At 43.4% G+C, this 135,981-nt stretch overlaps 12 non-coding genes and 11 pseudogenes across 12 annotated transcripts; all 23 read right to left on the bottom strand.

Moving 5' to 3' along the window:
- Positions 1-1,836: 1,836 nt before the first annotated feature.
- On the bottom strand, positions 1,837-2,051 carry LOC138668046 (U2 spliceosomal RNA; annotated as a pseudogene).
- Positions 2,052-8,595: 6,544 nt separating this feature from the next.
- LOC138668127 (U2 spliceosomal RNA) lies at positions 8,596-8,788 on the bottom strand. Its single transcript, XR_011319097.1, has one exon. It is a non-coding gene; the product is annotated as a U2 spliceosomal RNA (small nuclear RNA).
- A 6,349-nt stretch (positions 8,789-15,137) lies between these two features.
- Positions 15,138-15,314, bottom strand: LOC138668089 (U2 spliceosomal RNA; annotated as a pseudogene).
- A 6,164-nt stretch (positions 15,315-21,478) lies between these two features.
- LOC138668065 (U2 spliceosomal RNA) lies at positions 21,479-21,666 on the bottom strand. The gene has a single exon (XR_011319063.1). It is a non-coding gene; the product is annotated as a U2 spliceosomal RNA (small nuclear RNA).
- A 2,802-nt stretch (positions 21,667-24,468) lies between these two features.
- LOC138668117 (U2 spliceosomal RNA) lies at positions 24,469-24,656 on the bottom strand. The gene has a single exon (XR_011319090.1). It is a non-coding gene; the product is annotated as a U2 spliceosomal RNA (small nuclear RNA).
- Positions 24,657-31,002: 6,346 nt separating this feature from the next.
- LOC138668121 (U2 spliceosomal RNA) lies at positions 31,003-31,193 on the bottom strand. Its single transcript, XR_011319094.1, has one exon. It is a non-coding gene; the product is annotated as a U2 spliceosomal RNA (small nuclear RNA).
- A 6,341-nt stretch (positions 31,194-37,534) lies between these two features.
- LOC138668112 (U2 spliceosomal RNA) lies at positions 37,535-37,721 on the bottom strand. Its single transcript, XR_011319088.1, has one exon. It is a non-coding gene; the product is annotated as a U2 spliceosomal RNA (small nuclear RNA).
- A 6,314-nt stretch (positions 37,722-44,035) lies between these two features.
- Positions 44,036-44,214, bottom strand: LOC138668076 (U2 spliceosomal RNA; annotated as a pseudogene).
- Positions 44,215-50,493: 6,279 nt separating this feature from the next.
- Positions 50,494-50,712, bottom strand: LOC138668133 (U2 spliceosomal RNA; annotated as a pseudogene).
- Positions 50,713-57,052: 6,340 nt separating this feature from the next.
- On the bottom strand, positions 57,053-57,238 carry LOC138668045 (U2 spliceosomal RNA). The gene has a single exon (XR_011319050.1). It is a non-coding gene; the product is annotated as a U2 spliceosomal RNA (small nuclear RNA).
- Positions 57,239-59,716: 2,478 nt separating this feature from the next.
- LOC138668106 (U2 spliceosomal RNA) lies at positions 59,717-59,901 on the bottom strand. The gene has a single exon (XR_011319085.1). It is a non-coding gene; the product is annotated as a U2 spliceosomal RNA (small nuclear RNA).
- Positions 59,902-66,218: 6,317 nt separating this feature from the next.
- Positions 66,219-66,441, bottom strand: LOC138668141 (U2 spliceosomal RNA; annotated as a pseudogene).
- Positions 66,442-72,762: 6,321 nt separating this feature from the next.
- LOC138668124 (U2 spliceosomal RNA) lies at positions 72,763-72,954 on the bottom strand. Its single transcript, XR_011319096.1, has one exon. It is a non-coding gene; the product is annotated as a U2 spliceosomal RNA (small nuclear RNA).
- A 6,311-nt stretch (positions 72,955-79,265) lies between these two features.
- Positions 79,266-79,488, bottom strand: LOC138668140 (U2 spliceosomal RNA; annotated as a pseudogene).
- A 6,322-nt stretch (positions 79,489-85,810) lies between these two features.
- LOC138668036 (U2 spliceosomal RNA) lies at positions 85,811-86,011 on the bottom strand (annotated as a pseudogene).
- Positions 86,012-92,380: 6,369 nt separating this feature from the next.
- LOC138668064 (U2 spliceosomal RNA) lies at positions 92,381-92,568 on the bottom strand. The gene has a single exon (XR_011319062.1). It is a non-coding gene; the product is annotated as a U2 spliceosomal RNA (small nuclear RNA).
- A 2,818-nt stretch (positions 92,569-95,386) lies between these two features.
- Positions 95,387-95,587, bottom strand: LOC138668035 (U2 spliceosomal RNA; annotated as a pseudogene).
- A 6,379-nt stretch (positions 95,588-101,966) lies between these two features.
- Positions 101,967-102,167, bottom strand: LOC138668034 (U2 spliceosomal RNA; annotated as a pseudogene).
- Positions 102,168-108,542: 6,375 nt separating this feature from the next.
- Positions 108,543-108,740, bottom strand: LOC138668138 (U2 spliceosomal RNA). The gene has a single exon (XR_011319099.1). It is a non-coding gene; the product is annotated as a U2 spliceosomal RNA (small nuclear RNA).
- Positions 108,741-115,090: 6,350 nt separating this feature from the next.
- On the bottom strand, positions 115,091-115,277 carry LOC138668084 (U2 spliceosomal RNA). The gene has a single exon (XR_011319074.1). It is a non-coding gene; the product is annotated as a U2 spliceosomal RNA (small nuclear RNA).
- Positions 115,278-117,977: 2,700 nt separating this feature from the next.
- On the bottom strand, positions 117,978-118,169 carry LOC138668123 (U2 spliceosomal RNA). Its single transcript, XR_011319095.1, has one exon. It is a non-coding gene; the product is annotated as a U2 spliceosomal RNA (small nuclear RNA).
- Positions 118,170-124,504: 6,335 nt separating this feature from the next.
- LOC138668033 (U2 spliceosomal RNA) lies at positions 124,505-124,705 on the bottom strand (annotated as a pseudogene).
- A 6,378-nt stretch (positions 124,706-131,083) lies between these two features.
- LOC138668032 (U2 spliceosomal RNA) lies at positions 131,084-131,284 on the bottom strand (annotated as a pseudogene).
- Between the last annotated feature and the right edge of the window lie 4,697 nt (positions 131,285-135,981).

Below are 135,981 nucleotides of genomic sequence, written 5' to 3'. Positions count from 1 at the left end.
AAGCAGGAATTGACTTTACTCCTTCCGCCATATTGCTTCCAATCTTAAAACGCACCAAAAATTTTCTCTTCCCATTTAGATATCCATACTTGTTAACCATTCTGTACAAAAATCTTACTTCTTCACAGTATCTGTCCAGAAAAGTACGCACCGTACTATCCGACACTTTGGGGTTATACATGTGTACAATAACCACTTTAAAATTTCTCATAAACAGTGGGTCCACCTCAATCTTCTCCAAAATCGGCTTACTCTTCTCTCTTTTCCATTCTTCCAAAGTCATATAAAACTCCTGGCACAGACCCTCAGAAGAAAAGGTAACATCATAAATTCCCTTCCTTGGAAACTCTTGTAGCGCTAATACATTTTTTACCTGTGCACAAGGTAGAGGCTTCAGTAACTCCATCACGATGTCATCCAATCCAATCTTCTCCAGAAACTCCTTCTTCACGACCAACCGAACCGTGTCCTCGACACCACGAGACACTGATGAATCCATGGTAGCAGGTTCTCCAATAACGGCCAACCCACGATCGCAACCCAAATCACGACCCGGGGCCCCCTTACAGGGACCCCGATCACAACCCCCTCAACCAGACCAGCAAAGGTTTCCCAAAGCTGATCTTAGCCAAAAGGCCGAGAAGCGATAGCCTGAAATGGTTTGCCACTCCGGACGCCCCATGGCCTACAACCAGGACCCACTGTGGAGAGAGCCCAAAAGATGATTGCCCAGGGGAAGACATTTTTTTTCTAAACTCTGGATACCTTCTCAAATGGCAGTTCTGGTGTGTGTGGGGGTGTGTGGGGGGGGTGTGGGGGTGTGTGGGGGTGTGTTCAAGTTGGGCCCAACGCGTTTTTAAAAAATCTGCCTAACTCCGCCTAATCTGCATAACTCCGCCTGATCTGCATAACTCCGCCCATCTGAACACACCCTCCATCCCTTTGGCGCTCCAGAGTGCAACTATTAGTGCAAGTCTGCAAATTGCCCCTTTAAAAAAAAGACAATCCCCCTACCATGTGGTCTGCTGCTGTTCCAGCAGCAGACTGAAGACGGCGCCATTTTTCTCTGCCTTAGATAGGTCCAGAGCCCATTGTGACACGTGAGAGTTCCGGAGTCAATGGCTGAAGGCCCCATTGTGACAGCAGCAGCAGGTGAAGGTTCCGTGCACAGATTCTATCTACTGCAGGCAGGCAGGCAGGCAGGCAGGCAGCAGCAGCGCACCTAGTTGGTCAAAAGCATTAGAATACTACTCACACAGTACAAGACAAAATAGACAAGACTAGCACATTCAAGATCATCCATCACAGACACCATTTTTCCTTCTTTATTGAAATACATATCATACACCACATAATTAAAAGTCAGTAGTGGTCCACAAGAGGGAGCCAATGTTTTACAAAGGAATTTGTGCATGCGGTCACAAATGTAGTATGTATGGCCGAACTACTCGTAGGATACTTCAATTTAAACACTTCATGCTGACAGACAGCAGGCAGGGGCCTAATTTTGTAGATGGCACAATATATTAGCAACACTGTTACAAAGGCCTCATTCGGGCCTACATCTTAACACACCTGTTGCAACCAGCAAAGATTGCTTGATTGATTGCTTGATTGCTTGATTGATTGCATATTGGATGCAATCCAATGCTGAACATGCACAGGTGAAAGCAAGGCACAGGAAATGTTGCAAACGGTCCAGTGAAATTGAGCAAATTGCTACATTTGCCACCTGAAACGTGCTTCTTTGACCCTGAAAAGAATTCTCAGAAAGTGTTAAATGACAACTTGCTGGGCTGATTTCAATTCAATCTGTTTTTGGAAACCGGATCAGAGAAGGGGTGCACTGTTCCCGGAGATACTGCAATAACGGGTCAATGCGTGGAGTGGACAGAGCAAGCTCCATTTCCAGCTCCCTGTTCTAAAAATCCATTTAATATATGGTCCCCAAATAGGGGACGTATCAGATATTAAACTGATAAGAACAGATTTTTTTAACTTGGAAGTACCCACATTTAGGTACACCCGTTTATTAAAGTTTTAAAAGCAATTACAGATAAAAGACGTATGTATACAGTGTATTACATATTTAAAGCATTTATAACATATCAATCAGATTTTTTTTTTTTTTTTTTTTTTTTTTTTCCTTCCAAAGTTACATGCAGTAAAAAAACAAGTAATATACAAGCATCGGCCAATAATTTACATTTATGGTAGCGTTCAAATTATAGTATTCCACTCTTCTACCATCCATTGCTTTGACAATAAAAGATTCTTTTTCTTGTCCAATAAATAATAAATATACATTTCACTAAAAGCCAATGATAAAACGTCTTTCACAGATAAAACATCATGTTTAAAAAAGAAGGATGTTCCTGGCCTTCCATAGAGCTTCTTTGATGGTGCTGATTGTCTTCCATGCGATGATCCTCTTAGTTGCGTTGGGGCATTCCATGCATCCAAACAAAACAGTCTCAAAACTTAAGTCTTTCAAATCAGTTATTTTCTGGAGTAAAGGGAAAAATTTTGTCCATATTTGTCTTGTGAATTGACAAGTCCAAAGAATGTGCAGCACTGTTTCTTCCCTTTGGCAGTCCTCTCTCGGGCATTTGGCGGATCTCACGAGTCCTCTTCGGTGCTGGAATGCCCGGCATGGAAGACAATCATGCACACAGCTCCAGGCCAGGTCCTTCTGGGAATTAAAAAGATACGAGGCATTAACATTTTTCCAAATCTCTAAACACTTAGGATCATTAAAGTTTCCAATCTGCGTCACTTGTTCTTTTCCTTTGAGGCCCTTTAGGATCTTTTTGCTATCCCCTAGGGCCTCTGTGTTTATACCCTTTAGGTCATATGTGTTAACAATGGTACCTAAGATTTTATAGTTTTCGGGTGTGTTAAAAGCATATGGGGAATTTAAAACTGTTTCAAACCACCCAAGGCGTCTCATAAAAAAACCAATGTTAAAACGTATAAAATATGACCAGTAACTATTTTTAAAAAGGGAATTAAAACACAGGACAAAGAAACGGATTAAAACAAAAGCTCTAAAATCTGGGAAGTCTTTGCCACCATTACCTTTGGATTTTACCACCAGCTCTCTTTTTAGTTTTTCCATCTTGGAACTCCAATAAAAGGTAAAACAAGCTTTAATTATTTTGTTAAAAATGCCGTTTGGAGGGGGGAAGACCAGGCTTAAATATAATAAAAGCGGCAATATGACCATTTTAATAATTAAAATTTTCCCCTCCATAGTCATTTTTCTCAAATTCCACATACACAGCTTTTGGTTTACCTTCTGAGCCACCATATTCCAGCTTTCTGTGCCTTTATTTTCTTCATTAAAAATTACACCTAAAACTTGAACAGAGTCCCTCTCAGGAACTTGGATATCTGTTAAAACCACATTGCCAACCTTAAAAATAGAACTTTTATTAAAATTTAATTTAAAACCAGACCCACAGCAGAAAAACTCCACCTGCCTTAAGGCTTTTTGTATAGAAGGAGAATCCCTGCATATTATGGCTACATCATCCATATACCCTGTGACTTTAGCCTCCAGACCTCCTCCACCAGGCAGTGGGATTCCCCGGATTTGTTTATCCCTCCTCAGGGCACATAGCAGGGGTTCAAGAGCACAAATAAATAAAAGTGGGGACAGGGGACAACCCTGCTTAACCCCAGATTTTAAAACAACGTCTTTAGTTTTAAAACCATTTATCACAATCTTGCTTGTGCAATCTTTATAAAATGCCTTAAGTGACTCTAAAAACCCTTCTGGTATACCCATTTTATTTAAAACATTAAAAAGGAACTCGTGAGATACTCTATCAAAAGCTTTCTCAAAATCAAGGGATAAGACCGCCATTCCACCTCCCCTTGATTTGGTGTCATCAATTATGTCTTTAATTAAATTTAGGTTTTCCCATATGCTTCTCTCTGGTATACCACAGACCTGGTTAGGATGTATTATGTTTCCCACCACTTTTTTGAGTCTGTTTGCACAAATTTTGGCCATTATTTTATAGTCACAGTTTAAAAGGGTTATTGGTCTCCAATTTTTTATGTCCGTTTTGTCCCCTTTTTTGTATATAAGGGAAACCTCACCCTTTTTCCAAGAGGTGGGGAGAGTTTTTGTATTAAAAACCTCACTTAAAATATTTAAAAGATCTTCTTGTAAAAGCTCATAAAAACTGGAATAAAATTCTATGGGGATACCGTCTGGCCCGGGGACTTTTCCTGGTTTAAAACTTTTCACTGTTTCAGCCACCTCTTCCTTGCTCAGGTCCTGCAATAAAAAGTTTTGTGACACTGGGTCTAAAATGGTTGTGATTTCCTCCATAGAGCTTTCCATAAAACTATTGTCTATAACTTTTTTATTAAAAAGGTCAGCATAAAATTGGTGGACTTTATTTAAAATTCCCTCTATTTCATTTTCTCCCTCCAAAGAATTAATAAATACCCTTTTTCCGACCATATTTTTAAAGAAATAACGGGAACAGGTTTCATTCTCTTCTATATGCTTGACTTTTGAGTGAAAGATTAATTGCTTCCCCCTTTGTTCCAAGCATCTTGATATTTCAGTTTTAAGATTACAAATATCTTTATCCACATCAATGTCGTGCTCACGTAGTTTATAGAGGGTTTGCAGTCGGGTATTTAGGAGGTTGTAAATCTCTCTCTTTTCTTTAGCTTTTTGTACTCCAGCTTTAATAAAGAAATTTTTAATATTTTTCTTCATTTTTTCCCACCACCTACTAATAGGGGTACGGGGATCTCTAGTTTGTTTGCAATTTGTATAAAATTCCGTAAAACTGGTTAAAATTTCTGGATCATCTAAGAGAGAGACATTTAGTTTCCAGGCACCTTTACCTTTTTTCTTAAAATCATCATAATTAACATTAAAAAGTAAAAGTTTATGGTCTGAAAAGACATTGGTTAAAAGCTCACATTTAAAAGGCAGTATGGAATTAGAACAAAAAATAAAATCAATTCTGGAGCTACAGTTCACATTGCTCCAGGTTACCCACTCTTCAGCAGGGAGATTCATATTGCATTCCTTAAAACAATCGATAAGTTTAAAATCCTGCACAATGTTTCTGAGCATAAAAGAGGTTTTATCGTAGTTTCTGCTTACCGCATTGGAGAATCTTTTCTCCCCACCCATAATACAATTAAAATCACCTGCTAAAATAAGAGGATCAGAATCATTAATAAAAAGGGGTAACATTTCTAACATTTTTGCTCTTTCATTTTTCTCAGTAGATCCATAAAAATTTAAAAACTGCCATTTAAAACCATCAATAAAAGCTTTAACCAATAAAATCCTGCCTGGTAAAACCTCCTGAACTGAGTCAATAAAAACATTACCTTTAAAAAGAATGGCGACCCCTGCTGACCTGGATTCATTTGATCCTGACCACACTGAGGGTCCATGTGTCCAATCTGTTTTATACTTATTATAATTTAAAGAGTGTGGAATATTGCATTCCTGTAAGAAGATAACTGATGCCGACAAAGTGTACAAAAACTCAAAGAGCGCCAACCTCCTGGGTTTTGTTTTAATCCCTCTAACGTTGAGGGATATTCCAGAGATCCCCGCCATAAGAGAAAATAAAAGGTACGAAATTCAAAAACTCTTACCTCAGCTGGCTTATATGTCCTCATCGGAGGGTTCGGTCTTGTCGGCGACGGTCATGAGGGAAGAGATCTCGGAGGACTCTCCATCAGACAGGGCTTCGGATGGCATTACACTTTCCGGGACGAGCTCACTCTCCATAAATAAGACCTTACTTGTCAGGTAGGCCGACTCCCATCCCTGCTCCTGATCTCCCACCGGCCCCCCCTCCAGGGGACCAATCGGAGGGGTCAGATCGAGCTCGGGTGCCGGCTGTCCTCTGACCGGAGTTACAGGAATGGCTGAGGCAGCCACCCCAGACCCCCTCTCCATCTCTGAAGAGGGTGGGGTTGCCCGCTCCTCCATGGGCATCTCCTCGGGTTTCCCACCTCCATCAGGGGGTTCCTGTGGGGGTACTTCCCTTGATGCACCACCTGTTTTCTCCTGGACTTTCCGCCTTTTTGAATCCGATTTTCCGCGCCCTTGAGCCGTCCCGGAAGATCGCAGAGACAAGGGCTGGCTTTTTGCAGAAGCAGCTGTACCCTCTGCGGGGTCCTCTTTCTGCTGCCTGCTCTCCTTCTGCCGTTCCCTCCTGCGTCTCGCTTTCTCGTTCCTCACTTCAGTGTAGCCATCCTTACCTGTACCAGGTACCTCATTCGACTCGTCCATCGACTCCTCCTCATCCTCCTTTGTTTCGGGGACAGCAGAACCAGCCGAGGGTTGGCAGGGGGCCGGAGGCTGTTCCTTCTCGGGTTGTGCTCCTTTTGTGTTTTTCCTGTTAGGACAAAAGGAAAAAGAATGATCTTTTGCAAGACAATTTGTACACATATTCTCTGTCTGGCATTGCTCGGTTTTATGTTCCTGGCTCCCACATTTTGCACAGGTCGGGTCACAATTTGAATGCCCATATAGTTTACATTTTCTACAGAAGGACGGCATGCCATTAAAATAGAGGTCGCCATTCGTTTTGCCAATTTTAAAACGAGCTGGTGGTAAATCTACTCCTCCAGGTTTTGAGGCATTTTTGACACAGGTTACAACATATCTCCATTTGGAGGTCCAAATGCCGCATTCATTCAAAATCTTCCCCAAACAATTGACTTTTTTGAAGAAACCCAACAGGTATCTTCCGATTTCGCTTTCTTGCATATGGGGTGAATAAATTTTAACAATCAAGAGCCTGGTCTCTTCTAAATCATGGATAGCAAATTTAACCCCTTTAAGTTCAGGGTTTTTCTGGATAATCACATCAGGGGAGATGACCTGGTTACAAACATGCTGATGGATACCTTCTCCGGTAAAAGTAACATCATAGACACCGCGTCTTGGATAGTCCTGGATGGCCAGGATTTCGTGTTTCCGGACTGAAAGAGCCTTCTCCAGGACATTGCCAACCACGAATTTTAGTCCACGGCCATCTCCTCCACCTTTCTCAAAATAAATCCGAACCGTATGCTTTAGCAGAGCATAGGTTGGAACATCACCAGGATCTGGGTCCATGGTTATAAGGAAAAAAAAAAAACGGGGGTGTTCCGCAACAAACGGGGGTGTTCCGCAACAAGGAAGGGCACCAAGTAATCCAAAGACTACCTGGCTAGGGCGATCGCAACTCGTTGCCTAGGGACTAAGCCCACCTCCCTATAGCAACAAGGGATTGGATCCCACTACAAGAGTGGGACCCGCACCCAAGGCCGAGAGGCGGGGTACCCCAGGCACCTAAAGGACTTCGACCAAATGCAAGAAAATCCTACACTTGATCTTAGCCAAAAGGCCGAGAAGCGATAGCCTGAAATGGTTTGCCACTCCGGACGCCCCATGGCCTACAACCAGGACCCACTGTGGAGAGAGCCCAAAAGATGATTGCCCAGGGGAAGACATTTTTTTCTAAACTCTGGATACCTTCTCAAATGGCAGTTCTGGTGTGTGTGGGGGTGTGTGGGGGGTGTGTGGGGGTGTGTGGGGGTGTGTTCAAGTTGGGCCCAACGCGTTTTTAAAAAATCTGCCTAACTCCGCCTAATCTGCATAACTCCGCCTGATCTGCATAACTCCGCCCATCTGAACACACCCTCCATCCCTTTGGCGCTCCAGAGTGCAACTATTAGTGCAAGTCTGCAAATTGCCCCTTTAAAAAAAAGACAATCCCCCTACCATGTGGTCTGCTGCTGTTCCAGCAGCAGACTGAAGACGGCGCCATTTTTCTCTGCCTTAGATAGGTCCAGAGCCCATTGTGACACGTGAGAGTTCCGGAGTCAATGGCTGAAGGCCCCATTGTGACAGCAGCAGCAGGTGAAGGTTCCGTGCACAGATTCTATCTACTGCAGGCAGGCAGGCAGGCAGGCAGGCAGGCAGGCAGCAGCAGCGCACCTAGTTGGTCAAAAGCATTAGAATACTACTCACACAGTACAAGACAAAATAGACAAGACTAGCACATTCAAGATCATCCATCACAGACACCATTTTTCCTTCTTTATTGAAATACATATCATACACCACATAATTAAAAGTCAGTAGTGGTCCACAAGAGGGAGCCAATGTTTTACAAAGGAATTTGTGCATGCGGTCACAAATGTAGTATGTATGGCCGAACTACTCGTAGGATACTTCAATTTAAACACTTCATGCTGACAGACAGCAGGCAGGGGCCTAATTTTGTAGATGGCACAATATATTAGCAACACTGTTACAAAGGCCTCATTCGGGCCTACATCTTAACACACCTGTTGCAACCAGCAAAGATTGCTTGATTGATTGCTTGATTGCTTGATTGATTGCATATTGGATGCAATCCAATGCTGAACATGCACAGGTGAAAGCAAGGCACAGGAAATGTTGCAAACGGTCCAGTGAAATTGAGCAAATTGCTACATTTGCCACCTGAAACGTGCTTCTTTGACCCTGAAAAGAATTCTCAGAAAGTGTTAAATGACAACTTGCTGGGCTGATTTCAATTCAATCTGTTTTTGGAAACCGGATCAGAGAAGGGGTGCACTGTTCCCGGAGATACTGCAATAACGGGTCAATGCGTGGAGTGGACAGAGCAAGCTCCATTTCCAGCTCCCTGTTCTAAAAATCCATTTAATATATGGTCCCCAAATAGGGGACGTATCAGATATTAAACTGATAAGAACAGATTTTTTTTTTTTTTTTTTTTTCTTTTCCCTCAGATGGGAAGTTCCACAGTCAAGACTCCACAACTTTATGGAACTCATCTCCCAAAACAGCAAGCCACATACACAATGTAACCGCCATTCCCATCATCACTGGAAAACACAACAAAATATATTTGTTAACAACACAAAAAAACTCAAGATACATTAAACAAAATGTTTCCACTTTTTGGTTTTCCAAACTCCCTCTGCATCCACCTCCCCTCTCCTCCTCTGATCACACACAAAACAAAAATACAATTTTCCCAAAATAATTTTTATGCAATTTTTAACTTCAATATCCTTCCTTTTAAACACATATATATTCCTCACATCCCACAAAACCTCTTTTATACATGCCATCATTAACCACAATACTCTCTCCTTTTCCCCACACATACCCAATCCAAACATAAAAAGCTCAAAAGACAACAGATTCACCTCACACAGCTCCTTACACAAACGACCCAACCCTGCAATCACACTTCTAGCGTACTGACAATTCCAAAACAAATGCACCACGCTCTCACTTCCACCACATCCACTCCTCGGACACTTCTCACTCCTCACTAAACCCCGATTTTTCTGAAACTCCCTCACCGGTAACACCCCATGCAATGACTGCCATACAATCTCACTCTGCCTGTTTGTCATACCATTCATCCGTACCTTCTTCCATACTTTCTGCACATCATCCCCTCTTACCACTTTAAGATCTGGTAAGGACAGCCTGTAAACTTGTCCAATGTCACATTCCATCTCTCTACACTCAATCATCTTATATACAGCTTTCTTCTTTTCTAACAATCTCACATCCACATCACAGAGTTCATACTTCACTAAAAATTTGTAAACCCACACATACCACACAGGAACCTCAAAAGCCACTGGGCTCCTAAGATCTCTTTCACGCCATTTCAAACGAAACAAGAAATTTCCAAACAAAAACCTGCACATACATGCATACTTCCCATCCATCCTAATCACACCTAATACAAACACCATAATATTCACGCCAAAAAATACATTCAAATTTGGGAAACCCAGTCCCCCCTTATCCAAACTCTTCATAACAATTTCTCTCCTAGCACGCTCCATACATGAACCCCAAAAAAAGACAAACAAAACCCTATTTAATCTTCTAACACACATGTAGCTTGGTGGAAAAACCAACGCAACATACAAAAAAATAGGTAACACAACACTCTTAATAACTAAAATTTTACCAAAAAACGTAAGATCCCTCAAATTCCAAAAATTTAACTTACGCTCCACTCTCTCTCTCACATCCACCCAGCTTTCCTCTCCATCCAATTTCTCCGAAAATTTCACGCCCAAAACCTTTATCGGTCCACTCACCACATTCACTCCAACATCATCGCTCAGACTCCTCCCCCCAAACTTCTTACACTCACTCTTCTCCCAATTCACTTTAAAAGCAGAAGCTCCACAAAAAAAAGAAACCAACAACTTCACACGCCGTGCCGAACACTCTGAATCACACAACACACACACATCATCCATATAAGCACTCATCTTCCACTCTCTCCCCCCACCCCCCGGTACTTGCACACCCTGAATCACCTTATCTTTCCTCAACAGACATAACAATGGCTCAATTGCACAAATAAATACGATAGGGGACAAAGGGCACCCCTGCCGAACACCCGAAAACACATTTACTCTCCTCCCCACATTTCCATTCAACAACACACAACTATAAATATTCTTATACAAACTTCTCACTCTCTCAACAAACTCAGAAGGAAATCCCATCCTCACCAACACACTAAACAAAAAACCATGCGCCAACCTATCATACGCCTTCTCAAAATCCAAACTCAACACATAAACCCCCTTCTTACGACTCATGCAGTCCCATAAACAATCTCTCAACATACACAAACTTCCATGTATTCGTCTTCCAGGCACCGCACAACATTGCTCCTCACCCACCACACTCCCAACCACGCCACGCATCCTGTTGGCCAAAAGCTTCGCATAAATCTTATAATCACAATTCAACAATGTGATCGGCCTCCAGTTTTTAAGATTTTTCAAATCACCCTTTTTTGGCAATAACACAACCACCCCTGCACGCATACCATTTGCTATCTCTGCATTCGCCCACATATACTTACATACATCCACAAAATCCTTCCCAATCACATCCCACATCACACGATAAAATTCCACCGGTAAACCATCCTCCCCCGGTGTTTTATTCAACGCCATACTACACACCACCTTCCATACTTCTTCATCTGTCACATCACCCATCAAACTTTCTCTTTCTATCTTATTCAAACTATTTTCCAAACCACTCAGCACCTCACTCTCCAAACCTTCATCCCTCCATTTCACAGCATACAAATCATCATAAAACTTTGCCACTTCCTCACACAAGTCCACACCACTCACTTCATTTCCATCCATCCCATTCAAAACACTCATACTCTGTCTTTTCCCAAAAACTTTTTTAAAGAAAAAACGCGAACACTTCTCATTCTTCTCCAAATTCTCTATCTTGGCCCTATACACAATACTCCTCCCTCTTTCTAACAAAAAATCATCCACTTCTTTTTTCACTTTCACCAAATCTTCACTCACATCCATCCCTCCGGCCCTCAACTTATACAACACGCTCAATCTTGCATTTAAAAAAACAAACCTTTTCCTCTTTGCAGCCGCACACTTGTACCCGAGTTTTTTAAAAAAACTCTTGGTTTTCCATTTAACCCAATCCCACCATTCACACACGCTTCTGAAATCACTCCTGCATCCACACCAATCTGCATAAATTCTTTTATACTCCTCTCTCACACCCCCTCCTTCCAGCAAACTCACATTCAGCTTCCACACACCTTTCCCAGCCACCTCATTAACATGCAAATCCAATTCACACTTCATACACACATGATCCGAAAAAACCACACTCTCCTGTGCATAACTAACAGGAATCATATTTTTAGACACAAAACAATGATCTAACCTAGACGCCACCCTCCCACTATCAGAAAAAAAAGTATTTAACAACGGCGCTATCTTGCATGCACACTGCATATCCCTTAAACCAAAATCACTCACCATATCCATTAACACTTTCCCTGCCACATCCACATTCACACTTCCCACATCACAGTTCATATCACCCACTAACACTACAGGCACTCTCCCAGGAATAAAAAACTTAATTTTTTCAAATAAAACTTTACGCTCCTGTTTTTCCACAGGCGCATATACATTAATAACACAAAAACGAACATTTCTAAACTCAAAATTAGCCAACACACACCTTCCAACCTCAATCACCATATAGTCACACAAACTCACATCACTTCCCTTCACTAAAAAACCCACACCATCATTTTTATTACAAGCACTCCCTGACCACACAGACGCACCATGAGGCCATTCACTCCCCTTCACATCATCCACAATCCCACACTCCTGCAAACAAAAAATTCCTGCATTTTGTGTTGCAAAAAAATCCAAAATAGCCGCCCGCCGCAACCTATTTTTAAAGACCCTCACATTTTGTGATATAATTATAAACCCCATAATATACACAGAACCAAAAACACTAAAGCAAACAACCTACAAAAAGGACATTAAACAACTTATATGAGGAAAAAAAAAAAAAAAAAAAAAACATTTTAAAGCAACTGCAATATACAAAACACATTTTTAACGGCAAAAACTATGTACAAAAACGCTTAGCTACTGAAAAAAAAAGCACATAACTAAGCAGTGTCGCCACTGTCCTCCTCCACCATCTGCGCCGCGCAGCTTTCAGAGCCGCTGACCTCCATACACTCCTCCACACGTGACTTCTTCCGCCCAACTTTTCTCTGGGGCATTCCTGCTTCTGGAACCTCAAAGTCAAAATTTTCCCCACCACCCTCCCTGGGACACTTTCGACCTCCAGGCTCCTCTTGTGAGGAAAAAGCACCTATATTTCTCGGGTCCGATTCAGGAATCACAGGATCAACCAACTCCTCCGCCCCAGAAGTATCAAAATCCATCAGCGCACCCAACTCCTCTGTATTAATAACTGGAACCTCCTTTTTTTTCTTACTTTTATTAGTCATAGCACGCTCTTCCTGCTTTGCGGCTCTCCAAAATAATTTGTCCTCCAGCTCCTCCTTCCTCCTTTCAGCCACCTTGTCCTCCTGCCTTCTATCCCGCCGTCTCTCAACCATAGAGGGCGGAATTATTTCAGCGCTCCGCTGCGCAGAAGACTTGCTTTCCTCCCGCCTCCTCTCCTCTTCCCGTTTCTTTACCTCCTCCTCTCTCTTTTTCTCCTCCTCCTGCCTCCGCTCCTCACGCTTTTTTCCTTCCTCCTCCCGCCTCTCCTCCTCTCTGGTTGGCCTCCTCGGCCCAGCATACGGACAGTCCCTATACAGGTGCCCTATGTCTCCACACTGGTCACACTCACGTGGCATTGGACACTGAGCCGCCATATGGCCCTCCTGTTTACAATTGCGGCAAACCATACTTTTCTCACAGGTACTCTGTAGGTGCCCAAACTGAAAACACTTCCTACAGTATAGAGGCTGCCCTGCATATGTCAGGAAGCCCCTTTGCCCTGCTACCGAAAAGTTCGCCGGGGGATGGGCGAAACCTCCCAAACAACTTGGGTCTCTCCTCAGTTTCACACGAAACACGTATTTACAATTAAAGATCCCCAAGCAATTTTTTTGCTTTTCTCCACCCTTCACATACTCGCAATAACGAGCCAGGAACTGCTCCAGCAAACTTACTTCAGTGTAAGGGTTATACACCGTCACAGTTACAACTTTCTCCATTAGCCCAAACAAAGGCTCCACCCGCACTCCCTCCAGGCATGGATCACCATCATGACTTCTGAGCCACTCAAAGATAGTTAAGCAAACTGCCTCACTCACAAAGGTAACATCATATGTACCTTGATTCCGGAACTCGTTAACGCTGAAAATGTCCGTCCGGTGGGCTCCAGCCTTTTCCTCCAGCAGGTCACGAACCACGAAAACCACATTATTTCGGGCACTTCCTTCCACGACCACACGAATGGTATTCTTGATGAACATCTTCACCTCTTCAGTCTTCTCTGCCGGTACAAAGACCGCAGTAGCAAATCAGCAGCACGCTGCCAGGAATCACTCGCACCCCCTGACCGCGACACAAGATCGCAGCCAAAAGGCCGAGAAGCGATAGCCTGAAATGGTTTGCCACTCCGGACGCCCCATGGCCTACAACCAGGACCCACTGTGGAGAGAGCCCAAAAGATGATTGCCCAGGGGAAGACATTTTTTTTCTAAACTCTGGATACCTTCTCAAATGGCAGTTCTGGTGTGTGTGGGGGTGTGTGGGGGGTGTGTGGGGGTGTGTGGGGGTGTGTTCAAGTTGGGCCCAACGCGTTTTTAAAAAATCTGCCTAACTCCGCCTAATCTGCATAACTCCGCCTGATCTGCATAACTCCGCCCATCTGAACACACCCTCCATCCCTTTGGCGCTCCAGAGTGCAACTATTAGTGCAAGTCTGCAAATTGCCCCTTTAAAAAAAAGACAATCCCCCTACCATGTGGTCTGCTGCTGTTCCAGCAGCAGACTGAAGACGGCGCCATTTTTCTCTGCCTTAGATAGGTCCAGAGCCCATTGTGACACGTGAGAGTTCCGGAGTCAATGGCTGAAGGCCCCATTGTGACAGCAGCAGCAGGTGAAGGTTCTGTGCACAGATTCTATCTACTGCAGGCAGGCAGGCAGGCAGGCAGGCAGCAGCAGCGCACCTAGTTGGTCAAAAGCATTAGAATACTACTCACACAGTACAAGACAAAATAGACAAGACTAGCACATTCAAGATCATCCATCACAGACACCATTTTTCCTTCTTTATTGAAATACATATCATACACCACATAATTAAAAGTCAGTAGTGGTCCACAAGAGGGAGCCAATGTTTTACAAAGGAATTTGTGCATGCGGTCACAAATGTAGTATGTATGGCCGAACTACTCGTAGGATACTTCAATTTAAACACTTCATGCTGACAGACAGCAGGCAGGGGCCTAATTTTGTAGATGGCACAATATATTAGCAACACTGTTACAAAGGCCTCATTCGGGCCTACATCTTAACACACCTGTTGCAACCAGCAAAGATTGCTTGATTGATTGCTTGATTGATTGCATATTGGATGCAATCCAATGCTGAACATGCACAGGTGAAAGCAAGGCACAGGAAATGTTGCAAACGGTCCAGTGAAATTGAGCAAATTGCTACATTTGCCACCTGAAACGTGCTTCTTTGACCCTGAAAAGAATTCTCAGAAAGTGTTAAATGACAACTTGCTGGGCTGATTTCAATTCAATCTGTTTTTGGAAACCGGATCAGAGAAGGGGTGCACTGTTCCCGGAGATACTGCAATAACGGGTCAATGCGTGGAGTGGACAGAGCAAGCTCCATTTCCAGCTCCCTGTTCTAAAAATCCATTTAATATATGGTCCCCAAATAGGGGACGTATCAGATATTAAACTGATAAGAACAGATTTTTGCGTTTATATTTAAAAGTTCGTAGTCTTTATCTTATTTTCGTATCTTTAGAATAGCATTTTCCACAAATGAAAGTTCCATATACTTAATGCTCTTTTCCTTCCAAGCTTCTTCATGTCTAGAAGGTAATACATGTACAGCTCACTTAGTGCCAGCCTTATACAGTCTCTTACTATTATGTAGTCCCTTTTAAACAGCAGGATGTTCCTTGTTTTCCACAAAGCACTCTTTATACAGCTTAAAGTGCACAATAAAACTCTTTCTTTTTCTTTGTTCAAATTTGGCAAAATTGCGTGCAAAACTATTTCATGGTTTAAAAAAGTGAGACCTGAACAAAATTTTATAAGTTCACCACATTCTTTCCAGACTTGCTGTGCAAAGTCGCAGTTCCATATAAGGTGCATAGTTGTTTCGTCGCTATTGCACTGGTTCCTAGGACAAGTCTGTGTGTTGCTAAGTCTTCGCCTGTATTGGAAGTCTCTAGTCGGCAAACACTCGTGTACTATCATCCAATTCAAGTCTTTATGTCGATTTGTCAGATAAGGTGCGTTTACTAGTTTCCATACTGAGGCAGTTTTGTTGTAAGAGTAGTAACTTATTGGCGTCATAGTTTCTTTCCTCTTTATTTGTTGCAGCAGCTTCCTTGGGTTCTTTAAAGTGTCAATGTCAAAAGTCTCCAAGTCATATGTTCTTATTGCTTTCTCCAAAATGAGATACTGCTTTGGAGGAGACAGCAGGACTGGGCCTGTTTGAGAAATAGACACCCATTTCCGCTTCCTAAAAATATGTCCGGCAGCATATCGCAGAAAGTGTGCCCAAGGGCTAAAAGCTGTCAAATTCTTAAAACAGAGGCTAAAAAACTTTGAGTATAAAAACAATTTGATATTAGGGACATCTTTGCCTCCAAGATGATGTGGCTTGTGCATTATTTGCCTTTTGACTTTCTCAAACTTTGAACTCCAGATAAATTCGAACAATGTCCTTTGCAATCTTTTTGTAGTGAGTTCACATGGAGGAAAAACAAGGCTAAGGTACAGCATGATGGGAAGCAGGAGGGCTTTGATGATGAGAGTTTTCCCCTCTATTGTCAGTTTTCTTAATTTCCAAAATTCAATTTTTTTCTGCACTTTTTCACTTACTCCATTCCAACTTTGTTTTCCGTCATTCTGTTGGTCAAAAATAATGCCCAGTATTTTAATTTTCTCTGATTGTATCGGAAGATTGGGTATAGATACATCGGACCAGTTCCCACGGGCAAAACAATCGCATTTGTCTATGTTAAGCTTAAAGGCTGAGGCCTCACAAAAAAATTCTGTGACTCTGACAGCTCTCCTAAGAGCAGCGGGAGATGAACAGCAGATGGTAATATCGTCCATATAACCCATAACTTTGACATCTTTTCCATGTCCACCGGGAATGGGAACTCCTTTAACAACTTTATCCGCTCTCAACATGGACAGAAGAGGTTCTATTGCACAGATGAATAAAATCGGAGACAGGGGGCAGCCTTGTTTCACTCCAGAATGTAGAAAAACTTCTTTTGTTAAAAAACCGTTGATTAAAATTTTGCTGAAAGAGTCCTTATATAAAAGTGCAATTTGCTTGATAAAAACTTCGGGAAAGCCCATTTTCCTTAAAACAGACCATAAAAACTGATGTGACACACGGTCAAACGCTTTTTGAAAGTCTAATGATAAAATGGCGAGATCTTGTTTCCTCGTCTGCTGGTACCAGATGACGTCTTTGATGGTATTAAGGTGCTCAGCGACTCCTCTTCCTGGCACTCCACATACTTGGTCTTCATGAATAACTTTGGCTAAAACCCCTTTAAATCGATTCACAAGAATTTTAGACATTAGCTTATAGTCCACATTAAGCAAAGTGATCGGTCTCCAGTTAGCCAGCTGGGACTTAGCTCCCTTCTTGAAGATTAAGGAGACCAGTCCACTTCTCCAGGATAGTGGCAGGATATCACATTTGAGTGCTTCTTTAAAGACTAAAAACACTTCTGAACTTAAAAGACTCCAAAATTCTCTATAAAATTCAACTGGTAGCCCATCAGAGCCAGGGGTCTTCCCATAAGAAAAGCTTTTCATAGCAGCATCAATTTCTGGTAAAGTGACTTCTGTGCATAGCAGCTTTTGGTCTTCTCGGTTTAGTTTTTGCTTTAGAGAATTTAAGGCATCCACAGTAAAAGATTGATCTATAGGCTTCTCATTAAAAAGGTCTTGATAAAAAAGCTGGGCTTGGTTGAGCATACCATTAGAGGTTGTTTCACCTTCAAGTTCAGTGATCATTTCTTTGGCAGTGACTACTTTCTTAAAAAAGAATCTCGAACATTTCTCATTTTTCTCCATAACTTCGATTCTTGAATTATAAATAATCTCTTTTCCTTTAGACTCTATATTTTTCTTAATTTCTTTCTTTGTGCTCTCAATAAGATCTTCCATTTCTACGCCTATTTCTCTCAGTTGGTAGCATGTTTGCAACTTGGTGATAAGTCTCTTGTGCCAGGCCGACCTTTCTCTGGCTTTAGATATACTGATTTTTATAAAAAATTCTTTTATCTTTGTCTTACTATACTCCCACCACTCAAGCAAAGTGGAAAATTTCTGTTGCTTAGTTTTTAAGCAATTAAAAAACGCTTTAAAATCTGCTCTTACCGTTGGATCTTGCAGCAACGTCGTGTTTAATCTCCAGACTCCTCTTGCCTTGACAAGTCCAGGTAACTCTAACTCTGATAGAAGCAACTTGTGGTCAGAGAAGATGTTAGGGATTAAAACAGCAGCTTGAGGTTTCATATGTTGGGATACAAAGATAAAGTCAATGCGAGACTTAGATGAGGAATTCTCCCAAGTATAGCCGGGGTCATTTCTGTTCACCTCTTTCCAAACATCCTTTAAGCTAAAGTCAGTTATTAAATCTTTAAGTTGTTTCTCTGTCTTGTCTTTTTTAGGTGCGCTGGAATTTGTACTTCTCCCTTCTCCAGGTAATATACAGTTGAAATCACCGCAGAATATCAGTGGCGTTGATCCAGGCAAGTAATACTGTACATCCTCTAGGAGCTGATATCTCTCTTCTTTCTCAGGAGATGCATAAAGACTTACTAGTCTAAACTCCACACCTTTGAAACTGACCTTCAGGAATAGAGCACGACCAGAACTGACGTCTACAAAGGAATTGACTTTGAAATCGTGCGACTTGAAGAGTACTCCGACTCCAGATGAACGATTGTTATTATCACCGGACCAGATGGAGGGTCCGCAAGTCCAGTCTTTTCTTAAGTCAGCATAATTCACGTCAAAGTCTATATTACACTCTTGTAGGCAAAAAACATCACAGTCTAGTGTAGACAAATAAGACAATAAAGCAGCCCTTCTGGTAGGGCCCTTTATGCTCCTCACATTGAGTGAGGCAATTTTGATTGTAGAACTCATAAGACAGTTTTAGGTTACGCTACTGTCAGAGTCAGACATAAAGCCCACAGGTGTCAATGGGCTTTGGACATCAGAGTCCGAGAACTCAATGTTTATTGGATCCGAAGGCCGTGGCTCTTCAGGGGGAGCCACAGGGGGTAGTGGCTTCGGCTTATACTGCAGGAGGCTCGGCTTCAGAGGATTCTTTTTAGAAGATTTTACAACACTTGTGTCTTCTGTCTTCCTCTTCCTGTTCATCTCCAGCTCCATTGCTTCATCCTCCAGCTCAGGTTCTTGATCAGCCGAAGCATCTGCCTTGTCAGGGGGACCTGATTTCTCTAATAGAGGCCTCTGCGCAGCCAGTGCAGGCGCTGGAGCACCGGCAGGTTTCATCTGCACAGTAGTTGCAGGTGCTGGCACAGAACTGCTGCCAGACACCACAACAGAGGCACCGGCCTTGACAACCCCTTGTACAGACACAGTCTTGTTAGCAGGCTCACTTGCAGCTTGATTCTGTGTCACAGGCTGTGCTGGAATACAGGAAGCAGGTGCAGGCGCAGGAGTACTGGTGGGCGCCCCCACTGGAGCACATGTAGGCGCCCTTGCTGGAGTACTGGTAGGTTGCCTCTGCACTGAAGAGGATGCACCAGTGGGTTGTTTCTTCAGCGTTTCGGCATAAGTCTCTGCTTTTCTCTTTAGCGGACACTCCCGGAAGGAATGACCAGGCAGCCGGCAGATGTTACACACCATGCTGTTGGTACAATTGGCTGTGGCATGGCCTCGCTCATAGCACTTTTTGCAGATTGCCACTTCTTCTGTGCAGCTTTCGTAGGTGTGTCCAAACTGCATACATTTTCGGCAGAATCGGGGCATGTCAGGGTAGAAGAGGCGCCCTCGCTCTCTGCCAATCAGAAAGCTTGATGGGGGGTGGCGAAGCCCTCCGATGCCATTAGAGTCCTCCATAAATTTAACAAAAAACTTATGCTTCCCCGTCCACAGGTTTTCTTCGTTCATCACCTTGTGGGAATAACGCAAATCCGGGAAGTATTGCTGAAGGAAGCAAATGATATTCACCAAAGGGACGTGAGGGTTGCTCATCTGGACGACAAGTGGCTTTTCCCCACCAGAATATAGAACAACAAACTTGAGTCCCTTGAGGTCTTCTTCTGACAGATGCAGATGAATCTGGTGAAAGAGATTCTGGCATGCACTCTCTGATTCCAGAGTCAGGGTAAATGAACCAGGACGATCTTGCAGGGCCAGGATGTCTCCTCTTTTCACTCCCAAGATTTCCAGCAGGACTCTTCGTACAAGGAACCTCAGAGTAAACTTCTCCTTGCATGCCTCGTCCACCTCGATCTTAAAGGAATTCTTGATACGAAGATCGCCAGCACTGGCATAGCGCACTGAGGCCGCTACTGCTGATGCCATCTTCGATGAAAGCGCGGGTCGATCGCCTTCTAGGTCTCCTTGCGTATCCACCCCTTATAGCAGCATGAGGCTTAAGACGGTATACCGCCGATGCCCCAAGGCCAAGGGTACGATGTGCCTGGAGTCCTTCTGGCCAGACGTGATATCTGAGCCAAAAGGCCGAGAAGCGATAGCCTGAAATGGTTTGCCACTCCGGACGCCCCATGGCCTACAACCAGGACCCACTGTGGAGAGAGCCCAAAAGATGATTGCCCAGGGGAAGACATTTTTTTTCTAAACTCTGGATGCCTTCTCAAATGGCAGTTCTGGTGTGTGTGGGGGTGTGTGGGGGGTGTGTGGGGGTGTGTGGGGGTGTGTTCAAGTTGGGCCCAACGCGTTTTTAAAAAATCTGCCTAACTCCGCCTAATCTGCATAACTCCGCCTGATCTGCATAACTCCGCCCATCTGAACACACCCTCCATCCCTTTGGCGCTCCAGAGTGCAACTATTAGTGCAAGTCTGCAAATTGCCCCTTTAAAAAAAAGACAATCCCCCTACCATGTGGACTGAAGACGGCGCCATTTTTCTCTGCCTTAGATAGGTCCAGAGCCCATTGTGACACGTGAGAGTTCCGGAGTCAATGGCTGAAGGCCCCATTGTGACAGCAGCAGCAGGTGAAGGTTCCGTGCACAGATTCTATCTACTGCAGGCAGGCAGGCAGGCAGGCAGGCAGGCAGGCAGCAGCAGCGCACCTAGTTGGTCAAAAGCATTAGAATACTACTCACACAGTACAAGACAAAATAGACAAGACTAGCACATTCAAGATCATCCATCACAGACACCATTTTTCCTTCTTTATTGAAATACATATCATACACCACATAATTAAAAGTCAGTAGTGGTCCACAAGAGGGAGCCAATGTTTTACAAAGGAATTTGTGCATGCGGTCACAAATGTAGTATGTATGGCCGAACTACTCGTAGGATACTTCAATTTAAACACTTCATGCTGACAGACAGCAGGCAGGGGCCTAATTTTGTAGATGGCACAATATATTAGCAACACTGTTACAAAGGCCTCATTCGGGCCTACATCTTAACACACCTGTTGCAACCAGCAAAGATTGCTTGATTGATTGCTTGATTGATTGCATATTGGATGCAATCCAATGCTGAACATGCACAGGTGAAAGCAAGGCACAGGAAATGTTGCAAACGGTCCAGTGAAATTGAGCAAATTGCTACATTTGCCACCTGAAACGTGCTTCTTTGACCCTGAAAAGAATTCTCAGAAAGTGTTAAATGACAACTTGCTGGGCTGATTTCAATTCAATCTGTTTTTGGAAACCGGATCAGAGAAGGGGTGCACTGTTCCCGGAGATACTGCAATAACGGGTCAATGCGTGGAGTGGACAGAGCAAGCTCCATTTCCAGCTCCCTGTTCTAAAAATCCATTTAATATATGGTCCCCAAATAGGGGACGTATCAGATATTAAACTGATAAGAACAGATAAGGTTTCATCAGTGTCAAATACTCAAAAATAAAATTTCTCGTATTAAAACGACATTAAACTTGAGTTCGACTTCATCATCTTGAAACCCTTTCTAAAAAAAAACATTAACACATATATAAGTTTACAATAAACAAATTAAGCATTCTCAACCTCAAATAACAATAACTTTCATGTATAATACTTAAAACCATTATCATAAGCCATAACTGCAATACTATTCAAAATCCCATCACCCAGATCAGGTCTATCTAATTGTTCATATAACGATTTTGGTATACCATATTCCCTAAAAAACTCGTTTTTATCTCTGTCTAATTCTTTCCTAACACTAACTATTAAATAATCAAGACGTTTTTCATCATACAACTTCCTTAATAGTATATTATAATACTCTATCCCTTTCCAAACCCTGGTCTGTCTAACTTCTTTCTTCTTCTTCTTCTTCACCACTTGTACTTCCTCTCCCTCAATAGTATCCTTCACTTGACTTACTCCTTCCACAGCACTCTCAACTTCCGGCTTTACACTATCTTCATTATTCTTCTGAACAGAAACTACACTGACATTTCCCTTCACCACTGGTGAGGATTCTGATCCTACCTCCATTTCTACTGATTTACTCTCGCATTTTCCGTTCTCCTTTTTCTTTTCCTCCCCTATCTCCACTTGTTTCTGTCGTTTTTCCTCTTTCTCATCTGACTTCTTGCTCCCCTTCCTCTTAGGACACATTTTAAAAACATGCCCTAAACCACCACACAGATTACATACTTTCTCCTTGCTGCAGTCTTTGTACTCATGTCCTTCTTGATAACACTTAGTACAAAATATCTTCGTGCAATCCTCTTTACTGTGACCATACTCTTTACAATTAAAGCAAAAAACACCCATTCCAGCAAAAAACAAATCACCCGTGGCCGCGCCAATTTTAAACCGGGCCGGGGGTAATATAAATTTACCATTTCCATCCTTGTTCAATTCACAACTCATCTTCCATTTACTTGTCCAAAATCCACACTGGTTGAAAACTTTTCCTTTACTACTCACACTCTTGCAATATTTTTCTAGAAAACAGACAACATCTTCTTCAGTTACATACGGAGAGTAAGACTTCACCGTAAAAAGTTTCCATCCAGAGTCATAGTGAGGTATCACCGTGACTCCAGCCACTCTGGGATCTTCCTTCATCCCATTCCACAAATCCAAAAATTTTAACAAAGATGCTTCTTCTCCAAATGTGATGTCATAAAAACCCCGACGGGGATAATCCATCACGGACAAAATATCTTCTCTGCTCACCTTAAAGAGGCCCAACAACAAATCGTTCAACAGGAATTCCAGTTCTTTTTCCTTCCTCGCCATTCCTCCAAAGCAAAAACGAACAGCATTCCGAATCCGCATGTATTCTTGGATTCCTTCCATTTCGCCAGCAAACGGTAACCCCAATCGCAGGAAACCTTCAGTACCGAAGTACCAGGCAAGGTGATCGCCTCTCGTTGTCTGGGGACTAATCCGGACGCCTATAGCAGCAAGGGGGTGAAGCCCCCACCGTTAAGTGAGGACGATCCCCCAAGGCCGACGAACCGGGTACCCCAGACACCTTAGACCAGACCAAGTACAGCAACAATTAAGCCACTGCACTTGATCTTAGCCAAAAGGCCGAGAAGCGATAGCCTGAAATGGTTTGCCACTCCGGACGCCCCATGGCCTACAACCAGGACCCACTGTGGAGAGAGCCCAAAAGATGATTGCCCAGGGGAAGACATTTTTTTTCTAAACTCTGGATACCTTCTCAAATGGCAGTTCTGGTGTGTGTGGGGGTGTGTGGGGGGTGTGTGGGGGTGTGTGGGGGTGTGTTCAAGTTGGGCCCAACGCGTTTTTAAAAAATCTGCCTAACTCCGCCTAATCTGCATAACTCCGCCTGATCTGCATAACTCCGCCCATCTGAACACACCCTCCATCCCTTTGGCGCTCCAGAGTGCAACTATTAGTGCAAGTCTGCAAATTGCCCCTTTAAAAAAAAGACAATCCCCCTACCATGTGGACTGAAGACGGCGCCATTTTTCTCTGCCTTAGATAGGTCCAGAGCCCATTGTGACACGTGAGAGTTCCGGAGTCAATGGCTGAAGGCCCCATTGTGACAGCAGCAGCAGGTGAAGGTTCCGTGCACAGATTCTATCTACTGCAGGCAGGCAGGCAGGCAGGCAGGCAGGCAGGCAGCAGCAGCGCACCTAGTTGGTCAAAAGCATTAGAATACTACTCACACAGTACAAGACAAAATAGACAAGACTAGCACATTCAAGATCATCCATCACAGACACCATTTTTCCTTCTTTATTGAAATACATATCATACACCACATAATTAAAAGTCAGTAGTGGTCCACAAGAGGGAGCCAATGTTTTACAAAGGAATTTGTGCATGCGGTCACAAATGTAGTATGTATGGCCGAACTACTCGTAGGATACTTCAATTTAAACACTTCATGCTGACAGACAGCAGGCAGGGGCCTAATTTTGTAGATGGCACAATATATTAGCAACACTGTTACAAAGGCCTCATTCGGGCCTACATCTTAACACACCTGTTGCAACCAGCAAAGATTGCTTGATTGATTGCTTGATTGATTGCATATTGGATGCAATCCAATGCTGAACATGCACAGGTGAAAGCAAGGCACAGGAAATGTTGCAAACGGTCCAGTGAAATTGAGCAAATTGCTACATTTGCCACCTGAAACGTGCTTCTTTGACCCTGAAAAGAATTCTCAGAAAGTGTTAAATGACAACTTGCTGGGCTGATTTCAATTCAATCTGTTTTTGGAAACCGGATCAGAGAAGGGGTGCACTGTTCCCGGAGATACTGCAATAACGGGTCAATGCGTGGAGTGGACAGAGCAAGCTCCATTTCCAGCTCCCTGTTCTAAAAATCCATTTAATATATGGTCCCCAAATAGGGGACGTATCAGATATTAAACTGATAAGAACAGATTTATTTTTTTTTTTTTTTTTCCCTCAGATGGGAAGTTCCACAGTCAAGACTCCACAACTTTATGGAACTCATCTCCCAAAACAGCAAGCCACATACACAATGTAACCGCCATTCCCATCATCACTGGAAAACATAACAAAATATATTTGTTAACAACACAAAAAAACTCAAGATACATTAAACAAAATGTTTCCACTTTTTGGTTTTCCAAACTCCCTCTGCATCCACCTCCCCTCTCCTCCTCTGATCACACACAAAACAAAAATACAATTTTCCCAAAATAATTTTTATGCAATTTTTAACTTCAATATCCTTCCTTTTAAACACATATATATTCCTCACATCCCACAAAACCTCTTTTATACATGCCATCATTAACCACAATACTCTCTCCTTTTCCCCACACATACCCAATCCAAACATAAAAAGCTCAAAAGACAACAGATTCACCTCACACAGCTCCTTACACAAACGACCCAACCCTGCAATCACACTTCTAGCGTACTGACAATTCCAAAACAAATGCACCACGCTCTCACTTCCACCACATCCACTCCTCGGACACTTCTCACTCCTCACTAAACCCCGATTTTTCTGAAACTCCCTCACCGGTAACACCCCATGCAATGACTGCCATACAATCTCACTCTGCCTGTTTGTCATACCATTCATCCGTACCTTCTTCCATACTTTCTGCACATCATCCCCTCTTACCACTTTAAGATCTGGTAAGGACAGCCTGTAAACTTGTCCAATGTCACATTCCATCTCTCTACACTCAATCATCTTATATACAGCTTTCTTCTTTTCTAACAATCTCACATCCACATCACAGAGTTCATACTTCACTAAAAATTTGTAAACCCACACATACCACACAGGAACCTCAAAAGCCACTGGGCTCCTAAGATCTCTTTCACGCCATTTCAAACGAAACAAGTAATTTCCAAACAAAAACCTGCACATACATGCATACTTCCCATCCATCCTAATCACACCTAATACAAACACCATAGTATTCACGCCAAAAAATACATTCAAATTTGGGAAACCCAGTCCCCCCTTATCCAAACTCTTCATAACAATTTCTCTCCTAGCACGCTCCATACATGAACCCCAAAAAAAGACAAACAAAACCCTATTTAATCTTCTAACACACATGTAGCTTGGTGGAAAAACCATCGCAACATACAAAAAAATAGGTAACACAACACTCTTAATAACTAAAATTTTACCAAAAAACGTAAGATCCCTCAAATTCCAAAAATTTAACTTACGCTCCACTCTCTCTCTCACATCCACCCAGCTTTCCTCTCCATCCAGTTTCTCCGAAAATTTCACGCCCAAAACCTTTATCGGTCCACTCACCACATTCACTCCAACATCATCGCTCAGACTCCTCCCCCCAAAATTCTTACACTCACTCTTCTCCCAATTCACTTTAAAAGCAGAAGCTCCACAAAAAATAGAAACCAACAACTTCACACGCCGTACCGAACACTCTGAATCACACAACACACACACATCATCCATATAACCACTCATCTTCCACTCTCTCCCCCCACCCCCCGGTACTTGCACACCCTGAATCACCTTATCTTTTCTCAACAGACATAACAATGGCTCAATTGCACAAATAAATACGATAGGGGACAAAGGGCACCCCTGCCGAACACCCGAAAACACATTTACTCTCCTCCCCACATTTCCATTCAACAACACACAACTATAAATATTCTTATACAAACTTCTCACTCTCTCAACAAACTCAGAAGGAAATCCCATCCTCACCAACACACTAAACAAAAAACCATGCGCCAACCTATCATACGCCTTCTCAAAATCCAAACTCAACACATACACCCCCTTCTTACGACTCATGCAGTCCCATAAACAATCTCTCAACATACACAAACTTCCATGTATTCGTCTTCCAGGCACCGCACAACATTGCTCCTCACCCACCACACTCCCAACCACACCACGCATCCTGTTGGCCAAAAGCTTCGCATAAATCTTATAATCACAATTCAACAATGTGATCGGCCTCCAGTTTTTAAGATTTTTCAAATCACCCTTTTTTGGCAATAACACAACCACCCCTGCACGCATACCATTTGCCACCTCTGCATTCGCCCACATATACTTACATACATCCACAAAATCCTTCCCAATCACATCCCACATCACACGATAAAATTCCACCGGTAAACCATCCTCCCCCGGTGTTTTATTCAACGCCATACTACACACCACCTTCCATACTTCTTCATCTGTCACATCGCCCATCAAACTTTCCCTTTCTATCTTATTCAAACTATTTTCCAAACCACTCAGCACCTCACTCTCCAAACCTTCATCCCTCCATTTCACAGCATACAAATCATCATAAAACTTTGCCACTTCCTCACACAAGTCCACACCACTCACTTCATTTCCATCCATCCCATTCAAAACACTCATACTCTGTCTTTTCCCAAAAACTTTTTTAAAGAAAAAACGCGAACACTTCTCATTCTTCTCCAAATTCTCTATCTTGGCCCTATACACAATACTCCTCCCTCTTTCTAACAAAAAATCATCCACTTCTTTTTTCACTTTCACCAAATCTTCACTCACATCCATCCCTCCGGCCCTCAACTTATACAACACGCTCAATCTTGCATTTAAAAAAACAAACCTTTTCCTCTTTGCAGCCGCACACTTGTACCCGAGTTTTTTAAAAAAACTCTTGGTTTTCCATTTAACCCAATCCCACCATTCACACACGCTTCTGAAATCACTCCTGCATCCACACCAATCTGCATAAATTCTTTTATACTCCTCTCTCACACCCCCTCCTTCCAGCAAACTCACATTCAGCTTCCACACACCTTTCCCAGCCACCTCATTAACATGCAAATCCAATTCACACTTCATACACACATGATCCGAAAAAACCACACTCTCCTGTGCATAACTAACAGGAATCAGATTTTTAGACACAAAACAAAAATCCAGTCTAGACGCCACCCTCCCACTATCAGAAAAAAACGTATTTAACAACGGCGCTATCTTGCATGCACACTGCATATCTTTTAAACCAAAATCACTCACCATATCCATTAACACTTTCCCTGCCACATCCACATTCACACTTCCCACATCACAGTTCATATCACCCACTAACACTACAGGCACTCTCCCAGGAATAAAAAACTTAATTTTTTCAAATAAAACTTTACGCTCCTGTTTTTCCACAGGCGCATATACATTAATAACACAAAAACGAACATTTCTAAACTCAAAATTAGCCAACACACACCTTCCAACCTCAATCACCATATAGTCACACAAACTCACATCATTTCCCTTCACTAAAAAACCCACACCATCATTTTTATTACAAGCACTCCCTGACCACACAGACGCACCATGAGGCCATTCACTCCCCTTCACATCATCCACAATCCCACACTCCTGCAAACAAAAAATTCCTGCATTTTGTGTTGCAAAAAAATCCAAAATAGCCGCCCGCCGCAACCTATTTTTAAAGACCCTCACATTTTGAGATATAATTACAAAACCCATAATACACAGAAACAAAAACACTAAAGCAAACAACCTACAAAAAGGACATTAAACAACTTATATGAGAAAAAAAAAAAAAAAAAAACATTTTAAAGCAACTGCAATATACAAAACACATTTTAACGGCAAAAGCTATGTACAAAAACGCTTAGCTACTGAAAAAAAAAGCACATAGCTAAGCAGTGTCGCCACTGTCCTCCTCCACCATCTGCGCCGCGCAGCTTTCAGAGCCGCTGACCTCCATACACTCCTCCACACGTGACTTCTTCCGCCCAACCTTCCTCTGGGGCACTCCTGCTTCTGGAACCTCAAAGTCAAAATTTTCCCCACCACCCTCCCTGGGACACTTTCGACCTCCAGGCTCCTCTTGTGAGGAAAAAGCACCTATATTTCTTGGGTCAGATTCCGGAATCACAGGATCAACCATCTCCTCCGCCCCAGAAGTATCAAAATCCATCAGCGCACCCAACTCCTCTGTATTAATAACTGGAACCTCCTTTTTTTTCTTACTTTTATTAGTCATAGCACGCTCTTCCTGCTTTGCGGCTCTCCAAAATAATTTGTCCTCCAGCTCCTCCTTCCTCCTTTCAGCCTCCTTGTCCTCCTGCCTTCTATCCCGCCGTCTCTCAACCATAGAGGGCGGAATTATTTCAGCGCTCTGCTGCGCAGAAGACTTGCTTTCCTCCCGCCTCCTCTCCTCTTCCCGTTTCTTTACCTCCTCCTCTCTCTTTTTCTCCTCCTCCTGCCTCCGCTCCTCACGCTTTTTTTCTTCCTCCTCCCGCCTCTTCTCCTCTCTGGTTGGCCTCCTCGGCCCAGCATATGGACAGTCCCTATACAGGTGCCCTATGTCTCCACACTGGTCACACTCACGTGGCATTGGACACTGAGCCGCCATATGGCCCTCCTGTTTACAATTGCGGCAAACCATACTTTTCTCACAGGTACTCTGTAGGTGCCCAAACTGAAAACACTTCCTACAGTATAGAGGCTGCCCTGCATATGTCAGGAAGCCCCTTTGCCCTGCTACCGAAAAGTTCGCCGGGGGATGGGCGAAACCTCCCAAACAACTTGGGTCTCTCCTCAGTTTCACACGAAACACGTATTTACAGTTAAAGATCCCCAAGCAATTTTTTTGCTTCTCTCCACCCTTCACATACTCGCAATAACGAGCCAGGAACTGCTCCAGCAAACTTACTTCAGTGTAAGGGTTATACACCGTCACAGTTACAACTTTCTCCATTAGCCCAAACAAAGGCTCCACCCGCACTCCCTCCAGGCATGGATCACCATCATGACTTCTGAGCCACTCAAAGATAGTTAAGCAAACTGACTCACTCACAAAGGTAACATCATATGTACCTTGATTCCGGAACTCGTTAACGCTGAAAATGTCCGTCCGGTGAGCTCCAGCCTTTTCCTCCAGCAGGTCACGAACCACGAAAACCACATTATTTCTGGCACTTCCTTCCACGACCACACGAATGGTATTCTTGATGAACATCTTCACCTCTTCAGTCTTCTCTGCCGGTACAAAGACCGCAGTAGCAAATCAGCAGCACGCTGCCAGGAATCACTCGCACCCCCTGACCGCGACACAAGATCGCAGCCAAAAGGCCGAGAAGCGATAGCCTGAAATGGTTTGCCACTCCGGACGCCCCATGGCCTACAACCAGGACCCACTGTGGAGAGAGCCCAAAAGATGATTGCCCAGGGGAAGACATTTTTTTTCTAAACTCTGGATGCCTTCTCAAATGGCAGTTCTGGTGTGTGTGGGGGTGTGTGGGGGGTGTGTGGGGGTGTGTGGGGGTGTGTTCAAGTTGGGCCCAACGCGTTTTTAAAAAATCTGCCTAACTCCGCCTAATCTGCATAACTCCGCCTGATCTGCATAACTCCGCCCATCTGAACACACCCTCCATCCCTTTGGCGCTCCAGAGTGCAACTATTAGTGCAAGTCTGCAAATTGCCCCTTTAAAAAAAAGACAATCCCCCTACCATGTGGTCTGCTGCTGTTCCAGCAGCAGACTGAAGACGGCGCCATTTTTCTCTGCCTTAGATAAGTCCAGAGCCCATTGTGACACGTGAGAGTTCCGGAGTCAATGGCTGAAGGCCCCATTGTGACAGCAGCAGGTGAAGGTTCCGTGCACAGATTCTATCTACTGCAGGCAGGCAGGCAGGCAGGCAGGCAGGCAGCAGCAGCAGCGCACCTAGTTGGTCAAAAGCATTAGAATACTACTCACACAGTACAAGACAAAATAGACAAGACTAGCACATTCAAGATCATCCATCACAGACACCATTTTTCCTTCTTTATTGAAATACATATCATACACCACATAATTAAAAGTCAGTAGTGGTCCACAAGAGGGAGCCAATGTTTTACAAAGGAATTTGTGCATGCGGTCACAAATGTAGTATGTATGGCCGAACTACTCGTAGGATACTTCAATTTAAACACTTCATGCTGACAGACAGCAGGCAGGGGCCTAATTTTGTAGATGGCACAATATATTAGCAACACTGTTACAAAGGCCTCATTCGGGCCTACATCTTAACACACCTGTTGCAACCAGCAAAGATTGCTTGATTGATTGCTTGATTGATTGCATATTGGATGCAATCCAATGCTGAACATGCACAGGTGAAAGCAAGGCACAGGAAATGTTGCAAACGGTCCAGTGAAATTGAGCAAATTGCTACATTTGCCACCTGAAACGTGCTTCTTTGACCCTGAAAAGAATTCTCAGAAAGTGTTAAATGACAACTTGCTGGGCTGATTTCAATTCAATCTGTTTTTGGAAACCGGATCAGAGAAGGGGTGCACTGTTCCCGGAGATACTGCAATAACGGGTCAATGCGTGGAGTGGACAGAGCAAGCTCCATTTCCAGCTCCCTGTTCTAAAAATCCATTTAATATATGGTCCCCAAATAGGGGACGTATCAGATATTAAACTGATAAGAACAGATTTTTTTTTTTTTTTTTTTTTTTTTCCTCAGATGGGAAGTTCCACAGTCAAGACTCCACAACTTTATGGAACTCATCTCCCAAAACAGCAAGCCACATACACAATGTAACCGCCATTCCCATCATCACTGGAAAACACAACAAAATATATTTGTTAACAACACAAAAAAACTCAAGATACATTTAAACAAAATGTTTCCACTTTTTGGTTTTACAAACTCCCTCTGCATCCACCTCCCCTCTCCTCCTCTGATCACACACAAAACAAAAATACAATTTTCCCAAAATAATTTTTATGCAATTTTTAACTTCAATATCCTTCCTTTTAAACACATATATATTCCTCACATCCCACAAAACCTCTTTTATACATGCCATCATTAACCACAATACTCTCTCCTTTTCCCCGCACATACCCAATCCAAACATAAAAAGCTCAAAAGACAACAGATTCACCTCACACAGCTCCTTACACAAACGACCCAACCCTGCAATCACACTTCTAGCGTACTGACAATTCCAAAACAAATGCACCACGCTCTCACTTCCACCACATCCACTCCTCGGACACTTCTCACTCCTCACTAAACCCCGATTTTTCTGAAACTCCCTCACCGGTAACACCCCATGCAATGACTGCCATACAATCTCACTCTGCCTGTTTGTCATACCATTCATCCGTACCTTCTTCCATACTTTCTGCACATCATCCCCTCTTACCACTTTAAGATCTGGTAAGGACAGCCTGTAAACTTGTCCAATGTCACATTCCATCTCTCTACACTCAATCATCTTATATACAGCTTTCTTCTTTTCTAACAATCTCACATCCACATCACAGAGTTCATACTTCACTAAAAATTTGTAAACTCACACATACCACACAGGAACCTCAAAAGCCACTGGGCTCCTAAGATCTCTTTCACGCCATTTCAAACGAAACAAGAAATTTCCAAACAAAAACCTGCACATACATGCATACTTCCCATCCATCCTAATCACACCTAATACAAACACCATAATATTCACGCCAAAAAATACATTCAAATTTGGGAAACCCAGTCCCCCCTTATCCAAACTCTTCATAACAATTTCTCTCCTAGCACGCTCCATACATGAACCCCAAAAAAAGACAAACAAAACCCTATTTAATCTTCTGACACACATGTAACTTGGTGGAAAAACCAACGCAACATACAAAAAAATAGGTAACACAACACTCTTAATAACTAAAATTTTACCAAAAAACGTAAGATCCCTCAAATTCCAAAAATTTAACTTACGCTCCACTCTCTCTCTCACATCCACCCAGCTTTCCTCTCCATCCAGTTTCTCCGAAAATTTCACGCCCAAAACCTTTATCGGTCCACTCACCACATTCACTCCAACATCATCGCTCAGACTCCTCCCCCCAAAATTCTTACACTCACTCTTCTCCCAATTCACTTTAAAAGCAGAAGCTCCACAAAAAAAAGAAACCAACAACTTCACACGCCGTACCGAACACTCTGAATCACACAACACACACACATCATCCATATAAGCACTCATCTTCCACTCTCTCCCCCCACCCCCCGGTACTTGCACACCCCGAATCACCTTATCTCTTCTCAACAGACATAACAATGGCTCAATTGCACAAATAAATACGATAGGGGACAAAGGGCACCCCTGCCGAACACCCGAAAACACATTTACTCTCCTCCCCACATTTCCATTCAACAACACACAACTATAAATATTCTTATACAAACTTCTCACTCTCTCAACAAATTCAGAAGGAAATCCCATCCTCACCAACACACTAAACAAAAAACCATGCGCCAACCTATCATACGCCTTCTCAAAGTCCAAACTCAACACATAAACCCCCTTCTTACGACTCATGCAGTCCCATAAACAATCTCTCAACATACACAAACTTCCATGTATTCGTCTTCCAGGCACCGCACAACATTGCTCCTCACCCACCACACTCCCAACCACGCCACGCATCCTGTTGGCCAAAAGCTTCGCATAAATCTTATAATCACAATTTAACAATGTGATCGGCCTCCAGTTTTTAAGATTTTTCAAATCACCCTTTTTTGGCAATAACACAACCACCCCTGCACGCATACCATTTGCTATCTCTGCATTCGCCCACATATACTTACATACATCCACAAAATCCTTCCCAATCACATCCCACATCACACGATAAAATTCCACCGGTAAACCATCCTCCCCCGGTGTTTTATTCAACGCCATACTACACACCACCTTCCATACTTCTTCATCTGTCACATCACCCATCAAACTTTCCCTTTCTATCTTATTCAAACTATTTTCCAAACCACTCAGCACCTCACTCTCCAAACCTTCATCCCTCCATTTCACAGCATACAAATCATCATAAAACTTTGCCACTTCCTCACACAAGTCCACACCACTCACTTCATTTCCATCCATCCCATTCAAAACACTCATACTCTGTCTTTTCCCAAAAACTTTTTTAAAGAAAAAACGCGAACACTTCTCATTCTTCTCCAAATTCTCTATCTTGGCCCTATACACAATACTCCTCCCTCTTTCTAACAAAAAATCATCCACTTCTTTTTTCACTTTCACCAAATCTTCACTCACATCCATCCCTCCGGCCCTCAACTTATACAACACGCTCAATCTTGCATTTAAAAAAACAAACCTTTTCCTCTTTGCAGCCGCACACTTGTACCCGAGTTTTTTAAAAAAACTCTTGGTTTTCCATTTAACCCAATCCCACCATTCACACACGCTTCTGAAATCACTCCTGCATCCACACCAATCTGCATAAATTCTTTTATACTCCTCTCTCACACCCCCTCCTTCCAGCAAACTCACATTCAGCTTCCACACACCTTTCCCAGCCACCTCATTAACATGCAAATCCAATTCACACTTCATACACACATGATCCGAAAAAACCACACTCTCCTGTGCATAACTCACAGGAATCATATTTTTAGACACAAAACAATGATCTAACCTAGACGCCACCCTCCCACTATCAGAAAAAAAAGTATTTAACAACGGCGCTATCTTGCATGCACACTGCATATCCCTTAAACCAAAATCACTCACCATATCCATTAACACTTTCCCTGCCACATCCACATTCACACTTCCCACATCACAGTTCATATCACCCACTAACACTACAGGCACTCTCCCAGGAATAAAAAACTTAATTTTTTCAAATAAAACTTTACGCTCCTGTTTTTCCACAGGCGCATATACATTAATAACACAAAAACGAACATTTCTAAACTCAAAATTAGCCAACACACACCTTCCAACCTCAATCACCATATAGTCACACAAACTCACATCACTTCCCTTCACTAAAAAACCCACACCATCATTTTTATTACAAGCACTCCCTGACCACACAGACGCACCATGAGGCCATTCACTCCCCTTCACATCATCCACAATCCCACACTCCTGCAAACAAAAAATTCCTGCATTTTGTGTTGCAAAAAAATCCAAAATAGCCGCCCGCCGCAACCTATTTTTAAAGACCCTCACATTTTGTGATATAATTATAAACCCCATAATATACACAGAAACAAAAACACTAAAACGAACAACCTACAAAAAGGACATTAAACAACTTATATGAAAAAAAAAAAAAAAAAAAAAAAACATTTTAAAGCAACTGCAATATACAAAACACATTTTAACGGCAAAAGCTATGTACAAAAACGCTTAGAAAAAAAAAGCACATAACTAAGCAGTGTCGCCACTGTCCTCCTCCACCATCTGCGCCGCGCAGCTTTCAGAGCCGCTGACCTCCATACACTCCTCCACACGTGACTTCTTCCGCCCAACTTTTCTCTGGGGCATTCCTGCTTCTGGAACCTCAAAGTCAAAATTTTCCCCACCACCCTCCCTGGGACACTTTCGACCTCCAGGCTCCTCTTGTGAGGAAAAAGCACCTATATTTCTCGGGTCCGATTCAGGAATCACAGGATCAACCAACTCCTCCGCCCCAAAAGTATCAAAATCCATCAGCGCACCCAACTCCTCTGTATTAATAACTGGAACCTCCTTTTTTTTCTTACTTTTATTAGTCATAGCACGCTCTTCCTGCTTTGCGGCTCTCCAAAATAATTTGTCCTCCAGCTCCTCCTTCCTCCTTTCAGCCTCCTTGTCCTCCTGCCTTCTATCCCGCCGTCTCTCAACCATAGAGGGCGGAATTATTTCAGCGCTCCGCTGCGCAGAAGACTTGCTTTCCTCCCGCCTCCTCTCCTCTTCCCGTTTCTTTACCTCCTCCTCTCTCTTTTTCTCCTCCTCCTGCCTCCGCTCCTCACGCTTTTTTCCTTCCTCCTCCCGCCTCTCCTCCTCTCTGGTTGGCCTCCTCGGCCCAGCATACGGACAGTCCCTATACAGGTGCCCTATGTCTCCACACTGGTCACACTCACGTGGCATTGGACACTGAGCCGCCATATGGCCCTCCTGTTTACAATTGCGGCAAACCATACTTTTCTCACAGGTACTCTGTAGGTGCCCAAACTGAAAACACTTCCTACAGTATAGAGGCTGCCCTGCATATGTCAGGAAGCCCCTTTGCCCTGCTACCGAAAAGTTCGCCGGGGGATGGGCGAAACCTCCCAAACAACTTGGGTCTCTCCTCAGTTTCACACGAAACACGTATTTACAATTAAAGATCCCCAAGCAATTTTTTTGCTTTTCTCCACCCTTCACATACTCGCAATAACGAGCCAGGAACTGCTCCAGCAAACTTACTTCAGTGTAAGGGTTATACACCGTCACAGTTACAACTTTCTCCATTAGCCCAAACAAAGGCTCCACCCGCACTCCCTCCAGGCATGGATCACCATCATGACTTCTGAGCCACTCAAAGATAGTTAAGCAAACTGCCTCACTCACAAAGGTAACATCATATGTACCTTGATTCCGGAACTCGTTAACGCTGAAAATGTCCGTCCGGTGGGCTCCAGCCTTTTCCTCCAGCAGGTCACGAACCACGAAAACCACATTATTTCGGGCACTTCCTTCCACGACCACACGAATGGTATTCTTGATGAACATCTTCACCTCTTCAGTCTTCTCTGCCGGTACAAAGACCGCAGTAGCAAATCAGCAGCACGCTGCCAGGAATCACTCGCACCCCCTGACCGCAACACAAGATCGCAGCCAAAAGGCCGAGAAGCGATAGCCTGAAATGGTTTGCCACTCCGGACGCCCCATGGCCTACAACCAGGACCCACTGTGGAGAGAGCCCAAAAGATGATTGCCCAGGGGAAGACATTTTTTTTCTAAACTCTGGATGCCTTCTCAAATGGCAGTTCTGGTGTGTGTGGGGGTGTGTGGGGGGTGTGTGGGGGTGTGTGGGGGTGTGTTCAAGTTGGACCCAACGCGTTTTTAAAAAATCTGCCTAACTCCGCCTAATCTGCATAACTCCGCCTGATCTGCATAACTCCGCCCATCTGAACACACCCTCCATCCCTTTGGCGCTCCAGAGTGCAACTATTAGTGCAAGTCTGCAAATTGCCCCTTTAAAAAAAAAAAGACAATCCCCCTACCATGTGGTCTGCTGCTGTTCCAGCAGCAGACTGAAGACGGCGCCATTTTTCTCTGCCTTAGATAAGTCCAGAGCCCATTGTGACACGTGAGAGTTCCGGAGTCAATGGCTGAAGGCCCCATTGTGACAGCAGCAGCAGGTGAAGGTTCCGTGCACAGATTCTATCTACTGCAGGCAGGCAGCAGCAGCAGCGCACCCAGTTGGTCAAAAGCATTAGAATACTACTCACACAGTACAAGACAAAATAGACAAGACTAGCACATTCAAGATCATCACAGACACCATTTTTCCTTCTTTATTGAAATACATATCATACACCACATAATTAAAAGTCAGTGGTCCACAAGAGGGAGCCAATGTTTTACAAAGGAATTTGTGCATGCGGTCACAAATGTAGTATGTATGGCCGAACTACTCGTAGGATACTTCAATTTAAACACTTCATGCTGACAGACAGCAGGCAGGGGCCTAATTTTGTAGTTGGCACAATATATTAGCAACACTGTTACAAAGGCCTCATTCGGGCCTACATCTTAACACACCTGTTGCAACCAGCAAAGATTGCTTGATTGCTTGATTGCTTGATTGATTGATTGATTGATTGCATATTGGATGCAATCCAATGCTGAACATGCACAGGTGAAAGCAAGGCACAGGAAATGTTGCAAACGGTCCAGTGAAATTGAGCAAATTGCTACATTTGCCACCTGAAACGTGCTTCTTTGACCCTGAAAAGAATTCTCAGAAAGTGTTCAATGACAACTTGCTGGGCTGATTTCAATTCAATCTGTTTTTGGAAACCGGATCAGAGAAGGGGTGCACTGTTCCCGGAGATACTGCAATAACGGGTCAATGCGTGGAGTGGACAGAGCAAGCTCCATTTCCAGCTCCCTGTTCTAAAAATCCATTTAATATATGGTCCCCAAATAGGGGACGTATCAGATATTAAACTGATAAGAACAGATTTTTTTTTTTTTTTTTTTTCCCTCAGATGGGAAGTTCCACAGTCAAGACTCCACAACTTTATGGAACTCATCTCCCAAAACAGCAAGCCACATACACAATGTAACCGCCATTCCCATCATCACTGGAAAACACAACAAAATATATTTGTTAACAACACAAAAAAACTCAAGATACATTAAACAAAATGTTTCCACTTTTTGGTTTTCCAAACTCCCTCTGCATCCACCTCCCCTCTCCTCCTCTGATCACACACAAAACAAAAATACAATTTTCCCAAAATAATTTTTATGCAATTTTTAACTTCAATATCCTTCCTTTTAAACACATATATATTCCTCACATCCCACAAAACCTCTTTTATACATGCCATCATTAACCACAATACTCTCTCCTTTTCCCCACACATACCCAATCCAAACATAAAAAGCTCAAAAGACAACAGATTCACCTCACACAGTTCCTTACACAAACGACCCAACCCTGCAATCACACTTCTAGCGTACTGACAATTCCAAAACAAATGCACCACGCTCTCACTTCCACCACATCCACTCCTCGGACACTTCTCACTCCTCACTAAACCCCGATTTTTCTGAAACTCCCTCACCGGTAACACCCCATGCAATGACTGCCATACAATCTCACTCTGCCTGTTTGTCATACCATTCATCCGTACCTTCTTCCATACTTTCTGCACATCATCCCCTCTTACCACTTTAAGATCTGGTAAGGACAGCCTGTAAACTTGTCCAATGTCACATTCCATCTCTCTACACTCAATCATCTTATATACAGCTTTCTTCTTTTCTAACAATCTCACATCCACATCACAGAGTTCATACTTCACTAAAAATTTGTAAACCCACACATACCACACAGGAACCTCAAAAGCCACTGGGCTCCTAAGATCTCTTTCACGCCATTTCAAACGAAACAAGAAATTTCCAAACAAAAACCTGCACATACATGCATACTTCCCATCCATCCTAATCACACCTAATACAAACACCATAATATTCACGCCAAAAAATACATTCAAATTTGGGAAACCCAGTCCCCCCTTATCCAAACTCTTCATAACAATTTCTCTCCTAGCACGCTCCATACATGAACCCCAAAAAAAGACAAACAAAACCCTATTTAATCTTCTAACACACATGTAGCTTGGTGGAAAAACCATCGCAACATACAAAAAAATAGGTAACACAACACTCTTAATAACTAAAATTTTACCAAAAAACGTAAGATCCCTCAAATTCCAAAAATTTAACTTACGCTCCACTCTCTCTCTCACATCCACCCAGCTTTCCTCTCCATCCAATTTCTCCGAAAATTTCACGCCCAAAACCTTTATCGGTCCACTCACCACATTCACTCCAACATCATCGCTCAGACTCCTCCCCCCAAAATTCTTACACTCACTCTTCTCCCAATTCACTTTAAAAGCAGAAGCTCCACAAAAAATAGAAACCAACAACTTCACACGCCGTACCGAACACTCTGAATCACACAACACACACACATCATCCATATAAGCACTCATCTTCCACTCTCTCCCCCCACCCCCCGGTACTTGCACACCCCGAATCACCTTATCTCTTCTCAACAGACATAACAATGGCTCAATTGCACAAATAAATACGATAGGGGACAAAGGGCACCCCTGCCGAACACCCGAAAACACATTTACTCTCCTCCCCACATTTCCATTCAACAACACACAACTATAAATATTCTTATACAAACTTCTCACTCTCTCAACAAACTCAGAAGGAAATCCCATCCTCACCAACACACTAAACAAAAAACCATGCGCCAACCTATCATACGCCTTCTCAAAATCCAAACTCAACACATAAACCCCCTTCTTACGACTCATGCAGTCCCATAAACAATCTCTCAACATACACAAACTTCCATGTATTCGTCTTCCAGGCACCGCACAACATTGCTCCTCACCCACCACACTCCCAACCACGCCACGCATCCTGTTGGCCAAAAGCTTCGCATAAATCTTATAATCACAATTCAACAATGTGATCGGCCTCCAGTTTTTAAGATTTTTCAAATCACCCTTTTTTGGCAATAACACAACCACCCCTGCACGCATACCATTTGCCACCTCTGCATTCGCCCACATATACTTACATACATCCACAAAATCCTTCCCAATCACATCCCACATCACACGATAAAATTCCACCGGTAAACCATCCTCCCCCGGTGTTTTATTCAACGCCATACTACACACCACCTTCCATACTTCTTCATCTGTCACATCACCCATCAAACTTTCTCTTTCTATCTTATTCAAACTATTTTCCAAACCACTCAGCACCTCACTCTCCAAACCTTCATCCCTCCATTTCACAGCATACAAATCATCATAAAACTTTGCCACTTCCTCACACAAGTCCACACCACTCACTTCATTTCCATCCATCCCATTCAAAACACTCATACTCTGTCTTTTCCCAAAAACTTTTTTAAAGAAAAAACGCGAACACTTCTCATTCTTCTCCAAATTCTCTATCTTGGCCCTATACACAATACTCCTCCCTCTTTCTAACAAAAAATCATCCACTTCTTTTTTCACTTTCACCAAATCTTCACTCACATCCATCCCTCCCGCCCTCAACTTATACAACACGCTCAATCTTACATTTAAAAAAACAAACCTTTTCCTCTTTGCAGCCGCACACTTGTACCCGAGTTTTTTAAAAAAACTCTTGGTTTTCCATTTAACCCAATCCCACCATTCACACACGCTTCTGAAATCACTCCTGCATCCACACCAATCTGCATAAATTCTTTTATACTCCTCTCTCACACCCCCTCCTTCCAGCAAACTCACATTCAGCTTCCACACACCTTTCCCAGCCACCTCATTAACATGCAAATCCAATTCACACTTCATACACACATGATCCGAAAAAACCACACTCTCCTGTGCATAACTAACAGGAATCATATTTTTAGACACAAAACAATGATCTAACCTAGACGCCACCCTCCCACTATCAGAAAAAAAAGTATTTAACAACGGCGCTATCTTGCATGCACACTGCATATCCCTTAAACCAAAATCACTCACCATATCCATTAACACTTTCCCTGCCACATCCACATTCACACTTCCCACATCACAGTTCATATCACCCACTAACACTACAGGCACTCTCCCAGGAATAAAAAACTTAATTTTTTCAAATAACACTTTACGTTCCTGTTTTTCCACAGGCGCATATACATTAATAACACAAAAACGAACATTTCTAAACTCAAAATTAGCCAACACACACCTTCCAACCTCAATCACCATATAGTCACACAAACTCACATCACTTCCCTTCACTAAAAAACCCACACCATCATTTTTATTACAAGCACTCCCTGACCACACAGACGCACCATGAGGCCATTCACTCCCCTTCACATCATCCACAATCCCACACTCCTGCAAACAAAAAATTCCTGCATTTTGTGTTGCAAAAAAATCCAAAATAGCCGCCCGCCGCAACCTATTTTTAAAGACCCTCACATTTTGTGATATAATTATAAACCCCATCATATACACAGAACCAAAAACACTAAAGCAAACAACCTACAAAAAGGACATTAAACAACTTATATGAAAAAAAAAAAAAAAAAAAAACATTTTAAAGCAACTGCAATATACAAAACACATTTTAACGGCAAAAGCTATGTACAAAAACGCTTAGAAAAAAAAAGCACATAGCTAAGCAGTGTCGCCACTGTCCTCCTCCACCATCTGCGCCGCGCAGCTTTCAGAGCCGCTGACCTCCATACACTCCTCCACACGTGACTTCTTCCGCCCAACCTTCCTCTGGGGCACTCCTGCTTCTGGAACCTCAAAGTCAAAATTTTCCCCACCACCCTCCCTGGGACACTTTCGACCTCCAGGCTCCTCTTGTGAGGAAAAAGCACCTATATTTCTCGGATCCGATTCAGGAATCACAGGATCAACCAACTCCTCCGCCCCAGAAGTATCAAAATCCATCAGCGCACCCAACTCCTCTGTATTAATAACTGGAACCTCCTTTTTTTTCTTACTTTTATTAGTCATAGCACGCTCTTCCTGCTTTGCGGCTCTCCAAAATAATTTGTCCTCCAGCTCCTCCTTCCTCCTTTCAGCCTCCTTGTCCTCCTGCCTTCTATCCCGCCGTCTCTCAACCATAGAGGGCGGAATTATTTCAGCGCTCCGCTGCGCAGAAGACTTGCTTTCCTCTTCCCGTTTCTTTACCTCCTCCTCTCTCTTTTTCTCCTCCTCCTGCCTCCGCTCCTCACGCTTTTTTCCTTCCTCCTCCCGCCTCTCCTCCTCTCTGGTTGGCCTCCTCGGCCCAGCATATGGACAGTCCCTATACAGGTGCCCTATGTCTCCACACTGGTCACACTCACGTGGCATTGGACACTGAGCCGCCATATGGCCCTCTTGTTTACAATTGCGGCAAACCATACTTTTCTCACAGGTACTCTGTAGGTGCCCAAACTGAAAACACTTTCTACAGTATAGAGGCTGCCCTGCATATGTCAGGAAGCCCCTTTGCCCTGCTACCGAAAAGTTCGCCGGGGGATGGGCGAAACCTCCCAAACAACTTGGGTCTCTCCTCAGTTTCACACGAAACACGTATTTACAATTAAAGATCCCCAAGCAATTTTTTTGCTTTTCTCCACCCTTCACATACTCGCAATAACGAGCCAGGAACTGCTCCAGCAAACTTACTTCAGTGTAAGGGTTATACACCGTCACAGTTACAACTTTCTCCATTAGCCCAAACAAAGGCTCCACCCGCACTCCCTCCAGGCATGGATCACCATCATGACTTCTGAGCCACTCAAAGATAGTTAAGCAAACTGCCTCACTCACAAAGGTAACATCATATGTACCTTGATTCCGGAACTCGTTAACGCTGAAAATGTCCGTCCGGTGGGCTCCAGCCTTTTCCTCCAGCAGGTCACGAACCACGAAAACCACATTATTTCGGGCACTTCCTTCCACGATCACACGAATGGTATTCTTGATGAACATCTTCACCTCTTCAGTCTTCTCTGCCGGTACAAAGACCGCAGTAGCAAATCAGCAGCACGCTGCCAGGAATCACTCGCACCCCCTGACCGCGACACAAGATCGCAGCCAAAAGGCCGAGAAGCGATAGCCTGAAATGGTTTGCCACTCCGGACGCCCCATGGCCTACAACCAGGACCCACTGTGGAGAGAGCCCAAAAGATGATTGCCCAGGGGAAGACATTTTTTTTCTAAACTCTGGATGCCTTCTCAAATGGCAGTTCTGGTGTGTGTGGGGGTGTGTGGGGGGTGTGTGGGGGTGTGTGGGGGTGTGTTCAAGTTGGACCCAACGCGTTTTTAAAAAATCTGCCTAACTCCGCCTAATCTGCATAACTCCGCCTGATCTGCATAACTCCGCCCATCTGAACACACCCTCCATCCCTTTGGCGCTCCAGAGTGCAACTATTAGTGCAAGTCTGCAAATTGCCCCTTTAAAAAAAAAAAGACAATCCCCCTACCATGTGGTCTGCTGCTGTTCCAGCAGCAGACTGAAGACGGCGCCATTTTTCTCTGCCTTAGATAAGTCCAGAGCCCATTGTGACACGTGAGAGTTCCGGAGTCAATGGCTGAAGGCCCCATTGTGACAGCAGCAGCAGGTGAAGGTTCCGTGCACAGATTCTATCTACTGCAGGCAGGCAGCAGCAGCAGCGCACCCAGTTGGTCAAAAGCATTAGAATACTACTCACACAGTACAAGACAAAATAGACAAGACTAGCACATTCAAGATCATCACAGACACCATTTTTCCTTCTTTATTGAAATACATATCATACACCACATAATTAAAAGTCAGTGGTCCACAAGAGGGAGCCAATGTTTTACAAAGGAATTTGTGCATGCGGTCACAAATGTAGTATGTATGGCCGAACTACTCGTAGGATACTTCAATTTAAACACTTCATGCTGACAGACAGCAGGCAGGGGCCTAATTTTGTAGTTGGCACAATATATTAGCAACACTGTTACAAAGGCCTCATTCGGGCCTACATCTTAACACACCTGTTGCAACCAGCAAAGATTGCTTGATTGCTTGATTGATTGATTGATTGATTGCATATTGGATGCAATCCAATGCTGAACATGCACAGGTGAAAGCAAGGCACAGGAAATGTTGCAAACGGTCCAGTGAAATTGAGCAAATTGCTACATTTGCCACCTGAAACGTGCTTCTTTGACCCTGAAAAGAATTCTCAGAAAGTGTTCAATGACAACTTGCTGGGCTGATTTCAATTCAATCTGTTTTTGGAAACCGGATCAGAGAAGGGGTGCACTGTTCCCGGAGATACTGCAATAACGGGTCAATGCGTGGAGTGGACAGAGCAAGCTCCATTTCCAGCTCCCTGTTCTAAAAATCCATTTAATATATGGTCCCCAAATAGGGGACGTATCAGATATTAAACTGATAAGAACAGATTTTTTTTTTTTTTTTTTAAAACCATTCAGGTTGTTTTATAAACAACAGTATGTAAGTCTTCCGAAAAACTCATTGTTGTTGCTTAAATATAACTCATCATCATGGTTATTCTTTATTTTTTAAACTCAAGAATATTTCCAAAAACAGGGATAGAAATAACATGTATGATAAACAATGAACACACTAGGGTTCTGGAGTTACTGGTACTTCACCAGATAATGCCATTTCATGACCTTCCAGATGCCTTCAGCGTCCAATCCTTCACCACCTCTACTCTTGTCCCATTTGTACATCACATATAGTCTAGATAGTATTAACCTTATACAATCATTTACAGGGATCATTTTTCTCTTGAATAATCCCAAATTTCTCACATCCCATAAGCTTTCCATTACACATACCATTATCAGCCATAAAATTCTTTCATTCATCTTACCACATGCCCCCATTCCAAACATTGCTACCCTCCAATTAATGTAATTTACACCTGCTAGTTCTTTACAAAGACCACCCACACCTTTCCACACACTATACGCATAATCACAGTCCCACATCACATGTCTCACAGTTTCACTCGCACCGCACCCATCTCTCGGACATACATTCGTTCTAATCAGATCCCTTCTTTTTTGCACCTCTCTTACAGGCAGTATATCATGCATGGCCATCCATACTACATCCTTCTGTTTATTTGACATTCCACTTGTACCCAACTTTTCCCATGTATCCGTTACCTCATTGAACCTCAAATCGTTGATGTTACATTCAATCTCATTTGCTCTCATTTTCTTCCTTACTTCTTTTGGTTTCTTAAACTCATTCATAGTCACAGCCAACAGATCATTCTTCCTAATAAACCTCTCAATCACATCATACCACACAGGACACTTAAATGCGACAGGCACGCTTCCATCTCTTTTCACCCAACATAACCCATACAACATCCATCCAGCCATATATCGTACCATATACGCCCCTTTGTTTCTTTTCCCCATTAAGACTACCACTGTTTTAATATAATTGAGGCTCAAAAAAATTTCAATGTCTGGGAAATCCATACCACCATTCTCACATGTTTTATATAGGTGTTCTCTTTTTAATTTTTCCATTTTACTTCCCCAAAAGAATGTAAATATTAATTTTTGTACTCTTTTTATTTTTTTGTATGGAGATGGAAAAACTCCAGCCACATACAGCAAAATGGGCAGTATCACTGCCTTAATTATGAGTACCTTCCCATTCAATGTCAGGTCACGCATACGCCAAAAATTCAACTTTTTCTCTATTCGTGAACCACACTCATCCCAGCTTTCTGTACCCCTTAGATCCTCATTAAACCATACACCCAGCACTTTTATTGGTCCTTCCATACATGTCACACCATCCATCCTAATTCTGCTATCGCCAAAACATTTAAAACAACATTTATCCCAATTTACCCTAAAAGCAGACGCACCACAGAAAAAATCCAATAATAATTTCACTCTACTCATTGACGCAATACTTTCACTCACAATCACCACATCATCCATATATCCCAGTACTTTAGCATTCATTCCTTTACTTCCAGGTATTAACATTCCTCTTATGAGTTTCTCTCTTCTAATCAAACATAGCAGTGGTTCAATGACACTAATAAACAGTACAGGGGACATAGGGCACCCTTGTCTGACTCCTGATCTGATCAGGAATTTATCACTCAACCATCCATTCACTAAAATTTCACTCGACACCTTCTCATACAGACATCTCACACCATCTAAGAATTTTTTGGGGAAACCCATTTTTTTCAGCACTTCGAACATAAACACATGCGACACTCTATCGAAAGCTTTCTCAAAATCCAAAGCCAACACCATACACTTCTGCTTCCTATCTTTGCAGTCACCCAGTATATCTCTCAACAACATCAGGTTATCATTTATACATCTCCCAGGCACAGCACATACTTGGTCATCTTCCACAACTTTACCAATTACTTCACGCATACGATTCGCTAGTATTTTACTATACACTTTATAGTCCGAATTTAGCAGTGTAATTGGCCTCCAATTCCCCAATTTTTTCTTTTCCCCTTTTTTATAGATGAGCACAACCACACCTTCCTTCATTGATTCACACAATTCTCCATTCTCCCACATATACTTGCATACTTCAGTCAGATCCGCACCCATGCACTCCCACGCTTTCACATACAATTCTATTGGTAATCCATCTTTTCCTGGTGTTTTATTTTTCTGAGCACTAAACACCACCTTTTTTACCTCATCCAGAATCACATCATCACACAGATCCTCACATTCATCCTTATCTAATTTTCTCTCCATACTGCCTAACACCTCAATCATCAATCCAGAGTCAATCCATTTTTTGTCATATAGTCTGCCATAGAAACCCTTTACCTCCTTCATCACACCCTCTCCAGTTACACTCTTATCATTCTCGTCCAATAACTCATCCATGTCCGTTTTTTTACCATTCATTTTTTTGAAGAAATATCTGGTACATTTTTCATTTTTTTCCAGATGTTCTATTTTTGTCCTGTACATAATTTCTTTTCCCTTTCTCTCAATCAGACATTTTAGCTCATTTTTTGCTTCCACTAATAGGTCATTCACATCAATCCCAGACATACTGCATTTTCTCAGCCATTCAATCCGCATATTTAAATCTTTGAATTTATTTCTATACATGGCAGCTTTTTTATAGCCCCATTTTCTGAAGAATTTTTTTATTTCCTGCTTTACCCAATCCCACCATTCCAACACACATGCAAACATGCAAACAAAATTTTTACAGTACCCCCATCTTTCATACTTCTTCTTAAAATCACTCATCACTCTTTCATCCTCCAGCAGCCTCACATTCAGCTTCCATACACCCCTGCCATGCACAAACCTCCCCTTCTCTTGGAACAGACCCCTCAAGTACTCGTGGTCTGAAAAGGGGACCGAACCTTGTTCAAACTTAAAACATTCAAAATTTTTGGAAAAAAACATCCTGTCAATTCTTGACTCAATCCCCCCTCTATCTGCCCTGTACGTAGGTGGAGGATTGTCTGAACTTACCATTGCGGCATCTAAAAAGGAAAAATCAGAAATTAAATGAGATAATTTTTTACCGGTTACATCACCGGTATCATCTGTGACACAATTAAAGTCACCAACAAAAATTGTAGGAATCTTTCCTGGCAAAAACAAAGATAATTTCTCTAACAGAGCAAGACGCTCTTCCTTTGCAGTAGGACTATATACATTGACCACTCTAACCCGCCACCCCCTATACCTAATTACAGCTATAATACACCGCCCCACCTCCACCACTGTATAACTGTCCATACAGTACTGCTTGTTCCCCAGCAGGATCCCCACACCATCATTTTTATTTACATGTGACCCAGACCATATGTGCTGTCCATGAGGCCAGTCCTGATCATTCGGAACTTCCGATAATCCGCACTCCTGCAGGCAGTAAATGTCGGCTCCCAGATTTTTCATATATTTCAGCACAGTAGACCTGCGTCCTTTAGATTTTATCTGCCTCACATTCAGGGATACGACATTAAGTGCAGCTTTGGCAGCCATATCAGCACTTTTTTATGTAAGTTTTTACATACCCACCACTTCTGTGTCAGCCTTGTCCTTCTGGAGGCAGGCAGGCGGACTGGTAACAGCTGGGAGAAGGAACCCCCTCTAAAAAAGCCATGTCAGGGGAGAAGCTGATGTCAGGGTACTCCCTGTCACTGATGGGACTTGCACTATTCTCATCTGCATAATGGTATGCCAGGCGGGGCTTCTTCACAGCTTGGCCACTGGCTTCATGTGCTGGCCTCACTGCTGCTGTGAAGTCCCCCTGCTCCTTCACTTCACACTCACTGTCACTGCCATCCTCCTCCTCCTCCTCTGTCTGCATTGTGTCCCAGTGAGGTGTTTTATTCAGTGACACCTCCATGTCTCCCTCCCCGCAGGCAGAGAGATGTCCTGGGAGCTGGGAGCTGAGCTCCGTTTCTAGCTCCGCCCCCTTTGACACCTCCTGTGCAGTCACAGATTCCTCAGCCTCTGTAGCCACGCCCCCCGCTCTCCCCTCAGTGTCTGGAGCTCTGGGGGAGTCACACACAGCTGGCTGCTGATTACCTGAGGTAAGCTGATTACCTGCAGCTGCAGGGGAGATTTTTCTCTCAGTAATAATGCCATGAGGTCGGCGTTCCTGCAGAGCATTGCCACCAGAGAATGTAGGGCTGGCAGACGCTACCTGGGCATACAGCCTGGCTCCAGCAGCACTGTTTGCTCTACATTCCCTGTACATATGTCCTGCCTCCCCACAGCCATTACACACTATGGGGTTAGGGCAGTCTTTTGCATAATGTCCAGGCAAATTACATTTTCTGCAGAGCATTGCAGTGGGGCAGTTATCCACAATGTGTCCATATTCATTGCATCTCCTGCAGTAGAAGGGGGCTTCAGGGAAAAACAAATACCCACTATCCCTCCCAATAGAGAAGTTCAGAGGGGGATAATGGATCCCCCCAGGGCCCTGAGGGTCCACACCAAAACGGACAAAAAATTTATGCTTCCCTGTCCAGAGCCCAGACTCCATGCTGATGACTCTGTGGGCGTACTGGACATAGGAGCAGTGTCTTTTCAGAAATTTCACAATTTCCTCCAGGGGCACAAAAGGATTGTGCATGAAAACTACTAGGGGTATGTCCCCTCTAGAATAAAGGACAGTAAATGTCAGTCCTGTGAGTAGGGCATTATCAGCATGGTCTCTCAGTGCTCTGTATAAGTTCTGGCAGGCTCCAGCAGATGAGAAAATCAGTACATACCGTCCATCTTTCCTGAATTCTTGCAGGCAGACAATGTCCTCCTTCTTCACCTTCAGCGTGTCATAAAGGATCATATTTACCAAATATCCCAGCGAGAAATGCATCCTCTTCTCCTGCGCGACATCAATACGAAATCCATTACGGACCCGGGCGTCACCGGTCCCTGCGAAGCGGACTACCACTCCCATCTTCCTTAAGATCGCCTTCTCTTTCCTCCACTCCTTACAGCACAGCCTTATGGCCAGACCAAGACATACTGCACTTGATCTTAGCCAAAAGGCCGAGAAGCGATAGCCTGAAATGGTTTGCCACTCCGGACGCCCCATGGCCTACAACCAGGACCCACTGTGGAGAGAGCCCAAAAGATGATTGCCCAGGGGAAAACATTTTTTTTCTAAACTCTGGATGCCTTCTCAAATGGCAGTTCTGGTGTGTGTGGGGGTGTGTGGGGGGTGTGTGGGGGTGTGTGGGGGTGTGTTCAAGTTGGACCCAACGCGTTTTTAAAAAATCTGCCTAACTCCGCCTAATCTGCATAACTCCGCCTGATCTGCATAACTCCGCCCATCTGAACACACCCTCCATCCCTTTGGCGCTCCAGAGTGCAACTATTAGTGCAAGTCTGCAAATTGCCCCTTTAAAAAAAAAAAGACAATCCCCCTACCATGTGGTCTGCTGCTGTTCCAGCAGCAGACTGAAGACGGCGCCATTTTTCTCTGCCTTAGATAAGTCCAGAGCCCATTGTGACACGTGAGAGTTCCGGAGTCAATGGCTGAAGGCCCCATTGTGACAGCAGCAGCAGGTGAAGGTTCCGTGCACAGATTCTATCTACTGCAGGCAGGCAGCAGCAGCAGCGCACCCAGTTGGTCAAAAGCATTAGAATACTACTCACACAGTACAAGACAAAATAGACAAGACTAGCACATTCAAGATCATCACAGACACCATTTTTCCTTCTTTATTGAAATACATATCATACACCACATAATTAAAAGTCAGTGGTCCACAAGAGGGAGCCAATGTTTTACAAAGGAATTTGTGCATGCGGTCACAAATGTAGTATGTATGGCCGAACTACTCGTAGGATACTTCAATTTAAACACTTCATGCTGACAGACAGCAGGCAGGCAGGGGCCTAATTTTGTAGTTGGCACAATATATTAGCAACACTGTTACAAAGGCCTCATTCGGGCCTACATCTTAACACACCTGTTGCAACCAGCAAAGATTGCTTGATTGCTTGATTGCTTGATTGATTGATTGATTGATTGATTGCATATTGGATGCAATCCAATGCTGAACATGCACAGGTGAAAGCAAGGCACAGGAAATGTTGCAAACGGTCCAGTGAAATTGAGCATATTGCTACATTTGCCACCTGAAACGTGCTTCTTTGACCCTGAAAAGAATTCTCAGAAAGTGTTCAATGACAACTTGCTGGGCTGATTTCAATTCAATCTGTTTTTGGAAACCGGATCAGAGAAGGGGTGCACTGTTCCCGGAGATACTGCAATAACGGGTCAATGCGTGGAGTGGACAGAGCAAGCTCCATTTCCAGCTCCCTGTTCTAAAAATCCATTTAATATATGGTCCCCAAATAGGGGACGTATCAGATATTAAACTGATAAGAACAGATTTTTTTTTTTTTTTTTTTTTCTCCCTCAGATGGGGAATTTCACGGTCTAGAAATCCAAAACCGAAGAAACATACCCAAACAGCTGTGTCAAAATTGAAACACAAAAAGCCGTTCCCATCATCATCGGAAAAATCTTTCTTTTTTCAAAATACATATTTACATAACAAAAGAACAAATCAAGAAGTATTAACAAAATATCTCCACTTTTTAACCTTCCAAATTCCTTCCGCATCCACCTCCCCCTTCCTTTTCTTATCCCACAAAAAACAAACATATATCTTCCCCAAAATCACCTTCACGGTATTTCTAACCTCAATATTCTTCCTCTTGAACACATGCACATTTCTCACATCCCATAACACTTCCTTTATACATGCAAGCATTAACCACAACACTCTCTCCTTCACTCCATCACACAACCCTAAACCAAACATGAACAACTCAAAGGATAAAAAATTCACACCACACAGTTCTTTGCACAAAGGACCCATTCTTCCAATCACATCTCTAGCGTACTGACAATTCCAAAACACATGTATTACACTTTCACACCCACCACAACCTTCTCTCGGACACCTCTCACTCCTCACTAAACCCCTATTTCTCTGAAACTCTCTTACTGGTAACACTCCATGCAATGACTGCCACACAATCTCACTCTGTCTGTTTGTCATACCATCCATCCGTACTTTCTTCCACACCTTTTGTACATCAGCTCCTCTAACCATATTGATATCACACTCTATCTCTCTACACTCAATCATTCTATACACAGCCTTCTTCTTTTCCACTAGTCTTACATCCACATCACACAACTCATACTTCACCAAAAACTTATAAACCCACACATACCATACAGGAACCTCAAAAGCAACCGGACACCTCAAATCCCTTTCTCTCCATTTCAACTTAAACAGATACGCTCCAAATAAATACCTACACATAGATGAAAATTTCCCATCCGCCCTTATCACTTTCAGCACATACACAACAATATTCACACCAAAAAAAACTTCCAAATTTGGAAAACCCAACCCACCTTTCTCCAATCTCTTCACCAAAATTTCTCTCCTAGCCCTCTCCATCTTTGAATTCCATAAAAACACAAACAGAATCCTATTCAAACTCCTCACACACATATACCCTGGTGGAAACACTACTGCTACATACAAAAAAATCGGCAACACCACACTCTTTATAACTAAGATCTTTCCAAAAAACGTAAGGTTTCTCAACCTCCAAAAACACAGCTTCCGCTCAACCTTCTCTTTCGCATCATTCCAACTTTCCTTCCCATCCAACTTCTCTGAAAACTTCACACCCAATATTTTAATAGGCCCATTAACCACATTCACTCCAACATCCCTACTTAAAACACCATTTCCAAATACCTTACACTCACTCTTTTCCCAATTAACCTTAAATGCAGACGCACCACAAAAAAAGGACACTAATAACTTCACCCGCCTCACCGAACATTCTGAATCGCACAATACACACACATCATCCATATAACCACTAACTTTCCACTCTCTACCCCCTCCTCCTGGCACTTGCACGCCCCTAACCACCTTATCTTTCCTCAGCATACACAACAAAGGCTCAATTGCACAAATAAAGGCCACAGGTGACAAAGGACACCCTTGACGAACCCCTGAAAAGACATTCACTCTCCTTCCCACATAACCATTCATCAAAACACAACTGTAAATATCCTTATATAAACTCCTCACTCTCCCAACAAAATCAGCTGGAAAACCCATTCTTAGCAACACACTAAACAAAAACCCATGCGATAATCTATCATACGCCTTCTCAAAATCTAAACTCAACAAAAACGCACTCTTCTTTCGCCCCATACAGTCCCATAGACAATCTCTTAGCATACACACACAATCATGTATACGCCTCCCAGGTACCGCACAACACTGTTCATCCCCAATCACACTCTCTATCACATCACGCATCCTATTCGCCATTAATTTTGCATAGATTTTATAATCACAGTTTAATAACGTTATCGGCCTCCAATTCCTCAAACTCTTCAAATCCCCCTTTTTAGGTATCAACACAACCATTCCCGCACGCATACTCTCAGCCACCTCCATATTTAACCACATATACTTACACACCTCCACAAAGTCATTACCAATCACATCCCACATCACTCGATAAAACTCTACTGGGAGACCATCCTCCCCTGGCGTCTTATTTAGCGCCATACTATTCATCACCTTCCACACCTCATCACTAGTCACCTCACACATCACACTCTCCCTTTCCGTCTCAGACAACTTACTTTCTAACATATTTAACACATCACTCTCCAAACCCTCATCCCTCCACTTCACTGCATACAACTCCTCATAGAACTTAGCCACCTCTTCACACATATCCTCACCACTCACTTCTCTTCCATCCTCCCCATTCAGCACACTCATACTCTGTTTCTTCCCAAACACCTTTTTAAAGAAAAAACGTGAACATTTCTCATCATGTTCCATTTTGTCAATTTTTGCTCTAAAAACTATACTCCTCCCTTTCTCTAACAAAAAGTCATTAATATCCTTTTTCACCTGTAATATCTCTTCTTCCACTTCCATTCCTCCTTCCCTCAACTTATACAATACACTCAAACGTGCATTCAATTTAACAAAATTCTCTCTTTTAATAGCTGCACACTTATACCCTAAACTTTTAAAGAATATTTTTGTTTGTCTCTTCACCCAATCCCACCAAACACAAACATTCCCAAAACCATTTTTACGCTTACACCACCCTTCATACCGTCTTGCATACTCCTTTCTCACATCTTCACTCTCTAACAACTTCACATTTAACTTCCACAACCCTTTCCCAAACACTCCACCAACCTTTATATCCACCTCACACTTCATACACACATGATCAGAAAACAAAACATTTTCTTGCTTATAATCAACAGCAGTTATATTTTTTGAAATAAAGCAATAATCCAACCTAGATTGCACCCTTCCACTCTCAGAAAAAAAAGTATTCAACACAGGACTCACACTACACACACGCTGCATATCACCCAGATCAAAATCACTCACTAACTCCAACAAAGCCTTCCCTGACACATCCACATTCACTTTCCCCACATCACAATTCATATCCCCCACAACCACTACAGGCATCCTCCCTGGAACAAAAAGCTTAACTTTTTCAAATAAAGCTTTACGCTCATTCTTATCAACCGGCGCATAAATATTAATAACACAAAACTTTACATTCCTATACTCAAAATTAGCCAAAATACACCTCCCTACCTCAATCACCAGATAATCATTCAAAACCACCTCTCTCCCTTTAACCAATATTCCCACCCCATCATTCTTATTACATGCACTCCCTGACCACACAGACGCACCATAAGACCATTCATCCCCTTTCACACCATCCACTACCCCACACTCTTGTAAACAAAAAATAGATGCATTTTGCATAGCTAAAAACTCAAAAATTGCAGCTCTCCTAACTTTACTTTTAAAGACTCTAACATTTTGTGAAATTATGGTAAACCCCATATTTACAAAATCCACACTTCAACTAACTACACAGAAAATAAAAGCCTTTGGCCTAAGCCAAAGCTCACAAGAGAAAAAAACAACACATTTAGTGCAGTATATGGTAACACTATCCAGCATCACCACTATCCTCCTCCACCATCTGAATTGAACAACAAGTGTCTGACCCACTGATCTCACCACCCTCAGTCCTCCTTCTTGCAGAGCCAATCTTTCTCTGAGGAGTACTACTCTCCACCTCCTCATCATCTCCATCATCCTCCCGCCGACTCTTTTTTGCAGCTCTATCGTCATCTGACTCAAACTCCTCAATATGTTCGGGATTAGACAAATGCTCAGGGCTATCCACCTCCGAAATTTGCGCATCGCTCTCCGCGGCGTCCATTGCCTCACTAAAAGTCATTATTTCAGGCAATTGCCCCTGCACTTCCATTTCAGGAAGATGCGCCTCCACCTCTGCAGCTGCCCTCCAAAACTCCTTCTCTTCCCTCCTCCACTCTTTTTCCTTCTTTTTCTTCTTCTTTTCCTCCTTTTTCTCCTCTTTCTCTGCCCTAGAACATGGCCTCAGACTCACACTCTCTGAATCTGGAGGGGGCATGGCTCTACTCGCACTCCGCCTCCTTCTCTCTTCCTCCTCCCTCTCAATCCTTGCAACTTCTTTTACAATTCTTGCCCTTTCCCTCCTGGCCAACTCTTCCTCCATTTGCTCTTTGTCGGACCGCCTAGGTGCACTATTGGGACAGTCTTTATACATATGTGTACTACTCCCACAGACATCACAGGTTTTAGGCGAAGGACATTGGTTAGCAGCATGCCCCTCTTTCCTGCAATTTCGGCAACACTGTCCTTTAGTACACTCTGTCTGTACATGTCCGAAACAAAAACATTTTCTACAGAAACGAGGCTGTCCTGGGTACGTCAAAAAGCCTCTGTGACCTGCCACAGAGAAATTTGCAGGAGGGTGCCTGAAACCACCCACACTATCAGGGTCCCTCTTCAATTTAACACGAAACGTATATTTACAGTTGAAGATGCCCAAGATATTCACCTGCCGTTCTCCTAACTTTACATACTCACAATATTGCGAGAGAAAGCTCTGCAACAAAGCCGGGTCCGTGAAGGGGTTATACACAGTCACAGTTACCTCTTTTTCTTGTAACCCAAACAGTGGTATCCAGCCAACTCCTTCCAGAAGAGGATCCTCAGCATTAGCCCGTAGCCACTCAAACACATTCAGGCAAACGTTTTGGTCCACAAAAGTCACGTCGTAATTACCTTGACGAGGAAATTCGTTGCAACTGAAGATCTCCGTACGCTTTGCTCCAGCCTTTTCCTCGATGAGATCCCGGATGATGAATACCACGTTGTTCTTGGCTCCATTGCTCGGGTCCACGGTCAACCGGATGGTGTTCTTGACAAAATTCATAGCGATGGACTGTCGGTATATTCTACCACAGCAGAAAGAAGAAAACTTCCCACGAGGGACGTCACTCGGACACGGCCTATAGCCGGGGGATCACAACCGGATGCAAGGGGACTAAGCCGACTCCCCAATAGCAGCAGAGGGGTGAAGTCCCACCAGAGGTGAGACGATCCCCCCAGGCCAAGGAGCCGGGTACCCCAAGCACCTCTCAGCCAAGACCAGGGCAATAAACCCTGATCTTAGCCAAAAGGCCGAGAAGCGATAGCCTGAAATGGTTTGCCACTCCGGACGCCCCATGGCCTACAACCAGGACCCACTGTGGAGAGAGCCCAAAAGATGATTGCCCAGGGGAAGACATTTTTTTTCTAAACTCTGGATGCCTTCTCAAATGGCAGTTCTGGTGTGTGTGGGGGTGTGTGGGGGGTGTGTGGGGGTGTGTGGGGGTGTGTTCAAGTTGGACCCAACGCGTTTTTAAAAAATCTGCCTAACTCCGCCTAATCTGCATAACTCCGCCTGATCTGCATAACTCCGCCCATCTGAACACACCCTCCATCCCTTTGGCGCTCCAGAGTGCAACTATTAGTGCAAGTCTGCAAATTGCCCCTTTAAAAAAAAAAAGACAATCCCCCTACCATGTGGTCTGCTGCTGTTCCAGCAGCAGACTGAAGACGGCGCCATTTTTCTCTGCCTTAGATAAGTCCAGAGCCCATTGTGACACGTGAGAGTTCCGGAGTCAATGGCTGAAGGCCCCATTGTGACAGCAGCAGCAGGTGAAGGTTCCGTGCACAGATTCTATCTACTGCAGGCAGGCAGCAGCAGCAGCGCACCCAGTTGGTCAAAAGCATTAGAATACTACTCACACAGTACAAGACAAAATAGACAAGACTAGCACATTCAAGATCATCACAGACACCATTTTTCCTTCTTTATTGAAATACATATCATACACCACATAATTAAAAGTCAGTGGTCCACAAGAGGGAGCCAATGTTTTACAAAGGAATTTGTGCATGCGGTCACAAATGTAGTATGTATGGCCGAACTACTCGTAGGATACTTCAATTTAAACACTTCATGCTGACAGACAGCAGGCAGGGGCCTAATTTTGTAGTTGGCACAATATATTAGCAACACTGTTACAAAGGCCTCATTCGGGCCTACATCTTAACACACCTGTTGCAACCAGCAAAGATTGCTTGATTGCTTGATTGATTGATTGATTGATTGCATATTGGATGCAATCCAATGCTGAACATGCACAGGTGAAAGCAAGGCACAGGAAATGTTGCAAACGGTCCAGTGAAATTGAGCAAATTGCTACATTTGCCACCTGAAACGTGCTTCTTTGACCCTGAAAAGAATTCTCAGAAAGTGTTCAATGACAACTTGCTGGGCTGATTTCAATTCAATCTGTTTTTGGAAACCGGATCAGAGAAGGGGTGCACTGTTCCCGGAGATACTGCAATAACGGGTCAATGCGTGGAGTGGACAGAGCAAGCTCCATTTCCAGCTCCCTGTTCTAAAAATCCATTTAATATATGGTCCCCAAATAGGGGACGTATCAGATATTAAACTGATAAGAACAGATACGGTTTCATCAGTATCAAAGCTCAAAAATAAAATTAATCGTATTAAACGACTTAAACATGAGTTCGACATCATCATTTTGAAACCACTTCTGTTAAAAATAAAATACAAATCACATCATATACATAATACAAAACCCAATATTCCTATAGAGTATCTTTATAAACAAAAACAAACTATCCTATTTGTACTCCTTATGTAACAAAATCTCTCTATAGTCCAATATTATATCTTCCTGAATCACCATTTTTTCCCTTTTTCCTTCCCCTTCTCTTTACTCCCAGTCTCTTTTTTTTCTTTTTGAACTCCCTCCTCCCAATACTCAAAAAAATCTTCCTCTCCCTGAAACTCTATTTTTCCCAATGTCTTTTCCTTCTCTTTACACACAGTCTCCCTTTTCTCCTTTTGAATTATCTTCCGTTTCCATTTTTTATTAACTCTTTTCTCCGCACTTTCAACCTTTCTAACTTTGTCTTCATCTTTATCCATTATAAATCTCTCCTTAAGCTCCTCCATACATTCCCTTCTCTTCATTTCTTCAAAAACTCTTTCCAAATGTTCAAAATTCACTGGAAAAGTTTTCTCTCTTTCCACATAACAAAACCCAAACTTCCCGTTTATCATAATTTTTCCTACCAACAACGCTTCATCTTCCTTTGTCCATACCAAAAAACGTCTTTTCCCATTCCATACACCAATAGTATTCAAAAAAATTTTCTCAAACTTTGCCTCCACATAATTTGTCTTCAAATAACTCAACACCTCTTCAGTGTCTACAAAAGGGTCATCCATACATACAACAACACTTCTTGGTTTTCCCATACATGATACCATCAGACCAATATCTCCAAAGTTTTCTCCATTCCACCACTTAAAGAAATCCAAACATTTACCTTCTGACTTTAAAGTCACGTCAAAGCTCCTTCTGTATCTTGCTTCTTGCATACACAAAATATCTTCTTTCCAGATTGCTCCAAAATCCACAAAAAAATCCATAATCCGCTTTTCATCCAACAAAACGTCCTCCATGCCTGGCTTTCGAAAGAACCGCAAGCAGCTCCTCTTCCTCCAAAACTCCATATCTCCAATGTTGCCCCAACAGCTATGTGTTGGAACAGTTGCCCACTAAAGATGTAGTGGCAAGGGTGATCGCCTCTCGTTGCCCAGGGACTAATCCGACTCCCAATAGCAGCAGGGGGGTGAAGCCACACTGTCAAATGCAGCGATCCCCCCAGGCCAAGAAGTCGGGTACCCTGAGCACCTTAGGCCAGACCAAGCACAGCAACCATTAAGCCACTGCACTTGATCTTAGCCAAAAGGCCGAGAAGCGATAGCCTGAAATGGTTTGCCACTCCGGACGCCCCATGGCCTACAACCAGGACCCACTGTGGAGAGAGCCCAAAAGATGATTGCCCAGGGGAAGACATTTTTTTTCTAAACTCTGGATGCCTTCTCAAATGGCAGTTCTGGTGTGTGTGGGGGTGTGTGGGGGGTGTGTGGGGGTGTGTGGGGGTGTGTTCAAGTTGGACCCAACGCGTTTTTAAAAAATCTGCCTAACTCCGCCTAATCTGCATAACTCCGCCTGATATGCATAACTCCGCCCATCTGAACACACCCTCCATCCCTTTGGCGCTCCAGAGTGCAACTATTAGTGCAAGTCTACAAATTGCCCCTTTAAAAAAAAAAAGACAATCCCCCTACCATGTGGTCTGCTGCTGTTCCAGCAGCAGACTGAAGACGGCGCCATTTTTCTCTGCCTTAGATAAGTCCAGAGCCCATTGTGACACGTGAGAGTTCCGGAGTCAATGGCTGAAGGCCCCATTGTGACAGCAGCAGCAGGTGAAGGTTCCGTGCACAGATTCTATCTACTGCAGGCAGGCAGCAGCAGCAGCGCACCCAGTTGGTCAAAAGCATTAGAATACTACTCACACAGTACAAGACAAAATAGACAAGACTAGCACATTCAAGATCATCACAGACACCATTTTTCCTTCTTTATTGAAATACATATCATACACCACATAATTAAAAGTCAGTGGTCCACAAGAGGGAGCCAATGTTTTACAAAGGAATTTGTGCATGCGGTCACAAATGTAGTATGTATGGCCGAACTACTCGTAGGATACTTCAATTTAAACACTTCATGCTGACAGACAGCAGGCAGGGGCCTAATTTTGTAGTTGGCACAATATATTAGCAACACTGTTACAAAGGCCTCATTCGGGCCTACATCTTAACACACCTGTTGCAACCAGCAAAGATTGCTTGATTGCTTGATTGCTTGATTGATTGATTGATTGATTGCATATTGGATGCAATCCAATGCTGAACATGCACAGGTGAAAGCAAGGCACAGGAAATGTTGCAAACGGTCCAGTGAAATTGAGCAAATTGCTACATTTGCCACCTGAAACGTGCTTCTTTGACCCTGAAAAGAATTCTCAGAAAGTGTTCAATGACAACTTGCTGGGCTGATTTCAATTCAATCTGTTTTTGGAAACCGGATCAGAGAAGGGGTGCACTGTTCCCGGAGATACTGCAATAACGGGTCAATGCGTGGAGTGGACAGAGCAAGCTCCATTTCCAGCTCCCTGTTCTAAAAATCCATTTAATATATGGTCCCCAAATAGGGGACGTATCAGATATTAAACTGATAAGAACAGATTTTTTTTTTTTTTTTTTCCCTCAGATGGGAAGTTCCACAGTCAAGACTCCACAACTTTATGGAACTCATCTCCCAAAACAGCAAGCCACATACACAATGTAACCGCCATTCCCATCATCACTGGAAAACACAACAAAATATATTTGTTAACAACACAAAAAAACTCAAGATACATTAAACAAAATGTTTCCACTTTTTGGTTTTCCAAACTCCCTCTGCATCCACCTCCCCTCTCCTCCTCTGATCACACACAAAACAAAAATACAATTTTCCCAAAATAATTTTTATGCAATTTTTAACTTCAATATCCTTCCTTTTAAACACATATATATTCCTCACATCCCACAAAACCTCTTTTATACATGCCATCATTAACCACAATACTCTCTCCTTTTCCCCACACATACCCAATCCAAACATAAAAAGCTCAAAAGACAACAGATTCACCTCACACAGCTCCTTACACAAACGACCCAACCCTGCAATCACACTTCTAGCGTACTGACAATTCCAAAACAAATGCACCACGCTCTCACTTCCACCACATCCACTCCTCGGACACTTCTCACTCCTCACTAAACCCCGATTTTTCTGAAACTCCCTCACCGGTAACACCCCATGCAATGACTGCCATACAATCTCACTCTGCCTGTTTGTCATACCATTCATCCGTACCTTCTTCCATACTTTCTGCACATCATCCCCTCTTACCACTTTAAGATCTGGTAAGGACAGCCTGTAAACTTGTCCAATGTCACATTCCATCTCTCTACACTCAATCATCTTATATACAGCTTTCTTCTTTTCTAACAATCTCACATCCACATCACAGAGTTCATACTTCACTAAAAATTTGTAAACCCACACATACCACACAGGAACCTCAAAAGCCACTGGGCTCCTAAGATCTCTTTCACGCCATTTCAAACGAAACAAGAAATTTCCAAACAAAAACCTGCACATACATGCATACTTCCCATCCATCCTAATCACACCTAATACAAACACCATAATATTCACGCCAAAAAATACATTCAAATTTGGGAAACCCAGTCCCCCCTTATCCAAACTCTTCATAACAATTTCTCTCCTAGCACGCTCCATACATGAACCCCAAAAAAAGACAAACAAAACCCTATTTAATCTTCTAACACACATGTAGCTTGGTGGAAAAACCATCGCAACATACAAAAAAATAGGTAACACAACACTCTTAATAACTAAAATTTTACCAAAAAACGTAAGATCCCTCAAATTCCAAAAATTTAACTTACGCTCCACTCTCTCTCTCACATCCACCCAGCTTTCCTCTCCATCCAATTTCTCCGAAAATTTCACGCCCAAAACCTTTATCGGTCCACTCACCACATTCACTCCAACATCATCGCTCAGACTCCTCCCCCCAAAATTCTTACACTCACTCTTCTCCCAATTCACTTTAAAAGCAGAAGCTCCACAAAAAATAGAAACCAACAACTTCACACGCCGTACCGAACACTCTGAATCACACAACACACACACATCATCCATATAAGCACTCATCTTCCACTCTCTCCCCCCACCCCCCGGTACTTGCACACCCCGAATCACCTTATCTCTTCTCAACAGACATAACAATGGCTCAATTGCACAAATAAATACGATAGGGGACAAAGGGCACCCCTGCCGAACACCCGAAAACACATTTACTCTCCTCCCCACATTTCCATTCAACAACACACAACTATAAATATTCTTATACAAACTTCTCACTCTCTCAACAAATTCAGAAGGAAATCCCATCCTCACCAACACACTAAACAAAAAACCATGCGCCAACCTATCATACGCCTTCTCAAAGTCCAAACTCAACACATAAACCCCCTTCTTACGACTCATGCAGTCCCATAAACAATCTCTCAACATACACAAACTTCCATGTATTCGTCTTCCAGGCACCGCACAACATTGCTCCTCACCCACCACACTCCCAACCACGCCACGCATCCTGTTGGCCAAAAGCTTCGCATAAATCTTATAATCACAATTCAACAATGTGATCGGCCTCCAGTTTTTAAGATTTTTCAAATCACCCTTTTTTGGCAATAACACAACCACCCCTGCACGCATACCATTTGCTATCTCTGCATTCGCCCACATATACTTACATACATCCACAAAATCCTTCCCAATCACATCCCACATCACACGATAAAATTCCACCGGTAAACCATCCTCCCCCGGTGTTTTATTCAACGCCATACTACACACCACCTTCCATACTTCTTCATCTGTCACATCACCCATCAAACTTTCTCTTTCTATCTTATTCAAACTATTTTCCAAACCACTCAGCACCTCACTCTCCAAACCTTCATCCCTCCATTTCACAGCATACAAATCATCATAAAACTTTGCCACTTCCTCACACAAGTCCACACCACTCACTTCATTTCCATCCATCCCATTCAAAACACTCATACTCTGTCTTTTCCCAAAAACTTTTTTAAAGAAAAAACGCGAACACTTCTCATTCTTCTCCAAATTCTCTATCTTGGCCCTATACACAATACTCCTCCCTCTTTCTAACAAAAAATCATCCACTTCTTTTTTCACTTTCACCAAATCTTCACTCACATCCATCCCTCCGGCCCTCAACTTATACAACACGCTCAATCTTGCATTTAAAAAAACAAACCTTTTCCTCTTTGCAGCCGCACACTTGTACCCGAGTTTTTTAAAAAAACTCTTGGTTTTCCATTTAACCCAATCCCACCATTCACACACGCTTCTGAAATCACTCCTGCATCCACACCAATCTGCATAAATTCTTTTATACTCCTCTCTCACACCCCCTCCTTCCAGCAAACTCACATTCAGCTTCCACACACCTTTCCCAGCCACCTCATTAACATGCAAATCCAATTCACACTTCATACACACATGATCCGAAAAAACCACACTCTCCTGTGCATAACTAACAGGAATCATATTTTTAGACACAAAACAATGATCTAACCTAGACGCCACCCTCCCACTATCAGAAAAAAAAGTATTTAACAACGGTGCTATCTTGCATGCACACTGCATATCCCTTAAACCAAAATCACTCACCATATCCATTAACACTTTCCCTGCCACATCCACATTCACACTTCCCACATCACAGTTCATATCACCCACTATCACTACAGGCACTCTCCCAGGAATAAAAAACTTAATTTTTTCAAATAAAACTTTACGCTCCTGTTTTTCCACAGGCGCATATACATTAATAACACAAAAACGAACATTTCTAAACTCAAAATTAGCCAACACACACCTTCCAACCTCAATCACCATATAGTCACACAAACTCACATCACTTCCCTTCACTAAAAAACCCACACCATCATTTTTATTACAAGCACTCCCTGACCACACAGACGCACCATAAGGCCATTCACTCCCCTTCACATCATCCACAATCCCACACTCCTGCAAACAAAAAATTCCTGCATTTTGTGTTGCAAAAAAATCCAAAATAGCCGCCCGCCGCAACCTATTTTTAAAGACCCTCACATTTTGTGATATAATTATAAACCCCATAATATACACAGAAACAAAAACACTAAAGCGAACCACCTACAAAAAGGACATTAAACAACTTATATGAAAAAAAAAAAAAAAAAAAAAAAACATTTTAAAGCAACTGCAATATACAAAACACATTTTAACGGCAAAAGCTATGTACAAAAACGCTTAGAAAAAAAAAGCACATAGCTAAGCAGTGTCGCCACTGTCCTCCTCCACCATCTGCGCCGCGCAGCTTTCAGAGCCGCTGACCTCCATACACTCCTCCACACGTGACTTCTTCCGCCCAACCTTCCTCTGGGGCACTCCTGCTTCTGGAACCTCAAAGTCAAAATTTTCCCCACCACCCTCCCTGGGACACTTTCGACCTCCAGGCTCCTCTTGTGAGGAAAAAGCACCTATATTTCTCGGGTCCGATTCAGGAATCACAGGATCAACCAACTCCTCCGCCCCAGAAGTATCAAAATCCATCAGCGCACCCAACTCCTCTGTATTAATAACTGGAACCTCCTTTTTTTTCTTACTTTTATTAGTCATAGCCCGCTCTTCCTGCTTTGCGGCTCTCCAAAATAATTTGTCCTCCAGCTCCTCCTTCCTCCTTTCAGCCTCCTTGTCCTCCTGCCTTCTATCCCGCCGTCTCTCAACCATAGAGGGCGGAATTATTTCAGCGCTCTGCTGCGCAGAAGACTTGCTTTCCTCTTCCCGTTTCTTTACCTCCTCCTCTCTCTTTTTCTCCTCCTCCTGCCTCCGCTCCTCACGCTTTTTTCCTTCCTCCTCCCGCCTCTCCTCCTCTCTGGTTGGCCTCCTCGGCCCAGCATATGGACAGTCCCTATACAGGTGCCCTATGTCTCCACACTGGTCACACTCACGTGGCATTGGACACTGAGCCGCCATATGGCCCTCCTGTTTACAATTGCGGCAAACCATACTTTTCTCACAGGTACTCTGTAGGTGCCCAAACTGAAAACACTTCCTACAGTATAGAGGCTGCCCTGCATATGTCAGGAAGCCCCTTTGCCCTGCTACCGAAAAGTTCGCCGGGGGATGGGCGAAACCTCCCAAACAACTTGGGTCTCTCCTCAGTTTCACACGAAACACGTATTTACAATTAAAGATCCCCAAGCAATTTTTTTGCTTTTCTCCACCCTTCACATACTCGCAATAACGAGCCAGGAACTGCTCCAGCAAACTTACTTCAGTGTAAGGGTTATACACCGTCACAGTTACAACTTTCTCCATTAGCCCAAACAAAGGCTCCACCCGCACTCCCTCCAGGCATGGATCACCATCATGACTTCTGAGCCACTCAAAGATAGTTAAGCAAACTGCCTCACTCACAAAGGTAACATCATATGTACCTTGATTCCGGAACTCGTTAACGCTGAAAATGTCCGTCCGGTGGGCTCCAGCCTTTTCCTCCAGCAGGTCACGAACCACGAAAACCACATTATTTCGGGCACTTCCTTCCACGACCACACGAATGGTATTCTTGATGAACATCTTCACCTCTTCAGTCTTCTCTGCCGGTACAAAGACCGCAGTAGCAAATCAGCAGCACGCTGCCAGGAATCACTCGCACCCCCTGACCGCGACACAAGATCGCAGCCAAAAGGCCGAGAAGCGATAGCCTGAAATGGTTTGCCACTCCGGACGCCCCATGGCCTACAACCAGGACCCACTGTGGAGAGAGCCCAAAAGATGATTGCCCAGGGGAAGACATTTTTTTTCTAAACTCTGGATGCCTTCTCAAATGGCAGTTCTGGTGTGTGTGGGGGTGTGTGGGGGGTGTGTGGGGGTGTGTGGGGGTGTGTTCAAGTTGGACCCAACGCGTTTTTAAAAAATCTGCCTAACTCCGCCTAATCTGCATAACTCCGCCTGATCTGCATAACTCCGCCCATCTGAACACACCCTCCATCCCTTTGGCGCTCCAGAGTGCAACTATTAGTGCAAGTCTGCAAATTGCCCCTTTAAAAAAAAAAAGACAATCCCCCTACCATGTGGTCTGCTGCTGTTCCAGCAGCAGACTGAAGACGGCGCCATTTTTCTCTGCCTTAGATAAGTCCAGAGCCCATTGTGACACGTGAGAGTTCCGGAGTCAATGGCTGAAGGCCCCATTGTGACAGCAGCAGCAGGTGAAGGTTCCGTGCACAGATTCTATCTACTGCAGGCAGGCAGCAGCAGCAGCGCACCCAGTTGGTCAAAAGCATTAGAATACTACTCACACAGTACAAGACAAAATAGACAAGACTAGCACATTCAAGATCATCACAGACACCATTTTTCCTTCTTTATTGAAATACATATCATACACCACATAATTAAAAGTCAGTGGTCCACAAGAGGGAGCCAATGTTTTACAAAGGAATTTGTGCATGCGGTCACAAATGTAGTATGTATGGCCGAACTACTCGTAGGATACTTCAATTTAAACACTTCATGCTGACAGACAGCAGGCAGGGGCCTAATTTTGTAGTTGGCACAATATATTAGCAACACTGTTACAAAGGCCTCATTCGGGCCTACATCTTAACACACCTGTTGCAACCAGCAAAGATTGCTTGATTGCTTGATTGATTGATTGATTGATTGCATATTGGATGCAATCCAATGCTGAACATGCACAGGTGAAAGCAAGGCACAGGAAATGTTGCAAACGGTCCAGTGAAATTGAGCAAATTGCTACATTTGCCACCTGAAACGTGCTTCTTTGACCCTGAAAAGAATTCTCAGAAAGTGTTCAATGACAACTTGCTGGGCTGATTTCAATTCAATCTGTTTTTGGAAACCGGATCAGAGAAGGGGTGCACTGTTCCCGGAGATACTGCAATAACGGGTCAATGCGTGGAGTGGACAGAGCAAGCTCCATTTCCAGCTCCCTGTTCTAAAAATCCATTTAATATATGGTCCCCAAATAGGGGACGTATCAGATATTAAACTGATAAGAACAGATTTTTTTTTTTTTTTTTTTTTTTTTTTCCCTCAGATGGGGAATTTCACGGTCTAGAAATCCAAAACCGAAGAAACATACCCAAACAGCTGTGTCAAAATTGAAACACAAAAAGCCGTTCCCATCATCATCGGAAAAATCTTTCTTTTTTCAAAATACATATTTACATAACAAAAGAACAAATCAAGAAGTATTAACAAAATATCTCCACTTTTTAACCTTCCAAATTCCTTCCGCATCCACCTCCCCCTTCCTTTTCTTATCCCACAAAAAACAAACATATATCTTCCCCAAAATCACCTTCACGGTATTTCTAACCTCAATATTCTTCCTCTTGAACACATGCACATTTCTCACATCCCATAACACTTCCTTTATACATGCAAGCATTAACCACAACACTCTCTCCTTCACTCCATCACACAACCCTAAACCAAACATGAACAACTCAAAGGATAAAAAATTCACACCACACAGTTCTTTGCACAAAGGACCCATTCTTCCAATCACATCTCTAGCATACTGACAATTCCAAAACACATGTATTACACTTTCACACCCACCACAACCTTCTCTCGGACACCTCTCACTCCTCACTAAACCCCTATTTCTCTGAAACTCTCTTACTGGTAACACTCCATGCAATGACTGCCACACAATCTCACTCTGTCTGTTTGTCATACCATCCATCCGTACTTTCTTCCACACCTTTTGTACATCAGCTCCTCTAACCATATTGATATCACACTCTATCTCTCTACACTCAATCATTCTATACACAGCCTTCTTCTTTTCCACTAGTCTTACATCCACATCACACAACTCATACTTCACCAAAAACTTATAAACCCACACATACCATACAGGAACCTCAAAAGCAACCGGACACCTCAAATCCCTTTCTCTCCATTTTAACTTAAACAGATACGCTCCAAATAAATACCTACACATAGATGAAAATTTCCCATCCGCCCTTATCACTTTCAGCACATACACAACAATATTCACACCAAAAAAAACTTCCAAATTTGGAAAACCCAACCCACCTTTCTCCAATCTCTTCACCAAAATTTCTCTCCTAGCCCTCTCCATCTTTGAATTCCATAAAAACACAAACAGAATCCTATTCAAACTCCTCACACACATATACCCTGGTGGAAACACTACTGCTACATACAAAAAAATCGGCAACACCACACTCTTTATAACTAAGATCTTTCCAAAAAACGTAAGGTTTCTCAACCTCCAAAAACACAGCTTCCGCTCAACCTTCTCTTTCGCATCATTCCAACTTTCCTTCCCATCCAACTTCTCTGAAAACTTCACACCCAATATTTTAATAGGCCCATTAACCACATTCACTCCAACATCCCTACTTAAAACACCATTTCCAAATACCTTACACTCACTCTTTTCCCAATTAACCTTAAATGCAGACGCACCACAAAAAAAGGACACTAATAACTTCACCCGCCTCACCGAACATTCTGAATCGCACAATACACACACATCATCCATATAACCACTAACTTTCCACTCTCTACCCCCTCCTCCTGGCACTTGCACGCCCCTAACCACCTTATCTTTCCTCAGCATACACAACAAAGGCTCAATTGCACAAATAAAGGCCACAGGTGACAAAGGACACCCTTGACGAACCCCTGAAAAGACATTCACTCTCCTTCCCACATAACCATTCATCAAAACACAACTGTAAATATCCTTATATAAACTCCTCACTCTCCCAACAAAATCAGCTGGAAAACCCATTCTTAGCAACACACTAAACAAAAACCCATGCGATAATCTATCATACGCCTTCTCAAAATCTAAACTCAACAAAAACGCACTCTTCTTTCGCCCCATACAGTCCCATAGACAATCTCTTAGCATACACACACAATCATGTATACGCCTCCCAGGTACCGCACAACACTGTTCATCCCCAATCACACTCTCTATCACATCACGCATCCTATTCGCCATTAATTTTGCATAGATTTTATAATCACAGTTTAATAACGTTATCGGCCTCCAATTCCTCAAACTCTTCAAATCCCCCTTTTTAGGTATCAACACAACCATTCCCGCACACATACTCTCAGCCACCTCCATATTTAACCACATATACTTACACACCTCCACAAAGTCATTACCAATCACATCCCACATCACTCGATAAAACTCTACTGGGAGACCATCCTCCCCTGGCGTCTTATTTAGCGCCATACTATTCATCACCTTCCACACCTCATCACTAGTCACCTCACACATCACACTCTCCCTTTCCGTCTCAGACAACTTACTTTCTAACATATTTAACACATCACTCTCCAAACCCTCATCCCTCCACTTCACTGCATACAACTCCTCATAGAACTTAGCCACCTCTTCACACATATCCTCACCACTCACTTCTCTTCCATCCTCCCCATTCAGCACACTCATACTCTGTTTCTTCCCAAACACCTTTTTAAAGAAAAAACGTGAACATTTCTCATCATGTTCCATTTTGTCAATTTTTGCTCTAAAAACTATACTCCTCCCTTTCTCTAACAAAAAGTCATTAATTTCCTTTTTCACCTGTAATATCTCTTCTTCCACTTCCATTCCTCCTTCCCTCAACTTATACAATACACTCAAACGTGCATTCAATTTAACAAAATTCTCTCTTTTAATAGCTGCACACTTATACCCTAAACTTTTAAAGAATATTTTTGTTTGTCTCTTCACCCAATCCCACCAAACACAAACATTCCCAAAACCATTTTTACGCTTACACCACCCTTCATACCGTCTTGCATACTCCTTTCTCACATCTTCACTCTCTAACAACTTCACATTTAACTTCCACAACCCTTTCCCAAACACTCCACCAACCTTTATATCCACCTCACACTTCATACACACATGATCAGAAAACAAAACATTTTCTTGCTTATAATCAACAGCAGTTATATTTTTTGAAATAAAGCAATAATCCAACCTAGATTGCACCCTTCCACTCTCAGAAAAAAAAGTATTCAACACAGGACTCACACTACACACACGCTGCATATCACCCAGATCAAAATCACTCACTAACTCCAACAAAGCCTTCCCTGACACATCCACATTCACTTTCCCCACATCACAATTCATATCCCCCACAACCACTACAGGCATCCTCCCTGGAACAAAAAGCTTAACTTTTTCAAATAAAGCTTTACGCTCATTCTTATCAACCGGCGCATAAATATTAATAACACAAAACTTTACATTCCTATACTCAAAATTAGCCAAAATACACCTCCCTACCTCAATCACCAGATAATCATTCAAAACCACCTCTCTCCCTTTAACCAATATTCCCACCCCATCATTCTTATTACATGCACTCCCTGACCACACAGACGCACCATAAGACCATTCATCCCCTTTCACACCATCCACTACCCCACACTCTTGTAAACAAAAAATAGATGCATTTTGCATAGCTAAAAACTCAAAAATTGCAGCTCTCCTAACTTTACTTTTAAAGACTCTAACATTTTGTGAAATTATGGTAAACCCCATATTTACAAAATCCACACTTCAACTAACTACACAGAAAATAAAAGCCTTTGGCCTAAACCAAAGCTCACAAGAGAAAAAAACAACACATTTAGTGCAGTATATGGTAACACTATCCAGCATCACCACTATCCTCCTCCACCATCTGAATTGAACAACAAGTGTCTGACCCACTGATCTCACCACCCTCAGTCCTCCTTCTTGCAGGGCCAATCTTTCTCTGAGGAGTACTACTCTCCACCTCCTCATCATCTCCATCATCCTCCCGCCGACTCTTTTTTGCAGCTCTATCGTCATCTGACTCAAACTCCTCAATATGTTCGGGATTAGACAAATGCTCAGGGCTATCCACCTCCGAAATTTGCGCATCGCTCTCCGCGGCGTCCATTGCCTCACTAAAAGTCATTATTTCAGGCAACTGCCCCTGCACTTCCATTTCAGGAAGATGCGCCTCCACCTCTGCAGCTGCCCTCCAAAACTCCTTCTCTTCCCTCCTCCACTCTTTTTCCTTCTTTTTCTTCTTCTTTTCCTCCTTTTTCTCCTCTTTCTCTGCCCTAGAACATGGCCTCAGACTCACACTCTCTGAATCTGGAGGGGGCATGGCTCTACTCGCACTCCGCCTCCTTCTCTCTTCCTCCTCCCTCTCAATCCTTGCAACTTCTTTTACAATTCTTGCCCTTTCCCTCCTGGCCAACTCTTCCTCCATTTGCTCTTTGTCGGACCGCCTAGGTGCACTATTGGGACAGTCTTTATACATATGTGTACTACTCCCACAGACATCACAGGTTTTAGGCGAAGGACATTGGTTAGCAGCATGCCCCTCTTTCCTGCAATTTCGGCAACACTGTCCTTTAGTACACTCTGTCTGTACATGTCCGAAACAAAAACATTTTCTACAGAAACGAGGCTGTCCTGGGTACGTCAAAAAGCCTCTGTGACCTGCCACAGAGAAATTTGCAGGAGGGTGCCTGAAACCACCCACACTATCAGGGTCCCTCTTCAATTTAACACGAAACGTATATTTACAGTTGAAGATGCCCAAGATATTCACCTGCCGTTCTCCTAACTTTACATACTCACAATATTGCGAGAGAAAGCTCTGCAACAAAGCCGGGTCCGTGAAGGGGTTATACACAGTCACAGTTACCTCTTTTTCTTGTAACCCAAACAGTGGTATCCAGCCAACTCCTTCCAGAAGAGGATCCTCAGCATTAGCCCGTAGCCACTCAAACACATTCAGGCAAACGTTTTGGTCCACAAAAGTCACGTCGTAATTACCTTGACGAGGAAATTCGTTGCAACTGAAGATCTCCGTACGCTTTGCTCCAGCCTTTTCCTCGATGAGATCCCGGATGATGAATACCACGTTGTTCTTGGCTCCATTGCTCGGGTCCACGGTCAACCGGATGGTGTTCTTGACAAAATTCATAGCGATGGACTGTCGGTATATTCTACCACAGCAGAAAGAAGAAAACTTCCCACGAGGGACGTCACTCGGACACGGCCTATAGCCGGGGGATCACAACCGGATGCAAGGGGACTAAGCCGACTCCCCAATAGCAGCAGGGGGGTGAAGTCCCACCAGAGGTGAGACGATCCCCCCAGGCCAAGGAGCCGGGTACCCCAAGCACCTCTCAGCCAAGACCAGGGCAATAAACCCTGATCTTAGCCAAAAGGCCGAGAAGCGATAGCCTGAAATGGTTTGCCACTCCGGACGCCCCATGGCCTACAACCAGGACCCACTGTGGAGAGAGCCCAAAAGATGATTGCCCAGGGGAAGACATTTTTTTTCTAAACTCTGGATGCCTTCTCAAATGGCAGTTCTGGTGTGTGTGGGGGTGTGTGGGGGGTGTGTGGGGGTGTGTGGGGGTGTGTTCAAGTTGGACCCAACGCGTTTTTAAAAAATCTGCCTAACTCCGCCTAATCTGCATAACTCCGCCTGATCTGCATAACTCCGCCCATCTGAACACACCCTCCATCCCTTTGGCGCTCCAGAGTGCAACTATTAGTGCAAGTCTGCAAATTGCCCCTTTAAAAAAAGACAATCCCCCAACCATGTGGTCTGCTGCTGTTCCAGCAGCAGACTGAAGACGGCGCCATTTTTCTCTGCCTTAGATAAGTCCAGAGCCCATTGTGACACGTGAGCGTTCCGGAGTCAATGGCTGAAGGCCCCATTGTGACAGCAGCAGGTGAAGGTTGGTTCCGTGCACAGATTCTATCTACTTCAGGCAGGCAGCAGCAGCAGCGCACCCAGTTGGTCAAAAGCATTAGAATACTACTCACACAGTACAAGACAAAATAGACAAGACTAGCACATTCAAGATCATCACAGACACCATTTTTCCTTCTTTATTGAAATACATATCATACACCACATAATTAAAAGTCAGTGGTCCACAAGAGGGAGCCAATGTTTTACAAAGGAATTTGTGCATGCGGTCACAAATGTAGTATGTATGGCCGAACTACTCGTAGGATACTTCAATTTAAACACTTCATGCTGACAGACAGACAGCAGGCAGGGGCCTAATTTTGTAGATGGCACAATATATTAGCAACACTGTTACAAAGGCCTCATTCGGGCCTACATCTTAACACACCTGTTGCAACCAGCAAAGATTGCTTGATTGCTTGCATATTGGATGCAATCCAATGCTGAACATGCACAGGTGAAAGCAAGGCACAGGAAATGTTGCAAACGGTCCAGTGAAACTGAGCAAATTGCTACATTTGCCACCTGAAACGTGCTTCTTTGACCCTGAAAAGAATTCTCAGAAAGTGTTAAATGACAACTTGCTGGGCTGATTTCAATTCAATCTGTTTTTGGAAACCGGATCAGAGAAGGGGTGCACTGTTCCCGGAGATACTGCAATAACGGGTCAATGCGTGGAGTGGACAGAGCAAGCTCCATTTCCAGCTCCCTGTTCTAAAAATCCATTTAATATATGGTCCCCAAATAGGGGACGTATCAGATATTAAACTGATAAGAACAGATTTTTTTTTTTTTTTTTTTTTTTTTTCCTCAGATGGGAAGTTCCACAGTCAAGACTCCACAACTTTATGGAACTCATCTCCCAAAACAGCAAGCCACATACACAATGTAACCGCCATTCCCATCATCACTGGAAAACACAACATAAAAATATTTGTTAACAACACAAAAAAACTCAAGATACATTAAACAAAATGTTTCCACTTTTTGGTTTTCCAAACTCCCTCTGCATCCACCTCCCCTCTCCTCCTCTGATCACACACAAAACAAAAATACAATTTTCCCAGAATAATTTTAATGCAATTTTTAACTTCAATATCCTTCCTTTTAAACACATATATATTCCTCACATCCCACAAAACCTCTTTTATACATGCCATCATTAACCACAATACTCTCTCCTTTTCCCCACACATACCCAATCCAAACATAAAAAGCTCAAAAGACAACAGATTCACCTCACACAGCTCCTTACACAAACGACCCAACCCTGCAATCACACTTCTAGCGTACTGACAATTCCAAAACAAATGCACCACGCTCTCACTTCCACCACATCCACTCCTCGGACACTTCTCACTCCTCACTAAACCCCGATTTTTCTGAAACTCCCTCACCGGTAACACCCCATGCAATGACTGCCATACAATCTCACTCTGCCTGTTTGTCATACCATTCATCCGTACCTTCTTCCATACTTTCTGCACATCATCCCCTCTTACCACTTTAAGATCTGGTAAGGACAGCCTGTAAACTTGTCCAATGTCACATTCCATCTCTCTACACTCAATCATCTTATATACAGCTTTCTTCTTTTCTAACAATCTCACATCCACATCACAGAGTTCATACTTCACTAAAAATTTGTAAACCCACACATACCACACAGGAACCTCAAAAGCCACTGGGCTCCTAAGATCTCTTTCACTCCATTTCAAACAAAACAAGAAATTTCCAAACAAAAACCTGCACATACATGCATACTTCCCATCCATCCTAATCACACCTAATACAAACACCATAATATTCACGCCAAAAAATACATTCAAATTTGGGAAACCCAGTCCCCCCTTATCCAAACTCTTCATAACAATTTCTCTCCTAGCACGCTCCATACATGAACCCCAAAGAAAGACAAACAAAACCCTATTTAATCTTCTGACACACATGTAGCTTGGTGGAAAAACCAACGCAACATACAAAAAAATCGGTAACACAACACTCTTAATAACTAAAATTTTACCAAAAAACGTAAGATCCCTCAAATTCCAAAAATTTAACTTACGCTCCACTCTCTCTCTCACATCCACCCAGCTTTCCTCTCCATCCAATTTCTCCGAAAATTTCACGCCCAAAACCTTTATCGGTCCACTCACCACATTCACTCCAACATCATCGCTCAGACTCCTCCCCCCAAAATTCTTACACTCACTCTTCTCCCAATTCACTTTAAAAGCAGAAGCTCCACAAAAAAAAGAAACCAACAACTTCACACGCCGTGCCGAACACTCTGAATCACACAACACACACACATCATCCATATAAGCACTCATCTTCCACTCTCTCCCCCCACCCCCCGGTACTTGCACACCCTGAATCACCTTATCTTTTCTCAACAGACATAACAATGGCTCAATTGCACAAATAAATACGATAGGGGACAAAGGGCACCCCTGCCGAACACCCGAAAACACATTTACTCTCCTCCCCACATTTCCATTCAACAACACACAACTATAAATATTCTTATACAAACTTCTCACTCTCTCAACAAACTCAGAAGGAAATCCCATCCTCACCAACACACTAAACAAAAAAACATGCGCCAACCTATCATACGCCTTCTCAAAATCCAAACTCAACACATAAACCCCCTTCTTACGACTCATGCAGTCCCATAAACAATCTCTCAACATACACAAACTTCCATGTATTCGTCTTCCAGGCACCGCACAACATTGCTCCTCACCCACCACACTCCCAACCACGCCACGCATCCTGTTGGCCAAAAGCTTCGCATAAATCTTATAATCACAATTCAACAATGTGATCGGCCTCCAGTTTTTAAGATTTTTCAAATCACCCTTTTTTGGCAATAACACAACCACCCCTGCACGCATACCATTTGCTATCTCTGCATTCGCCCACATATACTTACATACATCCACAAAATCCTTCCCAATCACATCCCACATCACACGATAAAATTCCACCGGTAAACCATCCTCCCCCGGTGTTTTATTCAACGCCATACTACACACCACCTTCCATACTTCTTCATCTGTCACATCACCCATCAAACTTTCTCTTTCTATCTTATTCAAACTATTTTCCAAACCACTCAGCACCTCACTCTCCAAACCTTCATCCCTCCATTTCACAGCATACAAATCATCATAAAACTTTGCCACTTCCTCACACAAGTCCACACCACTCACTTCATTTCCATCCATCCCATTCAAAACACTCATACTCTGTCTTTTCCCAAAAACTTTTTTAAAGAAAAAACGCGAACACTTCTCATTCTTCTCCAAATTCTCTATCTTGGCCCTATACACAATACTCCTCCCTCTTTCTAACAAAAAATCATCCACTTCTTTTTTCACTTTCACCAAATCTTCACTCACATCCATCCCTCCGGCCCTCAACTTATACAACACGCTCAATCTTGCATTTAAAAAAACAAACCTTTTCCTCTTTGCAGCCGCACACTTGTACCCGAGTTTTTTAAAAAAACTCTTGGTTTTCCATTTAACCCAATCCCACCATTCACACACGCTTCTGAAATCACTCCTGCATCCACACCAATCTGCATAAATTCTTTTATACTCCTCTCTCACACCCCCTCCTTCCAGCAAACTCACATTCAGCTTCCACACACCTTTCCCAGCCACCTCATTAACATGCAAATCCAATTCACACTTCATACACACATGATCCGAAAAAACCACACTCTCCTGTGCATAACTAACAGGAATCATATTTTTAGACACAAAACAATGATCTAACCTAGACGCCACCCTCCCACTATCAGAAAAAAACGTATTTAACAACGGTGCTATCTTGCATGCACACTGCATATCCCTTAAACCAAAATCACTCACCATATCCATTAACACTTTCCCTGCCACATCCACATTCACACTTCCCACATCACAGTTCATATCACCCACTAACACTACAGGCACTCTCCCAGGAATAAAAAACTTAATTTTTTCAAATAACACTTTACGCTCCTGTTTTTCCACAGGCGCATATACATTAATAACACAAAAACGAACATTTCTAAACTCAAAATTAGCCAACACACACCTTCCAACCTCAATCACCATATAGTCACACAAACTCACATCACTTCCCTTCACTAAAAAACCCACACCATCATTTTTATTACAAGCACTCCCTGACCACACAGACGCACCATGAGGCCATTCACTCCCCTTCACATCATCCACAATCCCACACTCCTGCAAACAAAAAATTCCTGCATTTTGTGTTGCAAAAAAATCCAAAATAGCCGCCCGCCGCAACCTATTTTTAAAGACCCTCACATTTTGTGATATAATTATAAACCCCATAATATACACAGAACCAAAAACACTAAAGCAAACAACCTACAAAAAGGACATTAAACAACTTATATGAGAAAAAAAAAAAAAAAAAAACATTTTAAAGCAACTGCAATATACAAAACACATTTTAACGGCAAAAGCTATGTACAAAAACGCTTAGAAAAAAAAAGCACATAACTAAGCAGTGTCGCCACTGTCCTCCTCCACCATCTGCGCCGCGCAGCTTTCAGAGCCGCTGACCTCCATACACTCCTCCACACGTGACTTCTTCCGCCCAACTTTTCTCTGGGGCATTCCTGCTTCTGGAACCTCAAAGTCAAAATTTTCCCCACCACCCTCCCTGGGACACTTTCGACCTCCAGGCTCCTCTTGTGAGGAAAAAGCACCTATATTTCTCGGGTCCGATTCAGGAATCACAGGATCAACCAACTCCTCCGCCCCAGACGTATCAAAATCCATCAGCGCACCCAACTCCTCTGTATTTATAACTGGAACCTCCTTTTTTTTCTTACTTTTATTAGTCATAGCACGCTCTTCCTGCTTTGCGGCTCTCCAAAATAATTTGTCCTCCAGCTCCTCCTTCCTCCTTTCAGCCTCCTTGTCCTCCTGCCTTCTATCCCGCCGTCTCTCAACCATAGAGGGCGGAATTATTTCAGCGCTCCGCTGCGCAGAAGACTTGCTTTCCTCCCGCCTCCTCTCCTCTTCCCGTTTCTTTACCTCCTCCTCTCTCTTTTTCTCCTCCTCCTGCCTCCGCTCCTCACGCTTTTTTCCTTCCTCCTCCCGCCTCTCCTCCTCTCTGGTTGGCCTCCTCGGCCCAGCATACGGACAGTCCCTATACAGGTGCCCTATGTCTCCACACTGGTCACACTCACGTGGCATTGGACACTGAGCCGCCATATGGCCCTCCTGTTTACAATTGCGGCAAACCATACTTTTCTCACAGGTACTCTGTAGGTGCCCAAACTGAAAACACTTTCTACAGTATAGAGGCTGCCCTGCATATGTCAGGAAGCCCCTTTGCCCTGCTACCGAAAAGTTCGCCGGGGGATGGGCGAAACCTCCCAAACAACTTGGGTCTCTCCTCAGTTTCACACGAAACACATATTTACAATTAAAGATCCCCAAGCAATTTTTTTGCTTTTCTCCACCCTTCACATACTCGCAATAACGAGCCAGGAACTGCTCCAGCAAACTTACTTCAGTGTAAGGGTTATACACCGTCACAGTTACAACTTTCTCCATTAGCCCAAACAAAGGCTCCACCCGCACTCCCTCCAGGCATGGATCACCATCATGACTTCTGAGCCACTCAAAGATAGTTAGGCAAACTGCCTCACTCACAAAGGTAACATCATATGTACCTTGATTCCGGAACTCGTTAACGCTGAAAATGTCCGTCCGATGGGCTCCAGCCTTTTCCTCCAGCAGGTCACGAACCACGAAAACCACATTATTTCGGGCACTTCCTTCCACGACCACACGAATGGTATTCTTGATGAACATCTTCACCTCTTCAGTCTTCTCTGCCGGTACAAAGACCGCAGTAGCAAATCAGCAGCACGCTGCCAGGAATCACTCGCACCCCCTGACCGCGACACAAGATCGCAGCCAAAAGGCCGAGAAGCGATAGCCTGAAATGGTTTGCCACTCCGGACGCCCCATGGCCTACAACCAGGACCCACTGTGGAGAGAGCCCAAAAGATGATTGCCCAGGGGAAGACATTTTTTTTCTAAACTCTGGATGCCTTCTCAAATGGCAGTTCTGGTGTGTGTGGGGGTGTGTGGGGGGTGTGTGGGGGTGTGTGGGGGTGTGTTCAAGTTGGACCCAACGCGTTTTTAAAAAATCTGCCTAACTCCGCCTAATCTGCATAACTCCGCCTGATCTGCATAACTCCGCCCATCTGAACACACCCTCCATCCCTTTGGCGCTCCAGAGTGCAACTATTAGTGCAAGTCTGCAAATTGCCCCTTTAAAAAAAGACAATCCCCCAACCATGTGGTCTGCTGCTGTTCCAGCAGCAGACTGAAGACGGCGCCATTTTTCTCTGCCTTAGATAAGTCCAGAGCCCATTGTGACACGTGAGCGTTCCGGAGTCAATGGCTGAAGGCCCCATTGTGACAGCAGCAGGTGAAGGTTGGTTCCGTGCACAGATTCTATCTACTTCAGGCAGGCAGCAGCAGCAGCGCACCCAGTTGGTCAAAAGCATTAGAATACTACTCACACAGTACAAGACAAAATAGACAAGACTAGCACATTCAAGATCATCACAGACACCATTTTTCCTTCTTTATTGAAATACATATCATACACCACATAATTAAAAGTCAGTGGTCCACAAGAGGGAGCCAATGTTTTACAAAGGAATTTGTGCATGCGGTCACAAATGTAGTATGTATGGCCGAACTACTCGTAGGATACTTCAATTTAAACACTTCATGCTGACAGACAGACAGCAGGCAGGGGCCTAATTTTGTAGATGGCACAATATATTAGCAACACTGTTACAAAGGCCTCATTCGGGCCTACATCTTAACACACCTGTTGCAACCAGCAAAGATTGCTTGATTGCTTGCATATTGGATGCAATCCAATGCTGAACATGCACAGGTGAAAGCAAGGCACAGGAAATGTTGCAAACGGTCCAGTGAAACTGAGCAAATTGCTACATTTGCCACCTGAAACGTGCTTCTTTGACCCTGAAAAGAATTCTCAGAAAGTGTTAAATGACAACTTGCTGGGCTGATTTCAATTCAATCTGTTTTTGGAAACCGGATCAGAGAAGGGGTGCACTGTTCCCGGAGATACTGCAATAACGGGTCAATGCGTGGAGTGGACAGAGCAAGCTCCATTTCCAGCTCCCTGTTCTAAAAATCCATTTAATATATGGTCCCCAAATAGGGGACGTATCAGATATTAAACTGATAAGAACAGATTTTTTTTTTTTTTTTTTTTTTTTTTTCCCTCAGATGGGGAATTTCACGGTCTAGAAATCCAAAACCGAAGAAACATACCCAAACAGCTGTGTCAAAATTGAAACACAAAAAGCCGTTCCCATCATCATCGGAAAAATCTTTCTTTTTTCAAAATACATATTTACATAACAAAAGAACAAATCAAGAAGTATTAACAAAATATCTCCACTTTTTAACCTTCCAAATTCCTTCCGCATCCACCTCCCCCTTCCTTTTCTTATCCCACAAAAAACAAACATATATCTTCCCCAAAATCACCTTCACGGTATTTCTAACCTCAATATTCTTCCTCTTGAACACATGCACATTTCTCACATCCCATAACACTTCCTTTATACATGCAAGCATTAACCACAACACTCTCTCCTTCACTCCATCACACAACCCTAAACCAAACATGAACAACTCAAAGGATAAAAAATTCACACCACACAGTTCTTTGCACAAAGGACCCATTCTTCCAATCACATCTCTAGCGTACTGACAATTCCAGAACACATGTATTACACTTTCACACCCACCACAACCTTCTCTCGGACACCTCTCACTCCTCACTAAACCCCTATTTCTCTGAAACTCTCTTACTGGTAACACTCCATGCAATGACTGCCACACAATCTCACTCTGTCTGTTTGTCATACCATCCATCCGTACTTTCTTCCACACCTTTTGTACATCAGCTCCTCTAACCATATTGATATCACACTCTATCTCTCTACACTCAATCATTCTATACACAGCCTTCTTCTTTTCCACTAGTCTTACATCCACATCACACAACTCATACTTCACCAAAAACTTATAAACCCACACATACCATACAGGAACCTCAAAAGCAACCGGACACCTCAAATCCCTTTCTCTCCATTTTAACTTAAACAGATACGCTCCAAATAAATACCTACACATAGATGAAAATTTCCCATCCGCCCTTATCACTTTCAGCACATACACAACAATATTCACACCAAAAAAAACTTCCAAATTTGGAAAACCCAACCCACCTTTCTCCAAACTCTTCACCAAAATTTCTCTCCTAGCCCTCTCCATCTTTGAATTCCATAAAAACACAAACAGAATCCTATTCAAACTCCTCACACACATATACCCTGGTGGAAACACTACTGCTACATACAAAAAAATCGGCAACACCACACTCTTTATAACTAAGATCTTTCCAAAAAACGTAAGGTTTCTCAACCTCCAAAAACACAGCTTCCGCTCAACCTTCTCTTTCGCATCATTCCAACTTTCCTTCCCATCCAACTTCTCTGAAAACTTCACACCCAATATTTTAATAGGCCCATTAACCACATTCACTCCAACATCCCTACTTAAAACACCATTTCCAAATACCTTACACTCACTCTTTTCCCAATTAACCTTAAATGCAGACGCACCACAAAAAAAGGACACTAATAACTTCACCCGCCTCACCGAACATTCTGAATCGCACAATACACACACATCATCCATATAACCACTAACTTTCCACTCTCTACCCCCTCCTCCTGGCACTTGCACGCCCCTAACCACCTTATCTTTCCTCAGCATACACAATAAAGGCTCAATTGCACAAATAAAAGCCACAGGTGACAAAGGACACCCTTGACGAACTCCGGAAAAGACATTCACTCTCCTTCCCACATAACCATTCAACAAAACACAACTGTAAATATCCTTATATAAACTCCTCACTCTCCCAACAAAATCAGCTGGAAAACCCATTCTTAGCAACACACTAAACAAAAACCCATGCGATAATCTATCATACGCCTTCTCAAAATCTAAACTCAACAAAAACGCACTCTTCTTTCGCCCCATACAGTCCCATAGACAATCTCTTAGCATACACACACAATCATGTATACGCCTCCCAGGTACCGCACAACACTGTTCATCCCCAATCACACTCTCTATCACATCACGCATCCTATTCGCCATTAATTTTGCATAGATTTTATAATCACAGTTTAATAACGTTATCGGCCTCCAATTCCTCAAACTCTTCAAATCCCCCTTTTTAGGTATCAACACAACCATTCCCGCACGCATACTCTCAGCCACCTCCATATTTAACCACATATACTTACACACCTCCACAAAGTCATTACCAATCACATCCCACATCACTCGATAAAACTCTACTGGGAGACCATCCTCCCCTGGCGTCTTATTTAGCGCCATACTATTCATCACCTTCCACACCTCATCACTAGTCACCTCACACATCACACTCTCCCTTTCCGTCTCAGACAACTTACTTTCTAACATATTTAACACATCACTCTCCAAACCCTCATCCCTCCACTTCACTGCATACAACTCCTCATAGAACTTAGCCACCTCTTCACACATATCCTCACCACTCACTTCTCTTCCATCCTCCCCATTCAGCACACTCATACTCTGTTTCTTCCCAAACACCTTTTTAAAGAAAAAACGTGAACATTTCTCATCATGTTCCATTTTGTCAATTTTTGCTCTAAAAACTATACTCCTCCCTTTCTCTAACAAAAAGTCATTAATTTCCTTTTTCACCTGTAATATCTCTTCTTCCACTTCCATTCCTCCTTCCCTCAACTTATACAATACACTCAAACGTGCATTCAATTTAACAAAATTCTCTCTTTTAATAGCTGCACACTTATACCCTAAACTTTTAAAGAATATTTTTGTTTGTCTCTTCACCCAATCCCACCAAACACAAACATTCCCAAAACCATTTTTACGCTTACACCACCCTTCATACCGTCTTGCATACTCCTTTCTCACATCTTCACTCTCTAACAACTTCACATTTAACTTCCACAACCCTTTCCCAAACACTCCACCAACCTTTATATCCACCTCACACTTCATACACACATGATCAGAAAACAAAACATTTTCTTGCTTATAATCAACAGCAGTTATATTTTTTGAAATAAAGCAATAATCCAACCTAGATTGCACCCTTCCACTCTCAGAAAAAAAAGTATTCAACACAGGACTCACACTACACACACGCTGCATATCACCCAGATCAAAATCACTCACTAACTCCAACAAAGCCTTCCCTGACACATCCACATTCACTTTCCCCACATCACAATTCATATCCCCCACAACCACTACAGGCATCCTCCCTGGAACAAAAAGCTTAACTTTTTCAAATAAAGCTTTACGCTCATTCTTATCAACCGGCGCATAAATATTAATAACACAAAACTTTACATTCCTATACTCAAAATTAGCCAAAATACACCTCCCTACCTCAATCACCAGATAATCATTCAAAACCACCTCTCTTCCTTTAACCAATATTCCCACCCCATCATTCTTATTACATGCACTCCCTGACCACACAGACGCACCATAAGACCATTCATCCCCTTTCATACCATCCACTACCCCACACTCTTGTAAACAAAAAATAGATGCATTTTGCATAGCTAAAAACTCAAAAATTGCAGCTCTCCTAACTTTACTTTTAAAGACTCTAACATTTTGTGAAATTATGGTAAACCCCATATTTACAAAATCCACACTTCAACTAACTACACAGAAAATAAAAGCCTTTGGCCTAAGCCAAAGCTCACAAGAGAAAAAAAACAACACATTTAGTGCAGTATATGGTAACACTATCCAGCATCACCACTATCCTCCTCCACCATCTGAATTGAACAACAAGTGTCTGACCCACTGATCTCACCACCCTCAGTCCTCCTTCTTGCAGGGCCAATCTTTCTCTGAGGAGTACTACTCTCCACCTCCTCATCATCTCCATCATCCTCCCGCCGGCTCTTTTTTGCAGCTCTATCGTCATCTGACTCAAACTCCTCAATATGTTCAGGATTAGACAAATGCTCAGGGCTATCCACCTCCGAAATTTGCGCATCGCTCTCCGCGGCGTCCATTGCCTCACTAAAGGTCATTATTTCAGGCAACTGCCCCTGCACTTCCATTTCAGGAAGATGCGCCTCCACCTCTGCAGCTGCCCTCCAAAACTCCTTCTCTTCCCTCCTCCACTCTTTTTCCTTCTTTTTCTTCTTCTTTTCCTCCTTTTTCTCCTCTTTCTCTGCCCTAGAACATGGTCTCAGACTCACACTCTCTGAATCTGGAGGGGGCATGGCTCTACTCGCACTCCGCCTCCTTCTCTCTTCCTCCTCCCTCTCAAACCTTGCAACTTCTTTTACAACTTTTGCCCTTTCCCTCCTGGCCAACTCTTCCTCCATTTGCTCCTTGTCGGACCGTCTGGGTGCACTCATGGGACAGTCCTTGTACATATGCGTACTACTCCCACAGACATCACAGGTCTTAGGCAAAGGACATTGGTTAGCGGTATGCCCCTCTTTCCTGCAGTTTCGACAGCACTGTCCTTTAGTACACTCTGCCTGTACATGTCCAAAACAAAAGCATCTCCTACAAAAACGAGGCTGTCCTGGGTAGGTCAAAAAACCTCTGTGACCTGCCACAGAGAAATTTGCAGGGGGGTGCCTGAAACCACCCACACAGTCAGGGTCCCTCTTCAACTTCACACGATAAACATATTTACAGTTAAAGATTCCTAAAATGTTCACCTGCCGTTCTCCTACTTTCACATAGTCACAATACTGTGAGAGAAAACTCTGCAACAAAGCAGGATCTGTGAAGGGGTTATACACAGTTACAGTCACCTCTTTTTCCTGCAGACCAAACAACGGTATCCAGCCAACTCCTTCCAGAAGAGGATCCTCAGCATTGCCTCGAAGCCACTCGAACACATTCAGGCAAACATTTTGGTCCACAAAAGTCACATCGTAGTTACCTTGTCGAGGAAACTCGTTACAGCTGAAGATCTCCTCACGCTTTGCTCCAGCCTTTTCCTCAATAAGATCCCGGATCATGAAAACGACGTTGTTCTTGGTTCCATTGCTCGGGTCCACGGTCAACCGGATGGTGTTCTTCACGAAATTCATGATGCAGAACTGTCGGTATATCCTACCACAGGAAATAGAAGAAGTACTCCCACAAGGGAAGTCACAGGGAAACGGCCTATAGCCGGGGGATCGCAACCGGATGCAAGAGGACTAAGCCGACTCCCCAATAGCAGCAGGGGGGTGAAGTCCCACCAGAGGTGAGACGATCCCCCCAGGCCAAGGAGCCGGGTACCCCAAGCACCTCTCAGCCAAGACCAGGGCAATAAACCCTGATCTTAGCCAAAAGGCCGAGAAGCGATAGCCTGAAATGGTTTGCCACTCCGGACGCCCCATGGCCTACAACCAGGACCCACTGTGGAGAGAGCCCAAAAGATGATTGCCCAGGGGAAGACATTTTTTTTCTAAACTCTGGATGCCTTCTCAAATGGCAGTTCTGGTGTGTGTGGGGGTGTGTGGGGGGTGTGTGGGGGTGTGTGGGGGTGTGTTCAAGTTGGACCCAACGCGTTTTTAAAAAATCTGCCTAACTCCGCCTAATCTGCATAACTCCGCCTGATCTGCATAACTCCGCCCATCTGAACACACCCTCCATCCCTTTGGCGCTCCAGAGTGCAACTATTAGTGCAAGTCTGCAAATTGCCCCTTTAAAAAAAGACAATCCCCCAACCATGTGGTCTGCTGCTGTTCCAGCAGCAGACTGAAGACGGCGCCATTTTTCTCTGCCTTAGATAAGTCCAGAGCCCATTGTGACACGTGAGCGTTCCGGAGTCAATGGCTGAAGGCCCCATTGTGACAGCAGCAGGTGAAGGTTGGTTCCGTGCACAGATTCTATCTACTTCAGGCAGGCAGCAGCAGCAGCGCACCCAGTTGGTCAAAAGCATTAGAATACTACTCACACAGTACAAGACAAAATAGACAAGACTAGCACATTCAAGATCATCACAGACACCATTTTTCCTTCTTTATTGAAATACATATCATACACCACATAATTAAAAGTCAGTGGTCCACAAGAGGGAGCCAATGTTTTACAAAGGAATTTGTGCATGCGGTCACAAATGTAGTATGTATGGCCGAACTACTCGTAGGATACTTCAATTTAAACACTTCATGCTGACAGACAGACAGCAGGCAGGGGCCTAATTTTGTAGATGGCACAATATATTAGCAACACTGTTACAAAGGCCTCATTCGGGCCTACATCTTAACACACCTGTTGCAACCAGCAAAGATTGCTTGATTGCTTGCATATTGGATGCAATCCAATGCTGAACATGCACAGGTGAAAGCAAGGCACAGGAAATGTTGCAAACGGTCCAGTGAAACTGAGCAAATTGCTACATTTGCCACCTGAAACGTGCTTCTTTGACCCTGAAAAGAATTCTCAGAAAGTGTTAAATGACAACTTGCTGGGCTGATTTCAATTCAATCTGTTTTTGGAAACCGGATCAGAGAAGGGGTGCACTGTTCCCGGAGATACTGCAATAACGGGTCAATGCGTGGAGTGGACAGAGCAAGCTCCATTTCCAGCTCCCTGTTCTAAAAATCCATTTAATATATGGTCCCCAAATAGGGGACGTATCAGATATTAAACTGATAAGAACAGATAAGGTTTCAACAAAATTTTATTTAGTCATAAGACATAGAACAACAAGAAAAAAATGAAACCTTTTGTGCAAAAGAAACATAAACAATTACAATAATAAAATACAACAACATGAAACAACTTAATATAAAACAGTATTCCACATATAAAAACACCATCTACGATTCGCTTCCTTCTTCCCCACATCTTTAACATCCTTTAAGAAATAAATAAACATTTCACTAAAAGCCAATTTAATACAATCATTTACAGAGATAAAATCACGGTTAAAAAGTAAAATGTTTCTCGCTTTCCAGATTGCATTTTTGGCACAGTTTATTATACACCAGCATACTTTGAACTGGTGTGTAGTGGGGCAATTAAAAAGTCCATATAAAACATACTCATAGCTAAAATCTTTAAGACCACAAACCCATTTTAAAAGTATCCCCAATCTCCCCCAAAGTTCTTGTGCAAAACAGCAGTTCCAGAAAAGGTGCAAAACAGTCTCATCCTCTCGGCAAGAGTCTCTTGGGCACTTTGCCCGCGCCACCAGGCCTCTCCTGTGCTGGAAGTCTCTGGTTGGGAGGCACTGGTGGGCAGCCATCCATGCGATGTCTTTGTGAATGTTGGCCAAGAATTTCCCAAAAACGTTCCTCCACACACGCTTGGATCTACTCCAGGAGAAGTTGCTCACAGGGGACACTCCTTCTTCTCTTCTCAGATGAACCATCAATTTTTTTCTGTCCAGAAGGAGATCGGCATCCAAGTCCTTTAATTTATGAGTCCTTATCACCTTTTCTAAAACAATAAAATGCTTGGGCGGGCATAATAAAATGGGTGCTGATAAACATGGCCTGAACCATTTTTTAAAGATAAAACCACAAGTATATTTTAAAAACAGACTAAAAGTAGAATTAGTATTAAAAACTTTAAAACAAAAACAAAAGAAATTTACATACAAATACAAATGCAAGTCAGGGACATCTTTTCCTCCATTTTGTTGTTTTTTGTACATTTCCGTTCGCCTCAGCTTTTCCATTTTTGATCCCCAAATGAACATAAAAATACATCGAGTTAGTTTTTTTAGTATCAACTCAGAAGGAGGATATACCATGGCAACATAAAGCATCATAGGCAATAAAACAGATTTAATAATTAAAATTTTCCCTTCAATCGACAAGCATCTCAAATTCCAGAAGGAGAGCTTTTTCACCATTTTATGCTGTACCTCCTCCCAGCTCACGTGTCCATCATTTTTAGCATCAAATACTATACCCAAAATTTTTACCTCGTCGTGCCTCAATTTTACTGCTGGTAGGTCATTTGTATCCCAGGAACCCAAAATCAAACATTCAGTTTTATTAAAATTCATTTTAAAACCTGAAGCCTGACTAAAAAAATTGGTGCACATTACCACTCTCCGGAGTGAAGCAGGATCTGTACAGATGGCAGTAACATCATCCATGTAGGCAAATACTTTGACTTGGGCCCCTCCTCCATCCGGAATAGGAACCCCTCGGACCACTTTATCTCTCCGGATCATACACAGCAGGGGTTCCATAGCACAAATAAAAAGAATTGGGGATAATGGACACCCCTGCTTCACTCCGGATTCCAACGGGATAAAATCTGTTAAAAAACCATTGACAGAAATTTGAGAAAACACATTATTATATAAAATCATAATACGAGATAAAAACATGTCGGGGATCGCCATTTGTTTTAAAACTTTAAAAAGATACTCATGCGAGACCCTGTCAAACGCCTTTTCAAAGTCCAGCGCCAACAGGGCCAGGCTCTGACTTCTATCCCTAGAGTACCATATTGCATCTCTAATAACATTTAAAATCTCAGCAATATTCCTCCCTGGTACTCCACATACTTGTTCGGGTTGTATCAATTTATTAATCACAGTTTTAAAACGACAAGCAATAATTTTAGCTAAAACTTTATAGTCCATGTTGAGGAGGGTGATAGGCCTCCAATTCCTGAGGTCATCACGAGCGCCCTTTTTCTTATAAATTAAGGACACTATCCCCCTCCTCCATGACTTAGGCAGCTCTGAACACATAAAAACCTCTTTAAAAAGTGCTAAAAGATCCTCCTTTAAAACATCCCAAAAAGTCAAATAAAATTCAACAGGTAGACCATCTGCTCCTGGGGCTTTCCCTTTTGAAAAACTTTTAAAAACACTAAAAAGTTCTTCCATGCTAAGATCTTCTATTAAAAACCCCTGGTCTACAGAACTTAACTTAAAATCCAGGATATTAAGAGCATCTTGTAAAAAAACATTATTTACACTTTTTTTACTAAAAAGGTCTCTATAAAAATTAAAAGCCACCTTCTTCATACCTTCCACAGTTGTTTCTCCATCAAGACAGGTGATCGTCTCCTTTTTCTCCATCACTTTTTTAAAAAAGAAACGTGTACACTTCTCACCTTCTTCTAAATGTTTCACTTTGGAATTAAAAATTATTTCTTTACCTTTTTGATCAAGGCACAATTGTATTTCAGTTTTTAGGCTTGCAATATCATCTTCCACCTCTAGTCCTATCTCTTTAAATTTATGGAGAGTTTGCAGTCTCATATTTAAATTTACATAAATCTGCTTTTTCCGCCGCGCCTTCCTCTTCCCAGCCCTGATAAAAAAAAACCTTATTTTATCTTTGATCACTTCCCACCAGGATAGGATTTTAATATATGGAGGCCTTAACTGTCTCCATTCCTGGTAGGCATTACAGAAGTCTGACCTCACCTGAGGGTCTTCCAGCAAATGGACCCCCAGACGCCACAAACCTCTATTTATCCTCAGCTCTCCTTGATACTCTATCTTTACGCTTAACATTTTATGATCAGAGAATAAATTAGGCATTAAAACAAATTGTACAGGGCTAAAATCCTCAGATAAAAACATAAAATCGATCCTGGAAGCCACTCCCCGACCGGACCATGTAAATCCTGGGTCCGTCGGCGAAAGCGACCTCCAGGCATCGCATAACTTAAAATCAGTCTGCAAGCTATTTAGTAAAAAACACGACTTATCTAACTTACGGATTGGGTCACCCCCTCCTCGGCGCTCATTCACATTCAGGCAATTAAAGTCCCCAGCTACCAAGAGAGGAGATGACCCTACACAGAATACCGGTAGAATTTCAAACAAACGTATACGCTCCTGTTTATCTGGTGGAGCGTACACATTAATGACACGGAAATTAAAATTATTAAAACACAAATGCACTAGGATAGCTCTGCCGGGTACAATCTCAGTAACAGAGGAGATGATGATGTTATTACCTCGGCAGAGCAGACCCACACCAGCAGACTTGTTTTCGTTCGAGCCCGACCATACAGAGGGCCCTAGTTTCCAGTCCTTTTTTATCTCGTTATACCGGATTCCATGCTGCAGACCACACTCCTGTAAAAAACATATATCAAAGTCTAATGTTTCAAAAAAATCAAAAAGAGCAGCCCTGCGGACAGGGCTCTTTAGAGATCTCACATTAAGTGAGAGACACCTCATGGATGGCATTTATGTCATGAGGGAGGAGAGATATCCTCAATGACTTCCATAAACTCCTCAATCACATCTGGCAGTGTGGAAAAAGAGTCAATGTTCTGGGGATCCGAGGAACCCGGTAATGGATACCCAGAAGAGTCCGTGTTCAGCCACATGTCTCCGCTGGGAAAACACACATCCGGAGACTCTGGATTGGCCTCCAGAAGAGTATCCCCTCGCAGCTTCTTTCCAGAAGGCTCAGGCAGCTCACTCGTACAGTCGTCCTCTGTGATAGCTACATGGCCTCTTACTTCCTGGGGGGCCTCCGGATCTGGCACAATGACCTCATCCACACCATCACCTGTAGGAGAAAAAACTGCGGTCTGCTGGCTCGAGTCCCTGGGAATGACTGGGGTCTTCGCCACAGTGCCCCCCACCGCCAACATAGTGGGGGCGCTCTGCTCCAACACACCAGCCTCATTCGAGACCTTCGACACAAGGGTTACCCCCCCAACGGGAGAGTCCCCCTGCTCCAGTCTCTGGGTGGTCCGCCCTCCGCCCTTTTTCCGGGACTTCGACACAGGAGGGCCTCCCTGAGGGCCACCACACTCCTGCTCCGTCCCCACCTTCTCCTCTGCGCCCTTGGCCTTCTCAGCCGCCTCCCCTGCTGTAGGAACAGTGGGACTTGGCTCAGGCCTTACTCCGGTCTCCGGGATACTCAGCTCAGCATGGACCGGGACAATAGCTGGTTCCTGCCTTGGCACGGGTCTCTCAGCCGCCTCTGCATACGTACGGACTTTAGTCCTATGTGGGCATCCTCGGAACATATGTCCAACCTCCCCGCATAGGTTACAAGCCTTCTTTTGAGGGCAATCCTTCATGAAGTGTCCGAATTGACCACAATTGCTGCAGCGGAATGCCCTTCTTTCCACACAATTCCCTTGGGTATGCCCCATCTTGCCACAGTTCCTGCAATACATAGGCATACCTGTGTAGAATAAGTAGCCACGGCTCTTCCCAATGGTGATGGTAGAGGGGGGATGTTCTGTTCCTCCAAAGCCCTCCGGATTTTTCTTCAGCCGCACCAGGAATTTCCGCTTGCCACACCAGAAACCAACGGCGTTTTTAACATTCCCTTGAAAGGTTACTTCATCGCAATAGCGACGCAAACAGGTTAAAATGTCCAGTACTTCCACAAAAGGATTTGGAAAGAAAACAATCATTTGTACCTCCTCTTGGACGAAAAGCAGGGAGAAGACCAGGCCCTCCAGTTCATCAGCAAAGATGTTGTCATTCACCTTTTGGACCAACTGCTGACAACAACCATGGCTCCTAAAGGTAATAGTATAAGTACCTTTCTGCTCATTGTCCTGAAAACAGAAGATGTCCTCTCTGCCGAACTCCAGGATCCCAAGAAGGACGGTGTTGCAAACGTAGCGGATTTCTTTCTCCTTCCGGAATCTCTCCAAGACCTCGATACGGACCGTGTTCCTCATCCGGGGTTCACCCGATGCAAAGGTAAGTGCAGCCGGCATCCTTCCGAGAAAGAACTCCAGCTGTAAACACAAAAAAAGGCTAGCGCCCTTTTAAGGCGATCGCAACTCGTTGCTCCGGACTAATCCTCTCTCCCTATAGCAGCAGGGGGGTGAAGCCCCTCCGAAGAGGAGCGATCCCCCCAGGCCGAGAGAGAGGGTACCGAAAGCACCCGACCTGACTACAATCTCACAGTTAAACTGATCGATCGCAGCCAAAAGGCCGAGAAGCGATAGCCTGAAATGGTTTGCCACTCCAGACGCCCCATGGCCCACAACCAGGACTCACTGTGGAGAGAGCCCAAAAGATGATTGCCCAGGGGAAGACATTTTTTTTCTAAACTCTGGATGCCTTCTCAAATGGCAGTTCTGGTGTGTGTGGGGGTGTGTGGGGGGTGTGTGGGGGTGTGTGGGGGTGTGTTCAATTTGGGCCCAACGCGTTTTTAAAAAATCTGCCTAACTCCGCCTAATCTGCATAACTCCGCCTGATCTGCATAACTCCGCCCATCTGAACACACCCTCCATCCCTTTGGCGCTCCAGAGTGCAACTATTAGTGCAAGTCTGCAAATTGCCCCTTTAAAAAAAAGACAATCCCCCTACCATGTGGTCTGCTGCTGTTCCAGCAGCAGACTGAAGACGGCGCCATTTTTCTCTGCCTTAGATAAGTCCAGAGCCCATTGTGACACGTGAGAGTTCCGGAGTCAATGGCTGAAGGCCCCATTGTGACAGCAGCAGCAGGTGAAGGTTCCGTGCATAGATTCTATCTACTGCAGGCGGGCAGGCAGCAGCAGCGCACCCAGTTGGTCAAAAGCATTAGAATACTACTCACACAGTACAAGACAAAATAGACAAGACTAGCACATTCAAGATCATCACAGACACCATTTTTCCTTCTTTATTGAAATACATATCATACACCACATAATTAAAAGTCAGTGGTCCACAAGAGGGAGCCAATGTTTTACAAAGGAATTTGTGCATGCGGTCACAAATGTAGTATGTATGGCCGAACTACTCGTAGGATACTTCAATTTAAACACTTCATGCTGACAGACAGCAGGCAGGCAGGCAGGCAGGGGCCTAATTTTGTAGATGGCACAATATATTAGCAACACTGTTACAAAGGCCTCATTCGGGCCTACATCTTAACACACCTGTTGCAACCAGCAAAGATTGCTTGATTGCTTGATTGATTGATTGCATATTGGATGCAATCCAATGCTGAACATGCACAGGTGAAAGCAAGGCACAGGAAATGTTGCAAACGGTCCAGTGAAACTGAGCAAATTGCTACATTTGCCACCTGAAACGTGCTTCTTTGACCCTGAAAAGAATTCTCAGAAAGTGTTAAATGACAACTTGCTGGGCTGATTTCAATTCAATCTGTTTTTGGAAACCGGATCAGAGAAGGGGTGCACTGTTCCCGGAGATACTGCAATAACGGGTCAATGCGTGGAGTGGACAGAGCAAGCTCCATTTCCAGCTCCCTGTTCTAAAAATCCATTTAATATATGGTCCCCAAATAGGGGACGTATCAGATATTAAACTGATAAGAACAGATAAGGTTTCATCAGTGTCAAATACTCAAAAATAAAATTTCTCGTATTAAAACGACATTAAACTTGAGTTCGACTTCATCATCTTGAAACCCTTTCTAAAAAAAAACATTAACACATATATAAGTTTACAATAAACAAATTAAGCATTCTCAACCTCAAATAACAATAACTTTCATGTATAATACTTAAAACCATTATCATAAGCCATAACTGCAATACTATTCAAAATCCCATCACCCAGATCAGGTCTATCTAATTGTTCATATAACGATTTTGGTATACCATATTCCCTAAAAAACTCGTTTTTATCTCTGTCTAATTCTTTCCTAACACTAACTATTAAATAATCAAGACGTTTTTCATCATACAACTTCCTTAATAGTATATTATAATACTCTATCCCTTTCCAAACCCTGGTCTGTCTAACTTCTTTCTTCTTCTTCTTCTTCACCACTTGTACTTCCTCTCCCTCAATAGTATCCTTCACTTGACTTACTCCTTCCACAGCACTCTCAACTTCCGGCTTTACACTATCTTCATTATTCTTCTGAACAGAAACTACACTGACATTTCCCTTCACCACTGGTGAGGATTCTGATCCTACCTCCATTTCTACTGATTTACTCTCGCATTTTCCGTTCTCCTTTTCCTTTTCCTCCCCTATCTCCACTTGTTTCTGTCGTTTTTCCTCTTTCTCATCTGACTTCTTGCTCCCCTTCCTCTTAGGACACATTTTAAAAACATGCCCTAAACCACCACACAGATTACATACTTTCTCCTTGCTGCAGTCTTTGTACTCATGTCCTTCTTGATAACACTTAGTACAAAATATCTTCGTGCAATCCTCTTTACTGTGACCATACTCTTTACAATTAAAGCAAAAAACACCCATTCCAGCAAAAAACAAATCACCCGTGGCCGCGCCAATTTTAAACCGGGCCGGGGGTAATATAAATTTACCATTTCCATCCTTGTTCAATTCACAACTCATCTTCCATTTACTTGTCCAAAATCCACACTGGTTGAAAACTTTTCCTTTACTACTCACACTCTTGCAATATTTTTCTAGAAAACAGACAACATCTTCTTCAGTTACATACGGAGAGTAAGACTTCACCGTAAAAAGTTTCCATCCAGAGTCATAGTGAGGTATCACCGTGACTCCAGCCACTCTGGGATCTTCCTTCATCCCATTCCACAAATCCAAAAATTTTAACAAAGATGCTTCTTCTCCAAATGTGATGTCATAAAAACCCCGACGGGGATAATCCATCACGGACAAAATATCTTCTCTGCTCACCTTAAAGAGGCCCAACAACAAATCGTTCAACAGGAATTCCAGTTCTTTTTCCTTCCTCGCCATTCCTCCAAAGCAAAAACGAACAGCATTCCGAATCCGCATGTATTCTTGGATTCCTTCCATTTCGCCAGCAAACGGTAACCCCAATCGCAGGAAACCTTCAGTACCGAAGTACCAGGCAAGGTGATCGCCTCTCGTTGTCTGGGGACTAATCCGGACGCCTATAGCAGCAAGGGGGTGAAGCCCCCACCGTTAAGTGAGGACGATCCCCCAAGGCCGACGAACCGGGTACCCCAGACACCTTAGACCAGACCAAGTACAGCAACAATTAAGCCACTGCACTTGATCTTAGCCAAAAGGCCGAGAAGCGATAGCCTGAAATGGTTTGCCACTCCAGACGCCCCATGGCCCACAACCAGGACTCACTGTGGAGAGAGCCCAAAAGATGATTGCCCAGGGGAAGACATTTTTTTTCTAAACTCTGGATGCCTTCTCAAATGGCAGTTCTGGTGTGTGTGGGGGTGTGTGGGGGGTGTGTGGGGGTGTGTGGGGGTGTGTTCAATTTGGGCCCAACGCGTTTTTAAAAAATCTGCCTAACTCCGCCTAATCTGCATAGCTCCGCCTGATCTGCATAACTCCGCCCATCTGAACACACCCTCCATCCCTTTGGCGCTCCAGAGTGCAACTATTAGTGCAAGTCTGCAAATTGCCCCTTTAAAAAAAAAAAAAGACAATCCCCCTACCATGTGGTCTGCTGCTGTTCCAGCAGCAGACTGAAGACGGCGCCATTTTTCTCTGCCTTAGATAAGTCCAGAGCCCATTGTGACACGTGAGAGTTCCGGAGTCAATGGCTGAAGGCCCCATTGTGACAGCAGCAGCAGGTGAAGGTTCCGTGCATAGATTCTATCTACTGCAGGCGGGCAGGCAGCAGCAGCGCACCCAGTTGGTCAAAAGCATTAGAATACTACTCACACAGTACAAGACAAAATAGACAAGACTAGCACATTCAAGATCATCACAGACACCATTTTTCCTTCTTTATTGAAATACATATCATACACCACATAATTAAAAGTCAGTGGTCCACAAGAGGGAGCCAATGTTTTACAAAGGAATTTGTGCATGCGGTCACAAATGTAGTATGTATGGCCGAACTACTCGTAGGATACTTCAATTTAAACACTTCATGCTGACAGACAGCAGGCAGGCAGGCAGGCAGGCAGGGGCCTAATTTTGTAGATGGCACAATATATTAGCAACACTGTTACAAAGGCCTCATTCGGGCCTACATCTTAACACACCTGTTGCAACCAGCAAAGATTGCTTGATTGCTTGATTGATTGATTGCATATTGGATGCAATCCAATGCTGAACATGCACAGGTGAAAGCAAGGCACAGGAAATGTTGCAAACGGTCCAGTGAAACTGAGCAAATTGCTACATTTGCCACCTGAAACGTGCTTCTTTGACCCTGAAAAGAATTCTCAGAAAGTGTTAAATGACAACTTGCTGGGCTGATTTCAATTCAATCTGTTTTTGGAAACCGGATCAGAGAAGGGGTGCACTGTTCCCGGAGATACTGCAATAACGGGTCAATGCGTGGAGTGGACAGAGCAAGCTCCATTTCCAGCTCCCTGTTCTAAAAATCCATTTAATATATGGTCCCCAAATAGGGGACGTATCAGATATTAAACTGATAAGAACAGATAAGGTTTCAACAAAATTTTATTTAGTCATAAGACATAGAACAACAAGAAAAAAATGAAACCTTTTGTGCAAAAGAAACATAAACAATTACAATAATAAAATACAACAACATGAAACAACTTAATATAAAACAGTATTCCACATATAAAAACACCATCTACGATTCGCTTCCTTCTTCCCCACATCTTTAACATCCTTTAAGAAATAAATAAACATTTCACTAAAAGCCAATTTAATACAATCATTTACAGAGATAAAATCACGGTTAAAAAGTAAAATGTTTCTCGCTTTCCAGATTGCATTTTTGGCACAGTTTATTATACACCAGCATACTTTGAACTGGTGTGTAGTGGGGCAATTAAAAAGTCCATATAAAACATACTCATAGCTAAAATCTTTAAGACCACAAACCCATTTTAAAAGTATCCCCAATCTCCCCCAAAGTTCTTGTGCAAAACAGCAGTTCCAGAAAAGGTGCAAAACAGTCTCATCCTCTCGGCAAGAGTCTCTTGGGCACTTTGCCCGCGCCACCAGGCCTCTCCTGTGCTGGAAGTCTCTGGTTGGGAGGCACTGGTGGGCAGCCATCCATGCGATGTCTTTGTGAATGTTGGCCAAGAATTTCCCAAAAACGTTCCTCCACACACGCTTGGATCTACTCCAGGAGAAGTTGCTCACAGGGGACACTCCTTCTTCTCTTCTCAGATGAACCATCAATTTTTTTCTGTCCAGAAGGAGATCGGCATCCAAGTCCTTTAATTTATGAGTCCTTATCACCTTTTCTAAAACAATAAAATGCTTGGGCGGGCATAATAAAATGGGTGCTGATAAACATGGCCTGAACCATTTTTTAAAGATAAAACCACAAGTATATTTTAAAAACAGACTAAAAGTAGAATTAGTATTAAAAACTTTAAAACAAAAACAAAAGAAATTTACATACAAATACAAATGCAAGTCAGGGACATCTTTTCCTCCATTTTGTTGTTTCTTGTACATTTCCGTTCGCCTCAGCTTTTCCATTTTTGATCCCCAAATGAACATAAAAATACATCGAGTTAGTTTTTTTAGTATCAACTCAGAAGGAGGATATACCATGGCAACATAAAGCATCATAGGCAATAAAACAGATTTAATAATTAAAATTTTCCCTTCAATCGACAAGCATCTCAAATTCCAGAAGGAGAGCTTTTTCACCATTTTATGCTGTACCTCCTCCCAGCTCACGTGTCCATCATTTTTAGCATCAAATACTATACCCAAAATTTTTACCTCGTCGTGCCTCAATTTTACTGCTGGTAGGTCATTTGTATCCCAGGAACCCAAAATCAAACATTCAGTTTTATTAAAATTCATTTTAAAACCTGAAGCCTGACTAAAAAAATTGGTGCACATTACCACTCTCCGGAGTGAAGCAGGATCTGTACAGATGGCAGTAACATCATCCATGTAGGCAAATACTTTGACTTGGGCCCCTCCTCCACCCGGAATAGGAACCCCTCGGACCACTTTATCTCTCCGGATCATACACAGCAGGGGTTCCATAGCACAAATAAAAAGAATTGGGGATAATGGACACCCCTGCTTCACTCCGGATTCCAACGGGATAAAATCTGTTAAAAAACCATTGACAGAAATTTGAGAAAACACATTATTATATAAAATCATAATACGAGATAAAAACATGTCGGGGATCGCCATTTGTTTTAAAACTTTAAAAAGATACTCATGCGAGACCCTGTCAAACGCCTTTTCAAAGTCCAGCGCCAACAGGGCCAGGCTCTGACTTCTATCCCTAGAGTACCATATTGCATCTCTAATAACATTTAAAATCTCAGCAATATTCCTCCCTGGTACTCCACATACTTGTTCGGGTTGTATCAATTTATTAATCACAGTTTTAAAACGACAAGCAATAATTTTAGCTAAAACTTTATAGTCCATGTTGAGGAGGGTGATAGGCCTCCAATTCCTGAGGTCATCACGAGCGCCCTTTTTCTTATAAATTAAGGACACTATCCCCCTCCTCCATGACTTAGGCAGCTCTGAACACATAAAAACCTCTTTAAAAAGTGCTAAAAGATCCTCCTTTAAAACATCCCAAAAAGTCAAATAAAATTCAACAGGTAGACCATCTGCTCCTGGGGCTTTCCCTTTTGAAAAACTTTTAAAAACACTAAAAAGTTCTTCCATGCTAAGATCTTCTATTAAAAACCCCTGGTCTACAGAACTTAACTTAAAATCCAGGATATTAAGAGCATCTTGTAAAAAAACATTATTTACACTTTTTTTACTAAAAAGGTCTCTATAAAAATTAAAAGCCACCTTCTTCATACCTTCCACAGTTGTTTCTCCATCAAGACAGGTGATCGTCTCCTTTTTCTCCATCACTTTTTTAAAAAAGAAACGTGTACACTTCTCACCTTCTTCTAAATGTTTCACTTTGGAATTAAAAATTATTTCTTTACCTTTTTGATCAAGGCACAATTGTATTTCAGTTTTTAGGCTTGCAATATCATCTTCCACCTCTAGTCCTATCTCTTTAAATTTATGGAGAGTTTGCAGTCTCATATTTAAATTTACATAAATCTGCTTTTTCCGCCGCGCCTTCCTCTTTCCAGCCCTGATAAAAAAAAACCTTATTTTATCTTTGATCACTTCCCACCAGGATAGGATTTTAATATATGGAGGCCTTAACTGTCTCCATTCCTGGTAGGCATTACAGAAGTCTGATCTCACCTGAGGGTCTTCCAGCAAATGGACCCCCAGACGCCACAAACCTCTATTTATCCTCAGCTCTCCTTGATACTCTATCTTTACGCTTAACATTTTATGATCAGAGAATAAATTAGGCATTAAAACAAATTGTACAGGGCTAAAATCCTCAGATAAAAACATAAAATCGATCCTGGAAGCCACTCCCCGACCGGACCATGTAAATCCTGGGTCCGTCGGCGAAAGCGACCTCCAGGCATCGCATAACTTAAAATCAGTCTGCAAGCTATTTAGTAAAAAAACACGACTTATCTAACTTACGGATTGGGTCACCCCCTCCTCGGCGCTCATTCACATTCAGGCAATTAAAGTCCCCAGCTACCAAGAGAGGAGATGACCCTACACAGAATACCGGTAGAATTTCAAACAAACGTATACGCTCCTGTTTATCTGGTGGAGCGTACACATTAATGACACGGAAATTAAAATTATTAAAACACAAATGCACTAGGATAGCTCTGCCGGGTACAATCTCAGTAACAGAGGAGATGATGATGTTATTACCTCGGCAGAGCAGACCCACACCAGCAGACTTGTTTTCGTTCGAGCCCGACCATACAGAGGGCCCTAGTTTCCAGTCCTTTTTTATCTCGTTATACCGGATTCCATGCTGCAGACCACACTCCTGTAAAAAACATATATCAAAGTCTAATGTTTCAAAAAAATCAAAAAGAGCAGCCCTGCGGACAGGGCTCTTTAGAGATCTCACATTAAGTGAGAGACACCTCATGGATGGCATTTATGTCATGAGGGAGGAGAGATATCCTCAATGACTTCCATAAACTCCTCAATCACATCTGGCAGTGTGGAAAAAGAGTCAATGTTCTGGGGATCCGAGGAACCCGGTAATGGATACCCAGAAGAGTCCGTGTTCAGCCACATGTCTCCGCTGGGAAAACACACATCCGGAGACTCTGGATTGGCCTCCAGAAGAGTATCCCCTCGCAGCTTCTTTCCAGAAGGCTCAGGCAGCTCACTCGTACAGTCGTCCTCTGTGATAGCTACATGGCCTCTTACTTCCTGGGGGGCCTCCGGATCTGGCACAATGACCTCATCCACACCATCACCTGTAGGAGAAAAAACTGCGGTCTGCTGGCTCGAGTCCCTGGGAATGACTGGGGTCTTCGCCACAGTGCCCCCCACCGCCAACATAGTGGGGGCGCTCTGCTCCAACACACCAGCCTCATTCGAGACCTTCGACACAAGGGTTACCCCCCCAACGGGAGAGTCCCCCTGCTCCAGTCTCTGGGTGGTCCGCCCTCCGCCCTTTTTCCGGGACTTCGACACAGGAGGGCCTCCCTGAGGGCCACCACACTCCTGCTCCGTCCCCACCTTCTCCTCTGCGCCCTTGGCCTTCTCAGCCGCCTCCCCTGCTGTAGGAACAGTGGGACTTGGCTCAGGCCTTACTCCGGTCTCCGGGATACTCAGCTCAGCATGGACCGGGACAATAGCTGGTTCCTGCCTTGGCACGGGTCTCTCAGCCGCCTCTGCATACGTACGGACTTTAGTCCTATGTGGGCATCCTCGGAACATATGTCCAACCTCCCCGCATAGGTTACAAGCCTTCTTTTGAGGGCAATCCTTCATGAAGTGTCCGAATTGACCACAATTGCTGCAGCGGAATGCCCTTCTTTCCACACAATTCCCTTGGGTATGCCCCATCTTGCCACAGTTCCTGCAATACATAGGCATACCTGTGTAGAATAAGTAGCCACGGCTCTTCCCAATGGTGATGGTAGAGGGGGGATGTTCTGTTCCTCCAAAGCCCTCCGGATTTTTCTTCAGCCGCACCAGGAATTTCCGCTTGCCACACCAGAAACCAACGGCGTTTTTAACATTCCCTTGAAAGGTTACTTCATCGCAATAGCGACGCAAACAGGTTAAAATGTCCAGTACTTCCACAAAAGGATTTGGAAAGAAAACAATCATTTGTACCTCCTCTTGGACGAAAAGCAGGGAGAAGACCAGGCCCTCCAGTTCATCAGCAAAGATGTTGTCATTCACCTTTTGGACCAACTGCTGACAACAACCATGGCTCCTAAAGGTAATAGTATAAGTACCTTTCTGCTCATTGTCCTGAAAACAGAAGATGTCCTCTCTGCCGAACTCCAGGATCCCAAGAAGGACGGTGTTGCAAACGTAGCGGATTTCTTTCTCCTTCCGGAATCTCTCCAAGACCTCGATACGGACCGTGTTCCTCATCCGGGGTTCACCCGATGCAAAGGTAAGTGCAGCCGGCATCCTTCCGAGAAAGAACTCCAGCTGTAAACACAAAAAAAGGCTAGCGCCCTTTTAAGGCGATCGCAACTCGTTGCTCCGGACTAATCCTCTCTCCCTATAGCAGCAGGGGGGTGAAGCCCCTCCGAAGAGGAGCGATCCCCCCAGGCCGAGAGAGAGGGTACCGAAAGCACCCGACCTGACTACAATCTCACAGTTAAACTGATCGATCGCAGCCAAAAGGCCGAGAAGCGATAGCCTGAAATGGTTTGCCACTCCAGACGCCCCATGGCCCACAACCAGGACTCACTGTGGAGAGAGCCCAAAAGATGATTGCCCAGGGGAAGACATTTTTTTTCTAAACTCTGGATGCCTTCTCAAATGGCAGTTCTGGTGTGTGTGGGGGTGTGTGGGGGGTGTGTGGGGGTGTGTGGGGGTGTGTTCAATTTGGGCCCAACGCGTTTTTAAAAAATCTGCCTAACTCCGCCTAATCTGCATAGCTCCGCCTGATCTGCATAACTCCGCCCATCTGAACACACCCTCCATCCCTTTGGCGCTCCAGAGTGCAACTATTAGTGCAAGTCTGCAAATTGCCCCTTTAAAAAAAAAAAAAGACAATCCCCCTACCATGTGGTCTGCTGCTGTTCCAGCAGCAGACTGAAGACGGCGCCATTTTTCTCTGCCTTAGATAAGTCCAGAGCCCATTGTGACACGTGAGAGTTCCGGAGTCAATGGCTGAAGGCCCCATTGTGACAGCAGCAGCAGGTGAAGGTTCCGTGCATAGATTCTATCTACTGCAGGCGGGCAGGCAGCAGCAGCGCACCCAGTTGGTCAAAAGCATTAGAATACTACTCACACAGTACAAGACAAAATAGACAAGACTAGCACATTCAAGATCATCACAGACACCATTTTTCCTTCTTTATTGAAATACATATCATACACCACATAATTAAAAGTCAGTGGTCCACAAGAGGGAGCCAATGTTTTACAAAGGAATTTGTGCATGCGGTCACAAATGTAGTATGTATGGCCGAACTACTCGTAGGATACTTCAATTTAAACACTTCATGCTGACAGACAGCAGGCAGGCAGGCAGGCAGGCAGGGGCCTAATTTTGTAGATGGCACAATATATTAGCAACACTGTTACAAAGGCCTCATTCGGGCCTACATCTTAACACACCTGTTGCAACCAGCAAAGATTGCTTGATTGCTTGATTGATTGATTGCATATTGGATGCAATCCAATGCTGAACATGCACAGGTGAAAGCAAGGCACAGGAAATGTTGCAAACGGTCCAGTGAAACTGAGCAAATTGCTACATTTGCCACCTGAAACGTGCTTCTTTGACCCTGAAAAGAATTCTCAGAAAGTGTTAAATGACAACTTGCTGGGCTGATTTCAATTCAATCTGTTTTTGGAAACCGGATCAGAGAAGGGGTGCACTGTTCCCGGAGATACTGCAATAACGGGTCAATGCGTGGAGTGGACAGAGCAAGCTCCATTTCCAGCTCCCTGTTCTAAAAATCCATTTAATATATGGTCCCCAAATAGGGGACGTATCAGATATTAAACTGATAAGAACAGATAAGGTTTCAACAAAATTTTATTTAGTCATAAGACATAGAACAACAAGAAAAAATGAAACCTTTTGTGCAAAAGAAACATAAACAATTACAATAATAAAATACAACAACATGAAACAACTTAATATAAAACAGTATTCCACATATAAAAACACCATCTACGATTCGCTTCCTTCTTCCCCACATCTTTAACATCCTTTAAGAAATAAATAAACATTTCACTAAAAGCCAATTTAATACAATCATTTACAGAGATAAAATCACGGTTAAAAAGTAAAATGTTTCTCGCTTTCCAGATTGCATTTTTGGCACAGTTTATTATACACCAGCATACTTTGAACTGGTGTGTAGTGGGGCAATTAAAAAGTCCATATAAAACATACTCATAGCTAAAATCTTTAAGACCACAAACCCATTTTAAAAGTATCCCCAATCTCCCCCAAAGTTCTTGTGCAAAACAGCAGTTCCAGAAAAGGTGCAAAACAGTCTCATCCTCTCGGCAAGAGTCTCTTGGGCACTTTGCCCGCGCCACCAGGCCTCTCCTGTGCTGGAAGTCTCTGGTTGGGAGGCACTGGTGGGCAGCCATCCATGCGATGTCTTTGTGAATGTTGGCCAAGAATTTCCCAAAAACGTTCCTCCACACACGCTTGGATCTACTCCAGGAGAAGTTGCTCACAGGGGACACTCCTTCTTCTCTTCTCAGATGAACCATCAATTTTTTTCTGTCCAGAAGGAGATCGGCATCCAAGTCCTTTAATTTATAAGTCCTTATCACCTTTTCTAAAACAATAAAATGCTTGGGCGGGCATAATAAAATGGGTGCTGATAAACATGGCCTGAACCATTTTTTAAAGATAAAACCGCAAGTATATTTTAAAAACAGACTAAAAGTAGAATTAGTGTTAAAAACTTTAAAACAAAAACAAAAGAAATTTACATATAAATACAAATGCAAGTCAGGGACATCTTTTCCTCCATTTTGTTGTTTCTTGTACATTTCCGTTCGCCTCAGCTTTTCCATTTTTGATCCCCAAATGAACATAAAAATACATCGAGTTAGTTTTTTTAGTATCAACTCAGAAGGAGGATATACCATGGCAACATAAAGCATCATAGGCAATAAAACAGATTTAATAATTAAAATTTTCCCTTCAATCGACAAGCATCTCAAATTCCAGAAGGAGAGCTTTTTCACCATTTTATGCTGTACCTCCTCCCAGCTCACGTGTCCATCATTTTTAGCATCAAATACTATACCCAAAATTTTTACCTCGTCGTGCCTCAATTTTACTGCTGGTAGGTCATTTGTATCCCAGGAACCCAAAATCAAACATTCAGTTTTATTAAAATTCATTTTAAAACCTGAAGCCTGACTAAAAAAATTGGTGCACATTACCACTCTCCGGAGTGAAGCAGGATCTGTACAGATGGCAGTAACATCATCCATGTAGGCAAATACTTTGACTTGGGCCCCTCCTCCACCCGGAATAGGAACCCCTCGGACCACTTTATCTCTCCGGATCATACACAGCAGGGGTTCCATAGCACAAATAAAAAGAATTGGGGATAATGGACACCCCTGCTTCACTCCGGATTCCAACGGGATAAAATCTGTTAAAAAACCATTGACAGAAATTTGAGAAAACACATTATTATATAAAATCATAATACGAGATAAAAACATGTCGGGGATCGCCATTTGTTTTAAAACTTTAAAAAGATACTCATGCGAGACCCTGTCAAACGCCTTTTCAAAGTCCAGCGCCAACAGGGCCAGGCTCTGACTTCTATCCCTAGAGTACCATATTGCATCTCTAATAACATTTAAAATCTCAGCAATATTCCTCCCTGGTACTCCACATACTTGTTCGGGTTGTATCAATTTATTAATCACAGTTTTAAAACGACAAGCAATAATTTTAGCTAAAACTTTATAGTCCATGTTGAGGAGGGTGATAGGCCTCCAATTCCTGAGGTCATCACGAGCGCCCTTTTTCTTATAAATTAAGGACACTATCCCCCTCCTCCATGACTTAGGCAGCTCTGAACACATAAAAACCTCTTTAAAAAGTGCTAAAAGATCCTCCTTTAAAACATCCCAAAAAGTCAAATAAAATTCAACAGGTAGACCATCTGCTCCTGGGGCTTTCCCTTTTGAAAAACTTTTAAAAACACTAAAAAGTTCTTCCATGCTAAGATCTTCTATTAAAAACCCCTGGTCTACAGAACTTAACTTAAAATCCAGGATATTAAGAGCATCTTGTAAAAAAACATTATTTACACTTTTTTTACTAAAAAGGTCTCTATAAAAATTAAAAGCCACCTTCTTCATACCTTCCACAGTTGTTTCTCCATCAAGACAGGTGATCGTCTCCTTTTTCTCCATCACTTTTTTAAAAAAGAAACGTGTACACTTCTCACCTTCTTCTAAATGTTTCACTTTGGAATTAAAAATTATTTCTTTACCTTTTTGATCAAGGCACAATTGTATTTCAGTTTTTAGGCTTGCAATATCATCTTCCACCTCTAGTCCTATCTCTTTAAATTTATGGAGAGTTTGCAGTCTCATATTTAAATTTACATAAATCTGCTTTTTCCGCCGCGCCTTCCTCTTTCCAGCCCTGATAAAAAAAAACCTTATTTTATCTTTGATCACTTCCCACCAGGATAGGATTTTAATATATGGAGGCCTTAACTGTCTCCATTCCTGGTAGGCATTACAGAAGTCTGACCTCACCTGAGGGTCTTCCAGCAAATGGACCCCCAGACGCCACAAACCTCTATTTATCCTCAGCTCTCCTTGATACTCTATCTTTACGCTTAACATTTTATGATCAGAGAATAAATTAGGCATTAAAACAAATTGTACAGGGCTAAAATCCTCAGATAAAAACATAAAATCGATCCTGGAAGCCACTCCCCGACCGGACCATGTAAATCCTGGGTCCGTCGGCGAAAGCGACCTCCAGGCATCGCATAACTTAAAATCAGTCTGCAAGCTATTTAGTAAAAAACACGACTTATCTAACTTACGGATTGGGTCACCCCCTCCTCGGCGCTCATTCACATTCAGGCAATTAAAGTCCCCAGCTACCAAGAGAGGAGATGACCCTACACAGAATACCGGTAGAATTTCAAACAAACGTATACGCTCCTGTTTATCTGGTGGAGCGTACACATTAATGACACGGAAATTAAAATTATTAAAACACAAATGCACTAGGATAGCTCTGCCGGGTACAATCTCAGTAACAGAGGAGATGATGATGTTATTACCTCGGCAGAGCAGACCCACACCAGCAGACTTGTTTTCGTTCGAGCCCGACCATACAGAGGGCCCTAGTTTCCAGTCCTTTTTTATCTCGTTATACCGGATTCCATGCTGCAGACCACACTCCTGTAAAAAACATATATCAAAGTCTAATGTTTCAAAAAAATCAAAAAGAGCAGCCCTGCGGACAGGGCTCTTTAGAGATCTCACATTAAGTGAGAGACACCTCATGGATGGCATTTATGTCATGGAGGAGAGGTATCCATAATGTTTCCTATGAACTCATCAAACACCTCTGGCAGTGAGGAAAAAGAGTCAATGTTCTGGGGATCCGAGGAACCAGGTAATGGATACCCAGAAGAGTCCGTGTTCAGCCACATGTCTCCGCTGGGAAAACACACATCCGGAGACTCTGGATTGGCCTCCAGAAGAGTATCCCCTCGCAGCTTCTTTCCAGAAGGCTCAGGCAGCTCACTCGTACAGTCGTCCTCTGTGACAGCTACATGGCCTCTCACTTCCTGGGGGACCTCCAGATCTGACACCATGACCTTATCCACACCATCACCTGTAGGAGAAAAAACTGCGGTCTGCTGGCTCGAGTCCCTGGGAATGACTGGGGTCTTCGCCACAGTGCCCCCCACTGCCAACGTAGTGGGGGCGCTCTGCTCCAACACACCAGCCTCATCCGAGACCTTCGACACAAGGGTTACCCCCCCAATGGGAGAGTCCCCCTGCTCCAGTCTCTGGGTGGTCCGCCCTCCGCCCTTTTTCCGGGACTTCGACACAGGAGGGCCTCCCTGAGGGCCACCACACTCCTGCTCCGTCCCCACCTTCTCCTCTGCGCCCTTGGCCTTCTCAGCCACCTCCCCTGCTGTAGGAACAGTAGGACTTGGCTCAGGCCTTACTCCGGTCTCCGGGATACTCGGCTCAGCATGGACCGGGACAATAGCTGGTTCCTTCCTTGGCACGGGTCTCTCGGCCGCCTCTGCATACGTACGGACTTTGGTCCTATGCGGGCATCCTCGGAACATATGTCCATCCTCCCCGCACAGGTTACAAGCCTTCTTTTGAGGGCAATCCTTCATGAAGTGTCCGAATTGGCCACAATTACTGCAGCGGAATTGCTTTCTTTCCCCACAATTCCCTTGGGTATGCCCCATCTTGCCACAGTTCCTGCAATACATAGGCATACCTGTGTAGAATAAGTAGCCACGGCTCTTCCCAATGGTGATGGTAGAGGGGGGATGTTCTGTTCCTCCAAAGCCCTCAGGATTCTTCTTCAGCCGCACCAGGAATTTCCGCTTGCCACACCAGAAACCAACGGCATTTTTAACATTCCCTTGAAAAGTGACTTCATCGCAATAGCGACGCAAACAGGTTAAAATGTCCAATACTTCCACAAAAGGATTTGGAAAGAAAACAACCATTTGTACCTCCTCTTGGACGAAAAGCAGGGAGAAGACCAGGCCCTCCAGTTCATCAGCAAAGATGTTGTCATTCACCTTTTGGACCAACTGCTGACAACAACCATGGCTCCTAAAGGTAATAGTATAAGTACCTTTCTGCTCATTGTCCTGAAAACAGAAGATGTCCTCTCTGCCGAACTCCAGGATCCCAAGTAGGACGGTGTTGCAAACGTAGCGTATTCCTTTCTCCTTTCTGAATCTCTCCAAGACCTCGATACGGACCGTGTTCCTCATCCGGGGTTCTCCCGATGCATAGGTAAGTGCAGCCGGCATCCTTCCGAAAAAGAACTCCAGCTGTAAACACAAAAAAAGGCTAGCGCCCTTTTAAGGCGATCGCAACTCGTTGCTCCGGACTAATCCTCTCTCCCTATAGCAGCAGGGGGGTGAAGCCCCTCCGAAGAGGAGCGATCCCCCCAGGCCGAGAGAAAGGGTACCGAAAGCACCCGACCTGACTACAATCTCACAGTTAAAACTGATCGATCGCAGCCAAAAGGCCGAGAAGCGATAGCCTGAAATGGTTTGCCACTCCAGACGCCCCATGGCCCACAACCAGGACTCACTGTGGAGAGAGCCCAAAAGATGATTGCCCAGGGGAAGACATTTTTTTTCTAAACTCTGGATGCCTTCTCAAATGGCAGTTCTGGTGTGTGTGGGGGTGTGTGGGGGGTGTGTGGGGGTGTGTGGGGGTGTGTTCAATTTGGGCCCAACGCGTTTTTAAAAAATCTGCCTAACTCCGCCTAATCTGCATAGCTCCGCCTGATCTGCATAACTCCGCCCATCTGAACACACCCTCCATCCCTTTGGCGCTCCAGAGTGCAACTATTAGTGCAAGTCTGCAAATTGCCCCTTTAAAAAAAAAAAAAGACAATCCCCCTACCATGTGGTCTGCTGCTGTTCCAGCAGCAGACTGAAGACGGCGCCATTTTTCTCTGCCTTAGATAAGTCCAGAGCCCATTGTGACACGTGAGAGTTCCGGAGTCAATGGCTGAAGGCCCCATTGTGACAGCAGCAGCAGGTGAAGGTTCCGTGCATAGATTCTATCTACTGCAGGCGGGCAGGCAGCAGCAGCGCACCCAGTTGGTCAAAAGCATTAGAATACTACTCACACAGTACAAGACAAAATAGACAAGACTAGCACATTCAAGATCATCACAGACACCATTTTTCCTTCTTTATTGAAATACATATCATACACCACATAATTAAAAGTCAGTGGTCCACAAGAGGGAGCCAATGTTTTACAAAGGAATTTGTGCATGCGGTCACAAATGTAGTATGTATGGCCGAACTACTCGTAGGATACTTCAATTTAAACACTTCATGCTGACAGACAGCAGGCAGGCAGGCAGGCAGGCAGGGGCCTAATTTTGTAGATGGCACAATATATTAGCAACACTGTTACAAAGGCCTCATTCGGGCCTACATCTTAACACACCTGTTGCAACCAGCAAAGATTGCTTGATTGCTTGATTGATTGATTGCATATTGGATGCAATCCAATGCTGAACATGCACAGGTGAAAGCAAGGCACAGGAAATGTTGCAAACGGTCCAGTGAAACTGAGCAAATTGCTACATTTGCCACCTGAAACGTGCTTCTTTGACCCTGAAAAGAATTCTCAGAAAGTGTTAAATGACAACTTGCTGGGCTGATTTCAATTCAATCTGTTTTTGGAAACCGGATCAGAGAAGGGGTGCACTGTTCCCGGAGATACTGCAATAACGGGTCAATGCGTGGAGTGGACAGAGCAAGCTCCATTTCCAGCTCCCTGTTCTAAAAATCCATTTAATATATGGTCCCCAAATAGGGGACGTATCAGATATTAAACTGATAAGAACAGATTTTTTTTTTTTTTTTTTTTTTTTTTTTTTTCCCTCAGATGGGAAGTTCCACAGTCAAGACTCCACAACTTTATGGAACTCATCTCCCAAAACAGCAAGCCACATACACAATGTAACCGCCATTCCCATCATCACTGGAAAACACAACAAAATATATTTGTTAACAACACAAAAAAACTCAAGGTACATTAAACAAAATGTTTCCACTTTTTGGTTTTCCAAACTCCCTCTGCATCCACCTCCCCTCTCCTCCTCTGATCACACACAAAACAAAAATACAATTTTCCCAGAATAATTTTTATGCAATTTTTAACTTCAATATCCTTCCTTTTAAACACATATATATTCCTCACATCCCACAAAACCTCTTTTATACATGCCATCATTAACCACAATACTCTCTCCTTTTCCCCACACATACCCAATCCAAACATAAAAAGCTCAAAAGACAACAGATTCACCTCACACAGCTCCTTACACAAACGACCCAATCCTGCAATCACACTTCTAGCGTACTGACAATTCCAAAACAAATGCACCACGCTCTCACTTCCACCACATCCACTCCTCGGACACTTCTCACTCCTCACTAAACCCCGATTTTTCTGAAACTCCCTCACCGGTAACACCCCATGCAATGACTGCCATACAATCTCACTCTGCCTGTTTGTCATACCATTCATCCGTACCTTCTTCCATACTTTCTGCACATCATCCCCTCTTACCACTTTAAGATCTGGTAAGGACAGCCTGTAAACTTGTCCAATGTCACATTCCATCTCTCTACACTCAATCATCTTATATACAGCTTTCTTCTTTTCTAACAATCTCACATCCACATCACAGAGTTCATACTTCACTAAAAATTTGTAAACCCACACATACCACACAGGAACCTCAAAAGCCACTGGGCTCCTAAGATCTCTTTCACGCCATTTCAAACGAAACAAGAAATTTCCAAACAAAAACCTGCACATACATGCATACTTCCCATCCATCCTAATCACACCTAATACAAACACCATAATATTCACGCCAAAAAATACATTCAAATTTGGGAAACCCAGTCCCCCCTTATCCAAACTCTTCATAACAATTTCTCTCCTAGCACGCTCCATACATGAACCCCAAAAAAAGACAAACAAAACCCTATTTAATCTTCTGACACACATGTAGCTTGGTGGAAAAACCAACGCAACATACAAAAAAATAGGTAACACAACACTCTTAATAACTAAAATTTTACCAAAAAACGTAAGATCCCTCAAATTCCAAAAATTTAACTTACGCTCCACTCTCTCTCTCACATCCACCCAGCTTTCCTCTCCATCCAATTCCTCCGAAAATTTCACGCCCAAAACCTTTATCGGTCCACTCACCACATTCACTCCAACATCATCGCTCAGACTCCTCCCCCCAAAATTCTTACACTCACTCTTCTCCCAATTCACTTTAAAAGCAGAAGCTCCACAAAAAATAGAAACCAACAACTTCACACGCCGTACCGAACACTCTGAATCACACAACACACACACATCATCCATATAAGCACTCATCTTCCACTCTCTCCCCCCACCCCCCGGTACTTGCACACCCCGAATCACCTTATCTCTTCTCAACAGACATAACAATGGCTCAATTGCACAAATAAATACGATAGGGGACAAAGGGCACCCCTGCCGAACACCCGAAAACACATTTACTCTCCTCCCCACATTTCCATTCAACAACACACAACTATAAATATTCTTATACAAACTTCTCACTCTCTCAACAAATTCAGAAGGAAATCCCATCCTCACCAACACACTAAACAAAAAACCATGCGCCAACCTATCATACGCCTTCTCAAAGTCCAAACTCAACACATAAACCCCCTTCTTACGACTCATGCAGTCCCATAAACAATCTCTCAACATACACAAACTTCCATGTATTCGTCTTCCAGGCACCGCACAACATTGCTCCTCACCCACCACACTCCCAACCACGCCACGCATCCTGTTGGCCAAAAGCTTCGCATAAATCTTATAATCACAATTCAACAATGTGATCGGCCTCCAGTTTTTAAGATTTTTCAAATCACCCTTTTTTGGCGAATAACACAACCACCCCTGCACGCATACCATTTGCTATCTCTGCATTCGCCCACATATACTTACATACATCCACAAAATCCTTCCCAATCACATCCCACATCACACGATAAAATTCCACCGGTAAACCATCCTCCCCCGGTGTTTTATTCAACGCCATACTACACACCACCTTCCATACTTCTTCATCTGTCACATCACCCATCAAACTTTCTCTTTCTATCTTATTCAAACTATTTTCCAAACCACTCAGCACCTCACTCTCCAAACCTTCATCCCTCCATTTCACAGCATACAAATCATCATAAAACTTTGCCACTTCCTCACACAAGTCCACACCACTCACTTCATTTCCATCCATCCCATTCAAAACACTCATACTCTGTCTTTTCCCAAAAACTTTTTTAAAGAAAAAACGCGAACACTTCTCATTCTTCTCCAAATTCTCTATCTTGGCCCTATACACAATACTCCTCCCTCTTTCTAACAAAAAATCATCCACTTCTTTTTTCACTTTCACCAAATCTTCACTCACATCCATCCCTCCGGCCCTCAACTTATACAACACGCTCAATCTTGCATTTAAAAAAACAAACCTTTTCCTCTTTGCAGCCGCACACTTGTACCCGAGTTTTTTAAAAAAACTCTTGGTTTTCCATTTAACCCAGTCCCACCATTCACACACGCTTCTGAAATCACTCCTGCATCCACACCAATCTGCATAAATTCTTTTATAGTCCTCTCTCACACCCCCTCCTTCCAGCAAACTCACATTCAGCTTCCACACACCTTTCCCAGCCACCTCATTAACATGCAAATCCAATTCACACTTCATACACACATGATCCGAAAAAACCACACTCTCCTGTGCATAACTCACAGGAATCATATTTTTTGACACAAAACAATGATCTAACCTAGACGCCACCCTCCCGCTATCAGAAAAAAAGGTATTTAACAACGGCGCTATCTTGCATGCACACTGCATATCCCTTAAACCAAAATCACTCACCATATCCATTAACACTTTCCCTGCCACATCCACATTCACACTTCCCACATCACAGTTCATATCACCCACTAACACTACAGGCACTCTCCCAGGAATAAAAAACTTAATTTTTTCAAATAAAACTTTACGCTCCTGTTTTTCCACAGGCGCATACACATTAATAACACAAAAACGAACATTTCTAAACTCAAAATTAGCCAACACACACCTTCCAACCTCAATCACCATATAGTCACACAAACTCACATCACTTCCCTTCACTAAAAAACCCACACCATCATTTTTATTACAAGCACTCCCTGACCACACAGACGCACCATGAGACCATTCACTCCCCTTCACATCATCCACAATCCCACACTCCTGCAAACAAAAAATTCCTGCATTTTGTGTTGCAAAAAAATCCAGAATAGCCGCCCGCCGCAGCCTATTTTTAAAGACCCTCACATTTTGTGATATAATTATAAACCCCATAATATACACAGAAACAAAAACACTAAAGCGAACAACCTACAAAAAGGACATTAAACAACTTATATGAGAAAAAAAAAAAAAAAAAAAAAAAAAAAACATTTTAAAGCAACTGCAATATACAAAACACATTTTAACGGCAAAAGCTATGTACAAAAACGCTTAGAAAAAAAAAGCACATAACTAAGCAGTGTCGCCACTGTCCTCCTCCACCATCTGCGCCGCGCAGCTTTCAGAGCCGCTGACCTCCATACACTCCTCCACACGTGACTTCTTCCGCCCAACTTTTCTCTGGGGCATTCCTGCTTCTGGAACCTCAAAATCAAAATTTTCCCCACCACCCTCCCTGGGACACTTTCGACCTCCAGGCTCCTCTTGTGAGGAAAAAGCACCTATATTTCTCGGGTCCGATTCAGGAATCACAGGATCAACCAACTCCTCCGCCCCAGAAGTATCAAAATCCATCAGCGCACCCAACTCCTCTGTATTAATAACTGGAACCTCCTTTTTTTTCTTACTTTTATTAGTCATAGCACGCTCTTCCTGCTTTGCGGCTCTCCAAAATAATTTGTCCTCCAGCTCCTCCTTCCTCCTTTCAGCCTCCTTGTCCTCCTGCCTTCTATCCCGCCGTCTCTCAACCATAGAGGGCGGTATTATTTCAGCGCTCCGCTGCGCAGAAGACTTGCTTTCCTCCCGCCTCCTCTCCTCTTCCCGTTTCTTTACCTCCTCCTCTCTCTTTTTCTCCTCCTCCTGCCTCCGCTCCTCACGCTTTTTTCCTTCCTCCTCCCGCCTCTCCTCCTCTCTGGTTGGCCTCCTCGGCCCAGCATACGGACAGTCTCTATACAGGTGCCCTATGTCTCCACACTGGTCACACTCACGTGGCATTGGACACTGAGCCGCCATATGGCCCTCCTGTTTACAATTGCGGCAAACCATATTTTTCTCACAGGTACTCTGTAGGTGCCCAAACTGGAAACACTTCCTACAGTATAGAGGCTGCCCTGCATATGTCAGGAAGCCCCTTTGCCCTGCTACCGAAAAGTTCGCCGGGGGATGGGCGAAACCTCCCAAACAACTTGGGTCTCTCCTCAGTTTCACACGAAACACGTATTTACAATTAAAGATCCCCAAGCAATTTTTTTGCTTTTCTCCACCCTTCACATACTCGCAATAACGAGCCAGGAACTGCTCCAGCAAACTTACTTCAGTGTAAGGGTTATACACCGTCACAGTTACAATTTTCTCCATTAGCCCAAACAAAGGCTCCACCCGCACTCCCTCCAGGCATGGATCACCATCATGACTTCTGAGCCACTCAAAGATAGTTAGGCAAACTGCCTCACTCACAAAGGTAACATCATATGTACCTTGATTCCGGAACTCGTTAACGCTGAAAATGTCCGTCCGATGGGCTCCAGCCTTTTCCTCCAGCAGGTCACGAACCACGAAAACCACATTATTTCGGGCACTTCCTTCCACGACCACACGAATGGTATTCTTGATGAACATCTTCACCTCTTCAGTCTTCTCTGCCGGTACAAAGACCGCAGTAGCAAATCAGCAGCACGCTGCCAGGAATCACTCGCACCCCCTGACCGCGACACAAGATCGCAGCCAAAAGGCCGAGAAGCGATAGCCTGAAATGGTTTGCCACTCCAGACGCCCCATGGCCCACAACCAGGACTCACTGTGGAGAGAGCCCAAAAGATGATTGCCCAGGGGAAGACATTTTTTTTCTAAACTCTGGATGCCTTCTCAAATGGCAGTTCTGGTGTGTGTGGGGGTGTGTGGGGGGTGTGTGGGGGTGTGTGGGGGTGTGTTCAATTTGGGCCCAACGCGTTTTTAAAAAATCTGCCTAACTCCGCCTAATCTGCATAGCTCCGCCTGATCTGCATAACTCCGCCCATCTGAACACACCCTCCATCCCTTTGGCGCTCCAGAGTGCAACTATTAGTGCAAGTCTGCAAATTGCCCCTTTAAAAAAAAAAAAAGACAATCCCCCTACCATGTGGTCTGCTGCTGTTCCAGCAGCAGACTGAAGACGGCGCCATTTTTCTCTGCCTTAGATAAGTCCAGAGCCCATTGTGACACGTGAGAGTTCCGGAGTCAATGGCTGAAGGCCCCATTGTGACAGCAGCAGCAGGTGAAGGTTCCGTGCATAGATTCTATCTACTGCAGGCGGGCAGGCAGCAGCAGCGCACCCAGTTGGTCAAAAGCATTAGAATACTACTCACACAGTACAAGACAAAATAGACAAGACTAGCACATTCAAGATCATCACAGACACCATTTTTCCTTCTTTATTGAAATACATATCATACACCACATAATTAAAAGTCAGTGGTCCACAAGAGGGAGCCAATGTTTTACAAAGGAATTTGTGCATGCGGTCACAAATGTAGTATGTATGGCCGAACTACTCGTAGGATACTTCAATTTAAACACTTCATGCTGACAGACAGCAGGCAGGCAGGCAGGCAGGCAGGGGCCTAATTTTGTAGATGGCACAATATATTAGCAACACTGTTACAAAGGCCTCATTCGGGCCTACATCTTAACACACCTGTTGCAACCAGCAAAGATTGCTTGATTGCTTGATTGATTGATTGCATATTGGATGCAATCCAATGCTGAACATGCACAGGTGAAAGCAAGGCACAGGAAATGTTGCAAACGGTCCAGTGAAACTGAGCAAATTGCTACATTTGCCACCTGAAACGTGCTTCTTTGACCCTGAAAAGAATTCTCAGAAAGTGTTAAATGACAACTTGCTGGGCTGATTTCAATTCAATCTGTTTTTGGAAACCGGATCAGAGAAGGGGTGCACTGTTCCCGGAGATACTGCAATAACGGGTCAATGCGTGGAGTGGACAGAGCAAGCTCCATTTCCAGCTCCCTGTTCTAAAAATCCATTTAATATATGGTCCCCAAATAGGGGACGTATCAGATATTAAACTGATAAGAACAGATTTTTTTTTTTTTTTTTTTTTTTTATAAAACCATTCAGGTTTAAAATTAAAGTCCACTCCACAATCCTCTTCTCCACAAGGGAGACAAGATGTGGACTCCAACTTAAATCATCATTTAGGTTTTAATTCACCTTTTTTAATTGCAAAAAAACCATATTACAACTCATACATTTATAACAGAAGAAAAACAAAGCTTGTATCAGTTACTCCACTAATCCATAATCTACTGCATATGCCATTAGGTAGTCTATACATACAATATTCAAAAAATGTACATCTTTAACAGCAAAAACTTTTTCCCTCAACCACAACGGAATGTGATATGTTTCCAAAAATCTCTCCTTGTCCTTCTCCAAATGCTTCCTAACCTTCAACCTTAATGCAGCTGCTTTTTTTGATTTGATGATTTTATCCACCTTTCCCTGCAGAGAGACAAGGTCAAGTGTTCCCCTCTCCCCCGGCGAAGATTCTGCCGCTCCCACCTCCATTTTTTCTAATTTGCTCTCACCTTTCTCTTTCTTCTTCTTCTCCTCCTTTTTCTCCACCTTCTTTTCCCGTTTCTGAACTCTTTCCTCTTTTTCTTCAGATTTTTCGCTCCTCTTCCTCTTAGGACATGTTTTAAAAACATGCCCTAGGCCACCACACATATTACATGCTTTTTCCTTACTGCAGTCTTTGTACTCATGTCCCTCTTGGTAACACTTAGAACAAAAAATCTTAGTACAATCCTCTCTAATGTGACCATATTCTTTACAGTTAAAGCAAAACACACCCATTCCAGCAAAAAACAAATCACCCGTAGCCGCGCCAATTTTAAAACGGGCTGGGGGTAGAACAAACTTGCCGCTTCCATCTCTGTTCAACTCACAGCGCATCTTCCACTTGCATGTCCAGAACCCACACTGGTTAAAAACTTTACCTTTGCTGGTCACATTCTTACAATATTTCTCCAAAAAACAAACAACGTCTTCTTCACTTACATACGGTGAGTAAGACTTCACCGTAAAAAGCTTCCATCCAGAGTCATAGTGAGGTATCACCACGACTCCAGCCACTACTGGCTCTTCCTTCAACTTACACCATGAATCCAAAAATTTTAACAAAGGTTCTTCCCCTCCAAAAGTAACGTCATAATATCCCCGACGGGGATAGTCCATCACAGATAGGATGTCCTCTCTGCTCACCTTACATAGGCCCAGCAACAAAGTGTCCATCAGGAATTCCAGCTCTCTTTCCTTCCTCGCCATTTCTCCAAAGCAAAAACGAACAGCGTTCCGGATCCGCATGTATTCTTGGATGCCTTCCATTTCGCCAACAAACGGTAACCCCAATCGCAGGAAACCTTCAGTACCGAAGTACCAGGCAAGGTGATCGCCTCTCGTTGTCTGGGGACTAAGCCGGACGCCTATAGCAGCAAGGGGGTGAAGTCCCCACCGTTAAGTGAGGACGATCCCCCAAGGCCGACGAACCGGGTACCCCAGACACCTTAGACCAGACCAAGTACAGCAACAATTAAGCCACTGCACTTGATCTTAGCCAAAAGGCCGAGAAGCGATAGCCTGAAATGGTTTGCCACTCCAGACGCCCCATGGCCCACAACCAGGACTCACTGTGGAGAGAGCCCAAAAGATGATTGCCCAGGGGAAGACATTTTTTTTCTAAACTCTGGATGCCTTCTCAAATGGCAGTTCTGGTGTGTGTGGGGGTGTGTGGGGGGTGTGTGGGGGTGTGTGGGGGTGTGTTCAATTTGGGCCCAACGCGTTTTTAAAAAATCTGCCTAACTCCGCCTAATCTGCATAGCTCCGCCTGATCTGCATAACTCCGCCCATCTGAACACACCCTCCATCCCTTTGGCGCTCCAGAGTGCAACTATTAGTGCAAGTCTGCAAATTGCCCCTTTAAAAAAAAAAAAAGACAATCCCCCTACCATGTGGTCTGCTGCTGTTCCAGCAGCAGACTGAAGACGGCGCCATTTTTCTCTGCCTTAGATAAGTCCAGAGCCCATTGTGACACGTGAGAGTTCCGGAGTCAATGGCTGAAGGCCCCATTGTGACAGCAGCAGCAGGTGAAGGTTCCGTGCATAGATTCTATCTACTGCAGGCGGGCAGGCAGCAGCAGCGCACCCAGTTGGTCAAAAGCATTAGAATACTACTCACACAGTACAAGACAAAATAGACAAGACTAGCACATTCAAGATCATCACAGACACCATTTTTCCTTCTTTATTGAAATACATATCATACACCACATAATTAAAAGTCAGTGGTCCACAAGAGGGAGCCAATGTTTTACAAAGGAATTTGTGCATGCGGTCACAAATGTAGTATGTATGGCCGAACTACTCGTAGGATACTTCAATTTAAACACTTCATGCTGACAGACAGCAGGCAGGCAGGCAGGCAGGGGCCTAATTTTGTAGATGGCACAATATATTAGCAACACTGTTACAAAGGCCTCATTCGGGCCTACATCTTAACACACCTGTTGCAACCAGCAAAGATTGCTTGATTGCTTGATTGATTGATTGCATATTGGATGCAATCCAATGCTGAACATGCACAGGTGAAAGCAAGGCACAGGAAATGTTGCAAACGGTCCAGTGAAACTGAGCAAATTGCTACATTTGCCACCTGAAACGTGCTTCTTTGACCCTGAAAAGAATTCTCAGAAAGTGTTAAATGACAACTTGCTGGGCTGATTTCAATTCAATCTGTTTTTGGAAACCGGATCAGAGAAGGGGTGCACTGTTCCCGGAGATACTGCAATAACGGGTCAATGCGTGGAGTGGACAGAGCAAGCTCCATTTCCAGCTCCCTGTTCTAAAAATCCATTTAATATATGGTCCCCAAATAGGGGACGTATCAGATATTAAACTGATAAGAACAGATTTTTTTTTTTTTTTTTTTTTTTTTCCCTCAGATGGGAAGTTCCACAGTCAAGACTCCACAACTTTATGGAACTCATCTCCCAAAACAGCAAGCCACATACACAATGTAACCGCCATTCCCATCATCACTGGAAAACACAACATAAAAATATTTGTTAACAACACAAAAAAACTCAAGATACATTAAACAAAATGTTTCCACTTTTTGGTTTTCCAAACTCCCTCTGCATCCACCTCCCCTCTCCTCCTCTGATCACACACAAAACAAAAATACAATTTTCCCAGAATAATTTTTATGCAATTTTTAACTTCAATATCCTTCCTTTTAAACACATATATATTCCTCACATCCCACAAAACCTCTTTTATACATGCCATCATTAACCACAATACTCTCTCCTTTTCCCCACACATACCCAATCCAAACATAAAAAGCTCAAAAGACAACAGATTCACCTCACACAGCTCCTTACACAAACGACCCAACCCTGCAATCACACTTCTAGCGTACTGACAATTCCAAAACAAATGCACCACGCTCTCACTTCCACCACATCCACTCCTCGGACACTTCTCACTCCTCACTAAACCCCGATTTTTCTGAAACTCCCTCACCGGTAACACCCCATGCAATGACTGCCATACAATCTCACTCTGCCTGTTTGTCATACCATTCATCCGTACCTTCTTCCATACTTTCTGCACATCATCCCCTCTTACCACTTTAAGATCTGGTAAGGACAGCCTGTAAACTTGTCCAATGTCACATTCCATCTCTCTACACTCAATCATCTTATATACAGCTTTCTTCTTTTCTAACAATCTCACATCCACATCACAGAGTTCATACTTCACTAAAAATTTGTAAACCCACACATACCACACAGGAACCTCAAAAGCCACTGGGCTCCTAAGATCTCTTTCACGCCATTTCAAACGAAACAAGAAATTTCCAAACAAAAACCTGCACATACATGCATACTTCCCATCCATCCTAATCACACCTAATACAAACACCATAATATTCACGCCAAAAAATACATTCAAATTTGGGAAACCCAGTCCCCCCTTATCCAAACTCTTCATAACAATTTCTCTCCTAGCACGCTCCATACATGAACCCCAAAAAAAGACAAACAAAACCCTATTTAACCTTCTGACACACATGTAGCTTGGTGGAAAAACCAACGCAACATACAAAAAAATAGGTAACACAACACTCTTAATAACTAAAATTTTACCAAAAAACGTAAGATCCCTCAAGTTCCAAAAATTTAACTTACGCTCCACTCTCTCTCTCACATCCACCCAGCTTTCCTCTCCATCCAATTTCTCCGAAAATTTCACGCCCAAAACCTTTATCGGTCCACTCACCACATTCACTCCAACATCATCGCTCAGACTCCTCCCCCCAAAATTCTTACACTCACTCTTCTCCCAATTCACTTTAAAAGCAGAAGCTCCACAAAAAATAGAAACCAACAACTTCACACGCCGTACCGAACACTCTGAATCACACAACACACACACATCATCCATATAAGCACTCATCTTCCACTCTCTCCCCCCACCCCCCGGTACTTGCACACCCCGAATCACCTTATCTCTTCTCAACAGACATAACAATGGCTCAATTGCACAAATAAATACGATAGGGGACAAAGGGCACCCCTGCCGAACACCCGAAAACACATTTACTCTCCTCCCCACATTTCCATTCAACAACACACAACTATAAATATTCTTATACAAACTTCTCACTCTCTCAACAAATTCAGAAGGAAATCCCATCCTCACCAACACACTAAACAAAAAACCATGCGCCAACCTATCATACGCCTTCTCAAAGTCCAAACTCAACACATAAACCCCCTTCTTACGACTCATGCAGTCCCATAAACAATCTCTCAACATACACAAACTTCCATGTATTCGTCTTCCAGGCACCGCACAACACTGCTCCTCACCCACCACACTCCCAACCACGCCACGCATCCTGTTGGCCAAAAGCTTCGCATAAATCTTATAATCACAATTCAACAATGTGATCGGCCTCCAGTTTTTAAGATTTTTCAAATCACCCTTTTTTGGCAATAACACAACCACCCCTGCACGCATACCATTTGCCACCTCTGCATTCACCCACATATACTTACATACATCCACAAAATCCTTCCCAATCACATCCCACATCACACGATAAAATTCCACCGGTAAACCATCCTCCCCCGGTGTTTTATTCAACGCCATACTACACACCACCTTCCATACTTCTTCATCTGTCACATCACCCATCAAACTTTCTCTTTCTATCTTATTCAAACTATTTTCCAAACCACTCAGCACCTCACTCTCCAAACCTTCATCCCTCCATTTCACAGCATACAAATCATCATAAAACTTTGCCACTTCCTCACACAAGTCCACACCACTCACTTCATTTCCATCCATCCCATTCAAAACACTCATACTCTGTCTTTTCCCAAAAACTTTTTTAAAGAAAAAACGCGAACACTTCTCATTCTTCTCCAAATTCTCTATCTTGGCCCTATACACAATACTCCTCCCTCTTTCTAACAAAAAATCATCCACTTCTTTTTTCACTTTCACCAAATCTTCACTCACATCCATCCCTCCGGCCCTCAACTTATACAACACGCTCAATCTTGCATTTAAAAAAACAAACCTTTTCCTCTTTGCAGCCGCACACTTGTACCCGAGTTTTTTAAAAAAACTCTTGGTTTTCCATTTAACCCAATCCCACCATTCACACACGCTTCTGAAATCACTCCTGCATCCACACCAATCTGCATAAATTCTTTTATACTCCTCTCTCACACCCCCTCCTTCCAGCAAACTCACATTCAGCTTCCACACACCTTTCCCAGCCACCTCATTAACATGCAAATCCAATTCACACTTCATACACACATGATCCGAAAAAACCACACTCTCCTGTGCATAACTAACAGGAATCATATTTTTAGACACAAAACAATGATCTAACCTAGACGCCACCCTCCCACTATCAGAAAAAAACGTATTTAACAACGGCGCTATCTTGCATGCACACTGCATATCCCTTAAACCAAAATCACTCACCATATCCGTTAACACTTTCCCTGCCACATCCACATTCACACTTCCCACATCACAGTTCATATCACCCACTAACACTACAGGCACTCTCCCAGGAATAAAAAACTTAATTTTTTCAAATAACACTTTACGCTCCTGTTTTTCCACAGGCGCATATACATTAATAACACAAAAACGAACATTTCTAAACTCAAAATTAGCCAACACACACCTTCCAACCTCAATCACCATATAGTCACACAAACTCACATCACTTCCCTTCACTAAAAAACCCACACCATCATTTTTATTACAAGCACTCCCTGACCACACAGACGCACCATGAGGCCATTCACTCCCCTTCACATCATCCACAATCCCACACTCCTGCAAACAAAAAATTCCTGCATTTTGTGTTGCAAAAAAATCCAAAATAGCCGCCCGCCGCAACCTATTTTTAAAGACCCTCACATTTTGTGATATAATTATAAACCCCATAATATACACAGAACCAAAAACACTAAAGCAAACAACCTACAAAAAGGACATTAAACAACTTATATGAAAAAAAAAAAAAAAAAAAAAAAAAAAACACATTTTAAAGCAACTGCAATATACAAAACACATTTTAACGGCAAAAGCTATGTACAAAAACGCTTAGAAAAAAAAAGCACATAGCTAAGCAGTGTCGCCACTGTCCTCCTCCACCATCTGCGCCGCGCAGCTTTCAGAGCCGCTGACCTCCATACACTCCTCCACACGTGACTTCTTCCGCCCAACCTTCCTCTGGGGCACTCCTGCTTCTGGAACCTCAAAGTCAAATTTTTCCCCACCACCCTCCCTGGGACACTTCCGACCTCCAGGCTCCTCTTGTGAGGAAAAAGCACCTATATTTCTCGGGTCCGATTCAGGAATCACAGGATCAACCAACTCCTCCGCCCCAGAAGTATCAAAATCCATCAGCGCACCCAACTCCTCTGTATTAATAACTGGAACCTCCTTTTTTTTCTTACTTTTATTAGTCATAGCACGCTCTTCCTGCTTTGCGGCTCTCCAAAATAATTTGTCCTCCAGCTCCTCCTTCCTCCTTTCAGCCTCCTTGTCCTCCTGCCTTCTATCCCGCCGTCTCTCAACCATAGAGGGCGGAATTATTTCAGCGCTCTGCTGCGCAGAAGACTTGCTTTCCTCTTCCCGCTTCTTTACCTCCTCCTCTCTCTTTTTCTCCTCCTCCTGCCTCCGCTCCTCACGCTTTTTTCCTTCCTCCTCCCGCCTCTCCTCCTCTCTGGTTGGCCTCCTCGGCCCAGCATACGGACAGTCCCTATACAGGTGCCCTATGTCTCCACACTGGTCACACTCACGTGGCATTGGACACTGAGCCGCCATATGGCCCTCCTGTTTACAATTGCGGCAAACCATACTTTTCTCACAGGTACTCTGTAGGTGCCCAAACTGAAAACACTTCCTACAGTATAGAGGCTGCCCTGCATATGTCAGGAAGCCCCTTTGCCCTGCTACCGAAAAGTTCGCCGGGGGATGGGCGAAACCTCCCAAACAACTTGGGTCTCTCCTCAGTTTCACACGAAACACGTATTTACAATTAAAGATCCCCAAGCAATTTTTTTGCTTTCCTCCACCCTTCACATACTCGCAATAACGAGCCAGGAACTGCTCCAGCAAACTTACTTCAGTGTAAGGGTTATACACCGTCACAGTTACAACTTTCTCCATTAGCCCAAACAAAGGCTCCACCCGCACTCCCTCCAGGCATGGATCACCATCATGACTTCTGAGCCACTCAAAGATAGTTAAGCAAACTGCCTCACTCACAAAGGTAACATCATATGTACCTTGATTCCGGAACTCGTTAACGCTGAAAATGTCCGTCCGGTGGGCTCCAGCCTTTTCCTCCAGCAGGTCACGAACCACGAAAACCACATTATTTCGGGCACTTCCTTCCACGACCACACGAATGGTATTCTTGATGAACATCTTCACCTCTTCAGTCTTCTCTGCCGGTACAAAGACCGCAGTAGCAAATCAGCAGCACGCTGCCAGGAATCACTCGCACCCCCTGACCGCGACACAAGATCGCAGCCAAAAGGCCGAGAAGCGATAGCCTGAAATGGTTTGCCACTCCAGACGCCCCATGGCCCACAACCAGGACTCACTGTGGAGAGAGCCCAAAAGATGATTGCCCAGGGGAAGACATTTTTTTTCTAAACTCTGGATGCCTTCTCAAATGGCAGTTCTGGTGTGTGTGGGGGTGTGTGGGGGGTGTGTGGGGGTGTGTGGGGGTGTGTTCAATTTGGGCCCAACGCGTTTTTAAAAAATCTGCCTAACTCCGCCTAATCTGCATAGCTCCGCCTGATCTGCATAACTCCGCCCATCTGAACACACCCTCCATCCCTTTGGCACTCCAGAGTGCAACTATTAGTGCAAGTCTGCAAATTGCCCCTTTAAAAAAAAAAAAAGACAATCCCCCTACCATGTGGTCTGCTGCTGTTCCAGCAGCAGACTGAAGACGGCGCCATTTTTCTCTGCCTTAGATAAGTCCAGAGCCCATTGTGACACGTGAGAGTTCCGGAGTCAATGGCTGAAGGCCCCATTGTGACAGCAGCAGCAGGTGAAGGTTCCGTGCATAGATTCTATCTACTGCAGGCGGGCAGGCAGCAGCAGCGCACCCAGTTGGTCAAAAGCATTAGAATACTACTCACACAGTACAAGACAAAATAGACAAGACTAGCACATTCAAGATCATCACAGACACCATTTTTCCTTCTTTATTGAAATACATATCATACACCACATAATTAAAAGTCAGTGGTCCACAAGAGGGAGCCAATGTTTTACAAAGGAATTTGTGCATGCGGTCACAAATGTAGTATGTATGGCCGAACTACTCGTAGGATACTTCAATTTAAACACTTCATGCTGACAGACAGCAGGCAGGCAGGCAGGCAGGCAGGGGCCTAATTTTGTAGATGGCACAATATATTAGCAACACTGTTACAAAGGCCTCATTCGGGCCTACATCTTAACACACCTGTTGCAACCAGCAAAGATTGCTTGATTGCTTGATTGATTGATTGCATATTGGATGCAATCCAATGCTGAACATGCACAGGTGAAAGCAAGGCACAGGAAATGTTGCAAACGGTCCAGTGAAACTGAGCAAATTGCTACATTTGCCACCTGAAACGTGCTTCTTTGACCCTGAAAAGAATTCTCAGAAAGTGTTAAATGACAACTTGCTGGGCTGATTTCAATTCAATCTGTTTTTGGAAACCGGATCAGAGAAGGGGTGCACTGTTCCCGGAGATACTGCAATAACGGGTCAATGCGTGGAGTGGACAGAGCAAGCTCCATTTCCAGCTCCCTGTTCTAAAAATCCATTTAATATATGGTCCCCAAATAGGGGACGTATCAGATATTAAACTGATAAGAACAGATAAGGTTTCAACAAAATTTTATTTAGTCATAAGACATAGAACAACAAGAAAAAATGAAACCTTTTGTGCAAAAGAAACATAAACAATTACAATAATAAAATACAACAACATGAAACAACTTAATATAAAACAGTATTCCACATATAAAAACACCATCTACGATTCGCTTCCTTCTTCCCCACATCTTTAACATCCTTTAAGAAATAAATAAACATTTCACTAAAAGCCAATTTAATACAATCATTTACAGAGATAAAATCACGGTTAAAAAGTAAAATGTTTCTCGCTTTCCAGATTGCATTTTTGGCACAGTTTATTATACACCAGCATACTTTGAACTGGTGTGTAGTGGGGCAATTAAAAAGTCCATATAAAACATACTCATAGCTAAAATCTTTAAGACCACAAACCCATTTTAAAAGTATCCCCAATCTCCCCCAAAGTTCTTGTGCAAAACAGCAGTTCCAGAAAAGGTGCAAAACAGTCTCATCCTCTCGGCAAGAGTCTCTTGGGCACTTTGCCCGCGCCACCAGGCCTCTCCTGTGCTGGAAGTCTCTGGTTGGGAGGCACTGGTGGGCAGCCATCCATGCGATGTCTTTGTGAATGTTGGCCAAGAATTTCCCAAAAACGTTCCTCCACACATGCTTGGATCTACTCCAGGAGAAGTTGCTCACAGGGGACACTCCTTCTTCTCTTCTCAGATGAACCATCAATTTTTTTCTGTCCAGAAGGAGATCGGCATCCAAGTCCTTTAATTTATGAGTCCTTATCACCTTTTCTAAAACAATAAAATGCTTGGGCGGGCATAATAAAATGGGTGCTGATAAACATGGCCTGAACCATTTTTTAAAGATAAAACCGCAAGTATATTTTAAAAACAGACTAAAAGTAGAATTAGTGTTAAAAACTTTAAAACAAAAACAAAAGAAATTTACATATAAATACAAATGCAAGTCAGGGACATCTTTTCCTCCATTTTGTTGTTTCTTGTACATTTCCGTTCGCCTCAGCTTTTCCATTTTTGATCCCCAAATGAACATAAAAATACATCGAGTTAGTTTTTTTTAGTATCAACTCAGAAGGAGGATATACCATGGCAACATAAAGCATCATAGGCAATAAAACAGATTTAATAATTAAAATTTTCCCTTCAATCGACAAGCATCTCAAATTCCAGAAGGAGAGCTTTTTCACCATTTTATGCTGTACCTCCTCCCAGCTCACGTGTCCATCATTTTTAGCATCAAATACTATACCCAAAATTTTTACCTCGTCGTGCCTCAATTTTACTGCTGGTAGGTCATTTGTATCCCAGGAACCCAAAATCAAACATTCAGTTTTATTAAAATTCATTTTAAAACCTGAAGCCTGACTAAAAAAATTGGTGCACATTACCACTCTCCGGAGTGAAGCAGGATCTGTACAGATGGCAGTAACATCATCCATGTAGGCAAATACTTTGACTTGGGCCCCTCCTCCACCCGGAATAGGAACCCCTCGGACCACTTTATCTCTCCGGATCATACACAGCAGGGGTTCCATAGCACAAATAAAAAGAATTGGGGATAATGGACACCCCTGCTTCACTCCGGATTCCAACGGGATAAAATCTGTTAAAAAACCATTGACAGAAATTTGAGAAAACACATTATTATATAAAATCATAATACGAGATAAAAACATGTCGGGGATCGCCATTTGTTTTAAAACTTTAAAAAGATACTCATGCGAGACCCTGTCAAACGCCTTTTCAAAGTCCAGCGCCAACAGGGCCAGGCTCTGACTTCTATCCCTAGAGTACCATATTGCATCTCTAATAACATTTAAAATCTCAGCAATATTCCTCCCTGGTACTCCACATACTTGTTCGGGTTGTATCAATTTATTAATCACAGTTTTAAAACGACAAGCAATAATTTTAGCTAAAACTTTATAGTCCATGTTGAGGAGGGTGATAGGCCTCCAATTCCTGAGGTCATCACGAGCGCCCTTTTTCTTATAAATTAAGGACACCATCCCCCTCCTCCATGACTTAGGCAGCTCTGAACACATAAAAACCTCTTTAAAAAGTGCTAAAAGATCCTCCTTTAAAACATCCCAAAAAGTCAAATAAAATTCAACAGGTAGACCATCTGCTCCTGGGGCTTTCCCTTTTGAAAAACTTTTAAAAACACTAAAAAGTTCTTCCATGCTAAGATCTTCTATTAAAAACCCCTGGTCTACAGAACTTAACTTAAAATCCAGGATATTAAGAGCATCTTGTAAAAAAACATTATTTACACTTTTTTTACTAAAAAGGTCTCTATAAAAATTAAAAGCCACCTTCTTCATACCTTCCACAGTTGTTTCTCCATCAAGACAGGTGATCGTCTCCTTTTTCTCCATCACTTTTTTAAAAAAGAAACGTGTACACTTCTCACCTTCTTCTAAATGTTTCACTTTGGAATTAAAAATTATTTCTTTACCTTTTTGATCAAGGCACAATTGTATTTCAGTTTTTAGGCTTGCAATATCATCTTCCACCTCTAGTCCTATCTCTTTAAATTTATGGAGAGTTTGCAGTCTCATATTTAAATTTACATAAATCTGCTTTTTCCGCCGCGCCTTCCTCTTTCCAGCCCTGATAAAAAAAAACCTTATTTTATCTTTGATCACTTCCCACCAGGATAGGATTTTAATATATGGAGGCCTTAACTGTCTCCATTCCTGGTAGGCATTACAGAAGTCTGACCTCACCTGAGGGTCTTCCAGCAAATGGACCCCCAGACGCCACAAACCTCTATTTATCCTCAGCTCTCCTTGATACTCTATCTTTACGCTTAACATTTTATGATCAGAGAATAAATTAGGCATTAAAACAAATTGTACAGGGCTAAAATCCTCAGATAAAAACATAAAATCGATCCTGGAAGCCACTCCCCGACCGGACCATGTAAATCCTGGGTCCGTCGGCGAAAGCGACCTCCAGGCATCGCATAACTTAAAATCAGTCTGCAAGCTATTTAGTAAAAAACACGACTTATCTAACTTACGGATTGGGTCACCCCCTCCTCGGCGCTCATTCACATTCAGGCAATTAAAGTCCCCAGCTACCAAGAGAGGAGATGACCCTACACAGAATACCGGTAGAATTTCAAACAAACGTATACGCTCCTGTTTATCTGGTGGAGCGTACACATTAATGACACGGAAATTAAAATTATTAAAACACAAATGCACTAGGATAGCTCTGCCGGGTACAATCTCAGTAACAGAGGAGATGATGATGTTATTACCTCGGCAGAGCAGACCCACACCAGCAGACTTGTTTTCGTTCGAGCCCGACCATACAGAGGGCCCTAGTTTCCAGTCCTTTTTTATCTCGTTATACCGGATTCCATGCTGCAGACCACACTCCTGTAAAAAACATATATCAAAGTCTAATGTTTCAAAAAAATCAAAAAGAGCAGCCCTGCGGACAGGGCTCTTTAGAGATCTCACATTAAGTGAGAGACACCTCATGGATGGCATTTATGTCATGAGGGAGGAGAGATATCCTCAATGACTTCCATAAACTCCTCAATCACATCTGGCAGTGTGGAAAAAGAGTCAATGTTCTGGGGATCCGAGGAACCCGGTAATGGATACCCAGAAGAGTCCGTGTTCAGCCACATGTCTCCGCTGGGAAAACACACATCCGGAGACTCTGGATTGGCCTCCAGAAGAGTATCCCCTCGCAGCTTCTTTCCAGAAGGCTCAGGCAGCTCACTCGTACAGTCGTCCTCTGTGATAGCTACATGGCCTCTTACTTCCTGGGGGGCCTCCGGATCTGGCACAATGACCTCATCCACACCATCACCTGTAGGAGAAAAAACTGCGGTCTGCTGGCTCGAGTCCCTGGGAATGACTGGGGTCTTCGCCACAGTGCCCCCCACCGCCAACATAGTGGGGGCGCTCTGCTCCAACACACCAGCCTCATTCGAGACCTTCGACACAAGGGTTACCCCCCCAACGGGAGAGTCCCCCTGCTCCAGTCTCTGGGTGGTCCGCCCTCCGCCCTTTTTCCGGGACTTCGACACAGGAGGGCCTCCCTGAGGGCCACCACACTCCTGCTCCATCCCCACCTTCTCCTCTGCGCCCTTGGCCTTCTCAGCCGCCTCCCCTGCTGTAGGAACAGTGGGACTTGGCTCAGGCCTTACTCCGGTCTCCGGGATACTCAGCTCAGCATGGACCGGGACAATAGCTGGTTCCTGCCTTGGCACGGGTCTCTCAGCCGCCTCTGCATACGTACGGACTTTAGTCCTATGTGGGCATCCTCGGAACATATGTCCAACCTCCCCGCATAGGTTACAAGCCTTCTTTTGAGGGCAATCCTTCATGAAGTGTCCGAATTGACCACAATTGCTGCAGCGGAATGCCCTTCTTTCCACACAATTCCCTTGGGTATGCCCCATCTTGCCACAGTTCCTGCAATACATAGGCATACCTGTGTAGAATAAGTAGCCACGGCTCTTCCCAATGGTGATGGTAGAGGGGGGATGTTCTGTTCCTCCAAAGCCCTCCGGATTTTTCTTCAGCCGCACCAGGAATTTCCGCTTGCCACACCAGAAACCAACGGCGTTTTTAACATTCCCTTGAAAGGTTACTTCATCGCAATAGCGACGCAAACAGGTTAAAATGTCCAGTACTTCCACAAAAGGATTTGGAAAGAAAACAATCATTTGTACCTCCTCTTGGACGAAAAGCAGGGAGAAGACCAGGCCCTCCAGTTCATCAGCAAAGATGTTGTCATTCACCTTTTGGACCAACTGCTGACAACAACCATGGCTCCTAAAGGTAATAGTATAAGTACCTTTCTGCTCATTGTCCTGAAAACAGAAGATGTCCTCTCTGCCGAACTCCAGGATCCCAAGAAGGACGGTGTTGCAAACGTAGCGGATTTCTTTCTCCTTCCGGAATCTCTCCAAGACCTCGATACGGACCGTGTTCCTCATCCGGGGTTCACCCGATGCAAAGGTAAGTGCAGCCGGCATCCTTCCGAGAAAGAACTCCAGCTGTAAACACAAAAAAAGGCTAGCGCCCTTTTAAGGCGATCGCAACTCGTTGCTCCGGACTAATCCTCTCTCCCTATAGCAGCAGGGGGGTGAAGCCCCTCCGAAGAGGAGCGATCCCCCCAGGCCGAGAGAGAGGGTACCGAAAGCACCCGACCTGACTACAATCTCACAGTTAAACTGATCGATCGCAGCCAAAAGGCCGAGAAGCGATAGCCTGAAATGGTTTGCCACTCCAGACGCCCCATGGCCCACAACCAGGACTCACTGTGGAGAGAGCCCAAAAGATGATTGCCCAGGGGAAGACATTTTTTTTCTAAACTCTGGATGCCTTCTCAAATGGCAGTTCTGGTGTGTGTGGGGGTGTGTGGGGGGTGTGTGGGGGTGTGTGGGGGTGTGTTCAATTTGGGCCCAACGCGTTTTTAAAAAATCTGCCTAACTCCGCCTAATCTGCATAGCTCCGCCTGATCTGCATAACTCCGCCCATCTGAACACACCCTCCATCCCTTTGGCGCTCCAGAGTGCAACTATTAGTGCAAGTCTGCAAATTGCCCCTTTAAAAAAAAAAAAAGACAATCCCCCTACCATGTGGTCTGCTGCTGTTCCAGCAGCAGACTGAAGACGGCGCCATTTTTCTCTGCCTTAGATAAGTCCAGAGCCCATTGTGACACGTGAGAGTTCCGGAGTCAATGGCTGAAGGCCCCATTGTGACAGCAGCAGCAGGTGAAGGTTCCGTGCATAGATTCTATCTACTGCAGGCGGGCAGGCAGCAGCAGCGCACCCAGTTGGTCAAAAGCATTAGAATACTACTCACACAGTACAAGACAAAATAGACAAGACTAGCACATTCAAGATCATCACAGACACCATTTTTCCTTCTTTATTGAAATACATATCATACACCACATAATTAAAAGTCAGTGGTCCACAAGAGGGAGCCAATGTTTTACAAAGGAATTTGTGCATGCGGTCACAAATGTAGTATGTATGGCCGAACTACTCGTAGGATACTTCAATTTAAACACTTCATGCTGACAGACAGCAGGCAGGCAGGCAGGCAGGCAGGGGCCTAATTTTGTAGATGGCACAATATATTAGCAACACTGTTACAAAGGCCTCATTCGGGCCTACATCTTAACACACCTGTTGCAACCAGCAAAGATTGCTTGATTGCTTGATTGATTGATTGCATATTGGATGCAATCCAATGCTGAACATGCACAGGTGAAAGCAAGGCACAGGAAATGTTGCAAACGGTCCAGTGAAACTGAGCAAATTGCTACATTTGCCACCTGAAACGTGCTTCTTTGACCCTGAAAAGAATTCTCAGAAAGTGTTAAATGACAACTTGCTGGGCTGATTTCAATTCAATCTGTTTTTGGAAACCGGATCAGAGAAGGGGTGCACTGTTCCCGGAGATACTGCAATAACGGGTCAATGCGTGGAGTGGACAGAGCAAGCTCCATTTCCAGCTCCCTGTTCTAAAAATCCATTTAATATATGGTCCCCAAATAGGGGACGTATCAGATATTAAACTGATAAGAACAGATAAGGTTTCAACAAAATTTTATTTAGTCATAAGACATAGAACAACAAGAAAAAATGAAACCTTTTGTGCAAAAGAAACATAAACAATTACAATAATAAAATACAACAACATGAAACAACTTAATATAAAACAGTATTCCACATATAAAAACACCATCTACGATTCGCTTCCTTCTTCCCCACATCTTTAACATCCTTTAAGAAATAAATAAACATTTCACTAAAAGCCAATTTAATACAATCATTTACAGAGATAAAATCACGGTTAAAAAGTAAAATGTTTCTCGCTTTCCAGATTGCATTTTTGGCACAGTTTATTATACACCAGCATACTTTGAACTGGTGTGTAGTGGGGCAATTAAAAAGTCCATATAAAACATACTCATAGCTAAAATCTTTAAGACCACAAACCCATTTTAAAAGTATCCCCAATCTCCCCCAAAGTTCTTGTGCAAAACAGCAGTTCCAGAAAAGGTGCAAAACAGTCTCATCCTCTCGGCAAGAGTCTCTTGGGCACTTTGCCCGCGCCACCAGGCCTCTCCTGTGCTGGAAGTCTCTGGTTGGGAGGCACTGGTGGGCAGCCATCCATGCGATGTCTTTGTGAATGTTGGCCAAGAATTTCCCAAAAACGTTCCTCCACACACGCTTGGATCTACTCCAGGAGAAGTTGCTCACAGGGGACACTCCTTCTTCTCTTCTCAGATGAACCATCAATTTTTTTCTGTCCAGAAGGAGATCGGCATCCAAGTCCTTTAATTTATGAGTCCTTATCACCTTTTCTAAAACAATAAAATGCTTGGGCGGGCATAATAAAATGGGTGCTGATAAACATGGCCTGAACCATTTTTTAAAGATAAAACCGCAAGTATATTTTAAAAACAGACTAAAAGTAGAATTAGTGTTAAAAACTTTAAAACAAAAACAAAAGAAATTTACATATAAATACAAATGCAAGTCAGGGACATCTTTTCCTCCATTTTGTTGTTTCTTGTACATTTCCGTTCGCCTCAGCTTTTCCATTTTTGATCCCCAAATGAACATAAAAATACATCGAGTTAGTTTTTTTAGTATCAACTCAGAAGGAGGATATACCATGGCAACATAAAGCATCATAGGCAATAAAACAGATTTAATAATTAAAATTTTCCCTTCAATCGACAAGCATCTCAAATTCCAGAAGGAGAGCTTTTTCACCATTTTATGCTGTACCTCCTCCCAGCTCACGTGTCCATCATTTTTAGCATCAAATACTATACCCAAAATTTTTACCTCGTCGTGCCTCAATTTTACTGCTGGTAGGTCATTTGTATCCCAGGAACCCAAAATCAAACATTCAGTTTTATTAAAATTCATTTTAAAACCTGAAGCCTGACTAAAAAAATTGGTGCACATTACCACTCTCCGGAGTGAAGCAGGATCTGTACAGATGGCAGTAACATCATCCATGTAGGCAAATACTTTGACTTGGGCCCCTCCTCCACCCGGAATAGGAACCCCTCGGACCACTTTATCTCTCCGGATCATACACAGCAGGGGTTCCATAGCACAAATAAAAAGAATTGGGGATAATGGACACCCCTGCTTCACTCCGGATTCCAACGGGATAAAATCTGTTAAAAAACCATTGACAGAAATTTGAGAAAACACATTATTATATAAAATCATAATACGAGATAAAAACATGTCGGGGATCGCCATTTGTTTTAAAACTTTAAAAAGATACTCATGCGAGACCCTGTCAAACGCCTTTTCAAAGTCCAGCGCCAACAGGGCCAGGCTCTGACTTCTATCCCTAGAGTACCATATTGCATCTCTAATAACATTTAAAATCTCAGCAATATTCCTCCCTGGTACTCCACATACTTGTTCGGGTTGTATCAATTTATTAATCACAGTTTTAAAACGACAAGCAATAATTTTAGCTAAAACTTTATAGTCCATGTTGAGGAGGGTGATAGGCCTCCAATTCCTGAGGTCATCACGAGCGCCCTTTTTCTTATAAATTAAGGACACTATCCCCCTCCTCCATGACTTAGGCAGCTCTGAACACATAAAAACCTCTTTAAAAAGTGCTAAAAGATCCTCCTTTAAAACATCCCAAAAAGTCAAATAAAATTCAACAGGTAGACCATCTGCTCCTGGGGCTTTCCCTTTTGAAAAACTTTTAAAAACACTAAAAAGTTCTTCCATGCTAAGATCTTCTATTAAAAACCCCTGGTCTACAGAACTTAACTTAAAATCCAGGATATTAAGAGCATCTTGTAAAAAAACATTATTTACACTTTTTTTACTAAAAAGGTCTCTATAAAAATTAAAAGCCACCTTCTTCATACCTTCCACAGTTGTTTCTCCATCAAGACAGGTGATCGTCTCCTTTTTCTCCATCACTTTTTTAAAAAAGAAACGTGTACACTTCTCACCTTCTTCTAAATGTTTCACTTTGGAATTAAAAATTATTTCTTTACCTTTTTGATCAAGGCACAATTGTATTTCAGTTTTTAGGCTTGCAATATCATCTTCCACCTCTAGTCCTATCTCTTTAAATTTATGGAGAGTTTGCAGTCTCAAATTTAAATTTACATAAATCTGCTTTTTCAGCCGCGCCTTCCTCTTTCCAGCCCTGATAAAAAAAAACCTTATTTTATCTTTGATCACTTCCCACCAGGATAGGATTTTAATATATGGAGGCCTTAGCTGTCTCCATTCCTGGTAGGCATTACAGAAGTCTGACCTCACCTGAGGGTCTTCCAGCAAATGGACTCCCAGACGCCACAAACCTCTATTTATCCTCAGCTCTCCTTGATACTCTATCTTTACGCTTAACATTTTATGATCAGAGAATAAATTAGGCATTAAAACAAATTGTACAGGGCTAAAATCCTCAGATAAAAACATAAAATCGATCCTGGAAGCCACTCCCCGACCGGACCATGTAAATCCTGGGTCCGTCGGCGAAAGCGACCTCCAGGCATCGCATAACTTAAAATCAGTCTGCAAGCTATTTAGTAAAAAACACGACTTATCTAACTTACGGATTGGGTCACCCCCTCCTCGGCGCTCATTCACATTCAGGCAATTAAAGTCCCCAGCTACCAAGAGAGGAGATGACCCTACACAGAATACCGGTAGAATTTCAAACAAACGTATACGCTCCTGTTTATCTGGTGGAGCGTACACATTAATGACACGGAAATTAAAATTATTAAAACACAAATGCACTAGGATAGCTCTGCCGGGTACAATCTCAGTAACAGAGGAGATGATGATGTTATTACCTCGGCAGAGCAGACCCACACCAGCAGACTTGTTTTCGTTCGAGCCCGACCATACAGAGGGCCCTAGTTTCCAGTCCTTTTTTATCTCGTTATACCGGATTCCATGCTGCAGACCACACTCCTGTAAAAAACATATATCAAAGTCTAATGTTTCAAAAAAATCAAAAAGAGCAGCCCTGCGGACAGGGCTCTTTAGAGATCTCACATTAAGTGAGAGACACCTCATGGATGGCATTTATGTCATGAGGGAGGAGAGATATCCTCAATGACTTCCATAAACTCCTCAATCACATCTGGCAGTGTGGAAAAAGAGTCAATGTTCTGGGGATCCGAGGAACCCGGTAATGGATACCCAGAAGAGTCCGTGTTCAGCCACATGTCTCCGCTGGGAAAACACACATCCGGAGACTCTGGATTGGCCTCCAGAAGAGTATCCCCTCGCAGCTTCTTTCCAGAAGGCTCAGGCAGCTCACTCGTACAGTCGTCCTCTGTGATAGCTACATGGCCTCTTACTTCCTGGGGGGCCTCCGGATCTGGCACAATGACCTCATCCACACCATCACCTGTAGGAGAAAAAACTGCGGTCTGCTGGCTCGAGTCCCTGGGAATGACTGGGGTCTTCGCCACAGTGCCCCCCACCGCCAACATAGTGGGGGCGCTCTGCTCCAACACACCAGCCTCATTCGAGACCTTCGACACAAGGGTTACCCCCCCAACGGGAGAGTCCCCCTGCTCCAGTCTCTGGGTGGTCCGCCCTCCGCCCTTTTTCCGGGACTTCGACACAGGAGGGCCTCCCTGAGGGCCACCACACTCCTGCTCCGTCCCCACCTTCTCCTCTGCGCCCTTGGCCTTCTCAGCCGCCTCCCCTGCTGTAGGAACAGTGGGACTTGGCTCAGGCCTTACTCCGGTCTCCGGGATACTCAGCTCAGCATGGACCGGGACAATAGCTGGTTCCTGCCTTGGCACGGGTCTCTCAGCCGCCTCTGCATACGTACGGACTTTAGTCCTATGTGGGCATCCTCGGAACATATGTCCAACCTCCCCGCATAGGTTACAAGCCTTCTTTTGAGGGCAATCCTTCATGAAGTGTCCGAATTGACCACAATTGCTGCAGCGGAATGCCCTTCTTTCCACACAATTCCCTTGGGTATGCCCCATCTTGCCACAGTTCCTGCAATACATAGGCATACCTGTGTAGAATAAGTAGCCACGGCTCTTCCCAATGGTGATGGTAGAGGGGGGATGTTCTGTTCCTCCAAAGCCCTCCGGATTTTTCTTCAGCCGCACCAGGAATTTCCGCTTGCCACACCAGAAACCAACGGCGTTTTTAACATTCCCTTGAAAGGTTACTTCATCGCAATAGCGACGCAAACAGGTTAAAATGTCCAGTACTTCCACAAAAGGATTTGGAAAGAAAACAATCATTTGTACCTCCTCTTGGACGAAAAGCAGGGAGAAGACCAGGCCCTCC

Source organism: Ranitomeya imitator, chromosome 2 (assembly GCF_032444005.1).
Source record: "Ranitomeya imitator isolate aRanImi1 chromosome 2, aRanImi1.pri, whole genome shotgun sequence".
Classification (NCBI taxonomy): Eukaryota; Metazoa; Chordata; class Amphibia; order Anura; family Dendrobatidae; genus Ranitomeya; species Ranitomeya imitator.
The sequence above is the reverse complement of the archived record's forward strand: the minus strand, read 5'-3'. Positions and strand labels throughout refer to the sequence as shown.